At 43.0% G+C, this 142,810-nt stretch overlaps 3 protein-coding genes and 1 non-coding gene across 10 annotated transcripts in view; 1 reads left to right on the top strand and 3 right to left on the bottom strand.

The window, feature by feature from the left end:
- Window positions 1-39,791, top strand: part of Heatr1 (HEAT repeat containing 1) — a 44,866-nt gene extending 5,075 nt beyond the window's left edge. For both annotated transcript variants that reach the window (XM_076831596.1, XM_076831595.1), the window contains exons 7-45: window positions 1,108-1,319; window positions 1,455-1,588; window positions 2,930-3,032; window positions 4,135-4,245; window positions 4,929-5,046; window positions 6,006-6,113; window positions 7,043-7,138; window positions 7,521-7,609; window positions 8,492-8,703; window positions 9,200-9,321; window positions 9,905-10,096; window positions 11,740-11,923; window positions 12,053-12,189; window positions 12,891-13,083; window positions 13,919-14,088; window positions 14,483-14,641; window positions 16,328-16,570; window positions 16,817-16,948; window positions 18,774-18,877; window positions 19,037-19,180; window positions 19,910-20,028; window positions 20,115-20,236; window positions 22,177-22,305; window positions 23,767-23,997; window positions 24,887-25,013; window positions 26,671-26,825; window positions 30,071-30,117; window positions 30,604-30,727; window positions 31,303-31,443; window positions 31,900-32,189; window positions 32,850-33,000; window positions 34,034-34,192; window positions 34,319-34,453; window positions 34,594-34,698; window positions 34,787-34,955; window positions 35,555-35,709; window positions 36,561-36,719; window positions 38,285-38,393; window positions 39,477-39,791. In XM_076831596.1, coding sequence (XP_076687711.1) covers window positions 1,108-1,319; window positions 1,455-1,588; window positions 2,930-3,032; window positions 4,135-4,245; window positions 4,929-5,046; window positions 6,006-6,113; window positions 7,043-7,138; window positions 7,521-7,609; window positions 8,492-8,703; window positions 9,200-9,321; window positions 9,905-10,096; window positions 11,740-11,923; window positions 12,053-12,189; window positions 12,891-13,083; window positions 13,919-14,088; window positions 14,483-14,641; window positions 16,328-16,570; window positions 16,817-16,948; window positions 18,774-18,877; window positions 19,037-19,180; window positions 19,910-20,028; window positions 20,115-20,236; window positions 22,177-22,305; window positions 23,767-23,997; window positions 24,887-25,013; window positions 26,671-26,825; window positions 30,071-30,117; window positions 30,604-30,727; window positions 31,303-31,443; window positions 31,900-32,189; window positions 32,850-33,000; window positions 34,034-34,192; window positions 34,319-34,453; window positions 34,594-34,698; window positions 34,787-34,955; window positions 35,555-35,709; window positions 36,561-36,719; window positions 38,285-38,393; window positions 39,477-39,565 — 5,679 coding nt within the window. In that variant the 3' untranslated portion in view covers window positions 39,566-39,791. The remainder of the gene's footprint in view (window positions 1-1,107; window positions 1,320-1,454; window positions 1,589-2,929; window positions 3,033-4,134; window positions 4,246-4,928; window positions 5,047-6,005; window positions 6,114-7,042; window positions 7,139-7,520; window positions 7,610-8,491; window positions 8,704-9,199; window positions 9,322-9,904; window positions 10,097-11,739; window positions 11,924-12,052; window positions 12,190-12,890; window positions 13,084-13,918; window positions 14,089-14,482; window positions 14,642-16,327; window positions 16,571-16,816; window positions 16,949-18,773; window positions 18,878-19,036; window positions 19,181-19,909; window positions 20,029-20,114; window positions 20,237-22,176; window positions 22,306-23,766; window positions 23,998-24,886; window positions 25,014-26,670; window positions 26,826-30,070; window positions 30,118-30,603; window positions 30,728-31,302; window positions 31,444-31,899; window positions 32,190-32,849; window positions 33,001-34,033; window positions 34,193-34,318; window positions 34,454-34,593; window positions 34,699-34,786; window positions 34,956-35,554; window positions 35,710-36,560; window positions 36,720-38,284; window positions 38,394-39,476) is intronic.
- Lgals8 (galectin 8) lies at window positions 39,432-58,528 on the bottom strand. Of its 4 annotated transcripts, XM_076831601.2 has the most exons (11): window positions 58,044-58,528; window positions 57,115-57,255; window positions 51,868-51,956; window positions 50,644-50,854; window positions 49,157-49,276; window positions 48,584-48,640; window positions 46,705-46,731; window positions 46,453-46,578; window positions 45,923-46,011; window positions 45,033-45,198; window positions 39,432-42,388 (listed from the first exon to the last, which is right to left on the bottom strand). In XM_076831601.2, the coding sequence occupies exons 2-11, from the start codon at window positions 57,157-57,159 to the stop codon at window positions 42,239-42,241; spliced, it is 1,080 nt and encodes a 359-aa protein (XP_076687716.1). In that variant the 5' UTR covers window positions 57,160-57,255; window positions 58,044-58,528; the 3' UTR covers window positions 39,432-42,238. The 4 variants fall into 4 exon arrangements, with proteins under 4 accessions (XP_076687716.1, XP_076687712.1, XP_076687715.1 ...); XM_076831597.1 differs by lacking the exon at window positions 46,453-46,578 and having other exon boundaries at window positions 58,044-58,509; XM_076831600.1 differs by lacking the exons at window positions 46,453-46,578; window positions 58,044-58,528 and adding an exon at window positions 57,393-57,703.
- A 19,240-nt stretch (window positions 58,529-77,768) lies between these two features.
- Edaradd (EDAR associated via death domain) lies at window positions 77,769-135,605 on the bottom strand. Of its 3 annotated transcripts, none has more exons than XM_076831734.1 (6): window positions 135,339-135,605; window positions 114,765-114,823; window positions 111,335-111,374; window positions 107,113-107,171; window positions 89,348-89,393; window positions 77,769-79,387 (listed from the first exon to the last, which is right to left on the bottom strand). In XM_076831734.1, exons 1-6 carry the CDS (start codon window positions 135,568-135,570, stop codon window positions 79,005-79,007), a joined length of 819 nt encoding a protein of 272 aa, XP_076687849.1. In that variant the 5' UTR covers window positions 135,571-135,605; the 3' UTR covers window positions 77,769-79,004. The 3 variants fall into 3 exon arrangements, with proteins under 3 accessions (XP_076687849.1, XP_076687850.1, XP_076687851.1); XM_076831735.1 differs by having other exon boundaries at window positions 135,343-135,461; XM_076831736.1 differs by lacking the exon at window positions 135,339-135,605 and adding an exon at window positions 134,178-134,297.
- LOC143379788 (U6 spliceosomal RNA) lies at window positions 94,134-94,237 on the bottom strand. Its single transcript, XR_013088564.1, has one exon. It is a non-coding gene; the product is annotated as a U6 spliceosomal RNA (small nuclear RNA).
- Window positions 135,606-142,810: the final 7,205 nt, after the last annotated feature.

Below are 142,810 nucleotides of genomic sequence, written 5' to 3'. Positions count from 1 at the left end.
TTTAAGAATAACCATTGGGCTGGGCACATTCCTATAATTCCAGTGACTTAGGAGGCTGAGGTAGGAGGATTGCAAGTTGAAAGCAAACCATAGCAACTTAGCAAGACCCTGTCTCAAAATAAAAATTTTAAAGGGACTAGGTATGTGGCTCAGTGGTAAAGTGCCCCTGAATTTAATCTCTGATACCAAAAAAAAAAAAAAGAGAGAGAGAATAACTGTTGGCTCTATAGCCCAGCTGCTGTCTTCCAGATCTATAACTTTAGCAGTCTCTCTCTCTCTCTCTCTCTCTTTTTTTTAAGATAGAGAGGAGAGAGAGAAATAGAGGGAGAATTTTTTTAATATTTATTTTTCAGTTTTCTGTGGACACACATTTTTATTTTATTTTTATGTGGTGCTGAGGATCCAACCCAGCGCCCCACGCATGCCAGGCAAGCGTGTTACCTCTTGAGCCATGTCCCCAGCCCAATAGCAGTCTCTTTATTGGAAAGAGAAGAGCAGACAGTCTTCAGGGTGCAGACAGACATGCATCTGTTCTCTCTGCACTGGCTTCTGCTTCTTGGGATTTCTTTCTCTCAAGTGCCTTGCTGCCTGCTGACTTCATAGAATCCTGTGAGGCTCACTTCCCACAATTGCCCCAACGTTCTTTATCAGATTTTTTTTTTTTTTTACTTCTGTTAGTGATCTGATTGAAGTCTCCCTTCCACAGATAGGGATTTCCAGATAAAAGCAGAGCATGTTGGTTCCTGTCAGGATGCATAGTGTATGTTTGAGTTAGAAGATTTCAGAGATCTCTTCTCTCATCTAATAGATGCATTTCATCCCTGGGTCAACTCAGGAATGGGCTCAATTAGTGGATTTTCTACTTTTGAAGAATGATTGGTTAATTGTCCTTGTGTGTAGTTGTTATTAATATCTACTTTGTTACATTTTTAAAATTTTATTTTTAATGGGCACATTAAACATAAAAATTATATATTTATGAGGTATCATGATGTTTTGATACACATATATGTGATGTAATAATTTGTTATGGTAAAAGTAACATTTTAAGTAGAAGAAAATAACCCTTATGCTTGGGCATTTTTCTTATATTTCAAAAATATGTAGGGATTAAAATCATCTTTACCAGATTACAGAGCTGCAACATACATGATAATATGTCAGATCTCTGTAAAAGTGACAATGGAAGATACAGTTGTTAATTCACTGGCATCACAGATCATCAGAACATTGACTAAAGTACCCTCCTTGGTCAAGGATGGATTAGGTTGCTTGATTGTTCTTCTCCAGAGACAGAAGCCAGAGAGCCTTGGGAAAAAGTAAGTATCATTGAACTGAGAAATGATGCTAGTTGAGTGAATGTAGTTATTTGGAAAATTTTTGTGAAATGAGTTATAGACTTTTTATATTGCTGCTTGTCTCACTTGTCAACCTCATATGTACTTGCTTCAAAGGCCTTTTCCTCACTTGTGTAATGTTCCCGATCTTACTGCAATACTTCACGGTATTTCTGAAACACATGATGTCAGTCCTCTTCTGCGTTATATGCTTCCCCATCTGGTGGTCGCCCTCATTCATCACAATCCAGGTACATAGTTGTATGTCTGTGTTTAGAGCTTACTTTCTAAAGTGTGACTCTTGATAGGAACTCACTCTTTATAATACCTTCAGACCATTTAAAATTCCCACTGTCTAATTGTTTCCATGCACCTTATCTGTTGTTCCTGTGTGAGAAAGATTTGGGATGGGAGAGATCCTGGAATTACTAAGTGATTTCTGAGAATTCTATCAAATAGTCTCTACACGAAAAAAGACCATGGGATTATGTTAAAGTATATACTCAGTAAACTTTTTCTTTCTCCTTTAGGTACTTAGTGATCTTTAGTGATTAATTCACACTAAATATCCAGCTGCCAAAAAAATTTTTTTCTTCTGAGAGTCATTAATATATAAGTCCAGCCAGGCTTGGAGGCACATGCTTGTTAATCCCAGTGGCTCAGGAGACTGAGGCAGGAGGATTACAAGTTTAAAGCCAGCCTCAGCAATGTAGGGAGCCCCTGAGCAACTTAGTTAGACCCTGACTCTAAATAAAAAAATCAGACTGGGGATGTGGCTTCATGGTTAAATGCTTGGTACCAAAAAAAAAAAAAAAAAGTCCAAGAAAATCTCATGCATTAAAAATACTAATTATTAAAAAAAACTTAAAAGATTAATTAGAAAGTAGTTAAGTAGTTATTTGCATATTTGTTTTTATCCTTTAATAAACACAGAAAGGAGGAGGAAATACTTGGTCCTCTTGCTACTTCGAGAATGATAAGAAAGACTCCTTTAGAATTATGTCAGTCTGTTGGACAATAAGATCTGCACAACCGAATCTTAGTGTAAATCTTGCATTTCAGAAAAATGGCTAGCATAAATGGAAATGTGTTCTTTGTATCCTAATAATGATGAATAATGTAATCCCAGGCTTTGAAACAGCATCTAATATTAGATCCACGATTATAGTAAATCTAGACTAGAAAGTGATAACCTTGGCTCAGTAAGGAGCTATCACAGTAGAAGTATAGCCTGTTTTCAGATACAGTTTATAAGAGCTAGGCTCATGCCCCAGCTTCACCACTAACTTCTAATGTGACCTGGTAGTATTTGTTGTCAACAAATATTCTCATACTTATGTTCATAATAAAACAGAAGTGCAAAAATTTTAGTCTTTGTATCCTCCTGCCCCCAATAGAGAGAGTATCAGATAAAGAGAAAATGGTTTGAGAAATATAAATAGATCATACATCTTTAAAAATAGGAGGAAAGCTAAATGTCAATTTATATATTAAAAATTACTTTTAGAAAAATTTTCTGCTATAAGTAAATTTTATCATGTGAGCATGCAAAAGAATTTCTCCTGACTCAGTTTAATTTGTTACATATTAAGGAGAAAAAACTGAAGAAGGAGATGGTCAAATCTATAAGACACTCTTGGAATCTATACTTACAAAAATATCACTGAAGAACAATGTAGACCACTTGTTAGCCAGGTAAGCTATTGTTTTTAACATGCTTCTGATTTTCATGCCTGTGGCTCAATCAGTATTTGTTTCAGCATTGGTTAGCAAAAGCAAAAACAGCAAAAGTAAGTTTTCTGTTTGTCTTTATAGCTTATAGAAGGAAATGGAAGGTAATGGGTAAGCTAAATTGAATGCAATTTGTTAGTGTTTAAAATTACTACTAAGTTGGGTGCGGTGGCACACTCCTGTAATCCCAGCAGCTTGATCTCAAGTTCAAAGCCAGCCCCAGCAAAAGTGAGACACTAAGCAACTCAGTGAGACCCTGTCCCTAAATAAAATACAAAGTAGGGCTGGGGATGTGACTCAGTGGCCAAGTACCCTTAAGTTCAATCTCCAGTATTCCCCCAAAAAAGTTTCAACACTATTGGAACTCATTTGGAAACTTAATATTGGGGATAAGCATGCAGTAAAGATTGTTTCTAGCTAGGCATGGTGGTACATAACCTGTAATTCCAGCTGCTTGGGAAGCTGAGTTGGAGGATCACTTGAGTTCATGAATTCAAGGCCAGCCTGGAAAACCTAGTGAAGACCTATCTCAAAAAACAAACAAAATTGTATCTTCTTTTTTTTCTTTTCCTAATTAAACTTGGTAACAGTGAATAAAATTGCAATAGGTTACAATCCTGCTTCCACCCTTCCACTAGAGCAGTAAGTTCTGGAGGTCAGACCCTGGATCTATTTTTGCCATTGTGTGAGGTTGACAGGGACCTGTCTGCTGATGTGCATCATTTGTCCCCTTGCTCAGAGGTTGGGCTGAGAGTTAAATGACAGTGTTCATGTGAAGGCTTAGTTTAGGCTCGAGAAAGAGAATGGGGTTTAAAATTAAAAATCCCAATCTTCCTTTTCTGGTACATAAGGGCTAAGGGTTGGGTTTTTTGCTATTTATTTGGACCTCAGACAAATTGGAAAATGTCTTATGCCTTAGCTTTTTTTTTTAAATCAGTAAAAGAGGTTTTATAATTGCTAACTTGGTACAGGTATGACAGAGATAATATTTGTAAATTACCTAGGTCATAGGAAGGACTGAATGAATGATAATTCTATCTGTTGATATTTCTACTTCCTTTTTCAGCCTTCTTTTTGAAGAGTATATTTCATATTGTTCACAGGAAGAAATTGATCCTAATAAAGTGTCTTTGCTTAATGAACAATTTCTTCCACTCATCAGACTATTGGAAAGCAAGTAAGCTCTATGTGTGTTTATGCTCTTTGTTCCTGTATACTTCCTCCAGTTCTGTGAAGATAAAGTTCACAGGTCATACCTTGATATATTGTAACTTGTAACTTCGTATTTTTTCCTTTTCATGAAGATACAAGAATAGAAATTAAGTATATTTGAAATACAAAAGGAAATAGGGCATGCACAACCAGAAAAATGAGAAGTTATACTTCATTTATGTATGGTATGTTAAAATGCATTCTACTGTCATATATAACTAGTTACAGAAAAAAATACAAGATAAAAAAGGAAATAGGTGTTGAATGGGGACTGTGGAGAGTGTAATTTTTTTTTTATAGAGACACTATTTCATTCTTGAAGCTATAAGAGTCCCAAACTTGATCACTTGATTTTATGTATACCATTTGTTAAATTAGTTTTTTAAAAGTTTTTTTTTGTTGTTGTTGATGGACCTTTATTTTATTTATTTTTTTATTTTTTTGTGGTACTGAGGATTGAATTCAGTGGCTCACATATGCTAGGCAAGCACTCTATCAGTGTGCTACAACCCCAGCCCTCATTTGTTAAATTTAAAGTTTCATTTTCAGTTATTTTTAAAATTTCATTTTATTTCTTTTCTTTATACATGTATGGTGTATGTGGTTAGTAACTTTTTTAAGTGAATGAACTCTTCTATCTCTTCCTAGGTATCCCAGCACATTGGATGTTGTGTTAGAGGATCACCTAAAAGAAATTACAGCTCTTAAAAAACAGGAACTTTTTCACCAATTTATTTCTCTTTCCACAAGTGGAGGAAAGTATCAGGTATGTTGTTCTTCTATAGAGGAATTGTGATTTTTAGTAAATAGACATTATGTGGTTGCTCGAAGAGCTACATTTGGAAATGTCCTACTCTCCTTCCTTCTGGAAAAAATCAGAAACGAGACTGAACAGTTTGCCTGGTTGTTTGATGTAAGGCTCAGAAGCAAGAGTTACATATTGAAGAAAGTACAGTAATTTTAAATAACTGAACATGATGCATATTTCAGGAAAACAGTTGTTGGGGAATTTCATATATGGTATTCAATAACAGTCACCAGAAGGTGGTGCTTCTTGTCTTTCTCTGGGTCTGTGCTTTAACTGTAGTATTCACTGACCCCATGTGGCTGTTTCAGTTATGATTAGGAAAAATGGTGATCATGGTAGGACTTCCAAAATCTGGTGCTTTCACCCTAGGTTTTTATGCTAGAAGTTATACGTGTAAGCAGAAGCTCTTACAATTAGTCTTGAAAATGGGTATTATGAAGGGAATATGATAGGTTTAGTTTTTCTCTTACATAATCAGACTTTTATCTTTAACAATGTTGCATTTCCAAATCTTGGGTTGAGAGGTAGATTTTCTTCTTAGTCTGATTACATTTATTAATTAAATTGTCATTAATTTGATTCTCAGGTTTATGTTCCACTAATTTTGAGATTTTTTTTGTTTTGGGGTGCTGTTCACTCTGAAATAGGTATCTGTAGAAAGGGCAGAGTTATTTCATAGAATTTCATAGAATTTCTTCACTAAATTGAACCTACTCATACACACAAGTACACACAAAATACAACCATTTCATTTGTTGTGATTTACCATGTTCTGGAGACAATTTTGCTTTACTTTTTGTTTTTGTAGTTTTAGATGGGTGTAATCGAATATGTTGTGCAGTTTGGGGTATTTTTATTACCATTCGTATGCTACTCAGATTAGGTGAAATCATTGGATATTTTTGTTGAACCCACAGATTTTAGCAGATTCTGATACTTCCTTGATGCTTAGTCTGAATCATCCACTTGCTCCTGTGCGACTTCTGGCTGTTAATCATCTGAAAAATGTCATGAGAACATCAAAGGTTTGTGTCAGATAATTTTCAAATGTGATTTCTTTGACCTTCTGATGAGCAGAATAATTTTAGAATAAGAAATTGAAGTTATCATTAAGAATTGATATTATATAATTATAGAAATTAATTTTATAGTTTTTGATATTTACAATGTTGATTTTAAAAAATGTTTTGTATTTTTGTTTTGTGTCTTGTGTATTTTAAAAAGTTAACTCAATTTTAAAGTTGTTATAAGTAATAATTTAAAGCAACTTTAGGATCTGTGAAAATGTTCTTCAAAGGTAGTTGATTTAATACTGAAGTTCTGAGAAATGCTTTATTTTGATGCATTTTTTAAAAATATTTATTTTTTAGTTGTGGTTGGACACAGTATTTTTATTTATTTATTTATTTATTTTTATGTGGTGCGGAGGATCAAACCCAGGGCCTCGCATGTGCTAGGCAAGCGCTCTACTGCTGAGCCACAACCCCAGCCCTAGTGTGTGTTTTTAAGCCTATGACAACGTTTTGAGTTAGATGTTCTTATGAGCAGTCCTATTTCCAAGGCAACAGTGCAGCCCAGAATTAGGGAACTTGCCAAAGGTCTCATACCTACTGGACAGCAGAGTTTGGATTTAAACCTGGACATTCTTGCTCTTTAGTCTATGTATTTCAATATCTGGGCTCTTGTTTTAACAAGATCAACTCCTTACTTTAAAAAGGATTATAAATATAATCCAGTTCCTTCAGTGGAAACTGGAAGAAGTTTTTACTAAATTACTAGTCTTATAAGGCCCATGATAGATTGCTCCGTTCCTGTGTGTTTGACTTTTTTTCCTCTAGTACTTGGGCCTATAATTGAGATTCTGGAGTGCATTTCATAAAACCACTCCTCCTTTCTGGCTAGTCTTGTGAGGTTTATAGCAGCAGCTGAATTAATTTATTTTTCTCTTGCTTAGGAAGGCATTGATGAGTCTTTCATAAAAGAAGCTATTTTAACCCGATTAGGTGATGATAACATAGATGTTGTTTTGTCGGCTCTGAGTGCTTTTGAGGTGAGTAAATTTGTTGTTTGTGAACGTTTACATTTTGTGAATATTTTATTGCTTTTCTCACATTATTCTCTGCTGTAGACTAGAGTATATTTGGAAATTATTACTCCATTGGAAATTTGTTCACGTGAGAGCACAGACTTAAGTCTGTTTTAGAGGGAGTTCAAAGAAGTAATTAGACTTCACAGTTATCAATAGCAATACCTTGGGACCATAAAAAATTGGGTAATGAGTGCCACTTTTGAGAAATTTTCTCTCATAAACTTTATACTGCGATTGTTAGGAAAAATTCATCATAATTCATTATTTTTTAAAGTTCATTTTTGAAACACCATATATGTTTGAGGCATGTAAATATTTGCTCTTGGGTTTTTTCCCCCTCTAGATTTTCCAGCAACACTTCAGTGCAGAAGTAACTGTTTCAAATCTTCTGAATCTCTTTCAAAGAGCAGAACTTTCAAAGAATAGGAAGTGGTATGTATTCATTTCTCTTCTGTTCTCTTCATGCTCTTTTGAATGGAGTTCTTGTACCAAGTACAAATTGATTTTCTTTCTTTCTTTTTTTAAATTTTCAACTAATAGTTTAGTTATGTGGCCTTTTGGTTGTGGTAGTAGGAAAGATCCTAATGTAACGTCTTCTTGCATTTTATAACTAATTTGGGTTTATGTGTATTTTTCATAATTTCTGTGTATGAAATTTTTAAGTAAAATACAAAAATATGTCATATACTAATAATATATATTAATATGTGGTGTGTTAAGATATAATAAATTTTGTAGGATGAAGAGTTTTCTGATTTTTTTTTTTTTTACTCTATACTACTTTTACATAATTATTACTTTGTAATTGAATACAGACATAAATAAGTTCAGAGGCACACGATATCTTCTGGTAGTATTTGATGAGCTTTGGTTATTTCATTTTGGGAACATAAGCATTTTCCAGCTCCTTAGAGCACGAGGGCATGTCATATGTGGTTTTGTGTCTGTCGTACAGATATTTCTCACATTCGTATGTGTATATAATGATATAGGATGTGCTTAGTTAGTTTTTTGAATGTATGAGTGAATCTCTGGTAAGTAGAGAAGTTGAGATACGCAATTTGATATATGTATTATAGTTAAGGTGTTGATTTTTAATTTTTTTTAATTGACAAGATAACATAAGGTAATTTATAAAAATGTTTACATATATAAAAGGTAACTCCTTTATTAGCATGGATTTTAAGAGATATGTTTCTGAATAATACTTTTTTGGTAAGGAGATTTTGTCAGTTAAACTATAAACAACATAATGATTAATTTTTACTTAAGTCTCGAACATGTTTCAACAAAACATGCTCATGTATCTCTTAGGTACAGGGCCCTTGAGATAGCAGCAGATGTATTAATTAGAGAAGAGATACTAAGTGGAAATGATCAGTTGTCAAATCAGGTGGTTGTGCATTTGCTGCCTTTCATGGTTATCACTGATGATGATGTGGGATCTGCTGAAGTGAAAATCGCTTTGTATTTATCAAAATCCGGAATTTGCTCTCTGCATCCTCTGTTAAAAGGCTGGAAAGAAGGTAAGAAATTTAGGTGAGTTTTAGAAAAAGCAAACAGGTAACACTTTAAAGATAGTAAATTTAAAACTGTCTGTATTCACTATTTGAATAAATTGTGTTTATTTTATCTCAGCACAATTTTTTTAAAAATATTGCCAAGATGAAAAATATACAACAAAAAGGAAATTGGGCTGGGCGCAGTGGTGCACCCCTGTAATTCTAGCAGCTAGGGAAGCTGAGGCAGGAGGATAGTGAGTTCAAAGCCAGCTTCAGCAACTTAGTGAGGCCCTGTCTCTAAATAAAATATAAAAAAGGGCTGGAGATGTGGCTCAGTCCTTCATATCACAAAAAAAAGAAAAGGAAGTTGACTCAGATATTCAGAACTGGATAAGAAAGAAAAATAAAAAGTAAACCTTTGAAGAGCAATACTGGAATTTTTACACAAATTCCTTACTTTACACAGTTCTATATGTGAGTGTTGGTGGCATGAGGACACTCTATTCATAATTTTTTACAGCTCTTGAAAGTGTGATTAAAAGCACAAAATCAGGAAAACTGAGTGGTGTAGCAAATCAGAAGATGATTCAAGTGTTGGCTGGCAATATAAATTCAGGAGTCCCTTCTTCAATGTTGAAAATGGTAGGTGTCTATTGATGTCCACCCCAGCTTTCCTTCTTATGCTCTTATTGAACTCTCCGCTTCTGTTTTTCTAGATTCTTCTTATTTATTTGCATTCTTGAATATACTGATTATCTTACTTTAAACAAGTAAAATGTCGTTCAGATATTTTGCAGAATGTTTGAGAGCCTTGGTATATCATTCTTTTCACTGTGGTTCTGAATTGGACTAGTGAGAATAATGTGTTCTTTTTCACCTTCATTTTTCCTTCTCATTCTCATTTAAAACTTAAAAGTTTTTTTTTTTTTTTTTATTAAAGTAGCAAAGTAGAAGAGTATTTGCCTTAATGAGTAAAGCTTTGTAAAGTTAATAACTGTGATTTGAACACATTAACTAGTTTGCAAGTGTGATTATGTTCATCTAGTTTCTGAGAATATTTATTTTTAAGTACTTAGAAATCAGTGCTTATTATATTTTTAAAAGCTTTATATTTGTCCTCTAACTTTGTACGTAAAACACACAATACCTCAATAGGCCTGAGATAGAAAAAGCTGTTTTACAAAGATTAAGAGTTACCAGTAATGGAATGTGTTTGTTTTTCAAGGTTGAAGATTTAATAAACGCTGGTGAAAAGGAGACTTTTAGTCTGAAGCAGAAAGTAACATTTCACGTGATTGTGTCTGTACTTGTCTCCTGCTGTTCATCTTTAAAAGAAACTCGCTTTCCATTTGCAATGAGAGTCTTCAGTTTGTTGCAGAAAAAAATAAAGAAGCTGGAAAGTGTCATTACTGCGATGGTAAGGAGTGCAGTCTGCAGAAAGCTGAATATTGAGTCAGTTGAAAACCTGACCTGTTACAGCAAAACCAAAACTCAGAGGCAGAGATGTGGTGTCTGGTTGCTAGGTGGGAGAAACGTGAAGCACCTTGGGTTGCAGTGAGGTCCTGAGTTAGATGCTCCCATGCTTTTGCAGAAAATTTAATTGAATTGTAGAGTTGCAAGGTTGTAAGTTTTTATGTCTTCCCTTTATTATCTTTATTGGGTAGTTTTCCAAGTTATATTTAACTACCTTGACTGATGAACAATTTGCTTAGTGTATTAGTACTTGAACAAAACATTATTTAATTCTATTATTTACTAAAACGAGATCTTGTTTATATTTCTAAAAATTTTTTTTAGATGTTGGTGGACCTTTATCTTATTCATTTATTTATATTCAGTGCTGAGAATCGAACCCAGTGCCTCACACGTTAGGCAAGTATACTACCACTGAGCTACAACTCCAACCCCCAAGATCTTGTATATTTTAAAAATCAAATATTCTATTAGATATGGATCTTTCCAGCCTTCTGTTGTCTTTGACAGTATTACAGGGACATGTTTCAACTATTTTATTTCTATCTAGTACTACATCTTGAGGTAATGAGATTATTTTTTTTCATAATTGTATTTTGTTTATTTTTCCTCCAAATTTCAAAGGAATACACATTATAGGATTTGCTAAAATGAATCACATTTTATTACATTTATTTACACTTTCAGGATATATGAATTCTGATCATAGCCATTGTTAGCTAAAGTTACATAAACTTTAAGAATGGATCTTCATATTTTTTAAAGTGTTTCATGTGAGCTCTTAATGTCTAGCTTCTTTTTCTTTTGTGAAGTGTGGTAATTGGAATTATACTTCTTAGTGTTAAAAGTGTGTATCAATTTTTTATATAAAAGTAGACCATATTGCTTTATATTTAAATACCCTTTCTGAGCATGTTGCAGTTGCAGCAGCACATTGTGCCAATCAGAGCCCTCAAAAAAGACATTGTCTGATGAAATTGAACTTAGATTCTTTTTCTTTGGTGATTTTGTTATGTATCCTCTTTAGATTAGCAGGAAGCGTGAAATTAGAGAAGTCCCTTTGAAGATCTTTTTGAAATGCAATTCTTGGACTGGGGTTGTGGCTCATTGTTAGAGCTTTTGCCTAGCACATGCACCATATAAAAATAATTCAATAAAAATAAAGGTATCATGTTCATCTACAACTACAAAAACTTTAAAACAATAATAATAATGAATAAATATAGTGTCTATCTGCAACTAAAAAAAATTAAAAAGATACAATTCTTTATCTTTCTGTTTGAAAATATGCCTATTTATTCCTACCATTTATTTTATAGAATTAATATGAGTAAAATTTGTTTTTAGAGTTTCTTAAGGTGAAACAGATAAAATGAAGGTATGTTTAACCTGTGCTTTTTCTTGTAAATAGTAATGACTAGACCTCTCAAAAGCTGTATGAAAGTTATCCATCCTCTCCCCACCATACCATAGACAAAGCTTTGCCTCCTACCCAAAGAATGTGTACATCTGTTACCATCCACCCACATAGTCCATGCTCAGAACCTCTTCAAGTGTGTGCTAGCTTTGTTTCCTTCCACATTTCAGGAAATCCCCTCAGAATGGCATCCAGAATTGATGTTAGACAGAGATTTACCAGGGGAGCTGTGGGCACATTACATAGAACAGCTCCACAGTGCCCAGAGGGTTGCAGTGGAAGACTCAGTTTTACTTATATTTTCCCTGAAGAATTTTATTTATGCATTGAAGGCTCCAAAGTCTTTTCCTAAAGGTAAGATGCAAATTGTAAATCTTTTAAAACTGTATTCTAGACTCTCTGATTCTCTGTCTTGAATGAAAAATTCCCTGTAGCATGTTCAAGTAGGTTATGCATTGCTCCTCTTTTTCCACATTCCTGTAGATGATACGTGGTGGAATCCTGAACGCCTGGACGAGGACGGCAGACAATACCTGCACTTGCTCACTGGGCTCTTTGAGGTGGTCCTCTGGGGTGCTGATGCCGTTCATTTCAGGGTTCTGATGAAACTTCTCATGAAGGTACATGGTGCACTGCTTTTCTTCCATTTAAGATAATATTGTAGGTTGTTTTAGTTATGACAGATTATAACAGAAATGAAAGTTCTCTTCAGCTAGGGAAGCATATGTAATAATAAACATGAGCCTTGTAAAGCATTATAATCCTGACACCAAGCAGTAGGTTGAGCAGAGACTAACATGCTGTACCTCTACTAAGTGCTAAGCTCATAATCATGTTTAAGAATCACAGCAGCCCAATTGGTTTGATTTTTAAATGCTATTTGCAAATGAGAAAACTGAAGTTGAGAGAGGTTTTTCAGTGTCCCCAAAGTCACTCAGGAAATTCATGGTGGGTACCAGTTACCTCCATGTTCCCAGCAAGTGATTCTTGTTCTTCTCCACAGCATTTGACATATTTAACATTTGTAACTTCACCTTTGAAGTCTCTTGATGAAGCTTCCCAGACACTACTCTTACTTGGTTTCTATTTAGTGCTGTCTTTTTTGTTAAGTGTTCAAGTGCAAGGTTAGAATGAGTCTTTTGAGTATCACTCTTTATTGACATCTTTTCTAATTGGTTAAAATGCCCAGAGTAGGATAAGTGATTAGACAAGGCACAACATTAAATTATTTGTGTTTTTACAATTGTACATGAGTGATAACAGGATTTGGAACCAACTTGTTTGAGCAAGAATTAAACTTCACTTTTTTTCTTTAAATTAGGTACATTTAGAAGATGTTTTTCAGTTATTCAAGTTCCTTTCTGTTTTATGGACTTACGGTTCTAGCCTTTCAAATCCACTTAACTATAGTGTGAAGTCAGTGCTGCAGACTCAGGCTCTTTATGTAGGCTGTGCACTGCTCTCCTCTCAGAAGATCCAGTGTAAACAGCAGCTGGCGTCCATGTCATCCCCAGGTATTAAAAGTAGTATTGATGTGTTCTGTCATGTCTGACTGTTAATGCTTTCTTTGAATGTGGTTTATGTAGTGTGGAAAATTATAACTTATTAAAAAATATAACTATATATAATTTTTCTAATTCTGAATATTGCATTTAATGTAAGAATGACATTTACAGAATCTTTTAACACAAAAAGTTGAATAATAGAAATGGTGGCAGAAATATATGTGAATTCTTAATATACAACTATTAACTTCTTGAACTACAGCAGCTATAGTTACAAACGAAAGCCAGATCATCATGATGCGGTTCAGTAATCAACTGACTCCTTATTCAAAAGTCCTTCCTGGATTTATCTCTTTCCTAGATGTTAGTCATTTTCAGATTCATTGCTCTCTAATGAAACATCTGAAAATAAAATTTATATGTAATTTTGTGTAAAGTAGAATTGCAAGTCCAGCATGGTCGTGTACACCTGTAATCCCAGTAAGGTAGGAGGATTGCAGTTTCAAAGCCAGCCTGCCTGGGCAACTTAATAAGACCCTGTCTCAAAAAAGTAAAAGAGCTAGGTATAGGCTCAGTAGTCAAGCATCCCTAGGTTCAATCCCCATTACCAAAAAAGAAAAAATAGAGTTGCACATTTAACAAAGGTGGAGAATTTATGAAGTTGATGAATGTGATACTGCAAAGACTTAACAGAGCTACTGTCAAATAAGGTATCTGGCAGAATTAAACCATAAAAACATGGTTGAAGATGAACAAAATGATTTGGATAGTGGATACGGTTACAAATGTTGTATTATTTCATTTTTAAAAATTGGTATCAACATGATTTCTCTTATGGTTTTAGTGGTGACATCTCTACTCATTAATTTGGGAAGCCCTGTTAAAGAAGTCCGTAGGGCTGCCATTCATTGTCTCCAAACTCTCAGTGGAGTGGCGTCAAAGTTTCATTTGGTGATAGATCGTCTGGTTCCTAAAGCAGAGGAGATCACCTCAGATGCCACCTATGTTATTCAGGTAAACTCTTTGGCAAATGAAGTTGTGTGCATGCTTGTGTGTTTTGAACATGAACAAGTTCTCCAATCTTGACATTTTTCTTGGAAGGATTTTGATGAACTAAGTCATTGAATTTATAAACTGATAGGGCAGTAACAACATATCTTTCCACCATTTCTAAAAGATTGTAATTTTATGTATCAATTTTGCTATTCTTTCCTTTGGCTAAAAGACCAGTGTTTAGCTTTTCATAGTAAACTAGCTTTGGGGTATTGATACTCTTTCCAGTTAGTGCTTTAAAGGGAAATAAAGTATAAGCAGCGTCACACTTGGGAAAGAATTTTCCATATTTAGTACGTTTAGCCTTTGTAGTTCCTGAACATTTTTTAATCCAATTTTCCTTCTGTTATACTAGGATCTGGCTACTCTATTTGAGGAACTACAGAGAGAGAAGAAACAAAAATCTTATCAAAAGTTGTCTGAAACTTTGAAAAACTTACTTTATTGTCTATATGGTTGCCCATCTTATGTTGCAAAAGATTTGATGAGAGTATTTCAGAAAGTCAACAGTGAGGTATGTATGATACACCTATGATCATGTATGAGGAATACATTTGCAAGACATGCACTTTCAGAAATGATAATTTTCTTAATAATTTGGGTTGAAGAATTGAGGTAGGTGGAATAAAGGATTCAGGATTCAAGGAGCATATTTTGGTGTTTCTTTGTGTTTTAAAATTAAGTGCATCATCCTTGTCTAATCATTCCTTTGGTTTTTAAGTAGATTTAAAATGCACATAGGAGTGCACTACTGGAAGAACTGTGGTGTGTGTCTATTTTGCATGTGAAAATTCTTCACAAGGGGATATGTTTGGACAGGAGTCGATGGAAATTCCAAACTTGTTTCCTTATTTATTAAATATTATGTGTTTATACATTTTTTCTGGGGGAGGGGAGTCTATAGCTTTTGTTATATTCTCAAGGAAGCTTGTGATACAAAAGAAAGAGAAACACTTGTTTGTATTGGTGGTGTGTGGTATGGTCAGCAGAGGAAAAGACCTTCATTCTGGTTCCAGAACTACCTGACGGATTGCAGACTTTGAGAATTAAAATGGGTAAAATGGAGTGAAGACCATTTGATTATATTTTCTACATATATCAGCTCTGAGTTATCCCTGGTGTAGCTTAGGAGTGGGCAGATATCTTGGCTAAGGACCAGGTAGCAAATACAGTTGGCTGTCTTCATCTGTGGGTTTTGCCAACCTCAAATTGAAAATATTTGGGGAAAAAATTGTGTCTGGGTTGAACATGTACAAACTTTTTTCTTGTTATTTCCTAACCAGAGTATAATAGCTATTTATGTAGCACTTACGTTGTATTAAATATTATGAGTAACCTAGAGGTGATTTAAAGTAAATAGGAGGCTGTACATTGGTTATATGGAAACACTAGGCTATATTATATGAGGGGTATCCTGGGTTTTGGTTTCTGGGGAGGGTGTGGAACCCATTCCCCAAGGATATTGAGGAACTACTCTGTTTTGGGCTCCATAGACCATAATCTCTGGTGCAGCTACTCATTTCTGCCCCTGTGTCAGCAAATCAGCTATAGTGGGTATGTAAGTAGATGAGCATGACTATCAGTAAAGAAAACTTATAGAGGACATCTGTTGAGTTTGCCATGGTTTGCCGACCTAGTTAGTAAAGCCTTCACATACATAATTTGAATAAACACTTATACCAAATTCAGTGTTTGAGGGAAGTGTACAATGTTTTAGCAAATCATAAAATATTTAGTCAGATTTTAGGAACATACATATTTGTTCTCAGCTCCCCTCTGAAGAATGAAGGGCTTCGAACTTTACAGGTGGACCACCAGAGAAGACCTGATCTTAATTCGGATTAATAGCCTCCTCTGAGTGTTATGCTTATTTTTTTGTGGGGGGTGGGTAACCAGGGATTGAACTTGGGCACTCAACCACTGAGCCACATCCCCAGCTCTATTTTGTATTTTATTTAGAGACAGGGTCTCCCTAAATTGCTTAGTACCTCAATGTTTTGCTAAGGCTGTCTTTGAACTCTGTGGTACTCCTGTTTCAGCCTCCTGAGCTGGTATGATTTCAGGCAAGTGCCACTGCGCCTGGATATGATTGGGTTTTTATCCTAAGCTCCCAGCCTTCCTACAGGGTGTCTATGGATATCTTTGTAATGTGAGGGAAACATCAGCATCACTGTTTACCAATACTTTTTCCAATCTGTAGATGGTGCTTTCTCAGCTCTTGCCAATGGTGGAACAGCTACTGGAAAAGATTGAGAAGGAACCCACTGCTGTCCTGAAAGATGAGGCTATTGTTTTGCATCTCGCTCTGGGAAAATACAATGAATACTCAGCTTCCCTTTTACATAAAGACCCAAAGAGTCTAGATATGTTTTTAAAGGCTGTGCACACAACAAAGGAACTTGACCCAGGAATGTCAACCATTCAGATCACTGCCCTTGAAAAGGTCAGTGACTTTTTGGAATCTAAAGCTTGTGGTGTAATGTAAGTGATTAATAGACTGATGCATTTTAAAGGCTCCTGATATATTTTATCTACTCTGCAAAACTGAATGTTGAACATGGGTTGTTAAAAAAGAATTGCATTATACATGAGAAATTAAAATGTGAAACAGTCAAAAGATGCAGATGCCATCGTTGGAGTTTAAGCTTGTTCACTGAACTCAGTTTTTCCCCCCCCCCATCCCTGCTAGATCACAAAGCCATTTTTTGCAGCCATTTCAGATGAAAAAGTTCAGCAGAAGCTTCTGTGCGTGCTATTTGATCTGTTGGTGAATTGTAAGAACTCACATTGTGCTCAGACTGTTGGCAGTGTTTTTAAAGGGGTAAGTTGCAAACTTTATAACTTGTCTGTTGTTTAGTCTTTTCCACGTGACCTCATATTTAACTGTTGTTGAAATACTTATAGTTTTAACAAGGTAGGATGAGTCCATGTGTTGGTTGGATCTTAGTCTCATTAACAAGTGCGTTCTGTTTTATTCAAGAAATGAGAAAGAGTAGCTCCCATGTTGATCTGGGTGATTTTATTCCCTTTAAATATTTAGTTTTATGCCATGTATCATGGAATTGAAAATTCACTTATTGGTTTCATATGTATATGGAAGCCCAGCTAATAGCAGAATACTACCTGTTTAATTCTGTGTTTTGAATGCATGGAACTAGATAATTAGTATGGTGAAGCCCTAGTATCCAGATTTAGCAGTTCTCAAAATTTTAATATATTCACTTAATTTTTTCTTTTTCTTTGCTGAAGCATTTCATAGTGGACCTCAGAACAACATTTACTATACATTGTTTTAAAAAACGAACAATTTCTTATGACTGTAATGCCATTGTTACACCTGGAAAAATTAATATTAGTTCCTTAATGTCATCTAAATACTCAGTTTATAATCATATTTTTATGGTAGTAACGAAAATACATTTTGGCAGTTATCTTCTTTTTAATCAAGATCCAAACATGATGTCATTAGATATCACAACAATGTTTTCCAAAGAGAGAGATTTCTGGAACTCTCCCATATCTGCAAAATCTTGGGGTATGACTGAATGTGTGTGTCTTAGTTATTCCTTTCTAGTTAGTTAGGATATATCAGGCTTTGTACATGGAAACAGTGGGTATGGATGATTCTCTATCTGGTGGCTAGTTTTTCGTTCTAAGGAACGAATATGGAATTAGTGACACTGGACTAGAGAAGTGGTACCATGTTATAATCAGGGCCAATGCAGGACTGTAGCTTGAGACCCAGGATAAACCCTGCAGAAGCAAGTGCCCTGTAGCAAGAGAACTCAGGTAAAATGAGTATCAAACTGGAACTCATGTTGGCTAGTGCTGGGTTGATTGCTTTTGATTTATACCTGCTCCCTCCTTTGCTTCTAATTTTCCTTGGGGTATACAACACAGGAGCATCAGATGGCAGAAGAGTGGGGCAGACACAGATCGAAAAGTCATCCTTCCTCATCAGTTGATGAAACTGTTCTTATGGGAGAATGTCTGATTTTAGTCTTAATGCAAACAAATGTGAAGAGAAATTAGAATCACAAATAACACATGTTCAACAGGCTTTGAATACCCCATAGTGCTAATTAAGGTGCTAATTAATTATAGTGCTGGTTGAATTAAGATTTATTGCATAAAGGAGAATCTTACAACATTTTGAAGGGTTATTGAAAGGAAAATGTTAACCCAAATCCCTCTAGCTTCCATTTCAATAGACCGTGGACTAGAGGGTAGATGTAATATTGGAAACATGCCATGTCAACCAAAAATAAGCTTGGCCTGAAGCATAAGACAGCTGTACTTCTCATTATAAACATTGTTTTGATTACAAAATACACTAGATGAAACACTTCTTTACATTTGTAACAATAAATATATGCCATATAGTGAAATAAGTATATACTGATGCGAATAGATTTTTAAGATACCAGAACAATGTATACCTTTAAACAACTACTGGTATGTAGAAAATTTTCAAAAGAAATTGTTAATGGTGTTTGCCTATGGGGTTTGAGCTGTGCTTTGGACTGGTATAAAGACATAAAAGTGGACATAAATACTTTGATCATATCTCTTTGAATCATTACTTATTCCTCTGATTTCATCATGGTGAATTAATGTTATCAACCATTCTTCCTTCAATATTTCAGATTTCCATTAATGCTGAACAAGTCAGAATAGAACTGGAACCACCAGATAAAGCTAAATCCTTGGGCACAATTCAGCAAACAAGAAGGCAAAAAATGCAGCAGAAGTAAGAGCTTCGAGTGTATTAAGAACATGCTCTTGTTCCCAGACTCTGCATATTGACACCATTGTGATACCCATCAGTTTGCCATAACTAGGTACAGTAGTTTTTGTTTAGCAGTGATGGTATTTGCGTTTCCAACTTTTTGTCTTCTTTGTTTCCCAGAAAATCACAAGATACAGAATCCATTCAGGAAGTTGGAGGTTCTTACTGGCAAAGAGTAACCCTCATCCTAGAATTATTGCAGCACAAGAAGAAGCTGAAAAGCCCTCAGATATTGATACCAACTCTTTTTAACTTGCTGTCTAGGTAATGACATTTAACTTTGATCTGTGAGTTCTAATAAGTTGCTCATCCCATTTTGCTTAACATTCTCTTTTCAACACATTGTTTTCTTTAGATAGTCTATCCAGTAAAGTAGGTTCAGATTCATAATTTGGAGGATTGTAGGAATGGTTTAAGTACTCATTGCCAGCCCCTAAATGGATTTCGTCCTGTGTCAAGAAGTAAATGGCCACTCACCTTACTGCTACTTTTTTCTTAACTTTCAGTACTGTATCCAAGTTATTGTGACTTGTGTTTAAAGATACAGTGAGACACTGCTTTATTTTTTAAGTGTAGATAGGTGTAGAGTATGTCACTGAACTGTGGAATGTACTGTTAGGTGAAGAGTAAAGTAATTGTTGCCTCTAAGATTTCAAATAGGATAGTGGGAAGTACAATGGAGGAAAGAGAATTTGACATAAGTACCTGTTTATATAAAAAAAAAAAAATTAGGGGCTGGGGTTGTGGCTCAGCGGTAGGAAGCTCACCTAGCACATGTGAGGCACTGGGTTTGATCCTCAGCACCACATAAAAATAAATAAATAAAATAAAGGTATTAAATTAAAGTTGTAAATTTACATCCTATTTATAGACTTTAATATACTATTTTAGTTATTATTTTCTAAACATGAGTTCTGGACAGTAGTCATTAATGTGGCAATGAATTAAGCAACTTCTACATTTCCTGTTATTTTTCTTGTGGGTATCCTAAAGGTGTTTAGAGGCTTTACCACCAGAGCAGGGGAACATGGAATACACCAAGCAATTAATTCTTAGTTGTCTGCTCAACATCTGCCAGAAACTCTCCCCAGATGGTGGAAGGATACCTAAAGGTATGTGCTGGTTGGGTAGAAAATTGACCTACTTTGAGTGCAGATGTATCTGCCACTTATATTTTTTAAATTTCTCACTGCTATAGATGTTGTAGATGAAGAGAAGTTCAATGTGGAATTGATAGTTCAGTGCATCCGACTTTCAGAGATGCCTCAAACTCATCACCAGGCCCTTTTACTTTTGGGTACCGTTGCTGGAATATTTCCGGTGAGTGTTGATGACTTCAGACTTTAGCTACTTCACATATTTTTCTCCCATGGGAATGTGTTGGCACTCATTGATTGATTTAAATTCATTGGGCTGAAGCTGTTATAGTTAAAGCTTCGTCCCAGGATTTCATAAACTGACTTCCAGACCACTCACGTATAATCGAATCAAGGCTTTATTGAAGCTCACTGGTGGCAGCTGACCAGAACATAAAGCTGTTCCCCTGATCAGCCCCGAACAATTGCAAGGGAGCTCCTTATAAGCCTGAAAACCACAAAAGGGATGTTAAGGGGGTCTAGCCAATGCAAGTAAGCCAGGTTACAGAAGCAGGACAGTGCAGTCAAGCGGAGGGAAACCTAACCAATCACAGTTAGCCTAGTCACCCCAGTTACAGAAACAGAGCCCCGTTAACCCTAGTTACAGAAACAATACCCCATTAGGTAGTTTTGTGTTCTTAAAGGTTTCTATAGCAAAAGGAAAAGAACGTCTTGCTCCAGTCATGACTCTTCTACTTGGCATGGTTGTTTTACAGGATAAGTCATAAAACAAAATGGAGTCACATTTGCTTCTACTGCCACAAAGCTGGGGGTATAAATCAGTACTAGAGTACTGCAACAAACAAACAAAAACAAAAAATAGCTGGATGTGGTGGTACTTGCCTATAGTCTCAGGAACTCGGGAGGCTTAGGCAGGAAAATCACAAGTTGGAGGCCAGCCTGGGATCCTGTCTCAAAATAAAAATTTAAAAAAGGGCTGGGGATGTGGCTCCGCGGTAGAGCACTAGTTTAGCATGTGTGAGACCCTGGGTTTAATCCCTAGTACTGCAAAATAAGTAAATAAAGCCATTAGACTTTGGGGTCCTTCAGCACTACTGGGACTCCTACCCTGTCTCTTTAAGGATGGGACACTGTGAACTGATTGATCTTCCTAACTAAGCTTTGGTTCTCTTCTTTGGAAAGTGAAATTGGAATAGTAACCTCCTTCCTAACATTGCTGTGAGGACCCCGGTATGTAACTTGTGGTTAGCTCCCCGGTATGTAACTTGTGGTTAGCTCTCAGCCAGTGCCTGTTACACTGTAAGGTAGTGGTACTAGTGTTGTTTGAAAACTAATAGCCAATTAACCATTAATTTTCTAAGGAGGCTTTACCCAGCAAGAGTAAAGTTAATTTGATTATAACTTATCTCATTTGAAGAAATCACGCCCCTTTATAAAGCAAATCATTTAGAGAGTTTGACATTCTTTGCATACAGAGCTTTAATCAGAGGGTCTTAATTGGAGGGTCTCCATGAGCTTTAATCTGTTGAAGTCATGTGAAGATCTGTTATGTGGGACTTTTTATTTCTTTGGACAAAAGTCTGTAGCTCTCAGAGGGGTTGCTATGAATGTTTGTATATAAGGTTTTGTGAGGACATGTTATCATATCTATTGGGCACACACCTAGGAGTAGAATTTTTGGGTCATATGGTAACTTGACTTTTTTAAGGAACTACTGGGCTGTTTTCCAAAGTGGCTGCACCATTTTACCCACCAATAGTATATGAGAATTCCAGTTTTTCCACATCCTTGCCAGAATTTGTTATTGTCTTTTTTTGTCATAGCCATCCTAATAGGTGAGGAAGCATATCTTGGATTTTGATTTTATGATTACCTAGTGACTAATGATATTGAACATCTTTTCATAAGCAAATATGCTTTGCCAATTTGCATATTTTGAAGAAATGTGTTTCATATCTTTCGCCCATTTATTTACTTATTTATTTTATTTTTGTTGGTGCAAGGAATTAAACCCAGGTCCTAAGCATATTCTCTGAGTTATGGCCCCAACCCCTTGCCCATTTTTAAACCAGATTATTTCTATTTTTATTGGTGAGTTGTAATGAATTATTGGCCTTTGATATGCTTGAAATATAAAATGTTGATAGTTGTGTTTTCTTTCAGGATAAAGTTCTACACAATATCATGTCTATTTTTACATTTATGGGTGCCAATGTCATGCGCCTAGATGACACATACAGTTTTCAAGTTATTAGCAAGACAGTGAAGATGGTTATTCCAGCACTGATTCAGGTAAGCTGTCTGAACACCACCATCATCATTATTGCTTCTAGTCTTTTGAATGTTATGTATGATGGGTATAAAAACCTTTCTGAAGTGCTCAAGTAATTGTTGCTCATAAGCTGTAGAATGGCAATGCTCAAAATCGGTCTTGGAAATAATTTCCTTTCCAAGATGTGATCAGACAAGCTGCAGCTGGTGCTGCTGTGCTGCATGAGCATCTTAAGGTTGTACTGGCAGAGTTTGGTTTAGAAGATCATGTCAGTTTAACAACTCTAGTGTAGATCAGCAGAGATGCTGTGGGAAAAAAGAAAAGGAGCTGTTAGACCTACGGTGGCGATATGTTAGCATGCAATCCAGCCTTTGCCAGACATATTCTGCGAGGGGTGGGGGCGATGAATTGCAAAGTGGCCTCTGAGGTGAGAGGGTGTGGTTGCATGCTGGAGTTTTCTGCTTCCCAACTTGTTACTATCTTTTCTCATGCTCTTTTTTTTTTTTTAAGAGAGAGAATTTTTTAATATTTATTTTTTAGTTTTCAGTGGACACAACATCTGTATTTTATTTTTATGCGGTGCTGAGGATGGAACCCAGCACCCCACGCATGCCACGCGAGCGTGCTACCACTTGAGCCACATCCCCAGCCCTCTCATGCTCTTTACCATCTCAGGGATGAACAGTCAAAACCATCTCCTTTTAATTTTGGCATTAAATTGGTGTTTTCTGTGTCTAATAATTTGGCAAATATAGAACGCATGCCTAAAAAAAAAATATATGTGCATTAATACATGTGCCGAAGAAGTAAATCTTTAAAGAGTTCAGAATAGGTGAAAATCCGGTGGCCAGGATGAACAGAAAGTTTCATAAAACGTGGAATTCATATGGGTAGAAAAGCATAGGATTTGCATAGTAAAATGGCAGAGCCGTCGGTAGCAAGGAAGAGGCCTTGTGTGGACATGTGCACAGGGTGTTTAAAGATTGTGATGTAGATTAATTTGATGGAGAAGGGAATTGAAGACAGAAGTAGAGGGTCTTGAGATGTTCATTTCAAGTGTTTCTTTATTCTTCATTCTCTCATTCAGCAACTCTATTTTGATCACCAGTGCCATAGTAAAATGGTTTGAACTTGGCCCTTTCTTCTCGGCACCATATAAGTGCGTTGTGTTTGTGCAGTTTGCACAGGTGACCCACACAGACTGGCTGGCTGTGCCACACATTTGGCACTTGTCACTTGCTTCCTCCTCCTCTCTTTCACATGTGCATTTTGTTTCATACAGATCATACATCTCCCTTGGGGCAGAGGTTACATCCTAAATTCTGTATCCCCCTCAGGGCCAAATAGTACCTGAGATATGACTGATACTCATTGACTATTTATTGATAGATCTTTGATTATTAAAACTCTTTTGATAGCTTTTCCAGGGCACATCCAAAGGTCTGGTCTTCTGTACTGCAAGTTTGCTTTCTGTTTTGCAGTCTGATAGTGGAGACTCGACAGAAGTCACAAGAAACGTTGAAGAAATTGTGGTAAAAATCATCAGTGTGTTTGTGGATGCACTGCCGCATGTTCCAGAGCACAGGCGCCTGCCCATCCTTGTTCAGCTTGTTGATACTCTTGGTGCACAGAAATTCCTCTGGGTTCTCCTCGTCTTGCTCTTTGAACAGTACGTCACTAAAACAGTGCTGGTGGCTGCCTGTGGAGAAAAGGTCAGAATGTCGGTGGGGTGGTAAGAAGGAAAATGGTGATGTTTCATGCAGATTTTGTTTAAACTTGGGGCCGGCAATGCTTAATGTGCATTATTTGACAGTGTTTGCCCAGAACCTTTTCTTCCTTCCTCCCTCCCTCGCTCCCCCAGGGGTAACCTACCACTGAGCTATATCCTCAGCCCTTTTATTCTTTATTTTTGAGTAAGGGTTTTACTAAATTGCTGAGGCTGTGATCTTGCCTCAGCCTCTCGAGTAGCTTGGATTATAGACATACACCACAATACCCAACACCTTTTTTAAAAATGTTTTTGGTATTCTTTAAAATTGCTCTCAGATCTGTGGGCACTTGTAACGTTTCAGTAGCAGCAAGGTATCTTCTGAGGGCAGTTTCCTTTATCTGACAAACAGGTTTAGTGCCATGCTGGGTGGTTCCATTTTAAGTCCAGCAGAGTGAGGCTGTGGAGTAGTGAGACTCCTTCTCTGGAACATGGCTTTGGAGGCATTTTATCAGGAAGGGGAAGAGCATCCATAACTAAAGACACAGGCCTGGGTGATGTTTTGGATGAACATGGTCATAACTCAAGAGGTCCAGGGCTATTTGTAAATGGCATCTCAGACATGGATCTGGGAGTAGAGCTAGAGTGGAAGTAATGTTCCTCTGGAAACTGGAGTGCAGACTATCCTGGGACCTTGCCCTCTTCAGTTCTCATGAATGGCCCTTTTACAGAAGGAGCTTGCCAGCTTCACTCATCTGGTGATGACCATCAGGAAAGATAGGATGACTTTGCATGCTAAGGGATGTTTTTTGAGCATGTTCCCTTATTTATAGTTATTCATACTCCATTTGTTAGGTACAGTTCTGTTACTTTTGTCCTTTCTCTCAATACAGGATGCTATTTTAGAGGCAGATACTGAATTTTGGATCTCAGTCTGCTGTGAGTTTAGTGTCCAGCATCAGGTACAAAGCTTGATGAGCATCCTCCAGTACTTGGTGAAGCTGCCAGAGGAAAAGGAGGGTAAGTGCAAGTCCAGTATCGCTGCCATCTCCTGCATGGGAGTAGCAGAGCACATCAGCCTCACAACCACAGCATGTCCTTAGCAGGGTTATGTTTTTTTTTGATTGATTGATTGATTATCTTTAATTTCAGTGTGTAATCATGTACTTTCCTGAATCCTGTATGAAAAGGTTAGCAGTTCTGCTTGCCTCACATGTTTTTGTTCTCTGTGCCTTGCTATGCATGTGTTGACTATGGAATGTCTCCTATGTCCAGAATGAATTATGTTCAAATGACAGTAAGTTAGCTGTACCTAATAAGATTCCCATTAAATTTGCAAGAAAATAATAAAAATAGGTAGCACAGCAGTGGTACCTGAAGGTTAAAGTTGTCCGTGGAACAGTCTTGAGGAGAGTTGGTCGCAGTACTAGTAGGGCTGGTTGAAGGCAGCACTGATGTGGTGATGTGCTCAGTCCTCTGCCTTTGCAGCAGAACAGCAGGATGGACTAGAAGGCAGGACCAAAGGGCTCCTAGGACTGCTGTCTGTGTGGCCAATGTGGACCTTGTCACCAGGTGAGGTTGGCTCAGGTTTGTCAGGAGCAGACCAGGAAACAGCCTGGAGAGCTGCGCTTGGTGGCATGGCTGGGGAGGAGTCTTCACTGTGAACCATTCTCTAGAACAATGGGTGGTTTGGTTTGGTTTGTTTTTTTCAGTGCTGGACATTGAACTCAGAGCCTTGCACATGCCAGGCAAGTGCTCTTCACTGAACTTTATCCCCTGTGTAGTATTGGACAACCTAAGACAGGCACTGTCCCTAAGCCACATGCTTCTTGTTTAATTAAACAGAACGGGGGAGATGTTGAGAGCCACAGCCGAGTCGGAATGGCGCCTGGCATTTTACCAGAAGGAGTGGTTGAGCCATTAAGATGATGATAATTAAGTTAAGCTGTGTATAATTGCTTTGACTGGATGATGCTGGATTGAAACAGGCTGTGTATTCAGTTGTATATGGACCCCTGGCTGCCTCCCCCTGTTGAGTTCCCATTGAATTCTGGCAGAGTTCCCCTTGAGTTCCCACGGAGGAGAGAGTTCCCAGGGAGAGCCGGGGAGAGATCCGGCAATAGTAGTTCCTGTTTGAACCTACAAGTGCCTCATGGCGGCTCGGTTATTTTGTGCCCAGCCAGACTGCAGCACCCCTGACCACTGTACTCTCAGTGTATTTATACTAAATACATCTGGGTAAGAAATTTTCCATCTAAAACTTGAAGTTCTAGAACATACATTTTCAGACTTAAAACTGAGCCTTAAGGTTAGTTCATAGGCTCCTTCAGCCTGTGTGGACTGCCATGAAAGAGCTCCTGAGATTTCAGGAGCTCTGTCCAGAGCCAGCATCTGAAGGGTTCTTCTGGAGTGTCTGTGCCTCCTGTTTGATTATCTCAGTTATCCTGTTGTTTTGGTTTTTGCCTTCCACATCTCTTCGTATTAAGAACCTTTGGGGTACTTTCTTGGAAGGCACACTTCCACTTCTCACTGATGGAGAGAAGAAGAGCTATGTGTTGTAACTCCAGTTTTTCCTTTCTGAAATTGCATCCTATTCGCCCTGCTGTACTTGAATTCAGTATGCCAAGCAGTCAGATTGAAGATAAGTGAGGTCACTAGTTTCGTTGTTGTTTTTCAGAAACCATTCCCAAGGCAGCATCTAACAAGGCCCAAGAAGAAATGCTCCAGATTTTTAACGTCGACACCCATACTAGCAAGCAGTTGCGGCATTTTAAATTTCTGTCAGTGTCCTTCATGGCCCAGCTCCTGGCTTCCAGTAGTTTTCTCAAAAAGGTGATGTGTTTGAATGGGTTTATGATAAAATTCTCCTGCTATTTCTAAGGAAACTGAGTTTTTTAAATTAAAATTTATCTTTTTGGTTGTAGTTGGACACAATACCTTTATTTATTTATATGTTTTTATGTGGTGATGGGGATCGAACCCAGGGGTATGCCTTCAAAGATAATAGAAAAAGTATTACACTTCACCATGAAAAACTGTTATACACTCTACCAAGGGTGAGTGTATAAGCCCTGTGAACATGTGATTTCATTCTCAAGAGCTATATTCCCAGCACAGGGTATAAACATGTGGACCAGCAGCCGTTTCCAAGAATATTTACAATAGGGCTGGGGCTGGGGCTCAGTGGTGGAGCACTTGCCTAGCATGTATGAGGCACTGGGTTCGATTCTCAGCACCACATATAAATAAATAAAAATAATAAAGATATATTGACAACTAAAATATTTTTAAAAATAAAGAATGTTTCCAGTAGCATTGTTCTCGGCAGCTGAACTGGTAGCAACTTAGGTGTCTGCCTGTGGAGTGGGTAAATGGCTGTGGTCACACGGGAGCATAGATGGACAACATGGCCATATGGGAATCTGAAGCAGTATGACTAGAAAGAGGAGAGGCACAAAAGAATGTGTACCCTGGTTTCATTATATAAAATTATAAACAGACAAAATAAGTTTGTGGTTTTAGAAGATAAGACAGTGGCATCTTGGGGAGGAGGATGGGGCACATGGGAGGTGACTGTGCAGCAAGACTCTGGGCTGCCAGGAGTGAGCTGTAGCTCTGCGGGGCACGGTGAGCTCTGCATGGATGATCAGTGCACTTTGCTGTCCCTGTGTTAAACCTCAGTGTGGGCAATGAGAGGAAAAAGGAAAGAAAGAAATACAACCAGAGATAGAAAATAGTTGAACATTGGTACATTTATTTAAGTACTATGACACTTTAAGAGATAAAATCATCAGAATTATTGACCTACTAGATTTTTTTCTATGTAAAAATTCATTCATTCATGATTTAAGAGAAAAAAAAAAAAAACCCTCTTACATGGGAATACTTTGGCCTGATAAAGGTATTTAGTAGAAGCCTGTGGTTTGTATCATAATTAATGATGAAACATTAATGGTGTCATTGCTAAAGTCAGGAACAAAGGTGCCTTTTGTTATCCCTTTTTCTCAGAAAAAGAAATGACACGTAAGGATCAGGAAAAAAAGAATCAACAAACTCTTTAATTAGTCTTGTATATCATATAATGCTATGGTTTACCTTATTTTAAAATAGAATAAAATATTTCATATACAATAAAAACAAACTTGTTAGTCAACCAGATGTATGCAAGAATATTATGGAGGAATGTAAAAGATATTAAAGGACACAAAAGAAGACTCAGAGAAATGAAAAGAGACAGTGTTCATGTGCAGAAGACTCACTATTTAAAGATTTCAGTTCTTCTCTGATTAATCTAGAAATTCAGTGCACTTCCTCAATGACATGTTTTAAATGACCTTGACAAGTTCATTCCAAAATGTACAGGATTAAGGACAGTGGAGCAAGAAGAAAAAGATGGATCAGTGTGAATCAATAGTAAGCTCAGAAACACTTTGAGATAAGTAGGAAAGGTGTCATGTGGGGAATAAGTACTAGCACTAGTGCAGTTTCTTTCTGTTTGTGATGGGAAAAGTCTCTGATATACAACCAAAAATTTTAGGCAGAGTAAAAATTTGAGTGAAAGCAACACTTAGAATTTGTAGAAGAATAATATTGTGGCCTGAGGTTAGAGAAAAATTTTTCTTCAAAACTTGTTTCAGGCTGGGGCTATAGCTCAGTGGTAAAGCGGTTGCCTCACATGTGTGAGTCACTGGGTTCTATACACAGCACCACATAAAAATAAAAAAAGATACTGTGTGTTCATCTATAACTAAATAAATATTTTTTTTAAAAAAATGGTTCAATCATAAATTGAAAAGAAAGCCACAGACCAAGAAAAAATTGTTGCTCTACATAAATAAAAAAGCATCAGTTTCCATTAGAGCAACTGGCAAAAAATGTGAACTCAGTAAAGAGAAATTACAAATGGCCACTTGCTACACAACACATCTCAGCCTCCTTAGTGAATGGAAAGTGCAGATTAAATAAGATGTCACTGTGGTGCCCATCAAATTGGTAAAATTGTCAAAGCTGTTAATACAAAGGAGTGGCAATGACATGAGATACACAGAGCATATCCGTAGATATTTACTGTACAAAAACTGGTGGAGATGCTCAAGAGATTTATAAAAATGTTTTTCTTTAGAATTTTTTATAAGTTAGACATTCCATACCTAAAGTGCTCCAAAATCCAAAACTTTCCGAGCACTGATATGACACCACAAGTAGAAAATTCCACATCTGACCCATACTGTGACTTATGACTTTTCATAAATCACAGTACAAATACACTAAAAATATTGTTCAGAATTATCTTCAGGCTATGTGTATAAAGTGAACATAAGTGAGTTTTGTATTTAGACTTGGGTCCCATCCTCACAATATCTTATTATGTCTATGCAAATCTGTCTTAACCTCCCCGTCCCCCCTCCAAAAAAAAAAAAAAAAACAATCTGAAACATTTCTGGTCTTGAGCATTTCAGATAAGGGATACTCAACCTATAAAAGGAAGAAAAATAGACTTAAACTAAATGTTAAGCAACAGAGGGAAATGGATAAGTAAGTTATGGTTTCCATAGAGGAGAGCTGTGTGCAGTTGAATGTACCAGAGCAATGTTGAGTCCCCACACACAGTTCTAAAAAATCCAGTGTTACCAGAAAGTAGTGTTGTTGAATATGTGCTGTTTGGAAACACTTGATAGCAGGGTGTTTTTTTCCTCCAGAGGCGTGGGGTAAGGGAGGGTGGACCAGGGATCAGTAGGTAGGAGACCACAGCTGTCCATAATGTTTAACTTCTCCACTGATTCCGTATGAATTAGCCAAGTTGGCATTCCATTAAATTAGGTAGTGGACAAGTGAGTATTGCTCATCTACTGTATTTTCCTGATTCTTTTTATCAAATTTTCCAGATACAACAGAATATAAGAGAATCAGAGTTAAACACAGTCTACAGTGAGGGTGCTCTGAACCTGATTAAATTGTAATGTCAGAAAATTTAAGCATGGTGTCTGTGTGTGTACTCCTGAGTTTTATTGAACCTAATTCAAATGACATTATTGTTATCCATGCTGTTTTCTAATGGAGCTTTCTTTTAAATGTAGGTGGTTGAAGGTGGTGGTCCTCAAATTTTAAAAGGACTTGAACAGAGGTATGTTTGTCTTTATTCACTTTTTATATGGAAATAATTTCAAACTGGAAGACTAGAACAGGAACTCATGCACTCTTTATAGCAGGTTGACCATGGATATTTTATGCCACATTTAATTTATCATTCTCTCTGCATACGTTTTTGTCTTTGAACTCTTTGAAACTAAGCCATATATATTATGCTTCTTTCCCTTAGTGTGTATTTCCTAAGAATCTGAGATATTGTTATAAAACCGTGACACAGTTACCAAGGCCCAGAGCCAGAGTTAGGGTGTCCTTCTAGATAGAGGCCTCTGTTTATTTCTTAGTGGGATTTCTCTATGACAGTAATCCCTACTTTCTTTTCCTTCCATGTCATTTTTAAAATAATTCAGTACAAAATTATTAAATATCTTTTTCCATTGAAGCATTCTGCATGGGATAGAGACATGTGAGTTCTGTAAATGCCTTCAGCTGCTGTTTGTTGGTTGTCTCCTGTGCCTTATAGGTTGCTAGAAACTATTCTTGGCTATATCAACGCTGTAGCACAGTCCATGGAAAAAAACGCAGACAAACTAACTGTGAAGTTTTGGCGAGCACTCCTTAGCAAAGCTTATGACATGTTAGATAAGGTAAGTTATCATTTTTCCCCGTAAGTATTGAGTTTTGTCACTGGTTTTTAAGTCATTACAAAATTATTTGACTTGAAGTTTTACTCTAAGAATGAATTTAGCAATACCTTTTATTAATATAGTGAATCTCAGATTGTTCCTGAAAAGACTCTTGATGACTAGAAATAAACTCTTCTGGGAAAAAATGCCACCTTACCCAATTATATGAACATGTGCCTCCATAGAATATTTTAAATAGTTGCGTGACAAATAATGTTCCACCTTATTCAGATAGAAAAAAATTAAAATATGTCATGTATATTAGGTAAAACATTGGTTTTGAAATTAGGGTCATTGTTCAAATTTAGCTAAATTATTTGGCTACATGGTTTAGAGCAGTTCACTTGTTCTTAGCATTAGGATTTTTGTTTTGTTTTAGTTAATTAATTAATACTAGTCCTAGTAGAAAGGTTAGTGCAAAAATGACACAAGTGTGTGTGAAAATGCCTCATGCCCAGAGATATGCAGTAAATAGAAGTTTCATTTGGTTGATCTTTGTCAGGTTTTTTGATTGTTAAATGTAATCTTCCCTGTAGGTTAATGCCTTGCTGTCCACAGAAACCTTCATTACTGTGATTAGGGGGCTGGTGGGCAATCCACTGCCATCTGTTCGCCGCAAGGCATTGGATCTTTTGAACAACAAGCTACAGCAGAATACATCCTGGAAGAGGAAAACGGTGAGTGAAGCCATATTGCAGACATGTATAGCTTTCCTTGCTTTATTAAAGAGCGGCATTTAACTCCCTGAAGTTTCCCCAGGGTGCTATTTAACATTGTATTGTATATGTATTTAAAAATGTGATAGTCGAGTAGTGACACAGGTGTGTTGCAGAGCTCTTAGAACGGAATTCAGACTAATAGAATTATTGCTTGATAGGGACCACACACTGCCTTAGCTTTAGCATAATTTTAATCCTTTCCCCCTGGGGTGCTTTATATGAATCAGGTTGGTGAAAGCACATGTATTTGCTTAGCAGTAAAGAAAGCAGATGGGGAAACCATTGCTTTGAGTATAGTCAAGAGGCGGGGCCCTCAGTCAGATTTTCATTGAGAGTGTCTCAGGCTGTCAAGATGCAAAATGAACTAGAAGATTTTAAGCTTTAACTATTTGAGAACTGTGACTTCTTCTTCAGGTTTACCGCTTTCTAAAACTGGTTCCAGTCCTTTTGGCCATTGTGCAGCGTAAGAAAAAGGAAGGGGAAGAACAAGCCATAAACAGACAGACGGCTCTGTACACCCTGAAGCTTTTATGCAAGAATTTTGGTGCAGAAAATCCAGAATATTTTGTGCCAGTGTTGAACACTGCGGTAAAACTGATTGCTCCAGAAAGAAAGGAAGACAAGAATGTCGTGGGAAGTTCCCTTCTGTGCATAGCAGAGGTGGCCTCCACCCTGAAAGCTCTGGCCATTCCTCAGCTTCCCAGGTATGCCACTGGAGACTTGGCACAGGAACTAGTACAGTGCCGCACAGACTATAAAAGAATGCCTTGGTGACCTTTTTTTTTTTTTTTCTTTTGGCTTGAGTAGAAATTACATAAAGTAGATTTAAGAATTGATCCTTTCTTCAAACTGAAAAATACAACATTGCCATTTAGCTTCAGACACTTTGTGATGTTACTTATCCCCCCCATTCTTCCTCCCTTTTGAGCAATTGTGGCTAGAAAGCAGGGTGAATCTCACAGAGAAGTGGGTCAGAGCACCCTGCATGGGGTTGGACATGCCTGCCTGACTGTGGCTCTGACTGGAACTGGCTGCTAGAGCTCTGGTATCTGTAAAACAGAGGCATGCCTACCCACCCAATAGGGCCTCCGCAGGACAGGGCTTGCCAGAGTTTTTGTACAGTCCTGACACAGTAGTGCATGTTCAGTAATGGAAAGAGAGTGTTGTGTTAACAGTTACTCTTGTACAGTTCACAATAGGAGATACTTCAGTCACATGAAGTATGTAGACAGTGTTTTGTGATCTGTGGGATATGTGGTGACATAATGGGCACAGTTTGGGTTTTTCCTTATTGTCCCCTACTTCATCCTCCAGTCTGTTTTTTCTGTTTGGAATTCTCTAAGAAACTTGCTTTCTCCTTTTAGCCTGATGCCATCGTTGCTGGCAGCAATGCAGAGTACCAGCGAGCTGGTCTGCAGCGAGGTCTGCCTGCTCAGTGCCCTGGCCGCCCTGCATAAGGTTGTCGAGACTCTGCCACACTTCATCAGCCCCTACCTGAAAGGCATTCTGTCTCAGGTGAGCTGTAGTGACTGAAATGCTCTGTAGCATGGTGGAGAGCAGAGGATTGCCACTTAAATCATTGTTATTGGTTCCTTTTCAGTGTCACCTCTGTTTCTCTTCCATCGTCCTTTCTGCTTCATCATGAAGCTGACCAGAATCACTATTTATGGGGCTCTTCTCTCTCTCTCTCTCTTTTTTTTTTTTTTTAAACTGTGCAGGATGTATTTTATTGGTCTTTTTCACTCTGTGAGGCGTTGGGAGGTAGAGCTGCCTATTATACTTTTTGTGGAAACTGGTGTGTCCTATTTGTTTCTGCTGTGAAACTTTCTTAATCCTAAGTAATTTTGCATAGTGGAATTCCTATAGCAACCTTACAGGTTGTTAGGTACCTGTGAACACACTGGGCAAATGGCTTTTCTGATCAAAAGTGCCCAAGAATATTGACCTCTTTCTTGTTCCTCTGATTATTGCTGTTTTATCATGTTGGTTATTTGCCATTTATGAGGTTAGGAACCTTAATGACCATGGTGTACATGAGTTAACCAATTCACATACTGTGCTGTCAGGGCTTGAAAGTAGACTTCAGGAGCTGCAGGTGTAGCTCAGTGATAGAGCACTTACCTAGCCTGTGTGAGTCCCTGGGTTCCCTCCAGCACTTCAACAAATGAATAAACAAAAAACATAGCTGCTGCATAGAAGGGGCCTAGATTGTGAGGAGCTATCTTGATTTTTTTAGCAAAAAAGAACCAGGCTCTTCCCCGTGTCCCAGATTTCTGTCTAAGAAGATTATCAGTCTGGGTTCTCAGAGTTTTGCATTTGCTGTTTACCTTCATCCCTGGCCCCTGCTAATAACAGGGCATCTGCCCAGTGTTACCTACAGATGCTCAGAGCTGGCACTCAAAGGAATTCTGTGCATGGTTGAAGTAACAACATTTCCCAAATCCTGGCATTTGAATTTACCTAATGTCATCACTGAGCCTTCTGTATGAGTGTGGTTGTCAACACAGAGCCATCATGACCTCAGTTGCTATTTTTTATATTCCCATAGGTGATTCATTTGGACAAAATCACTAGTGAACTGGGATCTGCCTCACAGGCTAATGTCCGTCTCACATCTCTTAAAAAGACACTGGCCACCAGGCTGTCACCTCGAGTCTTATTGCCCGCCATCAGCAAAACCTACAAGCAGATTGCAAGGAACTGGGAGGTAAGATCATTTGGGTACTGGACTCTGGAGAAGGAAGAGGTGGTACTGAAATGTTTTAAGTTTCCACTTGAGGAATTCCCGAGTTCTAGGAATAAAAGTGATACCTCTCTTTGCTGTTTGTGGTAGAATAACATGGGCCCATTCATGAGCATCTTGCAAGAGCACATTGGGGTGATGAAGAAGGAAGAGCTCACCTCCTATCAGTCTCAGCTAACTGCCTTCTTCCTAGAGGCCCTGGACTTCCGGGCACAACACTCAGAGGTGAGCTGGTCTCTGCTCTCTCACAGTCCTAGGGTTTTCATCTCTCTGTTGCAAGGAAAATCTCACTATGCAAATAGTCATATTTGCCAAATAATTTAAAAGTCAGTACCCTGGCTAATCATCAGCTCTTCCATTTTCAGGATAATCTCGAGGAAATTGGGAAAACAGAAAGTTGCATCATTGACTGTCTGGTGACCATGATTGTGAAACTCTCTGAGGTTACATTCAGACCCCTATTTTTCAAGGTGAGGCTTCCTCCCTCTGCTTCCCTTTCCTTCTCAGATACACGTGAAGGCATGAGTAGAAGCAGCTAATCTTCTGTTGTGGTTTTAGCTGTTTGATTGGGCCAAAACAGAAGATGCCCCAAAGGACAGGCTGTTGACATTTTACAACCTGGCAGACTGCATTGCTGGGAAGCTGAAGGGGCTTTTTACTCTGTTTGCCGGCCACTTGGTGAAACCTTTTGCTGACACCTTGAACCAGGTGAACATCTCTAAAACAGGTTGGTAGCTCCTTCACTTCGGTCCACATCCTTGTCCTGCATACCATACAGTAGGCACAGTTAGTATAAGATACGCCTTTGAAGGCTCTAGAGTTCTTGGCTAAGGAAGATAAGTTTTTACTTCTGTTATGAGCCATTGAAGTGAATAGTGTTATTTGGCCCAGAAGAAAGAATAAAATAAAGGTATTATTACGAGTCATTGGAAATAACTGTAAAAATCATTAAAATTGGGGAGAAGTAGAGCACTTGCCTAGCATGCATCAGGCCCTAACAACCCCTTCCAAAAAAGAGGGAGAGAATTAAAATTAAGATTCTTCTATTCTTTGATGTCAATAAGCGATCGAAGGTGACAGTTGAGGTAACTTGCTAAACTGAGTGTGAGTCAGTCTTTACCCCAAGATGGTTTCTCCACTTCTGAAAAACCGTTCATTTGATTCTGATCCACATTCATGCTGATTATGATTCTAGATGCTTTTTTAAATATTCTTCTGATTGTAATTATGTTGATGGTGATTCACATTTAAACCTGGGGGATTAAACTGTGAAATTTTCTTGGTTTTCGTTTGTCTTTTTCATTTTTACTCTTTCCTTGTCTACAGATGAAGCGTTTTTTGACTCGGAACACGACCCTGAGAAATGCTGCTTGCTGTTGCAGTTTATCCTGAGCTGTCTGTATAAAATCTTCCTTTTCGACACCCAGCATTTCATTAGTAAAGAGAGAGCAGAAGCCCTGATGATGCCTCTGGTGGATCAGGTAACTGCAGAACTGGCCTGTTAGCTGAGGAGGCTGCCACCTGTCAAGTTTCTGTAGGTTTATATTCACCAAATAGAAGCTTGTAGGGCTTTTTTAAAAGGTTGTTTTTGTTGTTGTTGTTGTTTTGGTGGGGGAATCTTTTTTATGACATTTCAAAGTTGATGTTTTGTGGGTCTTCATTGTGCAGTGTTTCTTTTGAATTGTTCAGAAAAAAACACCTTCCCATGGTTACTTAACATTAAAAATTGTGTTGACTGACCGGCATGTTGGTGTATGCCTGTAATCCCCAGTGACTTGGGAGACTGAGGCAGGAGGATCAAATGTTTGAGGCCAACCTGGGCAACTTACTGAGATCCTGTCTCAAAATAAAGTTCAGAAGGCTATGGGGAATGTAGCTAATTGGTAGAACACTCCTGGGTTCAATCTCCAGTACCAAAAAAAAAAAAAGTGTTAGCCATTTAATGGCTTTTTCAGAGGTGTGAGGGTGTGGCTGCCCCTGGAGGAAAGCTATCCAAGGTTTTCTTCTGGGAGGAGAAAGCTGGTGCTGAGGGTTGTGAGACTGAGTTCCAGAAGATAGGAAACTTGCTGTAGAAAGGCAGCAGAATACAACAGTTACTAATAGGGCATTATGTAAAAATGTGGAAGTGTAACTGCAATCTGTATTTGGGGTAAAAATGGGAGTTCATAATCCACTTGAATCTAATGTATGAAATTTGATATGTCAAGAGATTTGTAATATTTTGAACAACCAATTAAAAAAAAAAAAAGAAAGATACCATTCTAGAGCAGGCATTTTCCAGTAGAAGGAAAATGAGACTTGATGCTCACAGTCCTTGCCCCACTCTTCACAGCTGGAAAACAGGCTTGGAGGAGAGGAGAGGTTCCAGGAGCGGGTGACGAAGCACCTGATTCCCTGCATTGCACAGTTCTCAGTGGCCATGGCAGATGACTCTCTGTGGAAACCCCTAAACTACCAGATTCTGCTGAAGACAAGAGACTCCTCACCCAAGGTTAGGGGCTGTGGGCAACAAGCTCTGTAGCTGCACATTCCCCATGATGCCAGCAGCACTGATGTAGGGTCATGGGCCTTAGGATCTGGGCCTGGAGAGGGAGACAGTGCAGTTTGTCTTCTGGTACTCAGGGTCTGGTCTGCTGTGCTGGGCGGAAATTGAAGCCTAGAAACTTTACTTTTACTGATAGGCATCCTCCCCAGGTGTGGTAGGCATGAGCACCAAAATATTTTTTAGATATTTTAAATTCTTGAATATCTGTGTTTTTAAAATGTCATTGTACTCCTGAGATAAATGCTTTCAGTTTGTCCGTAGAATACTCCTTTGAGTTAAAGCAGTAGATGTATTATATAGTATCTCTTCTGCGTAGATTAGACTTACAGTTCTCTTGGGCAAGTGTTGGCAACAGAAACAGGATGACATGGACAGGTGGAGTGGCGTTAAAATGCCCTATGGAAACTTTCAAACATTTTAGAAATGAATAGCCATTTCTCAAATTGATTACCATTCAGACCTTCACTGGATAAATCAGACGGAAGCAGACTTCTATTAATAGGATTTGTTCAGATTTTTAACGTTTGTTAATTAGAAAGTGAACATAAGGAACCTATTGTGATGGACCCTTAAATCTTAAGTCGCAGATTACATACATTGAAGCATCAGATTTACTTTAATTTTGTTGCACAAAACAAAAAATGCTGACTAAATATAGTTACGAGTTCTTTCAAACTGGAACGGTATTATAGTAGTACCTGATGACTTCGTCCATTCCTTGTCATAGACAAGGTGTATGAGAAGCACCCAAACTATTTTTTTCTTTTTTTAATTTTAGAAGTAGGACATTGTGACACTTTTTTATTAATAGATGAGAGTGTAATCCATGTGGGTGCTCTGGCCCCTCTCACAATGCAGTGGTGATTGCAGCTAGTGATTGTGGGTGAGTTCACCTGCCAGAGAAGGCAAGACTATTCATTGCCAGGTTGGCATCATCTCAGGCAGCTCAGCAAGCTGCAGAACTCCAAAGCAAGTAAATTTGGTGACATGCCAGGTATGGTGGTGAATGTTTATAATCCCAGCAACTTGGGAGGCTGAGACAGGAGGGCGAATTCAAAGCCAGCCTCAGCAACTGCAAGGCACCAGGCAACTCAGCACACCCTGTCTCTAAATAAAATACAAAATAGGTCTGGGGATGTGGCACAGTGGTTTAATGCCCGAGTTCAGTCCCCGGTACCCCTCCCCTCCAGATGGTGACACACTTGAGCTTGCAAGTAGCATTTTATTATTTCTTACAGAAAAATATTATAAAAAGACACAATAGTGTTAAAACAGAGTTCTAAAAACTGATTTGTACAATTACCCATATTTAAAACAGACCGCAAGTGTTAAACTGGTAATCTTAAGATGAAAGTTGAATAATATTAATGCATAATAATGAAGTAAAATAAATGCAAAATAAGATTTAGTTTGAAAAGAGTTTGTCTCAAGTCAGAACAGATCTTAATGTAGTAAAATAGTAGTGAACAATAAATAAAACCATTTTTTTGTTCTTATTTTATTCCTGTCAGGTCCGGTTTGCTGCCTTGATTACTGTGGTAGCCCTGGCTGAAAAGCTGAAGGAAAATTATATCATTTTGCTACCAGAATCCATTCCTTTCTTAGCAGAATTGATGGAAGGTAGGTCCCAAACTGTTACTAAATATTATAAGATTCTGTGGAAATGTGCCCAATGCTGATAGAGATTTGGTTGTATGGTTAGCAGGGGTCCAGTCCTCCACCTCGCTCCCAGGTGGGAGTATGAGCTGATGGCAGCCACTACCTCTCACTCATGCTATTTACAGGACTTCTCATTGTCTTTACCTTTCTTTGTGCTCAGACTACAGTATTATCATTAATCTCATACATTTATATGGCTGAATATTTGGTCTCGAGATATGGAGTTAATGTATCAAAACCTCTAGTGCTATTAAGGATGTGTTGGAGGAACTGGGGTTATGGCTCATTGTATAGCACTTACCTCACACATGTGAGGCCCTGGGCTTGATCCTCAGCACCACATATAAATAAACTAATAAAGGTATTATGTCCACCTACAACTAAAAGAATATCTTTTTAAAAAAGGATGAATTGGAATGTCCATTTGAGTGGTGACTGGCACTTGGTGCTCAGTATTAAGATGCTCTACACAGATGATCTTCAGTTCTCATGTGGGGTAAAGAATTGTTCCTATTTTACAAAGGAAGAAACTAGAGGCTTGTAAGACCCTAAGTAGTTTGATGGTGGAAACAAAGCCAGTGTGACAGGTGGAACTGGTTTATGCAGCCAGGTTTGTCCCAGCTGGAGCTCATACCCTTGTGTGTTGTACCCCTCCCTCACAGCTCTTTCTGTTAAGCAGGGATGCTGGGCAAGGGGACCAGTACTTGCACGATGATTCGCTGCTTCTCATAAGCAGAAGAGCATCTTGCTCTGTGACTTGCCCCTGGAGAGGGGTTGTGTGAGCTTCTAAGAGCGCATTTCCTTGAGTTTTGGGTCTGGGAGTGCCTGCTCTACTCCCAGGCTCTGTTCTGTTGAACAGCCAGGCACTCTGTAGGAGGGAGGGAAGGCAGAGGGGAGTGCACCATGTGCCCTGGGTCGCCTCTGAGCTTCTTCCACTCTGAGGGAACTGCTGCTAGATAACATAGGACGTTGAAAATTAGGCTGATAACTGAGGCGGGATGACAAATGGACCCAGATTTTAATTTTGATATTTCATTTTTTTAGATGAATGTGAGGAAGTAGAACACCAGTGCCAAAAGGCCATTCAGCAACTGGAAGTCACGCTGGGGGAGCCGCTCCAGAGCTACTTCTGAAACTTTCCTTGGTTTTTAAAACTGAGTTCAGAGTTCATATTTTTATTTTGGGGTGTTTGGTGCCATGTTACTTTTGGTGCTTTCACACCTAATGGGACTACTTAAAGACCTTACAGACTGCTTTGCCAAGTCCGGCGCCTGGCCTATGCTGCCACACGAGCTTCCCCCTCAGCTGTATAGTTGTTAAGAGTAAATGATTTATGATGTAAGCACTTATAGTCTTTGAATGGAGTTACTCTGACTTGTGTGTTTGACTTCAGCACCCAAAGCTGACAGCTCCCTTAGACCTGAAGTCCTTACTGTTCAGCATAGCTGTGTCTCCCTGCTGGAGATTCACTCACACAATTCTGTGTTCAACAGGAATATATGGATGAAAGCCAGTTTGGGGAGACTGACAATGCAGCCTTCATTTCTCTATGTGTCCATGTAGGGAAGCACTTCTAAATGCATTTTACACTCAATGACTATGATTGCCTCCTGAATCTTTTAACCCTTTTGGGGTAGGGGTGGGGAGGCAGCAACACCATATTTATAAAACACCCCACACCTGGCCGGTCACACAGGAAGGACCCGGACATACTAGATGGCATGAGGGAGGGAGCCCCCTCCACAGTTAAAACACACCAACTTTCCTTTGGTGATCAACTCAGAAAACAGCAGCACATTTTTTCCAGGCTTTGAAGTTTGCTGTCTCTAGTGCTGTGTCATGGTGAAGCTGGAAGGTAAACACTGAGCTAAAATCAAACAAATCTGCCTTCTATTTATAAGGCATTGACGAACTGTTCCATAGAATGTTCACATTGAGCGAAAGTCTTTGATTTAAATTATTTTTTCTTAATTTGGTACCAGGGATTGAACCCAGAGGCACTTAACCACTGGACCATACCCCCGGCCCATTTGTTTTTGTTTTCAATTTTGAGACAATCTTGCAAAGCTCTCTGAACTTGTGATCCTCCTGCCTCAGTCTCTTGAGTGGTGGGTTACAGTGTGTACTACCGTGCCCAGCTCTGTCTAATCTAATCAAGAAATTTCAGTGCAGAACTGACAAACACAAGGCCAACTTTGAGCTCAGTGAGGAGCTTGCTAGAAATGCAGATTCCCCTAAGCAATGTCCTGGTGTCTTGATAAGGTTCATTAGTAAACACAAATGCTTTTTTTAAAAAAAATCTTAAGGTTTTGGGTTTCTTAAGACTCACTGAGGACAGTAGGAGTGGGCTTCTTTTTCCTCCTAAGTGCCTTTCAGTCTAACATCTCTGTCATATACACTCTGATGTCTTCATGGAAAGAAAGAACCCTATAACCCTGGGGGACTCTAGAGCCTTCTAGCCCACTTTGCAACTTTCCCTGCTCCCCTCCAAAGTCTTCTTGAGTTTGGCAAGACTCAGCACTACTTTTCTTAAATAAACAAAAAATTGATATTCTTTTTTAATATGTGGCTATAAATGATATCTAACCAAATCTGTTATGAAAATATATCTGAACCCTGGCAGAATTCTGCCTAGCAGTTTAACATGATAAAATGATGATTTTAGCTTTTTTCTTCTCTACACACAAAACTTTGAAATCTCCTCTAACAAGATCTGACCTGTAAAGATTCTACATAGAACTTCTGCCAACTCCCTTCAAATGATGGAAAAACTACAGAAAGGCAACAGTTGAACTTGCTGACACAGGTTTGATTTTAATCACTGAAGCAGAACAAGGTTTTGATCTCAGTTGCTAATGATGGACTAATTTTTAGAAGAGCAAAGGTGAATGCTGGTTTGCATGCCAACACAACATTTTTACGTTCCCTTTACCTAATTCATTGGTCTTTCACAAGTAGATTCTGCCTTCTGGGAATGCCTGTTTTATAAATACCCTGGGTCTCATCTCGACTTCACTGCCTCCCACAGGTATTTTACAGACCTTATGTACCTGACTTGCCACAGGCACACTCTGGCTCTTGACAAGAGACAGGTGGACTACCTGAAGTCTGGCGTCAAGCTAAAGTCAGCATCATTTGGTTTTTGTTTTGCTTTGACTTTTGCTTTTTTTTTTTTTTTTTTATTCAGATGTCATAATGTTGATTATTTGGAAAAGCTTTCTTTAGCAAGGACAACTAGGTGTTCATTAAGCTCAAAATCAATTGCCAGATGAAAGTTAGCATCTGTCCACAATCATGGACTAAGACAGGACTGACTGGAAGCCACTGCTGGGGAGGGGTAGTGGCTTCTGTAAACTAATGTTTTACAGGAGCATAGCCCTTAGCCCTGAAAGACCTCTGATGGGTGAACATAGTGTCCTCAGAAGACTGCACATGGCTGAAGGTAGGTCCTGCGCCCACCATGCACATGTCCTAGCTCCTAACACACTTATGACAGAAAAGATATGCTCAGTACCTATCAGCAGATGTAGTATAGTAGGCACTTAATAAATACTTGAGTGTGATTTTAAGAGGAGTCCAGGGGCAGAGAACAGAGCCACCCTAATGTTACAAGTTGCTGTTGCCCCTGTTTCCTCCTCTGGTGCTAGGGAGCCACAAAGCATGGCAAAGACTGAGAACATTCAGGAGAACTTAGTGCTGTGCAAGCTCAACTTAACAACAGAAACTGCAGGGACAGCCAGATGTGTTTGACATGGCCAGAATCACATAAGCCATTTGTATTTTGGGTTTTGTAGCAGTGGCGGCAGCTACCAGCTCCTTACTTCCAGTAAGCGAATATCACCATCAATGGCCAGCATGTCGATGCGGCCAAGCTCTTTAAATCTGTGCTTGTACTCCAGGCTGTGCACGCCATTTACTGCAACCTTGAATTCTCTAACATCACAATAAATTATCATCTGAAAGGAAAGGAAACACACCATTAGTGGCCTCCCTGAGTTTGTCTGTAGCACACTAATAGAGAGTCAAAGGAAAACAATCTGGTTTACTTCCTGTCTAGAGTGGTTCTCCCAGCCTGCTGCTGCTCACTTCCCTGCTTTCATTTCTAGCACCCAAATCAACCAGGGTATGGGAGTGGCACTTCCCGTCTCATCATACTAGGAAGGAACTTTCATATGCTCAGATTCTCCATGTGGATCCCCAGGGCCTACTGACCTTCCTTTCCTCTGCTCACCCCTCCTAAAGCCCCCATCCTGCCCCTTGCTCCGCAAAAACAGAAAGCTGCCCCTCATCTCAGTGTTTAGGAACTGATGAAGGAGGGAAGCTGCTTGTATCTTTACCCTTACTCATTGAGAGGCTTTCCAACTTACAGACTGGGGACTAAGAGCCTTGAGTTCTTTCCTGCCTCAAACTGTAGGGTCTTGGGCAAGTCAGACATTAATAGGTGATTTCAGAAGCTTGAGGCATTACTAACTCAGGACCTTGGTGGGTGGTCCTGAGGCCATTTCAGCTTTGCACAACTCGGCTTCAGTGTGTCTCCGCAAAACTTTTCAAAGCTGAATACCCCGTACCTCTGGAGTAATACTATTCTGGCAGTTTCATCACTAGGAGTAGCACTTTGGAGTGCTTTACCTAAACAATGAGATGCACACCCAAAAGTCTAGTGTCCTTTCACATCACCTGTATGCCTGATGCCAGTGTGACCACTGATTCTATCCACTCTGAAAAGGCTATTTTGGTGGCCTTGCACTATACTCCTTGCTATCCTGGAGACTTCGGAAGAAAACAGAGCAGCCCAGGCTGGCTGCTAATCCACCCATCCCTGGACGCCAAAGGTCTGCAGAGAAGCCAGTTAAGGTTCTTTATTCTTTTTTTGGTACTAGGGATTTAACCCAGGGCTGAGTCATATTCCCAGTCCTTTCTGAGACAGGGTCTCCTGAAGTGCTTAAGGCCTTGCTAAATTGCTGAGGCTGGCCCTGAATTTGCAATCCACTGGGATTACACACAGGCACTATTGTATCTGGTTAATGTCTTTCTTTTGACAGTAGTAATGCAAATGTCTACCAAGAAAATTGGCAAGAAGAAATGCCTGGGTAACAGCTGATCAAAATGAAAGTTCTAGGGCTATACAGAGAACTGAGGAAAATACCTACAATCTGAGAGATAGGAAGAGATAGCAGGGTGACTACTACTGTAAAACACAAGACACAGGAGGGACACAGGAGAGGCCAGCCTGGAAGAAATGAACAACAATCTCCTGCCAGCATCTGTTGTTCAGTTCAGAACATGAATTTAATAAGAGAAGAGCACATATTTGAAATAACAATACTGAATAATTTTTTTTTTTTTTAATGGAGTGGCTGGGAGTGTAGCTCAGTGGTATAGCACTTCCCCACCATGTATGAGGCCCTGGGTTTCATCCCAGCACTGCAAAACTATAAATAAAAGAATAAGTGAATCTGAGAAAAGCTTGTTTAAAATGAAAGTAAATGACATAGTGGACAAATCTGAGATAATCTCAAAAGCATAATAAAAAATCAGACGTTTCAGGCAATCAAAAATTGAGTCACTATGGAAGACTGCCAGCAGTGGTCAAGAGATAATTACCACTCCCCACAGCAGAAAACAAACGAGGGTGACTGGCATGATTTGAGGATGGATACAAGACACAGGATTAGTCCATCTCCCCTCAGCCAGGCTTTAGTTTTTCATCGTATTATCTTCATTTCTCTTGAGAGCATAGAACCAAACTTGGGCCCTGATAGGTCCAGTTATATCACTGGTTTTCTGTCACAAGCTACAGAGACCAAATTCCTTCTACGATCCTTCATCTACCTTCTGTGAATTCCAAGTCACCCTCTGTGCCCTGATTCCTGCCAATTCAGCAAACCTGTGCCACCCTTCCCACCTGGAGTGAGTTGTTCCCTAAATCTGGCCTTCCACATTCTTCCTAGCCTTCTGACTTCAATAACCACAACTTCACAGAACCTTCTGAATGCCCACATCTCTCTCTGATCCACATAAGGGCACTCATCACACTGGAACTAGGGAGTGAGCCTTCTGTGAAACTGTTCTCCTGTTTCCAGCCTTGATGTTCCTGCTTCCAAGAACCAGTTCTGATTTTCAAGTTCTGATGAGTCCTTGAAAGCCCAGTGCTTCAGAGCATATGATGGTCTAAAACGTGGAAGTGGGACCCAAATCAATGGCCCTAGGTGTGATAGTGTGTAGCAGTGAGGCCTATTCTAGTGAGCGAGCCCAGGCAGCCACTCAGCATCCACCATTCAAGGACTTCATTCTCTGCTCAGTATCTCAGGAACTTATTTCGGGCAAGGCATGTGTTACCACAGTACTGAAATATTTGGGGACTCCAGGACTACTTGCCTTTTAGCTGCAAGGGTCTGATGTATTTTTTCTTACACACATACAGAAAGAAAGAAAGGGCTGCGACACGAAACTGTGCCAAGATGGCAGGCAACAGATGTGCAAACCAGCAATTTTGGGGTTCCTACATTGTGTCCACCTGAGATTACACTCATCATTCAAGTCCTGAGACAAGTTTCAGGATTTGCTTTCCTATCCCATTTTCAAAAAATATATTCTTACCTCAAAGTACATCCCAGGACTAAATGGGAAACAGGTAATATTTCTCTCTTCTTCTCCCCAGGCCTCCTGAAGGAAAGAATTTCTTACAAATGCTTTAATATTCAGGCGTGGGTTCAAATGTAGAGCGATATCCCTTGATTTTCCTGATACTAGATCAACATTAAAGCTTTTGAGAAGAAAAAACAACAAAACAAAACAAAAAAAAAACAGTTAACCAAGTAGGACAAGAGTAGTGGCAGATTCTGCAATCTTAACATCAACTTAACTGTGACCATGACTATATCTAACTGGTAAGCACAGGGACAGGGGACACAGGCAAAGGTAAATTTCCAATTCTGAGGAGATAGCATTCCACTAGTATGTTGCTTATAAAATGAAAATAACAAAAAACTTTAACATCAGTGTTGAGGCTGAGATCCAGCTGGGCAGAAGCGTAAGGCTCAGTGCTGGAAAAGTAAATGACTGCTTCAGGCTGTAGGAGGCAAGTCTGGTCATGTGGGTGTTGTAGTCATCTTCTTGAATGCATATTACTGTCTAGGAAATAGTTATATTTCAAGCTTTCAGAAATCTGGCCATCTCTGGAAAAGGTTCTTAAAGCAAAAATGTTCTAAGTCACAAGATAGGAGGGGGCCCTAAAAAAGCTGCCCAATCTCTTGGGGCTGCTCTGGAGTTCTAGGAGGGCCTTGAAGACAGAAATGCCACCCTCTTGTCTGGCTAGAAAAGACTTTGGTCAGCATACTGGCTCAGTCTAACCTCCTCTTGCTTTAACGTTCTGTCTTTCACATGTGGTCTGTCATTAGCCCCACTTATAGCCCTGAGGATTATCATGAGGAAAAGGAGGCCTCAGGCGCCTGGCAGGGACTCCCACTCACTGTAACAGCCATACTGACCCTTTGGCGTCTGCATGCACTTCTCCTTTCACAACAACAGTTCGTCCAGGGCCCATGGGGGAGTTCAACCTCGCTTCAAATGGCAGAGTCTAAAAAGAAGCCACATTGAAAACCAGGAAGCGACTTCATGAGGAAACTGGCCACATTCCATGGGGGCATGGTTCAGAGAGCCTGGAAATCCCATGAGGGGACACACCAAGTCTGCTTTGGTCCCTAATGGGGCCCATGCAGCAGTGCTGTGCCTAGCTCACAGCATGTTACCAATGACAACATTTACACCACCAAGTGAGTGGGCATGGGTGGCCCTGATGCCCTGTGCGTTCTGCCTGAAGGGGAGGCAGCCATGCTGGAAGGAGTTGAGGACAGAGGTGAAGGGCTCAGAAACATGCCTGGGTGCCGCCTGTGTCTGTCCAGTGACAACACACAAGCATGACTAGCTGCTCTGGGCTGCTACTGAGGGACAAAGATGATGAACATAATTATAACTTAAATCTTTATGTAAAGGTAAGAAAATTTTTGGCTCTTCAAACCTTTGACAAAGAGTTGGTAGGTAGTATTTTGGTGGAAGTCAAAGTGTGATTGGCAGTCGGATCTCTGCTCTTGGTGTAGACAGTTTTGGGTACGATTTTAGAAATGTCTCCTTCTCTATTACTAGGCTGCAGGGAAACAGTTCTACAGTAAGGTATGGAAAGAAGGAAGCTGCCTTTCAAGGTTAAGCTATTCATTTTTGAGGCAATTTTATAAAATGTTCTTCATTGAATGACTAGAAAAAAAATACTTACAAGCTGTGAAATGCCAGACTTTTGTACCTATTGGAAGAGAGAAAAATGAGAATGTTTAAAGGAAAGACTGACATTCCATAATAGAAGCAGTCTGATGTAGTTGGTCAGCCTGAGCTCAGCTCTGGGCCGTCAGTGTCCACTCTACTCTGGGTGTGGCACCCAAGCAGGCAGCCAGTGCTTTATCCTGGGTGCCATGGCTAGAACAGAGACCAACAGCTCTGTTCATCTGAACCTTCATCCTCCTCCATAAACTGATAATATTTTATATAACTACATGTGAACTTGAAACACATCCTTTCCTAGTACCATCCAAATGCTGAAATTATGTGCTGTGAAATATTAATGTGTGAAAAGGGACAGACTGACTTTTATCCATTAAGACTAGCACAGATGCAGGCTGGGGTTGTAGCTCAGCAGTAGAGTGCTTGCCTCGCACCTGCGAGACCCTGGGTTCAGTCCTCAGCACCACATAAAAATATATGAATAAAATAAAGATATTGTGTCCAACTACAACTAAAAAATAAATATTAAAAAAAAGACTAGCAAAGATGCAATTTTTAAATTGCACTTGTTCCCACGGGAGAGGACATACACATGGATCTGTGCCACAGTCTGATGTTCAATACTTTAAAATGCCTTGTGTCAAACTGAAACTATGGAGCTTTCATCTCACTCTAGTCAGAATAGCAATTATTAATAATACAAGTAACAATAAATGTAGGATGTGGGGGAAAAGGTACACTCATACATTGCTGGTGAGACTTGCAAATTGTTGCATCCACTATGGAAAGCAGTATGGAGATTCCTCAGAAAACTTGGAATGGAACCACTATTGGACCCAGTTATCCCACTCCTCAGTAAATATACCCAAAGGACTTAAAATCAGCATATTATAGTGATGTGGTATGTTTACAGCAGCTCAATTCACAATAGCTAAACTATGGAACCAGCCTAGGTGTCCTTCAACAGATGAATGGATAAAGAAAATGTGGTACATATACACAATGGAATATTACTCATCCATAAAGAGAAATGAAATTATGGCTTTTGCCGGTAAATGGATAGAACTGGAGATTATCATGTTAAGTGAAATAAGCCAATCTCAAAAAACCAAAGGCCAAATATTCTCTCCAATACATGGATGCTAACTCACAATAAGGGCAGTAGGGGCAGGTAGGGAAGAATAGAAGTACTTTGGATTAGACAAAGGAGAATGAAGGGAAAGGAGGAAGAATGGGAAATAGGAAAGACAGTACAATGAATGGGACATAAATTTCCTATGTTCATATATGAATACATGTACATCATGTACAACCAGAAGAATGGGAAGTTATACTCCATGTATGTATAATATTTGAAAATACATTATACTTTCATGTATAACTTAAAAGAACAAATAAAAAGTTGATGCTGCAGTCTTGCAAATTACAAATAAAGTGATAAAAATAAATCAGGAAAAAAAATGCCTCATGCCAGGACCAGTCAAGAGCAAGAACAAGAGGTGTGTTTCACATGAGAACAGTATAGTCACACATACACTGACAGGTTAAGCATCAGTTCCTGGTACTGTGAGAAATATGTGCCACGCTGTTTAAATGATTGCTTCCAGCCTGGCCTCATAGTAAAAGTATATTTTTTTAAAACTCAGCCTTCCTTCCACCTGATGGCAACTAAAAAAAACCAAAAACATTTCATTAAAAGATTTCATGGGGCTAGGGTTGAAGCAAAGTGGTACAGCACTCGGCTAGCATGTGTGAGGCCCTGGGTTTGATCCTCAGCACTACATAAAAACAAATAAATAAAATAAAGGTATGTGTCCAACTACAAAAAAATAAATAAATAAATATTTTTAAAAATATAAAAAAAATTTCATATTTACATTTTCTCTACTTATCTGTGTCAGTCCCAGAGTAGATGCCTGAGTATTCTGTAAATCCTAAAGAAAAGACAGTAAAGATTAATATCCATCAGAATGTAACCTATTCAACATATCAAAAAATTAAATGGTACTAAACATGAAAATATCTTTGAAAATTATGATCCCAGAACACCTGACACTGGGGCTTCCCTCAGTGGCAAGCGTTAAAGAGAATGAGCTCAGATTTCAACAAGAATGTGAGCAGATGGCACTGCCGCTGAGAGTGCCAACTGTTTTCATCTTTCGGGGCAAGTTGGCAATATACAGCAAAACTTAAATTGCAAATACTCAGACACTCCCCACTTCTAGGAAAGTGAAAATACTCCATTGTGCTCCCATGAAAGGAAAATACATCTTCTCCAGCTAAAAAGGTTGGTTGTTTTGCTAGAATAAAGCCCTGGTCAAGAAATTGAGGAAGAGATTTATTATTTTATTTATTTTTATCTCATCTGAAGGTGTTAAAAGATATTTTCTGCCATTCCTTATGAAAACATCAGCAAAAAAAGGCCCACACTATGCATGGAAGGTACTCACCAGGCTGAAGCTAAAGCCCACTGAGTGGACATTAACTTGGCCATAAATGCCCAGAGTGTCTATTTTCTCTGGGCTGATCCTGTGGGCATAGAGCAGAGTGTGTTTTCCATTCACAGCCACCTGGAGGGACACAGAAGACAACACCCCCAAAACAGTTAATAAATTAACATTATCCAAATCCAAATGTTTCCTTGGCTTTCATTTTGTGCCTTTTCCCACAGGTCTCTACTTAGAGCTGACAAATTATGGCAGAAAACAGCTTCTGCACAGCAGAGTTCCTGAAAGTTCTGGGTTCCTGATCTGATTAAGTGCCCTGAACCACCTCCCCAGACAGACATGCACATCTTTCAGGGACATATGCACATGCACATCTGTGAACCTGGGCAGGTGCAGCAGACATGCAGGGACTCAAAGCCACCCGGCCCCTACCCTCCAGTCCTGGGGCCTGGGAACCTAGGTTAATGATTTACCCCACATTTCTCCCTCACACAGTCTCTGGGGACCACTCTAACAGAGACCACCCATGTGTCAGAAGTTTCACAAATCTGTATTGAGTGAACATGAGCAAGTTCCCAACTCATCTGGGATTGCTTTCTACCCGTGAGGAGGAGCCAGCATGGCCTCAGCCTCAGTGGGCACAGATGTGAGCAGAGAGCAGCGCAGCTCCTGCAAGTCCTCAGCATAGTGCCAGTCGCAAACAGGACCAACCCCTGGCTCCTTCTCCTTGCCTTCCCCCATATGCAGGGACCACGTTAGAACCCAAGCAGCACACAGGATGGTCTCTGACTCAAGGAACTTAAAATCCACCAGGGAGCAAAGTAAACACTTTAAAGCAGGAACAATAGTACAGGGACTGTTGTCCTAACAGGAGCTAGAAAGGGCGAAGAAGAGTGAGAAGAGGGAAGTCTAGGAGGTTAGAGGATTTTCCCCTGGGAGCACTACCCATGGGCCAGGGTGCTGCACAGACCTGCATAGATGTGAGACCCCTAGTAGAGTTGTGGGATCTCTAGTCTGCAAGAGCTCCGTGGGCTTGAGTGCCAGCAAGGGCAGGGGTTCCAGAACGAAATTCCACCTCCCACCATACACTCAGGTTATGAGAAAAACCATAAAGCCAGGGAGAATTTACCAGGTCCTCATGATTCTACATAACTATCCTACGGCAAGACCTCTCACTCGGGGTGCTGGCTATAGTTTACTTTCTCACACTTAATGTGATGCTATGTCAATTCAGAACTGAGCCCTGCTGGGGGAAATGTGACTAAGATGCAGCGACAGTGGGCCTGTGTCCCCGCATAGCCACAATATGCTGGAGAGTAGCTGTGCCCCAATCACAGCTAGGTGCTTGCTGGTCCTACTTCAGAGGACAAGTACAGAGCCTTGCACGTTCTCGGGTATAAGATGCAGATGGTGAGCTTGAAAATGTAAAGTGCTCCCTGGACACTTGTCCCCACTAGTTAAGACTCTGCTTGTCCTTCTCCAGAGCCCACCTGGAATTTGTCCTTCAGTACCATAATCACAATTTCAAACGATTTTTCCTTTTTGAAGGGCATGTCATAGGTGATCTCTTCCCATCCCCATTTTTCACTTATCAGAGTGTTGCAAACAATGCAGTTGGTCCTTTTGAAACGAGGGTTGAAGTGAAAAGCTACGTCAGCTCGAGGCTTTATGCTGCTGCCGCACTGTAAGTCCACCTGGAATCTGTGAGAAAAAACAGGCACCACGTGAAGCCCGGAGGCCAGCAAAAGGAAAAAGCCCAGAAAGCACCCAGGCCAAGTGACACATGACCCTTGTTCTTCACACTCAGGGTGCCACAACAGCTAGATGCCTCACCTTCCTTTCCTTCCACCTCAATAACAAGAGCCCTTCAGTCTAAGCTGGGTCTCCCTTGGCCTGCATGGTCAAAGCTCTGCCAATAAACCACTGGAAGCTGCCTTAAAGGGAAGTTGACATTTGCCCTTTGTCCTCCATGCTCTGCCTGTCCTCATACATGTCACCCAACTGCCCAAAACAATGATGGAGGCTGGGATTCTAGCTGAGGAAATCCAGACAGAGGACCTCCCCCTAGGGACAGCAGGGTAGAGCCAGACCCTATATCTCTTCCGACTTGAGGAGTTGACTGCCAATGTCCGGGTACCTGCTTGAGATCTGACCTTATAAAATCATGTTTGAGCATCAGCCACATAGCTGAGCCCAGCTCTGATACACCCCAGTCCAGGCTGTTCACCAGAAGCACTCAGTTTACCCATTTGAAGCTATTCCAAATGGTCTTAAAAGATGCTGTGGAATGTTAGACTATGCCTGAACCACCTCTGAAGCATCTGAAAATAATTCCCTTTTTTGTTATATATCTTATTCTTATATTAAAATCAAACTTTTAGGGCTGGGATTGTGGATCAGCGGTAGAGCACTTGCTTCACATGTATGGGCACTGGGTTTAATTCTCAGCACTGCATATAAATAAATGGATAAAATAAGGTCCATCAACAACTAAAAAACAATTTTTTAAAATCAGACTTTTAGCAATGAAATAAAAAATTCCAATAATCTTTCATCACTTATTCATTTTCATCTCCTCAGCACCTTAATGGAGCTGTTGATGAAAGCAGATCAGGCCTCAGAGTATCCAAATGGTCTCTCCCACATTATTTTTTGTTGTTACAATTATAAACATACAGTTTATGGTTTTTTTCCTTCTAATACAATGATCTTACCTGTCTGCATCACTAGGAACATGCCCACGGATTACAATTAACGATCCAGGATCCAGTTGCTCAGAAATGGTGCCCACATAGGGGATCATCTAAGGGAAAAAAATTGAACAAATATATGTTTACATAAACAAAATTACTTACCAAGTAGTTATAACCAAACCCAGTGATTGACAAAAAAATACTACAGTTTTATTTTATTTTTTTACAGGACTTGCAATTTTATTTTCTCAGTTATTATCATTTCCAGATGTGTCTGGGAGCATCATTATACTCATTTTGCAGAACTGACACTTAACAAGATAAAGTATTTTTTGCTCAATGTCAAATGTTGCAAAGTGCTTTGAGAATGACTACATTTTTTAAAGGCTGAATATAAATTGCTTGGAATCCAGCATCTTTCAAGCCATCTTCACTAATCAAACAGTTATAAGGGATCAACCAACAGAGCTAGGATCCCACAGTATCTGCAAATTACTCTTAGTTCCTTAGAAAAAAAGACATTATGCTTTTATTTTTATTTTTTAGTTTTTTTAGTTTTTTAGTTTTATTTTTTAGTTGTTGATAGATCTTTATTTTATTTATTTATGTGTGGTGCTGAGAATCGAATCCAGTGCCTCACAATGCCAGGCAAGTGCACTATCACTGAGCCCCAGGCCAGCCCCAGCCCCAGCCCCAACATACTGCTTTTAATTTGGTTGAGGGCTTTGTGAATTAAAACTTCTACTTAATATAGTAATCGTAAGAAGAAACAGAACGACTTAGAATCCACCCTTCTCCTCACTGCTTCATAGATGATCCTAGCAGAAGGCTTAAGACCACCCAAAGCCTGTGGCCCAGGCTGATGGAGACAGCAACAAGCCACACCCTCAAGCCTGGGGTTCCAGGCCCTGACTTCCACTGAACTTTCACATCACAGCCCAAAGAACCAGAGAGCTGTGCATCTTAAGGATGAGCTCTTATTTTAATGTTTATATTTATTGATTTAATTGTCATCATGGTACAGTTTTGTAGCTCTGGGAGTCTAGGAGTCTCTTAAGACATTCACCTACCTATTTAGCCCAGACCTCAGCTTTTTTTTTTTTTCAGTTGTTGATAGTCCTTTATTTATTTCACGTAGTGCTGAGAATCGAACCCAGTGCCTCACATGCCAGGCAAGTGTGCTACCGCTGAGCCACAGCACCAGCCCTGGACCCCAGCCTTTTTGTCTGGGACCTGACTGTCAGATCTTCTTTCCCCTTTTCTAGACATGACTCCCTGTCCCTGAGTGGGGATCTGCATCACATGGCTACATCTTCTGCATCTCCTTCCTCCCCTTTGGAGCCTCTGACAAGGATGTGCAGGCCAGATGTCAGTATGTTTTAGGCAACACTGGCCTGAGTGATGACATGCATGCCTAAGCCTACCCAAGGTGGCTCTGATCATCAAGAGGCAAGACACAAAACAAGAGAAGCCACATAGTGCTGACTGGTAGCTCATATGTGCAAGATCTTAGCTGGAGCGTGGTCTCCCCATGGAACCTTTCCCCAGTTCCCAGGCTGATGAGCTGCCCCTGCCCATCACAGCACTTTGGAGTCTGTTTGTTGGCACACAGCTCTGCCTTGACGCTGAGCCTTGTGGATAGACCTGGGTCACCACCTTTCCCTCACCAGGACCAAGGTCAAGAAATGATCAATACCTCTCACAGCCTGGTCACTGGGTTCTGGCAGACAAGTGATCAAGCAGATGCTGAACTTTGAGCCAAGGCAGCAAGCTCCTACTGCTTCAGCAATAAGACAAGAAATTATGGAAGCCAGTCATCTCACTGGGGTCATGGCCAATCGCTGCGGCAGGCAGGGTGAGCAGAGGACAGAGATCCACAGACCAGAGGAAAAATGCATCAACCACACAGATGATGGCTGCAGCTGCATTACTGGGTAGGTGGCTGGTTTTGCATACAGGAATACAAAAGGAATTACACTTCCATGCTGTTCTGAGCCACAACTGACTCTGAAAATACACAGTAGCATCTTCTATAATGTAAGTCTCTTAAGATGGGCAGATTTGTAACTTCACACTTTACAGATGTTAAGATTAATATCTGCAATTTGTTTTTTCTTTAAAGATGGGTGACTTATTATGTATGTCGCCCAGGTGGCCTCACATGGCTCAACCTGCTGCCTCAACTCCCAAGTGGTTTGGACTATAGGCATGCACGAATACAGCTGGTTAAGTGTGCTGAATAACATACTGGGTTTAATTTTCATGAGAAAGTCACCTACAAGATTATATATACCATGATCTCAACTAATAAGTATAAACATTAAAACAAAAACACTAAAGAATAAGCCAAAAATGTTGCAAGAGTTTTTGTGGAGAATGGGATTTTAATTTTCTTTATATATTTGTATATTTTCAAGATTATGTAATAAGCACTTATATTCTTATAACCACAAAAATATCTTTAATTATACACTTAATTTTATAGTTAGAAAGAGCTTTTTGAGACCAAATAATCTATTTCCATCATTGTTTGCAAATGTAAATAAGTTGTTCTAGTCTGATAAGTATAAATAACCATGTTGAGAATTTTGGCCACTTGCTGCTGTGGTTGTCTGTGTTAATGCTTCCCACTTTGGAAAAGACAACAAGATATTCCACTGTTTTGGACCAAGTTCATGAAACAAAATGCCCTGCAGCCCATTCATGAGCCCACGGCACCTGCTCTTGTGATGAGGGAGAAGGGCACTGTTTTCCAGGCAACTCCAAGCTAGATGCTTTGCTGCTTTACAGGTCATTATTAACTTATACAAAAAAAAATTAGAAACCAGATGTAATCACATCAAACACAATGCCACCAGTTAAGCAGTGGTCAGATGCGGTATTACTTGCCAAAACATCTAGGTGATTCATCCTGCTTTGCCTTTCTGATGACTACTTATTCAATGCCTACTGCATGCAATTATTAGGCAGACTACAGTTTATAAATCAGCATCCCTTTCTGCGTCTGGAAAGTGTCCTCTCTCATGAACTTGACCTCAGCATAACTCCTCTTTTATGAACTTGACGCCACTGTCTGGCAGAACTCCCAGCTCAGACATTAAGTCAGAAGTAGTGACAAGAAGTCATAGGGATGCAGTATGCACTTTAGCAAGGGGACAGCAGTCACATCCATAGTCAGAGGCAGTGCCAGTGCCACAGCACCACCTGTGTTCAGGGGTGACAAGACTCATTGACAGCATTTCTGATATGAAATGAAAATACTGTCTCCCACATTTTCACTCAATTTGAAAGGAAAGAAAATATTTAAAATATCATCAAATCAAAGAGAAATGCTAAGAAAACAATACACAGGCTAGTTACAATATTACCTTTTCCTTTCCAAGAAGAGTTATTATAGACAAAGTTTGTACAAAAGGGACCAAAAATTTTAAAACTATATGAAATAAAAATTAAAAGATACAGTTCTGTCTTCATAATGCCTAATAAAGAACACAGAAGAGACTCTATAATATATACTTCCTCATTGTATGAACTGATCACTAACAAAATTAAATAACCACCATGTGAAAAACAGATTTTTAAAGTCCAGCTTACAATATATCCTAACTTATTAATTTAAAATCTCTTTGCTAGTATGCCAAGTTTTTTGTCTTTTGACCACTGGTAGAGCAAAAACTGCAAATGGGAGAGTAATTTCAGTGTAAGGTGGCACTTCATGCTATGAATACTTAACAATGGGGAAATTTAAAGACACAGCAAAGTATTATTCTTGCCATTCAGCTTAGTTTTTCTACCTAACCTTTTGTACCACTCTGTGAGAACTGACTATGAAACAGAAAAACAAAAACAAAGCTATCTACCAGAACATTCTCCTTGGAGTCAGGTCATGATATGTCTCCAGACCCAAAGGCATTTTCTAGTATCAAGCAGCACTGTTCTGCTTTCCTCTTCCTCAAGTCAGAAGTTGACTTATTTTTGTTCCAACTCTACAGGGTATGGGGCTAACTCCAAAAATTACAAGAATCACCAGTGTGCTAGAATCAAGACATGCTCAGATTTTAACCTATAAAATAGTTTGCTAACTAACATTTAAAGTGTCTGTGCATGAAGGGTAGGGGTGAGCAGAAGCCCTGGCCATCTGCTCTGTTCTCCAGCTTGAGCCAAGATGATGCCCTTCAGTCACCCTTGGCAGGCAGCTGTTATTATAATTATTATTAGTCTTAATCTTTGCAGAATGTCAGGTCTACAACCTTGAGATGCTTTTAGCCCTAACGTGCACAAAATCATTTTAAATGTCTCACGGGTTTCAAATTCAGCAAGTTTTCCTTTTTAAACCCATTACTACCAAATACTAATTCTTCTAAAACTGAGTTGTCTGATATAGTGGTTGTACCTCACACTACTCAATGACATTGAAACTCAAGGGAAAAGAAGTACAGCAACAAAATAATTAACAAAAACGTGAGCCTATGGAGTTGGGGTTGTAGCTCAGTGGTGAAGTGTTCCCCTAACATGTGTGAGGCACTGAGTTAGATTCTCAGCACCCATAAAAGTAAATAAAAACAAAAATAAAGGTCTACAACTGAAACAAACAAAAAAATTGAGCCTACTTACTTCAAGGGCTCTCATCACCTCTGTTGCCCAAGAGTCTCCAATGGATTTACCAAAAACAAACCTGCCCTATCTCAGACCTAAATACAACTTCAGAGAAGTGGAAACTAGAGAGTTCTAAAAACTGAAGTGAGTTCTTTACTGCTCAGAGTGATCACTGCTGTTTCTGACAATCACAGTCATTTGGGGGTTCTTGAACCAGCCTGGTCTGGACAAGCCCCTGCTAACCCTGCTCTGTCTCACCACTGGCTCTTGACATTCTCCCTTCTCAACTACCAAGATGTATTTGAAAAGTGGAGGGAAAAGCTGAGACATTAACTTCTTATGGACAGTTCTAATTAAAAAATAAATTGAAAAACTTGAAAAGAATCCATTTCCCTTTTAAAGTGATGTTTTATGGCCTTAGCCTCCCCACCCTCCACCACCACCACAAGCTGACATTTCTCCATGTGCTTGCACACATTTTTTTGTTTGACACTATTCTCATATGACTTTGTATTGTCACTAATACCTCTGTCTCCCTAGGGGACAAGAACACCCACCACACTCCTACCACACTGAATTTTATTCTGGTCTCATTCCAATGGGTAATTACTATTCAATTGCATCTGCTCTCAATCCTGCCATGGGAAAAGTGATTTGACAGGAATCCCTTACCGGGTTATAGATGATGTTCTGAAGATTGTTTAAGGACAACATCATTCTTCTCAAACTTATTGTTGATTAGTCTCTTCTGTGTGTAAGATTTTAACCACGTTTCACTTAAAGGTTCCCCAGAGTGAAATTGAGGTACTCGCCCTGTGTAAAATCAAAATAGAGGGAAAACAAGAATACGTCACCTTTTCTCATAACTACTTTCAGGTTTAAACTGTTATTTTAGTAATATTTACCAACAATAGGTCATCGTTACTAACCCCCCATTCTTAAAATCGTACCAACGTACAAAACTTGGGTTCCTGAGTGCAGGAATTACCTCTAAAATATTTCGGTGCAAATTTTCTAATGTGGAATTCATTATCAAAATAACTGAACTTGGGGCTGGGATCTAGCTCCGTGGAGCACCCTTAGCATGTGCAAGGCTGCGGCCATGCCCCGCACACAGCCAGAGGAGCGGCACCGCTCTCATCCTCCGGCCGGCGACCGGGACCGGAGCTCTTCCCCAGGCGGCGAGCTCTACATCGGGCGGCACGGCAGTGTAGCCCCGGGAACCTGCCGGCGGCGGGCACAGCCCAGTTCCCCGGGGGCCAGTCACGGGACTGGCCCGGGGCTGCTCCCCGGAGCCGACACCCGCGGCCAGCGTTCCGGGGCTGCTCCCCAGAGCCGACACCGCGGCCAGCGGCCCGGGGCGCAGCCCGTGACTCAGCCGCCCGCCCCGCACTCTCCAGGACGCCGGCCGCGAGGCGACGGGGGGCACCGTGACCCCGACGACCCTCAGCCCCCGCGGGCCTGCGGCGGGGTGCTGGATCCCGGTCCGCCCCTGAAGCTGAGCGTGGGACGGCGATGCCCCAGGCCCGCCTCGGCTGGCGCGACCTTCCGGCCAGCGGGGTCCGGGCCGTGCCGCCGCCAAGGCGGGCGCAGTGACTCACCCCAGGGCTGCCAAAGCGGGAGCTACACCCGGTGTTTATCCGCCTCGGGTCGCCGTCCGGGCTTCCGAGCCGGCGTCCGAGGTGACTACGGAAGCCGGGGGAGTCAGTCCGCGTCCATTTCCGGGCGCCGCCGGTGTCCAAGTGCGGGCGTCCTCGCGGCTCTGGGGACTTCCGGCGGGCCCAGCTGCTGACCGCTGCCCGAGTAGGCTTCCTGCACAGCCTCTGGGGTCTGGGACCGCGACCGGCTCGCTGTGGGACGAGCAGAGGGGGTCAGCACAAGGGCACGTTTGCGGAGTTCCCGCGCGGATCCGGCTGCCTGGCGGACGCGGAGACGGGAGGGCCCGGCCGGGGTAGAAGGCTCCGGCGGCGCTTTCCGCCTCCAGCCAGGGTTTTCCCGGGTCCCCCTCCCCGTCCGCTTTGGGTCAGAGTCCAGAGAGCGCCGGACGGGGCAGCCGGCGGCGGGTTGCAGCGCAGGGCACTGACCAAGAGCCGCGTGGACCCTTGGGACCTGCTGCTTGCCGGTCGTCGTGCTTTGTCGTCTCTTAGCCTGGCTGCTTCCTAGGACACAGTTAAAACGGTATGCAGCGCCATTCAGAGCTTACTGGATGCGCTGTGAAGACCCAGCTTCTCAGTCAAGGGCCCACGGGGACTGACAGTTTGATATCAGAAATACAGTCGCACGCAGGCTACTTTGAACGGCTGGCTGGACCGCTTAAGGACTTCAAGGTTATTTTCTGATATTTTTATCCACATTTGTCTCACCACTGTGGGCTTTCTTCTCCCTGGTTTTTGCTATTTTTATTATTTATTATTACCTTTATTTTATTTATTTATTTTATGCAGTGCTGAGGATTGAACCCAGTGCCTCACACATGCTAGGTAATCGCTGTCTCACTGAGCTACAACCCCAGCCCAGCTTTTATTATTTTTAATTTAAGCTTAAGAATTCATTACAAGGCTCGTGGAAGAAAACTCACATGCTGATTCACTGTTACTTCTTTCTCCTCGTCCTCCTATCCATTGCCGAAGTTTGATTCACTCTTCAAGATCCAGTTGAAGAGCTGAATTTTACCGTTGGCAGCACTACCTTGGATCTGTAGTTGTCTTTCTGTGTGTTGTGCGTGCTGTCTGGCCAACTTGATTGTAAGTTGAGAAAAGAAACTTGTTTTACACATTCCCCGATGCCTAGTGTAATGCATTATATGAAATAGATAACTGAAAACTAGGTTGATATGTTGAATGTCTTCACAGTTTTGCCTGGGTCTGCTTGGTAGTTTCTTTACAAAGTCAAAATCAGTATAAATAAATACATCTCAAGCATTTCACACTGAGGGGACAAGCTAATGCCAAGTTCATAAGGCTCTTGAGAATGACTGTTCAAGAGACATAGACCACCAGCGTGGCCAAAGCATGGTAGATGAGGGAAATGATAGAAAGTCATGGGAATGAATGAGGTCACCAGAGAAGATACATGGAGAAAATGACCTAAGACAGAGCCCTGGGGAGTCAAAAGCCAATAAAAGAAAATGCCAGTAAGTGGCTAAGAGGGGGCAGTGGTGAGTGGCATCATAGAAGACAAAAAAGAGGAACAGCTAGTTATGCCAATGCCCTGAGGTCATGGTTGATAAAGTTACCAGTGGGCTTATCAACATGGAGGTCAGTCCCTGTGACTGAAGAAGAGAAATGCAAGGCGGAGAAGTGGAAGAAAGGGTGAAAATTCAAGAAATTTTGCTATTTCAAGAACAAAGAAACAACGTCACTGAGAAATCACTGAGGTAAAGGGTAGATTTTAGTTTTCTTGTGTTTAAAGAGAAAAAATACACAATGGTAGCTTTTTGACTTTGTTCATGAGTCACAGTAAGAACTACATAATAATTATATTTATAATTAAAATTATAGAATAAAAAATTCCACAAAATTGCTTTTGTTATGTGTGAAACAATCTTTTTCACTTAAGAAAAATGCTATTCATAATCCATTAAGATATTTGCAAGACCTGCAAACTGGTGTGACCTGAAGTCTGAGGAATACTTTCAGTGGTGTGTTGGACTCCATTCATTACTGGCCTGTAAGAGCCAATTTTGTACATCTTTTCCATGTTGATACCTTGAAATTGGCCAGGATGGGAGTATTTATCATGGAAATAGGCAACTGCTACAAATTAGGATTTTCCCACTTTGAGGCCAGATGTTAAACATTTATCAGCACTCAATTGACTGTGCTCATATGATGATTGAGAAGCAAGGACACATTCATGCAGGAGAGAGGATGGGTACAAGAGTGATTCTTGAGATGATTTTACCCAAAAAAACAGGCTTAAAAGTTGTTCTCACAAAACAGTGTAGATGTTACAAATGATTTGCCACAATTACCTTGAGATTTCCAAAGATAAAAGGATCACTTCTGGTTGAATCAACTCATTTTTCTTTTCTTTTAAATATTTTTTTAGTTGTTGATGGACCTTTATTTGTATGTGGTTCTGAGAATCAAACCCAGTGCCTCACTCATATTAGGCAAGTGCTCTCCTACTGAGCTACATCCCCAGCCCCCTCATTTTTTTTAATTTCTTTTTTTCTTTTCTTGGTACTGGGGATTGAATGAGGGGCGTTTTATCACTGAGCCACATATCTGGTTCTTTACAGTTGTATTTTGATACAAGGTCTCACTATGTTGCTGAGGCTGACCTGGAGCTTGGGATCTTCCTGCCTTATCTTCCCACGTAGCTAGGATTATAGGCCTGTATCACTAACACCTGGGTTTTCAACTGTCTTCTCCTCTTATCCAATAAGCCATGATTATATAGCTCAAAGTAAATTTTATATTACATATTTAGAATAATGTGATATTTTCATACAAGAAAATACAAAGTAATTATATATTGCCCACATTTTTCTAAAAACTTATAGAAATCACAATTTTAGACTTCTGAATTATAAACTCTATGCTCTTGCTACTTGGCAGCATTAAAACACCTGCCACATTTCATCAATGATATCAGCCATAGTGTTTCAAGCTGAGAAACATCTGGAAGTGATTTTGCTTATTATAGTGTTGTCATGCTATTTTTGTTGTTCCTATAACTTAAAAACTTTTTTGACCTTTTATTAAATAGTGATGCCAATGCTTGAAAAATATTCTCCAAATCAATAATTTTGAAATGCAAATTAGATACAATAAAACACTGAAGAACTTTAAACAACTGCCTTGATATATCCTGGCCTAAATGTAGAAGCCTAGAACCTGAGAAAATATTTTTTTAAAAGAAAGTAGTATTAAAGCAAAAATTTACCACAATAGCATAGATTCCAGAGCACATACCTATTCCAGAACACATACCTATTTTCCAATTATTCCCATGAGAAAAATAGTCTTGAACTAGGTAGGTTTTAAATTATGACAAGTCTTTGGAAATTCATTCTTTACTAAATCACAACACTCACACTCCTCATACTGATGGCTACTTCTCTGGGAAGTTTTATGGTTGATGCCATTTGCCTCATCTGATCATCCTCCCAGTCTCAGAGGACACTTGAACTCCTCTTGCTGGACCTAGTATCTCCCACACCCAGGAGCACTGAACTCCTTTCTCCCCTCCCAAACTCCCTGTGTTTGAATTCACCAAGCTTACCTCTTAAGTTCTATAGGATCATGTCCCAAATCTAATCTTCTCAGATGCAAGAAACAACCTTCTAGAACTAATGATTTTGTCATAAAATAAAAGAATCTTAGTGATGGGAGAAATCTTATGGGGAGTGTAAATTGACTTGTGTCAATGATTCAAGGATGAGGTGCTCTCCTGTTTTTTCAGTACTCTTAAATGGCTTGTAGACTATTGTATGCTAATACTATCTCAGCTATTTAACAGGAGAAAGTGTATCTGAAATGACTTAGATTTCAAAGGCAAAACAATGCTAAACATGCAGTATATGTGTTTATAGGTAGAATGCAAAATATGTAAAATATATACAATAATGTACATACATATATGTTCTATACAGATTCAATAAATGTAAGCCCTGGAGATAACAGTAAGTTAAAAACAATTAGATCTCCTGGAGCTTAAAATCTAGTTAGGGGCAGTACAATGGTTACACACAGGTGTATTTAATGAAGTGCAAAAGAAAGGTTGGGGACTGTGAGCACTCACTGTTATCTCTGTTCCCTTCCTATGAAGTTGCTGAGGTTCACTGCAAGTGTTCCCTTGGCAGCCCAATCTCAGTTTTAACCAACCCTGCTTCACATAACTAGTCTACTTCCTGCTGTGTTTACACAGCTCTTTGTCAAAGTGATAACTGGAACCTTAATAGTAAATTTTCTGTGAGAAGTTGAATCAAGGAAGAAATTGAGGTGGTTTTTCAAGTAGAAAAAAAAAAAAAAAACCTGTTACTGAGTCTGAGTACTTGTTTAATCACTTTAAAGCCTACCTAGAAGTACATATGTGTGGTGATCCCCCTGCTGTCACTGTCCAGCTCCAGCAATTCTCAACACGGCCAGTCTTGTCTCACACATACCTCACCCACTTCCTGTCCACCACTGGCTCATTTTGAAGCACATCTCACGAATCATTTTGTCCACAAAAACTGCAGTACCATTTGTTAAAACTTGAAGGCTTATCAAGACACCAGTTTCAGTGTTTGGGCCAGGAGTCTGCTTGGGTGATTTTTTTATATTTCTTTGCAATGTGCCTGACCAGTACGTGCAAAATGTTTGATTGTTTCTCTCTCTCTCTTTAGATCAGAACTGATCAGTGGTTTTGGATATCATTAGACTGATCCAATAACTATTACAATGTTCCCATTGGTTTTTGCTCAGGTGATTTTAGTACCTAGCTATTGATGGTCATTACCTAGATCCATTATTTCACTGGGAACTGAAAGATAATAGTATCTCAATTCTAGTATTCCTCCTAAACTCATTCTTCTATAACTCTTCTGTAAGGAAATACTGCTATTTTCATCAACTCTTTGGTGACCCCAATATAAAGTTTATTCTAGAACAGCAGGGTAAGTGCTTGATTCTTTTCCTTTACTTAGGGACTTTCAGAAGGATTTGGTTCTCCCAGCCTCCACCAAAAAGTTAATTGTGTTAATCAGCTTTCTGTTACTGTAACAAATGCCTAAGATTTTAGCTCACAGTTTTGGAGGTTTCAGTCCTGGACTGGCCCTTTTGCTTTCAAGGCTGTGGCAAGGAATACATCATAGCAGGAGCGCGTAGTGGAGAACTGCCCACTTCTTGGCCCAGAATGGGAGAAGAGAGGACGGGAGGATTGGGCATGAGTCCAAGCACTTTTTGAGAGTTCATTTAAATCCCCTTCTTGCTCTAGCTTAGGGGGAGGCCCAGTGTAAGGACGGCCTTAGGCCTTAGCCTAAGCAACTCCATTTTAAAAAACCTGCAGTCTCCCCAGGCACAAGCCTACAGAGCCCTCCAATATGCCATCAGGCATAGCCTTGTAAACAAATCACTTTCCACAATGCTGACAAGAGTCAGAGTGAAGCCACTTAGTATAAACATGTCACTCACTTGCCTTAACCCTGATAAGAGTCAAGAATGTAAAATCAGGACAGAAGCCACCAAACCATATGGCTTGGCTCTAAAATGTAAAAATGTCACTAAGAAACCTGGTAACAGCTGATAGGGACCCAAAGGGCAAGCAGAAGCTCCAAAAATTAGTATAAATAATAGAGCAAAAGGACAGACATTCAGTCAGCTGACACTGATGCACACTTGCTGGAGAGCCTGATGAGGACCTGGACTAACATCCCAATTCTTCTCATCATCTTCCTGATCCTCTTCATCTTCCTCACTACTCTCAAGCTCTACAGCAGCCTCTTGACCCTGTTGAGAACAGCAACCTCTCCTTATATCTCCTTGACAGCCATCAACCCCACTCCAGAAGAAGCCTCCACCGGTTGCTGACCTGATCACTGTGGTCTGAGTGAGTGTGCATCTGCTGGACTTAAGGCCTAAGGCTTAAGGCTTTAGATCTGGCACTTGAGCTTAGCACACAGAGGGAATGTCTGTCATGAGTCTGTCATGATTAAGTGTGTCTGCAGTACCTGGAGTTAACTTAGAATTATTTGCTTTGAATTGATTGTTTGTTGTAGTGCCCAGCATTAAGGGTTGTCACTTCTTGATTAAGAACCTATTGAATGAATTGTATTGAGTGATTTGAATGAATAAAACATGTAGGGCAGAAGCGTATGGACATTCTTTGTTTCTCCCCTCGACTGCATAAGTTTCACCTTTGCCCATTGTGATTGCCAGGATACTATGGTGGTGGTGAGGGCCAAGAGACTGGTGGGAAAACTCAGAGATGACAGGGACTAGAATCAAGGGCATGCGTGGGATCAGGAACCACGCAGAAAGCCAAAGACAAGGAGGATCCAGGAAGGAAACCTGGGGAGATTTGAATAGGAGCCAGGAGAAGATATGGAAGCTTCCATCCAGGAGTAGAAATGGTGCTGGGCCCCACGGTGATCTGTCTGTAATTCTAGCTACTTGGGAAGCTGAGGCAGGAGGATCTCAAGTTTGAGGCCAGCCTCAGCAACTTAGGCCCTAAACAACTTAATGAGACTCTGTCTCAAAAACTAAGAAGGGCTGAGGATATAGGTCAGTGGCAAAATATCCCTGGGTTCAATCCCTAGTACCAAGAGAGAGAACGAGAGATAGGAATGAATGTGGCAATAATGCTAAGAGCAGGTTTGGGGCAGGTTGGAAAGGGTTTGAGGTAATTACCCAGAACAGCAGCTGCTCTTCCACATTTTTTCCTGGCTGGCTGGACCCTAGAGCAAAGCTCCAAGGTCGTTGCTTGTGTATAATGCACTGGGGCAGCCAGCTAAAGGGGAGTTGGGGAGCTAACTCAAATCTGTGCTTTATGTGGCATTGAGGCTGGTACTACTTCCCTTCCAGACCAAAACCACATTTTTTTAATTTGCAGAAAAGTACATTTTGCCTGTGACTGCAGAATGGACAAGAATTGCCCCAAACCTCCTCTCGTGTTAGTGGTAATATCATTTTTTTCCCTCTATAATTTGGCTATAATTTTAGCCATTGTCACTTGGTTGAAACATGTTTGTTTCTCTTACACTCAACAATCCTTTTTTAGATGTTTTTCCTTGTGGGTGACTGACCTATTCCCCAGTGATAAGCAGAGTCTGTATAAGAGAAGAATTGGCACTTTGGTCCCCATCTCATGGTGCTTAGCTGACTGGACAGATCACGAGGAATTTGCGTGTGATAGTCAAAGGGTGAAGGGACAGTTTTCAGGGTTGTGTAAGTGCTTCCTGGAATCCGAAATGAACTTCTGAGTCCTCATGATGAGGCAAAAACAACCATAAATACTCAGGAGCTCTGTATCTCACATGTGATCCATATATCATCACCTTCTTCATCTATGGAACAAATTTATCAGAAAACCCTTAATATAGTGTGAAAAGCTGTTGGTGACCCAGGTCAGATTGTGATCCAGCTGTTGCAGGAGGCTCTGTGGGACCTTGGGGATGGAGCTTTAAGAGAATAGATTGTAGAAAACAAAAACAGCCAGCCCCTTGAGGTTCTTCAAGGATGAACCCCAGTGATTTGGGAAACAGAACTGTGCAAGGATGCAAGTTCAGGAATTTAGAACTGGATTCATTTAGAAACTAAATATTTTGAAGAAGTGAAGCAATGAACCTTAAAACTCCAACAACTCCCAGTTCTCACTTGCTTTCTTCCTGTTTGTTTCTGCCAGTAAATTACAAGGAGAAAAGACATAAAGAGTTTACCCGCCCGACCCTGAGGGTAGAGCAGACTTCTCCAGCAGGAGAGAAAGGTGAAGCTGAGAGACTGGGCATATCAAGGCATCCGGCTGCTGCATTCAAAGAGGGCACTTACCCCAATGTTAGAGGCCTGGGCCAGGCAGTAGGGTTTTTCTGTTTTAGGACAAGTGAGTGCTGAAATTTTTTTTCAAGTTGTAGATGGACACAATCCTTTTATTTTATTTATTTATTTCTATGTGGTGCTGAGAATCAAACCCAGTGCCTCACATGTGGGGCAAGTGCTCTGCCACTGAGCTACAGCCCCAACCCTGAGTGCTGGATTTAACTGGATATTTCCCTTGTATCACAGTGGGGGAGTGGAGGGAAGAATCTGAGCTCCCCCAGCCACCTCCATAGGCTTCATTCCATAAGCACACATTCATCTTGCTGGGATGACCCCACTCTACTGCCCAGTGGGGAAGAAATATGTTGCTTTAAAAAGATGAACCCCAGTGATTTGGGAAACAGAAATCAGCCAGATGATTTAGCACTAGGACTTGGAATTTGAGACCAGTAGCCCTCTTCCTGTTGTTTTAAAAGATGGGCTCAGATGCCAGTAATACTTCAAATACATGTGCTATCTCAATTCCACCTGGGAATATGAGCTATAAAGTTGAGACCAATGTGCCTGAGTTCTTAGGCCTTTAGGGATAATTTGTATTTTGGAGTTTTTAGGTGAAATTTTTAATTTGGGATTATTTTATAAAAATAATGTCCAGGGGTTGGGGCTGGGCTCAGTAGTAGAACGCTCGTCTTGCATGTGTGAGGCCCTGGGTTTGATCCTCAGCACCACATAAATTAAAAAAAAATAAAATAAAAAGGAATTGTGTCCACCTACAACTAAAAAAATATTTAAAGAAAAAAAAAAGAATAATGTCCACTTATGCTAGAACATTCTTACAGAGTCTCACTTGACCCTGCCTAGTATGTGAAGGATCTGATTAACCATCTGATTAATCTTCATTGTGGATACATGAAGGTATAGCTTTGCCCATGCTGTACATGCTACCTGTCTGTTAGTCTCCTAGTAGCCATCCTGGTTGTCAGATCAACTCTCATGGTACTGCAGTGCTTGTGTTCACCTAGCAGTCTCATGCTATGTCACAATGCCCTGTTTCATTTGCCTTGCTGTATATCGTCATAGGCATTTTGTCATCTCATATTATCACAGAAGAATGGTGAGTACAGTACATGAAGGTATTTTGAGAGAGAAACAACATTCACATAACATTTATTACTGCCTGTTATTCTACTTGTTCTCTTTTATTATTATTGTTAATCTCTTATTGTGCCTAATTTATTAATTAAACCTTGTCATAGTAATAAACATTTATTACTGCCTGTTATTCTACTTGTTCTCTTTTATTATTATTGTTAATCTCTTATTGTGCCTAATTTATTAATTAAACCTTGTCATAGGTACATATAGCAAAAAGCATGCATAGGGTTTGGTACTTTCCATAGATTCAGGTATCCCTGGGGGTCTTGGAATGTGTCCCCTGTAGATGAGGGGGACTACTATACTCTGTCACATAAGACCCATACTCTAGTCCATCTGTTCAGGAGGATGTCAAGTCCAATGTTTCAGGTCATTTCTGGCCACTTAGCTTAGAATTCCTGACTGGCCAGCTGAGCACTCTGCCAGGAACTCCATCAAGACCATCAGAACAACTGGCTCTGTCCTACACACTCCTGCAGGCAGATAGCTCCATCGATAAAGGACATTAGATTCCTCTTCTATCCCCATTCTTCTCTGCCAACCTCAGAATGTAGCAATGTGTTCATCAAAGGAAAATTCAGTTCCTGGCTTGAGGATCTGCTCAGCTTGCATCTTGATTCTTGTCTGGCTCATGGCTGCCCTCCCTTAGCTAAGCAGTGTGAGCTTGTGTCCTCTTTAATGCACCACTTTCTTAGGGAATTTGGTAGTATGCCCCTGATGCAAAGATGCTTAATTGCAATTGCATATTTAATTGACCTCTTGTTCTACCCATGAGGCCCGAGCAAGCTTTTAGACATTTCTATCTTGAAAAAGTTTCCTATTTTATTTGAGTAGAAACAGTAGGCCTGTTTTTTGTTGCAAAGGAAATTTTGTAGTTATTCCTTTGTTTTTAATAATATCATTATCAGTATGTATTTTTAGTGTATTGGTTCATCCTCATTATAGAAGTAATGTATAATCCAGAAGAGTGTCATCCCAGTTACATGGGGAGGCCACAAAGAATAATCCTTCATACATCAAGAAAGACGTTCCTCCAACATCTTTTTTTTTTTTTTTTTTTTTAGAACTGAGGATTGGAACCAGTGCTCACACATGCTAGGCAATCACTTTACCATTGAGCTACATCCCCAGACCTTCTTATTTTTTGAGCCAGGGTCTTGCTAAGTTGCCCAAGTTGGCCTTGAACTTGTGATCCTCCTGCCTTAGGCCCTCCAAGTAGCTGGGTGTATATCATTGTACCCAGCTTGCAACATCAGTTTTCATGGTAGAGTCCTATGAATAGGCAGAGTTTAAAAAAAAAATTCTCCAATAACCTAGGTCTTATAAATATCTAATCTGAACTTTTTAATACATGTAATATATAACTAAAAAAATCAAACAGTCATGACAAGATTAAAGGGTCCCTAAAAGTGTTTCCAGATAATCGTCACAATAATAATGTGTGTCTTCCTCAAAACCCAAAGACTCAGGCTCAGGTTGTGGCTCAGTAGTGAAGTGCTTTCCTAGCATGAGTAAGGCACTGGGTTCAATCCTCAGCACCACATAAAAATAAATAAATAAAATAAAAGTATTGTGTCCATCTACAACTAAAAAAAATTTTTTTAAATAAAATTTTAAAAAATTCCAAAGACTGAACCTGTTCACATTTCTGACCTCAATCTGCTGCCACCTGTGTTGCCGCCTACAATTCTCAGCAGAACACATCCAGCCCATCCTTCCTGCCCACTTCACACTCCTACCCACTGTCAGGACAAACACTTAGGTCCTAGTCTCCTCTCTCCCTTCCTCCTGCCCTCCCTTCTTCCTTCCTTCCTACATAGGTTTTACTAATTCACTTGAGGGAAACAGAGCTTTTGAAAAATGCTAAGCAGAAGTGAAATTATAGACATCCTTGGAATGTCCTCCTGGTGTCATTTCTGGGCGAAGCACACACATTCACCAGACTACTGGTTTGGAATCCTTGACCTTAGGCAAGTGACTTAAACTTTCTGTGCCTCAGTTGTCTCATCTTAAAGTGGGGATAAGCAGAATGCTTGCCTTATAGAGCGTGAGGACCAAGTGAGCTAACACACAGAATCTACGTAAACATGGTAAACACCAGGGAAGAACATGAGCTATTATTACTTTTCAAAATCCAGAAATGTTTTGAAGGAAATTCCTTTGGTTTGCAGATACCTTTAACTCCTGGAGAATCAGGTGGAACAACAGGAATCATGTAAGGCCATAGTGCTTCCATCTTGAAGGTACTGCTGAATACCTTCCAAAGGCATAGAACATCAAATTAAGCTTCACCCTGGCTTGACATTTCTCATATTTTATGTAGGTGGTCTTTGCAAAATAAAATAACTTAAGAAAGCACCACAGTGGGGCTGTAAGCAGTGGAAACATGCTTCTGACCCAAACCATAAAGCAGAGAAGGTTGCCTTCCCAGCCAGAAAGGCCAAGGCAGCTCTAGGGATAGGCACTGATTCTCCAAGTCAGGGGAGATCTTGTGCTTCACTATTCTTGGCATTTCCCATTTCTAGAATTTCTGTGGAAGTGTTTCTTCATCCTTGTGCCAGTCGCTCTCATTTGTAATATGAAGAATGAAAAAAATTATGACTTTACCAGTGAGTCTCAGTTTATTACCTAACGATGTTAGCAGTATACTCTAAACAGCATAACTAACAGCTAGATAGAGCTACCATTTGGGTTTCCCAAATTGAGTGAAGCTAAGAATAGTACTCTTGCTTTTATTCAACCCAATGAAATCCTTTTTTTAAAAAAATTTTTTACTAAAACATCTCGACTGTAAATACCTGAAGTACATCTTTGAATATTTCCTTTGAGGATTCTCTGACTGGAGGCCTTCATAACTTTAAAAATATATACAAAGCTGGTACTTCCTCAAAGACTTCTGGGTGCAATCAAGCATGTTGACAGGCATTTTGAAGAGGCCCTCTTTGCTCACTGTGATGGGGAAGCCTGACCAGGTAGGTTGGAAGTTGCCTGGTATAACACTTCTGGGGAGAGTCAGCTCTGAGGGCATGTGGCATGGACATGGGCTTCCCTACATGGAGTCCATGCTATGCTCCAAAGTGGGCCCTGGGCAGAAGACAGGTCACTCGGGACTGGTTCCTTGGGGGCTGGCATACTGCTTGCTCTGCAGCCTCAACTGTTACATGAATTAACCTTTTGGAGAATTCCTGGTGAATCTGCCCCTCTTTTTTTATTGTTTTTTTAGTTGTAAATGTATCTTATTTTATTTATTTATCTATATTTCTATTTATTTATTTATATAAGGTATGAGGATTAAACCCAGGGCCTCACACATGCCAAGCAAGTGTTCTATACCACTGAGCCACAACTCCAGCCCCTGAATCTGCCCCCTCTTATCTGAAACTTTCTAATTATATATTCAAGTGTCATCTTGGAGCAACACATCATCTCCATGGATACTCAGCTTGTTCCAAATAAGTGGTCGCTGCCAAGAACAGGTAAAACAACGACCACTATGTATTTTCTGTCGAGTAGTGTATAAAAGGACTTTTTGTTTTCATGAATGAAAGTAAAATAAATCTGTCAGGGCCCTGCACAGAATTTTACTGCTAGTTACCAAGAGTGTGTTTGACTTGGACTGGATTTTTAAACTGTTTTTAAATAGAATTTTATTTGAGTTTATAGCTGTAGTTAGACTAGGCTGACAGTGAGACCTCAACACTATGGCTTGAGTAAAGCTGTGATATGTTTTCAGGACAAACAGGCATCATGTCCCTGGGAAAGACTCCCTCACCAACAAGGACAGTTATTTTATTTGGCTGTAGTGGAAGGGTAGGAAGATTAATCAGGGAATTAAGCAGGTACGTTTGACTTGATTTTGATTTCGGATCATTCTAGCATGTGCATGAAAGATGAGCTGTGGTGCAGGCAAAGGGAAGCGTGAGTAGGGACCAGTTTCCGCCACAGCAGTGGCCCAGGCAAGCAGAGATGGGGCTGTGGGCTGTTTGGGGTAGACGGGGCTGAGGATGGGTTCACAGGATTGATCAACGGGATGTGGTCCTGGAGAGGAGTGCAATGCCAAGCTTGAATCCCTAGTTTCTTACTGGCATGGACACTTCGCACAGAGGAAGGTAACCTGGGGTAAAAACAGATGTTCAGAAGAAACAACGCCTATCATTTTAGACATTTGAAGCACCTGGGACTTCTATTTGATGGAGACTCAGCATGTGGGTGGAAATGGAGCTAGAGAGACTGGGTAGCAGTGGAAGGACAGGGAAGAAACAAGGCCATATTGAAGGTCACCGTCACTTAGTGATGCAGGTGAAGCAGAGGGATCTAAGAAGGAGATGAGAAAGAAAAGAACTAGGAGATAATGGAGCCCCACAGGCCAATGCAGGGGTGATTTAATTTAAATCACTTCCGCCTACAGACACAAGGCCTCAGTGCCTGCTGAGTCCCTTCCAAGAAGTGGTTTCCTGGGAGTCTTTGCAGCATTGCCCTGGCATCTCGCCCACAGGATTCTCAGGCTTCTCTGGGTAAGGCACTTTCCGCTGGGCATGGTGGACCATTCTCCAGCCATGTGGCCATGGCTCTTCCCCACTCTGCCATTCCTAATCCTGCTCTGCTGGTGGCCACCTGAGCAATCAGTGCCCTAGAATTTCACAATGGCCGATGACGGTGAGGATGTGGTTCCTTCCCTTTAAGTCATAGTGTCTTAGAGAGAGGTATGTTATTTTTTGGAGGGATTCTCAAAGCTTGGGGTATTCATTGGGGGAAGATTCTAGAAGCATCCACTATACTATTTAAAATCCTACTTCTTTCCAGTGAATCTGTCTTGCTTCCTGAATAGTTTGTCTTGGTTCCTTTTCTCAGAATATGCTCTTCTGCATGGTCTGTGTGAGTGACTTCTGAGGGAACACACTCCCATTGCCTTGATATGCCCAGAGCCACTGAGCAGTGGCCCTGGCTTGCATTCCATCTCACGGGCTCCTTGGACCCATGCTGCCCTCTGTCATCCTATTCTGTTACTCATGGACACTAGGAACCACATGGAGCAAGCTGAGCTCTTCTCCACACAGGACAGGGCTGGGGGTGGGAGAAGGGCCTTGTGCTTCTCTGCCAGACACTTCCCCTGACACAGAACACCATGGGAAGGGAAGAGTGGGGGAAGGGAAGATTTGGAGATGGGAAGAGCAGACAGCTCTTTCCAGAGGTATGGTCATGAAGGAAAAGAAAAAGGACAGTTGGTGGCTGTCACACATCATGAAATTTAGGAACTTTGGGTCCCATGTTTTAAAGATGGGAGAAATTTTAATCAAGTCAACTTATAATATAACTTGTGTCTTTGATTTACTCTCCTCTCTGGGTGGTCCAGTTGTTTTCCTTATGTTGTTTTGTATGAGCCCACATCAAATACATAGTGACATTCCATGACTTGCACAAGTCCAAGTGCTCCAGCCTCAGCCACTTGGAACTCTTCAGCCTGTGTTCCTGTCCTGGGAAGGAGTTGTCAGCTACAGGTGGAGGTGGTTGGATGGAGGGCTGGACCCTCAAGCAGGAACAGGGTCTTTAGCCCCAAGGAAAGCCAACAAGAGAGTGGTAGCAACAGGGCCCTATGGGACTTTGGTTTGTGTTAGCTGTCACTAGGAGTGGACCTGCCAGCTGCCCAGTGGGCTCACAGGAGTAGAGCCTCTCTGGCTGTCATGACCAGCCTCTTCTCCCCGCACCTTCCCTCTTCCTCTCCGCTGCCCACTCAGACCCCTGCAGTCTCTGCCTCACTTGCCACTGTGGGAACAGCTTCGATCTTGTTCAATCATGTTTTTTTTCAATTGGGATATAATTCATGTAACATGAAATTCACCATTTTAAATTGATCCATTCAGTGGCTTTAATATTTTCACAATGCTGTGTCCCCACCACTACCTAATTCCAGTACACTTTAGCTTTGATCTCTTGAGCCCAGAAGATAAATGAAAGGGGGTGGACCTCATCAAAAGAAATAAAAATTCCCCATACAGAGGATCCACAGTTTGGTGAGCAAATCCCCTCATTTTGTATTTTCTATTTGTAACATTTTTTCCCCTTCTTGCGCGCTATAAAATTGTAATGAACTGTTTTGCTTTGCTGGCATTTTTTATTTATTCCATTAATTCTGTGTATTTAGCATCTCTTCTAGGCCAGGTACTCAGTGCTGGCAAGAGGTAAGTAAGACGAGGTAAATAAGCAAACGAGGCCCCTGTGCTCTGGGATTTGTAGTCTAACAGGGACCATAGATGGTAATCTAGCAATGATTATCACAGGGGTAACAGAAAGAACCCAGTCTCGGGGTCAAGTGCAGTTTCCCTGAGAAAGCAGTAAGGTGAGAGCTGGGGGTGGAGCAGGCTTAGCCAGGGAAGGACAGTGTGAGTGTAGCTGAGGCAGGAGGAGGACACCTGAGTGTGGACTGGGCAAAAGAAGCAGCCTTTGGTGACACCTTCAGCAGGAAAGAGAATGCTGGCAGTTGGGACCCAGAGGTATAGGGTGGCTGAAGCATTAGAGCTGCAGGGGAGTGGAGCAAGATGGCTCCAGGTGATGGAGGCAGGGGGTATCTTGAACCCATGTTGATGATTTGGGATCTTATCTTCAAAATGGGAATCTACTGGTGGGTTAATGGTGGGGATGACAGGATCAACCAACTATGTGGAGACCAGCTGGGAGGTCACTGTAGGGTGGGAAACCATGGTTGCTTGGGTTATGATGGCAGCCTTAAGGTTGGAGAAGAGGGAATGGATTTAAGAAGTGATTAGGAGATAAAATAGATGGAAGGAGAGTGAAATCTTATTTATTTTCTTATTTTAGTTGTTGGTGGACACAATACTTTTATTTATTTTTTTTTTATGTAGTGCTGAGGATGGAACCCAGTTCCTCACATGTGCTAGGCAAGTGCTCTACCACTGAGCCACAACCCCAGCCCCAGAGAGGGAAGTCTTAAGGGTAACTTGAGCAGGTAGGTGCAGGGAAGACAAGGAACTCTGGTGAGAAACAAGTTTAGAAGGAAGGATCTTGTGTTCAGCTTGGGAAAAAAGGAGACAGGAAATTGCTATTAGACAGGGATATCTGGCAGTTCAGAGGAGAGGCAGAAGGTAACTGAAATCGCCCTTCATACCAATGACAGCACCCGAGATACTTACTGGGTGGTCATTACCTGTCTCTCCTCCTAGCTCAGTACTTCTGGGCCTTGTTGTGCCCACTCCTAGACCATGTTTGCCCTCATCTTTCCAGTCCTGTCTCTCTATGTATACAGTAGCTCTCCTTAGTCTCTAGCTTGAGAGTAGCCCCGTGTTGCTTATTTTTATATCCTTAGCATTCAGGAGCATTTTAGAAACCCACCAGGTATTCAGATGATGGATGACTGACCAGCAGGACACACGAGTCAACGAGTGGGTTGGAATCTACACACAGCATACGTTAGAAATAGTGGTGGACATCAGTCTTTAATTTTGTAGCACCCATTATTATAGTTATAACAATCCTTATTTAGAAGAAAGACAAAGTCATACAGGAGATCAGAATGTAGGCAGCTTTAGAAGTAGAGTACAAAGGAATATATAAACAAAGCTCCCCAAGACTCAGTAGTTCAGAAGCACCACCTTCATTATTGCAAATGTCTTCCTTAAAGCTTTGGAGGACATGCTTCAGAGGACTGTGGTCACTGGGATGTCACCTAAGAGCACAGCTTAGCTCAGGAAGTACCAAAGAAGCCATCCTCTTATATTTCCAAACAAGCTGACAAGCCTAGTCATTTCATTTCACGTTGCATAGTTGATGGCTTAGATCTCTTTCAGGTCAACTGTGGAGCTGGATTCTAGGATGCACCCTGTCTAGACATGGCCCTAGATCCATGACCCTCCACGCCACAGGGAGGAAGAGAACAGACAGGCTCTGCTTCACTATGGTCCTTCCTGACCAACCTTCCTGACCAACCTTCCTAACCAGTAGTACCAGCTCACAGCCCCGCATCTTGGCCACAATGCTCTCTAAACCCAGGGGAGACTAGACCCACCCCAGCCATGTGCAACCAAGTGCATGAGGTTCAGGAGGGTGCTGCTGAGTTCCCAAGGAGGAGATGGAAGAACAAATGGGGTGCTTCTCTGTCACTGCTTCCATCCACTCATGTGGGTATGTGCATTTCAGTTACAAAGGCCAAAAATAATTTCAACATGATCAGGCCCAAAGCAGCATCTAAAAAGGAAAGGAAAAGGAGAGGAAATCTGTGCGTGTTCTTGTTGAATGTGTCATGGAGGAAGGGGTGAGACTCCTGCTCCACAGAGGCAGACCCTTTGCCACTTGGCATCATAGCCCCCCCCCACTCAGGTGCAGTCTTCCTCTTCAGCAAGGCTGCCTGTAAGGCGCCTAACATGGCCCAAACCCAGGCCCAAGGCTGGTGGGAGCTGGCATCTGGAAGAGGCGGGTGTAGATTTTGTACTCCAGCAGAGGGCAGTGCCACATAGATTTACAATGAAGGACCAGTGGGGGAGCAGCATCTTTTGTCTATTGCCACATGTTCTCTGTATTATTGAATAATGATTAGTGACACAAAAATAGGTGACCCCTTCTTACATTTGCCTTTATAGGTGGGAGGTCCTAGGGAAGATTAAACCCTAACCATTTAAAACCTTACTGTTTTAAATACCATGTGCCCCCTTTGGTCTTTTTCCTCCAATGTAGGCCTCCCATGTAGATCTGTCCCTGGCATGTGATGTCCTCTGTGACTTCCCCTTCTCTTTTGTGTGGTACTTTGCTACTGCAACCAAACAAAACCCATATTGCCTAGAGCCTTGTCATGGAATGTTACGGATGGGAGTTTTAAGATGAGCCTGTTACTCTAACAACCAAAAGGACTTCATCCCAAGCAGCTTAGTTTACAGTGTGGATCCCAAGGACAGAATGAAGAGCAAAGCTGTGATGTGTTAATGGACTGGTGTTTAACGACTGTTCTATTGGTCATAAAGCAATCTCTTCCCTTTCCACTCCCTGTGCAGTGTCAGGGCATTATGCGATCACAGTATGTGCTTTCATAAACCGACTCTAAGTGTGGTTGTCTGGGATTCCTGCACGAACAGCTTGTACCTGCACCTCAGTTGAGAATTCCTGTCTGGCACTTTCCCACATGACACAGATCAAAGTCACTCTGCCTTCTCTCAGAGTCTGAAAGAACTTTAGAAAATCTTAGGTTATATTTCTCTCTGCTGACATCATGATGCTAATAATTAAAAATCCTCACAAGGTCAATGTTAACAATTCAGATGTCCATATGTGTAAATAATGATATAGGTGAAGCAAATTTATATTAATTCCCCTGTTTTAAAAATCCCTTCTACCTGGGCACTTCCTCATGGAATTATAATAGGAATTTTTTAAAAAGAAGATGGCATTAAAAGCTTTCTAGCTCCCTGGCAGTGAAGTGGTGATAGATCCAGGGGTAGAGGTTATTAGCTGCCAGGACTCTGTACATAATGGCACCAGGTGGGGATGGGAGGCTGCTGTACTTCTGATATAGGAGGTTTTCTGCTCTGGAATTGAACACAAAGGTGCAGACTCCACCATCAAGTCTGGTTGGTCTGAGTGCTGTGTCTTGCTTGAACAAGAAGGGCAAAGTTCAGCCAACACAGACAGTAGCTGTGTTTGAGATGTAAAATGGCAAGTTCAGTTTAAGGTCAGATTGGGGACTGGACTTGAGGATGAATATTATTTTTGTTGCCAAGGCCCTGTGGGAGGGGTGGGGAGTCCACCTCTTTAGCTGCTGTTCCAAACCACCACGTGTAACCCTGTGGCTTCAAGTGGTTGGGGCTTCAGAGGATCTGGGGACCAGGGTGAGGCCCAGGAAGGCCTGGAGCAGCAGGGAGGAGGCAGGGTGGATGGCACCGTGTCATCCCTCCCTCGGCTGCACTCTGCCCTCATCCATTCCAGGCAGAAGGGTAAGGAGTAAGGCCAACCTTCCTGGTCGCCCAGCCACCCCCGCTGTCCTGTGCACATGGTGGCTGGGTAGGGGCAGATCTCATCTGCTCATCCTGTTCTGTCTGCATGGGGGAGGCCCTGAGGTGAAGGAGAAAAGGGAACAGGGCAGGTTTTCCCTCCGGCCTCCTCTCCCGCCCCTCACCACTGACTGCCTCTGTGATGGCCAGACTGTGCTGGCCACAGTTGGGCTGAGGGGACCAGTTGGCTGGGAGCTGGGGTGAGGAAGAGCTTCCTGGAGGCATTGGCCAGGCAGGGCAGGCAGGGGTGGCAGGACACAAGGAGAGATAACCGCCCACTGAAATGTGGGGAGTTGGTGCCTCACGATGCGAAATAATCCCAACCTCTTTAGTTCCATTTTCCCCCAATGCCAAAAATGAATAACATGTTTTCCCACAGCTACGAAGTAAGAGCTTGTCATAGGTAGCTCAGCAAGAAGGTACTCATACATCAAATCAGATTCCCGGAAGACCAGAACCTCCCCCTAACTAGTTCTGTACAGAGCCAGGATCCTGACCAACAATACCCATTTAAAAAGCACCTTATCAACCACCAATTTACCAGAGATTCTATTTTTTAAAATCTGTTTTATTACTGGCTGTTACATTAACTACAACTAGTGATAAGTGACACATTTATCTGTAAATCTCACCAGGGAAATGAGCATGGTGTAATCAGCACTGAATCAGAAGGGATGAGTCAGTCTCTAGAAGATTTTGCTACTTAGAGTTTACATTTAGGGGGCAGCTGACTCTGCATATTAGCAACCTAACAAAAACCACCATAATTATTAGTGAAAATAAATAGTGGTTCAAAACTTTCTGCTGAGTTAATCCCAATCTTTCAGTGGTACTTTATCAGTCTTATTTACCATTTTCACTTATTTTATCAGGGACTAAACTGAACAGACTGCTTAACTTCCAGAGAACCAAATAGCACTGCCATGGGCCTGCCAACCAAACCAAGTCTTTGCCTTATTCTCTTTCCCCCCAAATCTAGAAAATCTGACCTCTCCCATTACAACCCTTTTTGTCCCCACATTTGCCCTTTCCCCAGATGATCAAATAAGGTCACTGAATATCCTTTAAGCCAAATTTTCTTCTGGTTTAAGGTTGGGTTTTCAACCTGCCCTCTCTCCTGGCAGGCCTCAGGGTGCCCCTCTTGGTCATCCTGTGAGGTGTCGGTGAGGCTCAGCGGGGAGCATCGCCAGTGAGCCCGGTGATTTTTATTATTGATTAATTAAGTTTCATCTCAGGGATGAAGTATTCAGACTTATGTAAAAGAAGATGAAGTCAATATTAATTTTATAAAGGTCATAGGTAACAAAAGGGCATTTTGAGTACAATTCATTTTCAAATACCATTCCTGTGGTACTTACAAACGCATGAATTTCTGCCCTCCCAGTAATCATCAGTTTGTGTGCTTCTTTTAAAAATACCAAAGCAAATGACATTATCGATAGTCCACATATCATAAAAATGCTTGGATAAAAATGACAGTAGCATAGGACCACATGCTACCGCATCTGTTCATTACCTAAGCACTTTATAACCCAAACAGTAATGAATGGACAGATGAGGTAACATCCTGTTGCTTCTTCCTCTGAGCTTTGAGTGCCCCAGCTCCAAGTGAGCCGGCGTGATGACCTGTGCGCGTCTAGACTGCTGGGTCTGGGACTGAAATCTTCAGCAGTATTCACAGAGAGGAACGTTTTATTTTCATCATGTCATGAACCCATTCTGACCCCTATGTGAGCCTACAAAATATTCTTTCTCAAGTCCAGATTCAAATATTAAATTAAAATAGATGTGCAAAAAGAAAGAAAGATCTGCCACCCAAACATAGCCTACCCCTCCACAGAACCACCAGCGTGGGGGAAAACCAGTGTCCACTGTTCCGTGTGCTCATCCAAGCTCTTAAAGAACAGGCTCACATTCTTCATGACCTGCGGATGTCCCAGCGTGCAGAGGAGCACTAGAAGTGTGCAGGGTGGTCTGCACGCCCCCGCCGGGGCCATTCCTCATCCACCCACCTGCGCAGCACCTTCTCCACGTCGGCCCTGTGATAGAGCCTGCACAGCTCCATCAGCTGGCCTACTGTCCTCTGGCTGTTGCGGAACAGGAACTCCAGGGTGGGGCTCTGGGGCCTCTGCTCCAGGAAGCACAGTTCATCATAGGACATGCCCCATTTGCTTGCAAAATTCCTCCAGTTCTTCACCGTTGGGTGACATGGATCCAGCTTTATCCTGATCACATCTAGCAAGTCCTGATCATTGAGCAAGTCACTGATGGTGGGGGCCCGGAGCGAGCAGGAAGAGCAAGTGCAGTCTTCCCTACAGGACTGGTCCTTAGTAACACCTGCAGGAAGAAACAGAGTTATACCGGAGGCCTGACCTTCACACTCGTTTCTCATCACCTTCATTTTCTCCTGACCTGTTGAAAGCATCAATCAGAGCACATAGCTTTTTCTTAGAAATAGTTCAGAACACTCATTTCTCAGTGTTCAACAACAGTGTTCTTCATCACAGCCAAAGACAAATTGTTTTACTGGAAGCAGTTGTAAGATTTTATAAAGTCAGTCTCCCTTTCTGTCCCATCGCCCAACTGTGGGACCACTGGCCAGACGGGCTCCCGAGGAGTAGGGGCTCTCAAGGGCAGAGCACTAGTCCAGTCCCCCTGGAACCCACCTACACTGTGAGTACCTCCACCCTTGCCCTCAAAGCTTCTTAACAGAAACACAGAGTGTCAGGTTGTGATGGATTGAACAGTTCTTTAAAAAAATGAAAACTGGAATATCCACTCCATATGCATATTTGAAAACAAGGGTAACTGAGAGTGCCAGACACAGACTTCAAATTTATGGCCACCTTATCATCCCTTCCTTTATCTATCTTTTCTTCACCAAGGGGCTCCCTTTGAAGGGGAGCCAAGTGCCTGGGGCATGTGCAGTGAGTTGAACAGGCAGAGGAGAGCTGGGCCTCCCCATGAGAGCACGCCCCCCGCAGAGGGAGGGAGGGCAGCCTCTCACATCTAGTCCTCCACCTCATTTCATCACCAGGCTCATGAGTGGGAGGAAGTCGGTGGGTAAGAGGTGCTGCCAAGTCATCTATGATAAAGTACTAAGCAGTGACTACACAACATGGCACACCAAGCAACTGAAATTCTGTCACACTGACTCATGAGTCCTTTGGATTTGGGTTTTAAGGGCTACTTAGAGATCACTGACTGGGAAGATTCCGGGAAAGTAATGATGTCCTTGTGTTACTCAGCTTTTTGTTGCTGTGACCAACATATCTGGTAAGAACAACTTAGAGGAGGAAGGAGTTACTTTGGCTCATGACTCAGAGGTTTCAACCCAGGGTCTGATGGCTCCACTGCTCTGGGCCTGAAGTGGGGCAGAACATCATGGTGGAAGAGTTGGTGGAGGAAAGCTGCTTGACTTGTGGAAGCTGGGAAGCAAAGAGGAAAGAGCAAGAGAAAAGATAACCCCTTCCAGTGACCTACTTCCTCCAAGAAGGTTCCACCTCCCAGTAGTCCATTCAGTCATCAAGGGACCAGTCCACTGATGAGGTCAGAGCCCTCATGATCCAACCACTTCCCAAAGCCCTACCTCTGTACACTGTTGCATTTCAACATGAGACTCTAGGGAACATTCCAGGCCCAAACCCTAACCTGATCTGCATATGCTATCACACTGGGCAGAGACCTTCCCAATTTAGGAAAGTGAAGTATCAGTATCAAAGTATCACTTTGTATCACTTTGGTCATTAAGTTGAGAACCAGCCATTCTGAGGCAAGTACAAATTCAAAGGCTAAAAAACAAGAGTCATGACAATTATACTCATATTCTTTGACCAAGGGATGTGACCTCTGGGAGTCCAGCTCAAGGAGACTGCTCAAGATATGTACATACATGAACATTTCCATGACACTGTTAGTCATATTATCAAGTTTTTTCTTTCTTTTCTTTTTTTGGGGGATGGGGGGGTGTAATTAAGGCTTGAATCCAGAAGTGCTTAACCACTGAGCAACATTCCCCAGCCCTTTTTATTTTTTATTTTGAGACAGGGTCTCACTAAGTTGCAAAGGGCCTTGCTAAATTGCTGAGGCTGGCTTTGAACTTGTGATCCTCCTGCCTCAGCCTCCCCAGTCACTGTGATCATAGGCAGCTCAATTTTTAAAAACATCTTAAATGCATAAGACTAGGGAACTAGTGATACATGACTGCATTCCTCGATGGAATATGACCTCAATAATCAAGAAGACTACACGGCAACCTAGAAAGTGCTTGACATGTTAAGCAAGAAATGTAAGATCTAAAAAACATGTACTCCAGGATCAGCACAAAGTATACAGACAAGGTGATATCACTATGGAAGGAGATGTGCAGAAATAATACCCATTGCCTCAACTTGGCAGGATGTTTCTATGTTTCAAACTTTCTCTGGCATACTTTGTGCTTCTGTAATGATTAAATGACATGTCAGCATGGAGAGGACTCCTTAGTAGAGCATCCCCTCTCCTGGCCACACTGTGGCCCTAACCCTGAGCCTACACTTCCCACCTTGTCTGGGACTCATTTCATCTAGTATTCTTTCTTTCTCCTTATCTTCAGCCACATTCTCTCTCCTTCATCTACAAATATGTACAGGTGTCCTCTACCCTAAAAAATAAGAACCTCAAGCTACCATCCTCTGGTTTCATAACATTCTGAAGCCACTTTCTCTTTTTCTTCTTTTATTCACTGTTGAACTGCTAGCACAAATATGCAAAACTTGTGGCCTCCTGGTTGCCTCATGTTCTTAATGGTCCTCTTCTTTGGCTTTGAGTCCATCTGACCCAGCCTAGATCCTGCCAAACCTTGTGAAGACTGGACCCAGTTCCCTGCATCCCACTTTCTGGCCAGAGACCAGTTCTGATCAGGTAGGAAAATCTGGCTCTATACTTGACTCTGTAGATGCCCTGGGCCTCCTGCTGCTACTGCCTCCATGCTGTCAGCTCTGTGAAGGCCAGCTCTGGAGCCAGGCCTGAGACTCCTCTGCCCCTGTGGATGCTGTATGTCACACGGCAGGGCTCATCCTCCCTGTGGGTCCCTTCTAGAAGATGATCGAGCCCCATCATGTCCTAGCCGTGTTCTCCTTCTGCTTGATGTGCCAAGACCCCCGCCGGTTTCTGTGGACCCTGAGGAGCTTCCAGGAGGTGCTCAGGTCCCATTCCTGTCCCGCAGCCTTCCCCTTCCACACCCTCTCCATTTGGTGATCTCCACTCCAACGGCTGCTTACAAGACTCTCCCACCAGGCCTCAGGCCCTTCCTTTTGCATCCTTTTGGGACTGATGCAGCCCTTGGCAGACAGCACATGCCTAACCACTGTTTTTACCACAGAGGGGAACGAACGCGTGTGAACTCTCCCAGCTCCAGATCTAAATGCTGAGAGCTCCTCCTGGTGCCCAGAGGATGCCAACTCAATGCACCAAACCAGTACTTAAAATCTGCCCCCAAGCACCCAAATGCCCGATTGCTCTGTGCACACCTCCAGGTCCCTGGAGTCCTGGCAGACTTTTCACCACATCTTCCACTGCCAAGCCCCGGCTGTCCGCTCCGTGCTATTCTTCCCATTTCATCCCTGAGGCTGTCCAAACCAAACCACTCGGTTCCCTATGTTTTGTTTTTTAAAGCTAATATAATCACAATATAGAAAAATTGGAAAATATGTATAATTATGGACTTTGAGAAACTATTGAACACTTGGGTTTTTCCAGATTTTCACAACTGAGCAGTGGTGCAATGCAGACCTTTCATTGTGCATGTTTGACCACAGCAATAGGATCATGGGGTCAGAAGTATGGGTCTCCTAAGGCCGCAGATGCACCTACCCAGGGTCCCTCTCCAGAGGCAAAGCTTGGGCCAGTTTACATCCTAATCCAAGCAGTTAGGGTTCATCTTGCTCACCTTCAGCACCCGATTCTAGTTCTAAACATCTCCCCAGTTTCATAGGTTAAAAGATCCACTCATGTTTTGTTTCTGTGCTTTCAATAACATAAGTGCCAGAGTATTTACTGAGTTGGCCAATATGAGGGAATTTAAAGCTGTCCTTTAAAATCACAGACTGGAGTTACCTCTCTGGATTACTTAAACAGGGAAACAAGTATTTTTTCAAATACACTTTGTCCTGCTATACTTTAATAGCATGTACTAATATATGTAAGAGGGCAAATGGGGTGAGGTCTTGGGGAAAGCAGAGAAAGATTCAGGATCAAAGAAATCTTCATCAGAAATGGGGAAGATTAAATGATCACTTGATGCCTTTCCAATGACAAGCACTGAGTGGACCTTAGCCACTGGTATATGATGGTCACTGAATAATGAGAAATGGGCCCTTCCTCGAAATTCAAAATTCATTTACTAAATGAACATATGAATGAATGAGAACTGTATTTCTCCATGGGGGATAAGGTAGACTGTGCTGTATGAATTTTAGAAACTAATGAGGGAAAGGAAGAGGCATACAGCTGGTATCTACTAACAGTTAATAAGGACTGGGGGAAAACAGTATTTAGAACGCATCTTAAAATACAAAAAGGTGAGTCACTTCTAGATATGGAGAAGAGAGTGTTATTGAAATTTTAAAATTTTCTATAAAAGCTCATTTAGATTCTCTAGGGGCTGGGGCTGGGTCCGTGGTAGAGTGCTTGCCTCGCATGTGTGAGGCACTGGGTTCGATCCTCAGCACCACATTAAAAAATAAACAAATAGGTTCTCTAAACATTAGGGTCCTCATTTGCCATGTGTGGACACCTGACAACTGTTTTCACCGACCTAAAGCAAAGGTGAGATACACTGTTAACTAGTGACAACTGCTTATGTGAAAAGCCAAACCCCGGAGACCCGCTGTCTCTCAACTGGTTGGCTCGTGCTAAGAAACACTGTCAGGGCAGGAAGGGCCTGCAGTAACCACCCTTTACCAGGGTCTGCTGTGCACCAGCTCTGTGCAGAGAACTCGTCCTGAACAATCCTGGAGCCTGGGTCTCTGAAGGGTGGAGTGCCTCAAATTCCTGCAATCTAACTGCCCAGAGGCTTGGCTTCTTGGGGCAAGCGCGGCATCTATGGATTTCAGATTGGTCCTCTGTGAAATGCAGATGAAGTGATTCCTGTAGCTCATAAGATCAATGGTGAGATCAATGATGAGAAAGCATTTTTGTCATTTAATGATGCTAAGTTTTCATTAAAAAAAATTTTTTTTACTTGTACTTGGACACAATACCTTTATTTATTTATTATTTGTATGTGGTGCTGAGGATCAAACCAGTGCCTCACATGTGCTAAGTAAGCACTCTACCACTGAGCCACAAGCCCAGCCCCTAAGCTTTCATTTCTTGAGTAGACAGCAGAAGGAGTCCTCACACTGTCTCTCAGCTCCCTTTTCTACTGCACTTTGCCCACTCCTGTCCCAGAGCAGGAAGCCTTTGCACTGCAAGTTCCTTTTGCATGGTCCTTCTCCTTCTCATCTCACATGGCAGCTCCATGGCATTGTTTGGGTCTTGTGCCCCTTCTTAGCACAGCAGCAGTACCCACTGCCAGGCACAACCCTGCTATCCTTGTTCACCTTCTGCAAGGCCCCTACCACCATCTGACATTACCACTGGTTCCTTGTTTACTATCTGTCTCAGTTAGAACATAAGCTCCAAGAGGAAGAGGACTTTGATTTCTGATGTCCCTGTTGCTTGCTGGGCACATAGTAGGTGCTCAATAAATAGCTATTGAATAAAAAATGTGACATAATTAAATGAATTAAAAGTGTAACATAAAGAAAAAATCCAATCAGAAACTTTGCGCGGTCATGAAGCACTATTAAGAAATTTTCAAACCAACAGACGCCTATTTATTTTAGTGTTAACTTAGCATATACACAGAGGAGAAGGGAATCACTGTGTACCTGCAGATTACCTGCACGAGCCTCCTGGGCACAGGCATGCACAGGCGCGCAACTTTGGACGGTCCTGAGCATGCTGAACCCGAGTCTCGCTCTCTGACCAGAGAGAACAACACCTTCTCATGAACTGGTTGTGGGATTAAAGGAGGTAATCCATTAAAGCCCTGGCCCAGCACATGGCAAGCAAGGAACAACAGAGAGCCAGAGAGCCGCGGGTGAGGAATAATAACCCACAGCCTTTGAAAAGCAGTTAGTTATCAACTCTGGTTGGGGGATAAAACCCACCAACTCCCTCAACCCCCTGGGGGAAATTTACAAAATCCTGATGTCTGGCCCCACCTGCCAAGATCCTCAGTTAATTAGTCTGGGGTGCAGGCATGGGAGCTTCTAAAGTGCCGCCAGGGTTGAAAACCCTTGTCTCAAAGATCCTCCAAAGTGTGTGTTTGGTTAGGAGAGCCTGCCAGAATTAGACCCTGGGATTACAGCCACTTCTCTTTGAGAGACCCCATGTCCTTGGAGATATGCAGGGCATGGGGTGTGCATCAGTGGTCCCAGCTACTTGGGAGGCTGAGAAAGGAGGACCACTCAATCCAGGGGTTCAAGACCAGCCTGAACAGGTTGGGGATGGAGCTCAGGGATGGAGCACTGCCTACCATGCACCATGTCCTGAGAGCGGCCCCTGGGGGAGGGAGGAAACCTGAACAACATAGTGTCCCTTGGGAAGGAGGGCAGGGAGAGAGAGGAGGGAGGACCTCAGGTTCCACACTCAGTGACAGATAACAGGGACGGCCTTCCCTGGGAGCATTCCCTCCGTTCCCCTCCCCTGACTCTTCACCCTTTCTCATATCTATATTTTTACATCATACTTTGAAGAAGAGTGTAAGAGCCAAGTATGCTCATCCACAGGGAGGTCAAGGTCATTTAGAACAGTAAGAAACAGTTAGTGTCCAATAGTGGAACTCTTACCTTTGGGGCTGGCAGGCTGTAAATGCCAGTCAATTAACATTTAACTGTGGATTGGAACAAGGTCCAAAATTCACAAAGGTCATGATTCGTTGAGCCTAGAAGTAGCTTCAGTCAGGATATTGGCAGTGGATCACACGTGGACTTAATGGTCTCCCTGCAGAGGAGGCGCCCTTTTATCTCGCACACTCTGGCGTCTCGGGAGCTCTTACTGCGTTGGCGTTTCCCTCCCATTCTCCGGGACCCCGTTAGCTCCTGGCTGCATTGTAATGATGCTCCCCAGGAGTTGGTTCAACAAACAGTAAAAATTTTATATTTGCCACTTTATAGATAGCAAAGTATTGTGGTTCTGAAATAAAATAACCCTATTCTAGCTGTCTATAAATTATCAGCGTTGCAGTCTGTGAAATACCAAGAGGTGTCCAAGGAGTCTCCCACTTCTGTTGTGATGCTTACTAAGGGTGCAAATCATGCCTTTTTCTGCATGTGGTTTCACATATGGTTACTATTAAAATGCCAGTTCTGGCTTTGATGATCATTGGATTGGGGCGTGCACACACCACAGTATTTGTTAGGTTAGTTTTATGGTATGAGCTGGAAGTGATGAGTAATTATTTTTATCTACCAAGAAATGGACTCAAGGGCATTTGGTGGGTGTTTGATCTCTGCACCAAAGGAGAAATCAACATGATTTCATTATTCTTTCCTTAAGGAGACATCAAGTTGGCGGCAGCATGGGAGGGTCTCATGGACAAATTGGGTGGATACTGGCAAATAAATCACACTGGACCTCAATTCTGTCTTCAAGCTGTGTGAAAAAAAAATAAGCTCTTCTATAGTAAAGGACCTGAGTTAAAATTTGTGTAGATTTTTACATGAATTTGAATCATGTGATTCTGAAGAGATGAGAAACAGCAAATATACAAGTGTCACTTCACAAACCTAATTTGAAAAAAATCACCATCTACTCTGCATTCAGTTCTATGGGGAGGTTATTTAGGGTAGCAAGTGCCAGATTAATTGAGGTCACCAGAAAGTCATCCTTGAAAAACTGGCGATGGGTACCAAAGCGTCAGGGCATGTGTCCTATCACTGCTCCTCAAAGGGCATGAACAACTAGGGTTTTTGTCAATTGTTGCTTCATATTTTAAACCCGGGAGTGATGCTTCAGTTTACTGGGCACACTGGGGAAATGAAGTCTTCCAATTTGGGGAACATTTTGCATATTATATAATGGAGGCTTATTGCTTTCATGCCCACATGTTTTCCTTTAGCATATTTGAGTGACAGCACTGTAAAACTCTCGGGCCTCCATTAGCAGGGTCAGCTGAATGGTCACTGCTGCTGCTCTAGCCATGGTATCCGTAGCAATGCCTTACTTGGGGGCCTGCCGGGTGCTGGCTTCTGTCTTCACTTGCTTTTCCAGTGGTAACTGGTTCTACACTGCATCTTCTCTCTTTCCTTGATGACCATCTGTTGCTATCATTCGTCACTCCTGTCTAGTCCCTCGTTCCACCCCAGTGCCCTCCACCCTGCCCATGTCCCTCCCCTAAGGACTTCAAAGGGCAAGAATTAAATAAAAGCCAGACCTGGGTTAAGACCAGTGGCCTTGTCCATGGAAAGTAGCAAGCTTTTGTGAAAAATGCCTCAGATACTGACTTCTGGGGGGTTGGGGTAGACTTCTGGGGGGTTGGGGTAGGCTCTGTTCCAGCTGAAGACTCTGAGAGAGGAGAAGTCTCAACCTCACCCTCTCTCAGGACGCTCAGCACTCAATGGCTGACTATACAGGGATGCATTTTGCAGGCCCCAGAGGCAGCCTGCTGCCCAGACCTTGAATCCCATTTACTCCTGGGTGATCCTGTGATGCTTCCAACCACTTTTGTATAATAAGAAAATAATAGGGCCTTATGTGCAGGGCTATCATTCACATTAGTGCCTGGTACATGGAAGGTGCCCAATTAGTACTTTTAAGTACCATAGAATAAAATAAATCTCTCTTAAGGTACAACCCTCATTCAAACACAAAATTTGCAGATCTGCTTTTGCCAGCTTGCATGAAGAGCAAAGCTACTAAATCCATATTTCTCACTTATCTGTTTTTGGAAAACAAGATTAACAAGAAAACAAGCGGGCAGGACACTATGGGAGGGGAGAGACCTCGACTTGAATCACACAGTTCCTGCTCCCAAGAGCACCACAGGCAGCCCACCGCACACCATTGTGTTACTCGCTGTTGTGGTGAGAAGTTCAGCCTCCCTGAAAGGCTCCTGTTTCATTCTGAGACGACCACAGCTTGATTAAAGTTTATCTATTCATTAAGAATGACCCTGACTCATAAAAGAACTTGATAGCTATTCCTAAACAAATGCTTATTCATTTTTATTTTAGCTAACATGTCAGTGTGGAGGATGTTAGTCCTTTAAAAGTTTAAATATATATATTTTAATTAGAAAAGAATAATATGTCCTGGGGATAGATGGGCTCAGTGGCAGTGCACTTGCCTAGTGTGCCTGAGGCCCAGGGTCCAATCCCTACCACAGGAAGAAAAGGGGGGACAACCTTTAAAGTGTCTTAGGCTAGAGACACAAAAGCAGAAAAGGAGAAGGAACGGGGACAACTAGTGACCTAATGCTGTAAACTCATTTGGCTGCTGCTACTGGAGGAGGAGAGGGAATGGAGGTGGCTGTAGCCCAATGGGTACCTCCCATCTCATGGGTGGGGGAGGGCGGGTATGCGGGAATGCTGATTTGTCTTAAGCCTGTCCAATTCAGAACCTGCTGTCCCCTTCTGAAGCAAAGGAGGGTTAGCTTGGAGAAAACACTCCTCGGAAGACTTGAGAGGTTTTGTTAGGATGCCTTTCCCAGCAGTTTGCCACGGCATGGAGAGTCGCTCTGCTCTGCAGTACAGATTTTAAAAGTCTACGACAGGCTTTCCCTCTCTCCAAACCCTTGCCCTTTTCCTTTCCAACCCGGGCCCTGCAGAAGGGTTCCTGCAAAGAAGGGAGGCCGAGAAGATGGGCCATTCTGCCACCAACAAGGTGTTGAACCAAGAATTCACCAGCAACATTCACAGCGTGTCCATGGTGTGGCCTTCAAGAAGCGAGCCTCTCAGCACTCAGAGGCCGGGAGATTTCCTTGGAGGAGACAGGGACTACAGATGGGTGCACTGGTACTGGGCCCCACAGAGCTGCTTGACCTAGAGGAACCAAGGCCGTCCTGTACTGTACCTGTGTGCAGTTGTCCAGAGGACAGTGAGGACAGAGCAGGGCCAACAAGCCCTGTCATTGTGCTTGTTACTGCTCTCAAAATGCCGTGATGGTCAAAGTTATCAAGCCACACACACAACAGTTCATGACAGACACATTCTCAACTGAGCCACGCTAGCTGTTGCTGCAGCCCCGGTGGCTTTACGGCGGATCATGTACCTGAAAGGGGTTCTCCAGTGCTGTCCGGAAGGCCATTTTCTTCTCCCTAAAAACCAAAAAGTGACTGTCATTAAAATCACGAGCACACGTGAACAGCGCTATCGTCAACTTTCCTCTTCAGTTGAATTTATACCAAGACTTATGAACGAGATGGATGTTTAGAAGGGCACTTCAATGGGATATAGGGGTGCGGAGAGCTGAGCTGTGCGACTCCCTCTGATTAATCTTCTCAAGGGAGCAGCTTTTGTTTATTTGCTCCCTGGCTGAGTCCCAGTGCCCAGAACAGAGCTTCCGGAGGAAAGCTGTTTAAGTGTTCATCAGATGCATTAAGGTCCTGTTTAAAACAAATGATGATGCACGTAATGATGTGCTACCTTTTAATTTTTACTTCATATTATGACTATTTCCCTTTCTGCTTTGTGATGGGCTGGATTTTGCCTAGATTACAATTCTTTTATCTATTATATCGATTTTTAAGGTATCTATTGCAAAGCAGCTGAAATGAACTGGGAAAAAGCAGTGTCTAGGTCCTTGGAGGGTGACGGCACTTCTGCCCGTCCAACTGGGGTTCCTGCTTACAACTAAGGCCATGCCATGTGCACCTGGCAGGAGGGACCTGCTGGGATCTTCCTGGAGCAGCGTGTGTCTTCCATGGTGAGGCCCATCCCAGCACACCTCCTTTTCTGTGACTGCACCTTCATGCACCTGAAGCCTCCCTGGCAGCCAGTGTGGCCCCATCCATGCTATAGAGAGGCAGCACTGGGTAGCCTCCATCCATCCTGTGGTCAGGGCTGCTGGATTGGCACAGCCTGATGGGGCCTCTAATCCTCAGGTCTCTGAGAACTTTGCTCTTAAGGAAGTGCTAACTCCACAGTGTCATGAACTCTTTTTTTTTCTTCATCTCTGCCTCCCACCAAGCCCCCTCCCCCTTCCTCTGGCTCAGCAGTGTGGTCACATTTATCTAACCTCCCCGCCCGCCCCATTTCCACGCCTTACTAGCTGAGAATTTCCCCCAGGGAGTCTACACAGTTCTCACTCTGGTGTGAGTCCTCTTCCTGCACTCACTGTCACAGTGGAAACAACAACAAAAGCAATGCTTATCACAATTCATAAAAATTCTTTAAAAAAATTCACTTGAGATTGTACTTTGTTCTCACATTTCCCTCACTCAGGGAGGTAAGTGTGTGAGAGAGAAATAGAGAGAGAGGAAGCAGCACAAGAGTCCTTTGCAGGAACAGAAGTGTCTCTTTGCACAATTGTGTACATTCACAACCTCAGGAGGCCCAATGCCAGGGATTGTTCCCGGGGACCTGGCTCTCCTGTGTGCGCTCCAGCAGGCTGGGCAGGTCTGCTCACGCTCTCCTCAGCACCGGCAGCTCTGACTCCTGCCCTGGAACCTGGGCTGTGGGAACGGGAACTTCAGGTCACGTGCAGACACACAGATGTTAGAACTTGACAGTTTAAATGGTATGAGGTCCCTGCTAAAACACAATGTTTTCCAGAAGTGAAAGCTACATTACAATGCATGTTTGCCTTGATTTTTCGTAATCCAGAGAGAACTTTTCTGAAGTCAGTGTTTGGCCACAGCCATCCCTGTGATATACACAAGGAACATGGCCGAGGAGGGTTGTGAAGGGTGATGAGGACAGGATTTAGATCGACATCTAGACCCTGTTCTCGGCTCTGATTATTAGGTTGTGCCACTTCAGAGGTTAGTTGTCAAAAGTAATAGCTGCATCTTGCCAAATCCACAGCGATGCCTCATTCTCCACCCCGGGTTAATCACGAGCACTCACATCAGTCACCAAGCATCGGTCGAGATGTTCAAGTCCCTTGTTGGAACCATACTCCAAGGTAAGGACCTGGGCCCTGCCCTCAAGGGAGGCACGGGCGCCACCAGAGAAGAGGTTTCTGCCAGCTGAAGTATCGGAGGCTGTCTCTGGGGCGCAGAGGTGTCTGAGAAGGGGCCTGCTGGGGCAGGGCCAAGGAGGTGGAAAGAGGAACAGGATTTGGAGAGGTCGTGGACAACACAGGAAGTTAGTCTCCCTCTCGTCTGAAATGCTGGTGGGGTTTCTTGGAGAAGCCCAGACAGAAGGTGGAAATAGGGTGTTGAGGTGGTCATGGGAGAAAAGACTGGCAGTGGAGAGCAGGCTGGGTGGGCACGAGCCAAGGGCACTGAAGAGCCTACGTTTGGGTGGCAGAGGCAGAAATGAGGAGAAAGGTCAGACAAAGGACAAGAAGCAGGAGGTGACAGCTGGATGTTGCCAAAACCAGTGCAGGAAGGCCCCAGGTTCTGAAGGTCAGGAGCAGACAAGACTTGGAGGTGGGGAGTGGTGCCCAGTGCCCAAGAGAGCAGTACCTGCAGAGGGCAGAGGGAAGGCAGCCTTCCCCAAGGATCAGGGAGGCCGGGAGAGCTGCCCACAGCCACACAGCCCTTCAGCCTGCCCAGGCCTCGGCTTAGATGGCACTTCCTTAGGTGCCTTCTCCCACCCCCAGTCTGGGTTTGTGCCTGGGTGTCCCCCAAGTACCTCGTCGAACTGTGCTTTGGGGCTAGCACAGGTCTGAGCCAGTTAACACCCATATTTGTGGAGGGAGGGAGGGCCGAGGTCACCAGCAGATGCTGTCGGCACTGTCCAGGCCAGGGTACGGGCTGCAGTTCAACACGGTGCTCCCTGCCCTTCCTATCCTGCCACCCTGCCCTAGGGCCTCATCTCCACAAGTCCCCTACGGTCCCACTGTATTCCTGTCCACACACCTGCTGGCTAGTTCTTTCTGCCAGTGAGGGTCACTGGCCAATCCTCAGCTCTCCCAGGCTGGCTCTGAATGGATCTGAAGGCTGAGGCAGGAGGGTTCAAGGCCAGCCTCAGTAACTGAGCAAGGTCCTAAGCAACTAAGTTATCTAAAGGGAAGGCGGGGTCCTCTGCAGGGCCACATGGCCTGGTGAGATGCTCAAACACTGTCCAGGATGTCAGAGGGACTCTGTGAGTGGCATTTGCACATGGGAAAGAAGAGGGGAGAGCTACACTTGCAAATTACAGTAATCTGTGATTTTAAATGTGCATAAATTAATTTAAATCAAATAAGCATTGGCATGGATCGAATATGGTTTGTCCCCAAGGATTCATGTGCTAGAAGCTTGGGTCCCCAGTATGGCAATGTTGAGAAGTGGTGGGACCAGTGGAAGTCGTTAGGGTACTAGGACCCTGCTCAGAGGGATTAAGTTAGTTCTCTGAGACCCTGGTTATAGTCTCTTGAGGGGGGTTGTTATAAAAGAGTCCCCCAGCTCTCTGGCTTCCTGTCTTGCCATGTGATCTTCCCTCTCTCATGTACTCTGCCAGGATACTATGAGGCCCTTCTAGTTTCTTGGAACAAGGGAACCATCCAACCTTGGACTTTCAGCCTCTAAAACTGTTGACAACATATACCTCTTTTCTTTATAAAGTACCTAGTGTCAGGAATTTATTATAGCGATTAGAAACAGACTAATACTCATATGCATTTGGAAAGATCGTCTACCACCCTGAAACATGTTAACTTTTCTCAACTCTAGCTGGGAAGAGATTCTCATTTAATTGGTGTATTGTGGGACCCAGGTAAGGGTTATTTTTTAAAAATCATAATAAGTTTTAATGTACTGCAGGGTTGAACACCAATATTTTATATATTGAAATAGGCTAAGAAAAACCCCTTTTACAAAACCTTCTCATTGTGGATATTACAGAATTATTTTAGTACTGGGCAAAATGTGTTAACTACTACCAAGAATTCTTTCAACAGAGAGAAAATTGGCAAGGTTTCAGGAATTTTGTCCTCTGTTTGGTTTATAAGCTGATAGGTCCCGTTTTTAATCAGGGAGCTGAGAACTCTGTGTGCTGTAGAACAGCTGCCTGTAAAGATTTACACTAAGATTTCACACCAGACTCTAAGCAGAGAAAGTCTGGGGCTCAGAGCATGGCCTGGGAAAGACTCTCAACTCAGAGCTCAACATGTAGCCCACCTGGGGATGGAATGTCATGATTGGGTACTGACATTAATAGGGAAGTTCTGTTAAATAAGATTCACAGGAGGCCATTGATTTGAACTGCACTCTTACACTAGGCCCTAACCAACCAACCCAAAATGGAACCACTCATGCCAGGAACCCACATCACCAAAGTAAAACCTAAGCTCCCAAGATCCGACTTCCTCTAGAACCAGAAGAGAGATGTCCAAACAGGCCAGTAAAAAAAAAAAAAAAAAAAAAAGACACAAGATTTGCAAGAACTGATCCAAAGTCCACCTGAGCTGGCAGATAAGGGAGTCCGTTCTGCTCCAACCCCAACAAGGAAAGTGATCTGAGATAACCTCATGTCAACCCATTCACCTTTTGCACTGTGCTATTCCCTTCTTCCTGCTCAAGCTGCCTTTAAAAAACCGAATTCTCTGCCATGCCCATTGGAGCGCCTCTGTTTTGCAGACTGAATGCTTCCCAGTTCATGAACCAACTATAAAAGCCAATTAGGGTCTGGGGGCATTGCTCAGTGGCAGAGCGATTCCCTTGCATGTGTTGAGGGGCAAGGAAGGCCCTGGGTTTGACCCCTAGCACGACCAAACTAAAATGCTAAAAAGATCTTTCAAACAAAACACATTGAGATTTTGGTCTTTGCTGGTTCCCATGGGTACTCAAAAGCTAGTTTTCTACAAAACGTATCTTTCAGGATAGTCCAGTTTGGTCTTTAAATATGTATGCTTAGGCTAATTAATAAAGAGTTCATTTTTTTGTTCTCTATTTTTTTCCTTAACCTCTTTGAATAAGGAATGCTTCATGACCCGTGTGTCATCCTGTGCAGGGGCCACACCAATCGTCTCTGTATCGGTCCAATTCCAGTATACGAGCTGCCGAAGGAGCACTAAAGAGCCCGTCTTTATCATTCTGCAATCTGAGGGGAAAAGAACTGAATGTGAAAGCACACCTTAGGTTGCTTAAACTGACAGAGCCAAACCTGGCTGGAGCCACTATGGACACCAAAATCAATCTGTCACTGCCCACTGGCAATGGCAACCTCCACTACGGTTCAAGAACCTGAAAAGGGGCTGCGGTGTGGCTCAGTGGCAGAGCGCTTGCCTTGCATGTGGGAGGCACTGGGTTCGATCCTCAGCACCACATAAAAATAAATAAAAGTATGTGTCCATCTAAAACTAAAAATATATATATTAAAAAAAAGAACCTGAAAAGATTCTAAAACGAAGCTTTTCTAACAAGGGTTTAGACTATGCAAAACCTTCTTGTGTCACCTGGCCATTGAAAGCCAAGTAGCTTTTAGTGGTGAGAATTCCCAAGGCAGACCCATTACCTGTGTGACTCTGCCGAACAGTTACCAAACTCCACCTCGAAATACTCCTACTACACTGTGAACCACCTCCTAAGAAAACCAGTTTATACTCAGTTATTTTTCTGCAAATCAATTGCTATAATTGCAACAACAATATCCATTTTTACTTTTTGTTGAAATATACCTATAGAAAAATGGACATGTGTTCACTTATCTGAAAGTATATTCAGGAAACTGGCTTTCAGAAATGTAGTTAATTTGAGATACATTTACTGAGCACCTACTCAGTGTAAGAAACATTCTCAGCCCTGGTATGTAGAGACTGAGGCCTGCTGCCTCAAGATTGAAATCGAGGAATGGAACAAAGACATTCATGAATACTGATATCACAGGAACCAAGTGTTGAAGGGCACACACAGAATAAAGACGGCACAAAGGTGGGCAGGGAGTCAGGGGAGACCTTGGGGTTGGGGCGTTCCACCGAGGATGAAGAACTAAATGGGAAGAACACACATCTGAGAGCTCTGACAGGTCACTGGGCATGTTTAGCTCTTTCCTCCAGCAGGAGTTGAAGTGGGGGTCAAGGACCACAGCGACTCTGCCATCCAGCAGGGCACGCTTGGGTGTAAGTTCACACCTCTGCTATGGTTCAAAGATGAAATATCAACAGGCTTTCCCTTTGTGTGTGAAGCACACTCAATCACTGTTCAGAAATGTCACAAATTTTGTGCAGGAGATTCTGGTCTGTACATGAACATGGGGGTAGACCACGGGGTGCGGTACTGCAGAGGCAGAGCTTTCGCAGGTGTCTGTTCCTTTCCCAAACCCTGGCGACAGGAGGCAAGTGATGCCAGGCGCAGGGGTGATGGAAGGCGGTGTCAATACTCTCCCTGCTCTGCACTTTTCCTGTGGTGTTATCACGTTCTGGCTGAAGAGAGCCTCCTGGTGCCATGCGTCACTGTATGAAAAGCGCTCTGAGCCTTAATACCATGGGTGGTTTATTCTAAGACTTTATTTTTAATTTGAAAAACTACTCAAAATCATGCTTTTTTTTTTTTTTTTTTTTTTTTGGTACTGGGGATTGAACTCAGGCACACTCGACCACTGAGCCACATCCCCAGCCCTTTTTTGTATTTTATTTAGAGACAGGGTCTTACTGAATTGCTTAATGCCTCACTGAATTGCTGAGGCTGGCTTTGAACTCACGAATCTCCAGTCTCATCCTCCCTAGCTACTGGAATTATAGGATGCACTACAGCACCTAGCTTTTTTTTTTTTTTTATTTTTTAAACAAAGCAAAAAGAGATGCAATAATTCTTTTCTGTCAATCTCTCATCCCATCCTGCAATTCCACCTAGCCCTGACAGGTTACTGGTGACAGTCTACACACATCCTTTCTGATCCCTGAGTCACCTTAGTGACATATGGCCATAGTCACCATCTGCAGAAACATTTTTAAGTCCTAAATCATATTGGTCTACAAATGGCTTCATCTGTTTAACAATATATCACACACAGTTTTCAAAGCCAGCTGTCTCTCTCCTTAATGTTTAATAACATTGCAGTGTCCACTCAACCAGTTCCTGACAGTGGGCCCAGAAGAGATGCACTCTTGTTGTGAGGGTTGCAACAGTCTTGACCTCCCTTTGATTTCTGTAATGGTGTCCCCACAGGGAGACTGCTAGATCCATTAGCTGTGGGTGCTGCCAAATAATTTTCTAAAAAGTGTGCCAGTTCAGATCCCGACAAGTGTGAGGGTGGTCACACCTGAAATCTGCCAACTGAAGTCTGAGGGACACTCTAACCCACCATAAACTCCAAAGGCGTTAGTCAACACAGCCCTTAAGGAGAATGAGGAGAACCCCCGCGTCGAGGCAGTGGAGCTGGTCAGATGGAGAGCCGCTGACTTCACTGGGAACTCTGAAAGCCCCTGTGTGTCCTTGGGAAGCAACTAGGTGCCGAGAAGGCAGCATCACCCTGGGCTTCTCCATGTCTTACCTCTGACATTTTATCTTGATACATCCACGAGCAGAAATAAGTCAAAGCCTTTAGCATTAATAGGCCAGATCAAATAAGAATACTGTGATTTTTCTTCTAGAATTTTGATTCTGGGAAATTTCATTATACAAAAATATCCTCTAGGCCCTGGATGATGGTAGGGACTCGTCATAGGACAGATGGGAATAGCAACTTACATCCATTATTTTCTCCAGTCAACAGAGGAAGCAGGTGGGTCCTGGTCCACCCAAGCCTAGGACTCGGCAAGGCAAGTTTGCAAGAAACCAGCAAGTGCTGACCGGGGCATCCAGCTGGGTCCACTGAAGTCAGAGGAGGGCGGGGACAGGGATGAGAGGCTGGGAACAGCAGGAGCCTCTCCACAGGCTGTGAGTGAGGCCGGGAGGGCGGACACTTGAACACGGGACGGGACGTGTGAAGGCTAAACATACCTGCAGACGGAGGGAGGGGACCGGAAGACACAGGAGGCAAGGCTGGGGTCAGAGACGGGAGCTTGGAGTCTGGGCTAGAGGGCTTGTTCCCAGTGACAGCGTGATCTAAGAGATCATGGCTGTGGATGGTGTGTGCGTGAAGAGGAGAAGGGTCACAGCAAGCTCACAGCCTGGGACAAATAAACTTAGTCTAGAAAGATAAGACAGCACACTCTGAGGAAGTGCAGCACCAACAAGCAGAGGCATGGTTAGGTTCTCACCTGCTTTGGGCAAAACCATCCAAGATTCCCAAAAGGTGGAAGTTCCATGGCTTTTAAAGATCCGAGCCATCTTCACTGGTGTTACTCGTATCTAGTGGTTAGCGTGTCTATCCTAATGTAGCACCCTAGATCCCCTTCTTAGAGGCAGGATGGTCAGCTCTGTAGGCTAATGTGGAAGGCTGATCCACAAAAAACAGAGGGAACAGGGTTCAAGGCCAAGTTCAAAGCATAGAGCAGTAATCTCCATCCTGTGAAACCAACCCCTTGAGAGTCCTGCTCTCCTCCCTGGTACCCAGACAGCACGGTGTCAAGGGCCCTTTCATGGCCTGGCTTAAGAAAGGGCTATCTGTTAGGACTGTCAGACTAGCTGAATGGTTAAGTGAGTCCCTCTCATCAGAGTTAAAGATACCAAGTGCATGTCCCAGGGCAAGTTTATAGTTACCTGCTAGCACCGGCTCTTCATTATATACATTCCATATCAGAGGTAAAGTAAGTATTACCAAACAAACCAGAGCCATCTGATTTTTCCCTTAGAGAAAAAAGCTAAAGGACTCACCAATCAATTAAAAAGATTCTGTTAGAGCTTGCCAGGATTGCTGAATACCAAAAGGAGCATGTAGAGGCCTGCCAGGTGACTCACACCAGACACTAGCTACACAGGGCTGGCTGGGCCTGTGCCCTGTTATTATCACGCACATAACTGCTTCCAGTTTGCAGAATCTGATGGGCCACTGCTCTGCGGAGGCAATGAGGCTGTTGGACGGAATTCTGCCTACTGTAAAGAAAGGCAGGATGACCCCTCCATTTACTGATTCTGCTCTAGAACCATTCACGCATGCCATTCTGCAGTCTGATATTAATCACCAGAGTTAATAGCTGGTGAAAAAGTGGAAAAGCCTACTATCTCCTTAGATTTAGGCAAGGTGACCTTGGTAACACTGACTGTTAACAACTCTGGGAGTTGGGGGTGGTGCTGGACAAAGTCACAGACTCCAACTCTGCCCATCATCAACTGCCTCAGGTTCCCTCCTCTGTAAGTAAGGGAGTCAAGAGAATGACTTCTTGGGTCCTCGTTAACTGCCTCAGTCTGTTTTCTGTTGCTATAATTGAATTTCATAAAGGACTGGGAAATTCATAAAGAAAAGAAGTTTGGCTTACAGTTCTGGAGGCTGGGAAGTTCAAGGTGGAGGGGCCACAGCTGGTTGAGGGCCTCATGCTGTGTGCACCACACCATGGCAGAAAGGGACTGAGTAGGCGGGAGGAGAGAGAAACGCAGGGCAGCCTTGCTTCATAAGAACTTGCTCTTGCGATCATCAAGTCACTCTGAGAATGATATTAATCTATTCACGTGGGCGCTACCTCCATGAACTGATCACTTTTTATAGACCCCCCTATCTCTTTTTAAAACATTTATTTATTTATTAAAAAATTTGTTTTGGGTACCAGAGATTGAGCCCAGGGGTGCTCAACCACTGAGCCACATATCCAACCTATTTTTATTTTTTTTATTTTGAGACAGGTCTTGCTAAGTTGCTTAGGGCCTCTCTAAATTGCCAAGCCTGGCTTTGAATTTGCAATTCTCTTGCCTCAGCCTCTCAAGCCTCTGGGATTACAACTATGCCATCGCACCCGTCTCCCTACCTCTTAATACTGCCACACTGAGGACAAATTTTCCAAAACACAAATCCAAGAACCCATTCAAACCAAGGCAAACTCTAAAGATGTCAACTTGTCAAACCAGGTAAGTGGGCCCAGACCCATTTTCTAAACTGTACAGTTAGCAACGCTAAGCCACCCTCCAATATACCACTGGCCGGCACTCAGCTTAGGGTAAGGTTCAATAGAGAAGGCTCTGCCTCTTTATGTCACGGTGTGCAGGGAGCTAGGAAGAAGGGGGGAATCCTGGAATCCCAAAGGAAGGTATGGCGGTGGGAGAGGTCAAAGCCACAGGGGAATCCTACCTAAGATACAAAATATGTGTCCTTGGAAATACAAAACTTTGGTGAAAAAAAAAAAAAAGATATGAAATTAGTTCCCATTTCTTGAGCAGCTATTTAAGCATCATTTATCAATTAAGACAGTTTTCTGGCAAATGATGGACTGAAAACTTCTATGTTGGCCACCATATTGTAATACCAACAACAGACAAGCAAGCTTGGGCTTCCATAGTCCCTAGCCCTCCACTTATTTTGGGTATCATAATGCAAAACTTTATTTTTAAAATACTTATTTATTTATTTTTTAGAATATAATTGTAAGATTTTTAAATTTTATTTAAAAGACTTATTTAATTTCAAAGAAATTAATTGCTTACTGCTGGGCTTTCAACAAATACAACAGCCTTGTGGTTTTTCCTATTTTGTGACTTTTTTTTTTTCTTTTTAATGAGAAATGGACGTACGGCCCTTTGGCTTGCTTCATGGAAGAAGGAACCGGCAGTCTGGGCCTGGGTCTCTTCTGTAAATACCGACATCAGTGTGGCCTAAGGAAGCAGACAGCTTACCAGGGGCTGAACGGCAGGGACCAAAACTTCAGTGTTCACCTAAGCAGTATTTTTAACAGAAAAATAAAAACCTGAAGCCATCTCCAAGTCCCTTATCGGGGAAATCTGTCGTAATCCAGTGGCATAGGCTGCAGCAGAATATGCCAGAAGATGTTTTCCTGGTGTCTGAAGAGTTCTGTGGACCCAAGCAGAGGATAGTGGGGTGTCTACATTCTACATAGAGCTGCTCTCAGCCCCACCCAAGGGCCTCTTGAGGGGTGCTTGCCAGCAGAGGAGACCAGGTCTCCCTCCCACTGGGTGACCATCGCCTGTGGGTACCCACAGGCCTACCCCTTTGGCCACTGTGTGTGCAAGAGAGAGAGAAGCTGACTGCGGCTGCCTGTTGGTGGGATGTTTCCATGGACAAGTGGACCGTGGAACAGGGAAATTTAACCCACAGACAGAGATTTATCCTCCTGTTCAATTATTTTATTTTGGGGTGAAATCACCTAGGAGGCTTTTAAAAATTACTCCCTCCATGAGAAGGACAGCTGGGGGCAGGGACAGGGAGAAGGAAGGCTGGGTTGCCTGCTCTTGCTGTCTGGAAGCTCAAAGCCTCTGCACCTGGCCCACTTCCTTCCCTCTACCTCACCGGCCTCTGTTCTCAATGGCTGCCAGCTGGCCAGCTGTGTGCTCCGGCTATTGCCTCTTCTCCACTGCTCAGAAATGTTATGGACCCCCTGTAGGAGAGAGTCCCAGAATACCTACAGTGTGCCAGTCCTGGGGTGCCTGTGTCTGAAGGAGCCCTGCAGCCAGTCCTTGAGCTGTGCCTGTCTCCCATGCACAGGCCTCGCCAGCTCAGCTCCACCCTGGGTTTCTGGAGGGAGGAAGCTGTCTCTGTGCATCCTCTGCAAACCTTCTGCTCATACCACCATGGTGCAGCAGGAGAGGCCAAGCTTCCTGAACCCGAGTTGGCACAGCCTGTGATTTCGCCACACCTACCGCTTCCTCTGCTTTCTCTAAGATTTTCTAAGAGTCCCTTGAGCCCAGCTGTTTGTTTCAGATTCCCAATTAAAAACAGCACTCCCCAGGCCCCTCTATGCTCTATTTTTCTCCGCAGCACCTGTTACCATTGGAAATGCTCCGTGCAGTACAAATCTGCTCCTGGTTAATCTCATCTATTCGTTGCATCAGGCATTGATGATGAACTTGATATTTCAAGAGCTTAAAAAGTATTAGTTCTCTTTGTCACCACAATGCTTTGAGTAGGTACTACTGGTGTGGCCCCACTGCTTTACAGATGAGGAAACGAAGGAACTGAGAGGCTTGGGGGGGGGGCTGTATAGGTCACAGGGCCAGTGGACAAAGAGTTGCCTCTTCATGCACTAGAATGTCAGGTCCAGATGGCAGGGAATCTGCCATCCTTTTTACCACCTTGATCCCAGTGCTGTGAGCAGGACCTAGCACAACCTGAGAATACTGTCATTCACACACTACAGTGAGTACCCACTGTGCAAGCAGGGCAGGATGGGCATGGCCTCCATGACAAGGAGGTGTGTAAACAGTGGGGCAGTAATAGTAGGGCAGTGCTGTCCAGATGCCAGGTCTCCCAACCGATGCTCTGAATCAACACAATCCCAACTAAAATCCCAGCAAGTTATGTTTTGGGTATGGAGAAAATAATTCTAAAGTTCATGTGGACAGTTGAAAGACCCAGAGAGCCACCTGAAGGACTGCAGTGCCATCAACTTTCAGACCTACAAAGTTGCAGTGGCCCCGATAGAGTGGTGCGGGGAAGAACACACAGATACGTCAGTGGAACAGAAGGGAGAGTCCAGAAGTCAGTTCACACAAGTATGTCAAGTGGTCTTTAACAAAGGAGCATGGCAAGGCTAGTATTAAAAAAAAAAAGAGAGAGCGAGAGAGCGCAAGACCTCTCGCCCTTCACAAAACCAGCTCCATCTGGATGACAGACCTAAAGGTATAAAACACAGGAGAAAATCTAGATGACCTCAGCAGTGACTTCTGAGGTTCAACAGCAAAGGCACCACCCACAAAGCAAAGAGCTGATAAACCAACTTCAATAAAATTAAAATTTTTGGCTTGGCAAAGGACACTGTCAAAAGGAAGGCAAGACACAGACCGGGAAAAAATATCTGTAAAAGATATATTTGATAAATATTCAAAGAAACCTCAAAACTCAACAAGAACACAAACCAACCAAAATTGAGAAAGGCCTGAGCAGACACTCATGGAAGAAGACACACAGGTGGAAACTCCGCGTGTGAAAAGATGCTCCAGTCCCGTGTCATCAAGGAAATGTGAACAAAATGACAACGGACACCAGCAGGCAGCTGCTGGAATGGCCAAGGCCCAGAACTCCAGATGCTGGAGGACAGGGGCAGCAGCAGGGGCTCTTTCATCCCCTGCAGGAACAGCCAGCTGCTCCCTCTTACCCCATGAGCCAGCGTTCACAGAGGAATTAACACAGACACTGCACATGCATGTGGATGGCAGCTTTCTTCATAATCCAAATTTGAAGCAATTAGGATGACATTGAGCAGGTGAGTGGCTAAGTGACAATGGATGTCACTCAGCCCCGGAAAGCAGTGCTCTAGGCCATGAAGAGGCCCGGAGGAACCCTCGGGGCACATTCTAAGTGAAAGCAGCCAGTTTGAAAAGGCCATATGTGTGTGTGACGCCACCTCCAGGACATTCTGGAAAAGGCAAGACTATGGAGCCAGAGAAAAGATCCTAGGTTGCCAGGGGCTGGGGGAGGAACAAGGAGGCAGAACTGAGTGATTTTTCAGGCAAGTGAAACTATCCTACAATCATGACATAAAAGGCCAAAGCCACAGAGGGCACATACCACGTGACTCTAATGGACACTACAGACTTGTGGAGATAATGACTGTCTCCACGGGTTCACTGACCATAACAAGCGTGGCTGGGCATTAAGGGGATGTGGACAGAGGGGAAGGCTGTGTATGTAGGGGCAGGTGGCAAATGAGAAATCTCTGTCCTTTCCACTCCATTTTGCTGTGAATCTAAAACCGCTCTAAAAAAATTAAGTGCACTGAATTCTAAAAAGAAAAAAAACAAACCAACAAAAACAAAGAACAATCCACTGGCTAGATGATGGGTCCCCAGGGTGTGGGGAGACACAGAAGCTTCAACTTCTGTTGCTTCTGATTATGCCTTTGCTTTTCCACTGGCCAGACAAGCCACCTTCCCACTGACAGCCCCACCACGGGCCTGGCCACAGGCTGGGACACAGGCGACCTGCAGTACCTGTCTCCCTCAGTCCTGCTGGCTGCTGGGCCTGTTCATCTTCCTTGGGGATGTGTTGCTGCTGTGTGGTCCTCATTTTGTTTTACTTTCCCATCTTGTGGATTGACTGAAGTCCCTGCAGAGGTGCCCTGAGCCTTTGTACCTCAGAAGGTGCTTTGTTTACAGATACAGTGGAAAAAAAGACTCACAATGAGGTCATGGGGCAGGGGGCCCTAACCTGAAATGACTGGTGTCCTAGGGAAAGGGCCATTGGTACACCAGGAGCAGATCCTCCCCACACCACCTCCCTGATTTCTGACAGTGGCCTCCAGAACTGAGTCTCCTCAGCTGGCCCACGCGAGGGGCAGGGACCTGTCACAGCAGCCCTTGCTCCCTGACAGAAGGGTTTCGAATTGCACATTTGCCTTCTGGTTCCCCCTGCCAAGCTCGAATCCAGGGCCTCCTTGAATGACCACAATGGTGGTTGGGGTCTCCAGCCTCAGAGTTTCTCCCTACCCAGCCCTGAACATGCCTCTGCTAGGAGAACATTCCCAGGACCCTCTGAAGCTCCCATGGAGCCATCTCCTCCTCCCCAGCACACACAGACCTGACCTCCCTGAATTCTCTGTTTACACTGTTAATAGCAACGTTCTTCCAGCCTGTCTCACCTTGCCTGTCTCCTGGGGTCCCAGATATGGCCAAGGGGCCAACACCTTCCACTCACCCCTCTCTGACACTCAAGGCTCCAGGGTCCTGCCCTTCACTATCCTTCCAGTCCACTCCTAAGGTCTTCAAGGACAGCTGCAGCTCCTGGCCACACCCACTGTCACAGAGCCCCCTCACAGCCTCACTCACACCATCCCACCACCAGAGGACTCTGGCCCTGGCTCATCGCCCCCAGCACCATTTCCAAGTCACACGTGATCCTATCTTGCTGCCACTGACCAGGACAGTGAGCCACATGGAGCCACAGGGTGGATGGTATGCTGAGTGAAGTGCCCACAAGGTATTAAACAACAAAACCCAGGAAGAGAACAACATGCAATTATTTGCAGTTTTCTTTATAACTGCACATAAAAATGTAGGCGGGAATTTATCAAAGTGACAAATAGTTTGTACTGAATGGTAGAATCGTGGGTGAGTTCCTCCACTTTCCTAGAATCTGAATTTTATTTATCATTTTCATTTTAAAATAAACTTTTTATTTTAGAATAGTTTTAGATTTACAGAAAGTTTGAGAAGACAGTCGGAAGAGCTTTTGTGTATGCTACACTCACTTTTTCTTATTATAACATCTCACTTTAGGATAACTATAGGGGCCAATCATTAATGTGGTTTCTAAAACTTAAAAATAAAACCCTTCATTTTGTAAAGCCAAGAAAACAACATGGGGGAAAGTGTAGGTCCTTCCATGGCCTCTCAGCTCCAATTTAAATATTGACTATTTTCCTCATTTTCAGTGTTACTTCAGACCCCGCTTGGCACAGGTTCTTGACTACAAACTGGATCCAATTCTGCACTTCCTCATTAGCCATGTGCTTGTGTGTGTAGAAGAGTTAAGAATGTCACTATCTGGTGATGAAGGTCACAGGAAATGTCCTCTGGATCCTTTGAACAGCGAGCCCACCTCCTGGGATCTCATCTTCTTTGCAGTCCTCCCCAGCAAATCTGTAAGTTCTGCCAGGGCTCCTGCCTCTCTTCACCCCCTCCTGCTGCATTATGTCCAAGAGCACTCAGTTCACAGCTTGGGACATGGCTAGGTGGTAGAGAGCCTGCCTGGCATACAGAAGGCCTGAAGTCCCCTCCCCAGCACCACACACATCAAAAACAGAAAACCTGAGTCCAGATGGTCTCGGATTCCATAGTCAATAATCAATAATTGCAGGGCAGGGCAGCTCCAGTACTCAGGGCACCAGTGAATGACTGAAAGAGGAGGGTCATTCCCACAGCTTTGTCTTAGACATCAGGTGCATCAGGAGTCAGAGAAAGGCGGTTGAAATTAAGCCTTACTAGGAGAGGATATTAGTGTTCAAATCAAGAATCATTTCCAGTTTGTTTTAATGTCTCAACTATAGAAAATGGAGGGTAGATTACCTTTTTTGTTTTTCTTTTCTCTCTCTCCTCTTTAAATGTTTCTTCCCTAGTGACTTTTCTTTGTTCTAAGTGCCAAGTTGGTTTCAAAGAATCTTTCTGTCTCTAGCAGTTAGAACAAATCTTATAGATTATAAAAGAAATAGCCAACTGAAGTAGCTAGCTTTGTATTTCCACTTTTACAGGAAGAGAAGACATTTGATTTTAAAATAGAACTTCAGAAGTCTCAAATAGATCTTTCCTCCTTTTTTAGTTGATACATACATTTTCATCTTTGAGGACAGTCGTTAGTGATATAGCCAGAACTGTAACACTAATGTTAGGGAAAACACTGATCTACACCTAATCTGAAATGATTTTGGAAAACCCCTAAAAATAAACTAAAAACACATCATTCTTTTCAGTTTCAAGGAAACCTATGTCGTGTTACAAAAAAAAAGGTAAGGAGAAAAACTGTTAAAGATATTGAAGGCTACTTGGAAGGGAAAATTTTTACTTTGGGTTTATCAAAAAGTACAAATTCAGCAAGTCACTAGGTTGTCATTTCGAGGAAGGTGCTGACTGTGAAGACTGGGAGGAAGAGTCCCACGTTCACAGTCTGCGGCTGAGCCCCTGCTCCCCCCATTAAAAGCACTATTGGCTGTACTTTGCAATTAAAATTACTTATTCTACCAAATACTAACTTCGCTTTACCACAGAGGTGATCTGCTTGCCCAAGAATATCATTACTGAAGATTTATTATAGACTGATGTTTTTAGAGCAAGACCAAACAAAACTTGTTAAAAATCAACTTGGTTTATGAAAGGAACAGGTATGAACCAGCCTGTCTTGGGGCAAGACATGCTTCTGAGACATTTAATGCTTCAACCAGAGCTTAGCAGATTTCAGGGATTGCGCAACTTTGCCGGTGTGCCCCAGCAAGCGAACAGAGGTGGGCTGGGTGGGGCAAGAAGGAAGCCTCTGGAAGGATGTGTAGCCAAAGGGCAGCAGCAGGATCACAGGCAATCCTCCCTGGGTTCTGCTGCCATGGCTACTTTTTTGGTTATTATTATTTTTTGCACAATCTAAACTTTAAAATAATAAATAATTTCTCATGATCGGAACACAATGAACACTTGCTTTAGGGAAACAGACATCATGTGAAAGTCTGACATCTGAAAAGAGATCAGTACGGTAGAACAAGCAGATTCCAGGAGGGTGGTGGGCAGGGACAGGGAGGTACCAGGAGTGGGATTTGCCACGCCCATGTGTGAAAACAGCACAGCCAGTCCCACTGTAGTGTATGACTATAATGCCCAGATGAAGTAATTTTTAACAAAGAATAAAAATAAAAATAAAAACAAAAGTTTTTGACTTCTGAAATCTAAAAAAAGTAAAATTTTACAAACCATTATAAAAATGTTGCATTATGCTATCTAGTTTTGTAATGTCTTAAAAAAATTTCACACCTAACAACAGCCAGCCAACTACATGAAGGAAAGCTATTCCCCTTTCTAACTCACTAACATCAATTTTCTGTTCTTTGCAAGCTATATGGTTACTAGAAGTAATAGAGGTTCCTAGATATACTGCCTAACTGGACACTTACAGACCATTTTCCATCTCACTTCCTTATGTAGAAATCCTGTTATTCATTCTTTAAAAAAAAAAAAAAAATTTAGGTGTAGTTGGACACAATATCTTTATTTAATTTTTTTTTTTTTTTTAATGTGGTGCTGAAATCAAACCCAGCGCCTCACATCACAAGTGCTAGGCGAGGGCTCTACCGCTGAACCACAACCACCCCCACCCCACCCAATTATTCATTCTTTATGTTTAAGACTATTTGGTCATTCTTGCAATACTTCTGGGTGGATTACCATGTAGCTGGGGGTGATAAGAAACAGTTGAAATTTTTCTTACCTGGTCTTGCTCATCAGGATTTGGTGGGCTGTTCAAAGTAACAGTGTCACTCTCTTCAACTGGAGGGAAGGGAAAAAAAAAAAGACTCAATGCTTGAAGAAAGCACCCACTGTGGTGTAAGACCCAGAAGGAAGGCCTGACATCACCTGCTACCATGTCGTCACGGGGGGCCCTGACGTCTCACAAAGCGGTGAGGCCTTGAGTGGCGGCCTGCATGTTCTCTTCCCAACTCTTCCTAAAGTTGGTCCCACACTCCTCATCCAGGGATGAGGCACACTTCTGTCCACCTGGCCAGCTCATGGAATTATTAAACCAACCCACCATGTCCTCTCACGGGAACCAGAAGTACCCCATTCTGTGGATTTTACAAAGCCCTGGCTGTCCCCTGTTCCCAAGAGCAACCTGGTATGCATGGTGCAGAGTCCTTCTCCCCATTTGTGAGTATGTGTGGCTTGCAAGCCACTGTCTGTGTCATCTGTCCAGGGCCAAATGTCACGTGTTTGGCCATCACCAGAACCCTAGGATGGGATCCCTCCCTGACCATGGGACAAAGAAGAGGCCATCAGGCCAAATGTCATAATGAACAGGATGGCCCGTCTCTGATGACCCTTGAAGACATTTGGTCAGATTTGACTGACTTCTCTGATGACTAACTTTGCCAACACACTGAAGGCTGCCTGGGACAGACACCAATGCTGTTGGACTTGAACTCTGGCCTGGGGTGCTGCATTGCCTTTATCTTGGGGGTTTTCCACCTCTTCTCATCTTAAGTGCTCCCTCATCCCAGATGAAAACTGCTATGACCAAGAGCTGGGTGTGGAACGCTGTCAGTGCCAGCCTGCATCTGGCAGGTGGTCTCTGAGCACTCACCTTTCAACTCACTATATGATTTTTTGAGAAATACAGGGAAGGTTAGAGCTGGTCCACCACAGAAAAGGAAATGGCCAGATCTTGACTGATTTCTGGGAACACCTATCTATATGCAAGTTCTCTCCCCTGTCAATAGTGGCTGAGGTATCAAAGTTCTTTGGAAGGTGGGTCACACTTGCTCCAGAGCACTCAAGCCAGCAGTTCCTATGAACAAGCAGGATCTGTGGGAGTAAAGTAAGGCAGTCTCACTTGGGTCCTGAGTCCTGTGCCTGCACATACCCAGCCAAGTCACCAGAAAAGAGGCTCTGCAGAATAAACACCGGAACCCCCCCAAGACCTGGGATGAAAAGGAAGGTCCGCATTTGACCCTAGAGATGAGATGGGCTTAGAAATAACTCAGATGCAGATGGTGCCTGCACATAACCAGCCAAGTCACCAGAAAAGAGGCTCTGCAGAATAAACACCGGAACCCCCTCAAGACCTGGGATGAAAAGGAAGGTCCGCATTTGACCCTAGAGATGAGATGGGCTTAGTAATAACTCAGATGCAGATGGTTCAAATTATACTAGGTTCCCTGGTTGACTTATGGGCAAATGGCTCTACTTTGGCCTGTGTTCCAGAACCCCTTCATGCTATTTGTGAATAGAGCAGGGATATGACAGTAGGATAATAAAGACTGTGAAACATGCTCAACCAGCTTAGGAAAATGAACTTTGAGGACTTTTAAACCATATGGAAATTATTAAAGCTAATCATACATAACTCCTCTATTAAATCAAGCGTCTCCTCAAATCACTCGAATGTTGGAATCCTAGTGGGTACTTAATTTGATTACATTTATCTTGCAGGTCTATAAATTAGTCTCTTTACTAATCCGTATGGATTTTATTTCTCCAAAAACAACTTTAAATACCAGAAATGTCTAATGATGATATTGTCCCCATTTATGAAATTAAAGAAAAATATGAACAAATTTATGTTATATTACTAAATACCAATGTTGGAGTATGATTTCAACTTCTAACAATGGTTCATTTACCTACACAATGATATATTTATCTGGAAATGAGCAATTATTCATTTAATATTTTTCATTGTGAATGAGGACAAAGGAAAGGTCTACGATATGGTTTCAAAGTCACATTTCGGGCACTCACAATGGCTTTCAATTGAGGTTCTGTGAAATTCAAATTCTAGTAGAAACCCAGCAGTACTACAAGCATGGGATCGGGTTGCTAAACAACAGCCTTTTCCTTTCAAAACAGGAAATCGCATTCAAAGCTGATAAAGGAAGATCTTGAGTCGGATGCAGCGTGACACTGCACCAAGACAGTCCCACCCTGGCCACTCTGCTTGGAGGGAGCCTTTGAGAGTCCTCTGACCTCAATTCCCACCATTCTTTGGCCATCTTTTCCACCACCCCTGGTCACATGTGCCAGGCACCCTTCTGCACTCCCATCACTGAATTCTCATCAGCACCCTCGGAGACAGGTGCTCACCTTGTTCTTTCGGCTCCACAGGTGAGGAATTGGAGACCCTGAGACCTGGAGTCATTGGGCACTCTGTGCAGCCCCAACAAGTCCTCTCTTCTCTGGCAGGCTCTCAAAAGGCTCTGTCCCCATCCCACAGCTGTGAGCTCAAGGGCAGTCCTGGGTCCAATCCCAAACCCAAAAAGCCATGATCCCAGGACAGCAGGGCCCAGGATTTGCATTTCAGACAAGCTCCCCTGATGACTCCAGACTGACTGCAACTAAAGTCTGCAAACCAAGCACTTTCCACTTCTGCTGAGATAGAATCCCACATCTGGGACCCAGAGATTCTGAGGTCATTCATGGAGAGGGCAAAGGGGAAGAGAATGTGCCTCCCCAGCACAGCCTGGGTCCCAACAGTTTTTTCGGTACACCACTGCCACTCCAGAGGCATGTACAAGAGAATAATGACACTCTAATGGTGTCACTTCAAGGGCCAGCAAGAAAAACCTGGGGGTAGAGGGAGGAGAACCTTGGCCAAACCTGGACTTACCACAGACTGGCCCAGGTGGGAAGCTCCCTGTGGTCCCCATAACCACAAGAACTGCCAGGGAAACCCATGAGAGCAGGGGCTGGGCAGGCCCACCTCCATGGGGATCAGAAGCCCGGTGCCCCTGTTGTTCCTGAAGCTGGACACAACTAATGGTCCTTACCCCACATCATCTCTGGGTGGTCAGCAGAGTACAAGGTAAGTGCTCCCATGTGACAACCAGCAACTTAGGCTCTATAACATGTGACTTGGAAAGCCATACTGTATATCTTCTCTTTTTCTTCATTCAGTGTGAAAATACTGAGTGCATAGTTTCTCATCTCCAAATTAAAAAGAATGAAAAACTAGGGTCTCGCCCCGCAATGGCCTAACGGTACCTAAACCTGAGACTACGGGTTATAAAAGATTTTGTGCCTGGTCAGCCTCCCCTCTCCCTTGCTGGCCACAGAACACTCTTTCCTGTGGTTTGGGTGGAATCTACCTCATGCCCATTCCCATCTGACCGTAAGAACCAGACTTGACCAACCTCCCCCATCCTCCTGATGGTAGTAAGTGACTCGGGATGGACACAAGACCCCACCTGACCCCTCACAGTCATCCCTATGGTGGTGCTATGGGTTCTGGGGAGGCTCCTCCCTCCCCCTCTGCCCTCTGGAAGAACACAGCCTGAAGCTGGCAGTGCAGGGGACACTTCCCTCCAGGTGGGGATCTCCTGCCTGGGAACCAAACCATCACACCAGGCAGAGCCCTGAGGCAGAGAGACTGAGTCCAGGAGTCTCCTTAAGCATTTGGACCCAGCAGGACGCAGGGGCCCCTGAGCCAGTAGGCCCCTCCCCTACTTTTAAAACCAACTTGTATTAGATTTCTGTCACTCAGGATAGAGATCTGGCTATCTTCATTTTATGCTTAGTAAAAATCCCATTGGAATTTATTTTATAAAATCTGGAATAAATTAATTTACACATTTTAATGAAAATTCATTTGTGAACTTTTTCAGGCTGACATATATATTTTTAATTAATTAGTTAATTAATTAACTTGTTCTGATCAGTCATACATGACAGCAGAATGCTCTTCGATTCCTTGTACACAAACGGAGCACAATTTTTCACTTCTCTGGTTATGAACTAGGGTCACACCATTTGTGCAATCATACTTATACCTAGGGTAAGGATGTCCACTCCTTTGTGAACTTTTTTAGTCATGTAACAGGTGAGCTAATTGTCATTGTTTCTGTTTGACAACTTTAAATAGTGAAAAATGACTCAGACTAGTGCTTTGTTCGAGATACTAAAGCATCACAAATTCAAGGAGTTACATTAATCATACGTACCTTTAGGGAGTCCCGTGTCTTGAATGGGATATTTGTCTGACTGTAGAAACCAACAAAAGAGGAGAGTTATTTTTAAATGTCGGTTATAAGATCAAAGTGAAAAGAAAGCTTTGTTTTTCAATTTAAAACATGGTTTCAATTTAAAACTTTGGAAATGGTTAGTCTTAGATCTATTAGTCCAGACCCATTGATTGTTTTTCTTCTCAATTTGTAGAAAGAAAATCAAGGTTGACAAGAAGCTAGTGTTGAAACGTGAAATAGAAAAAGGCTCTCTCTAATTTCCTCGGCTTTGACCACTAAACCACACTTCCTCTTTTCTATAGTGCTAATCTCCCTACCTCCTTCCTGCAGTTTAAAGCATTTATTTCCGGACATGATGGGGGCAGACCCATTTCTTCTCCCCATTTCTGTGGCAGTCTTTAGGGCCAACAAGCATGTGTTCTGGGCAGTGTTCCACTCTGGGTTTGAATCCTAGGACAGATCCCAAGGTGACCTGCCATCACCTACACGAGATGGCACTAAAGCTCAGCCCCTGACCAGCACAGCTGCCCAGCCTCAGCAGACTAGTGCAGGGCAGCCCCACTACAGGAAGTTCAAATCGCAAATGCTCTTACGATCACACTGTTTAATTCCCTCGTACCTATCTGTTGGCATCTAATGTTCCAGAAACTTGTTTCAGATTAAACAACGCAGCCATTCTCTGAAGACTTCCGTGAGAGGAGTCCCTGTCCTGCCCCAAGCCCTGCTTGGCTTACACTCCATTGTCCCCTGTCCTCCACCCTGAATAGTCACTGTTTCCACATATCCAGCAGGTCCCACCAGGCCCTTTTGACAAGGGGAACATTAGTACAAGTGGCCTGTTTCAGTGCCTGTCCATGGAGGTCCTCTGAACTGGGCAGTTAAGTTTCGGGACCTGCAGAAGCATCCAACTGTCTCCCAACACAACTAAGTAGGTCAGAATCCACCTCAGGTAACTGGGAAGACCACTCTGCCCCCCAGGAAATCGGCTCCTCTCCTCCTGCTTCCAGAGCATGGAACACCCTGTGCTCTGCACTCAGCAGTCTGGTTGGAAAGCACTCCTCTTTTCCTCAGAGAGACAGTGAGTTTTTCCACAGAAGGGACTATGATCGCTGCACCCCCAGACGTGGACTCAGAAAGACCATGATGAACACACAGGTGCAGGAGTGCGGGTCTCTAGAGGAAGCTATGCTTGAGGGAGGCAAGCCCAGGCCCAGCACTTGGGTGAACCCAAAGGAAGGAGCAAGGTCACTGTGAACAGCAGATGCAGCAGGAGCAAGGGGACCATCAGCCTAAGCAGAGCTGTCTACTGCAGATGGACAGAGGAAGGTGGGGCCGAACATAAACAAGGGAGACAGCTTCCAAGAGGGCCATGACCGCAAAGCCCAGGGATTTAGATACAGGTTCTCAGGAAGCTACTTCATCGAATGTCAGGTGCCACCTGTGCCCGGCTCTGCATGTGAAAGGTGAACAACACAGTGTTTGTGAAGTCAGACAACCAAGTGACTAGAGAAAACGTAAGGGTGAGGTGACAAAGGAGGGAGCACTGAAAGATCCCAAGAAGTCAGGACGCACAGGAGTCAGTCGGGAGGAGGCAAGGGATTTCCTTGCCAGAGGGAATGGCATGATGGGTGTCCCGGGAAGGTGTGAGGATGTGCTGTGGCCAAGCCCCAGGAGACAGCTGCACACACCTGGCTCAGCAGGTGAGCTGGGGATGCTCAGATGAAGCCACCGAGGACTCACCTGCCAGGCCAGGGAGGATGCATGGCATCCCGCACGCAGCAGGGATGTCACAGGTTGGATTGTGTCTTCCATAAAAGGACATGTTGAAGTTCCAGCCCCTCATATCTCAGAGTGTAGTCTTATTTGGAAACAGTTATTATGATGTAATTCATTAAGATGAGTTCATAGTAAAGCAGGGGGGACCCTTAACCCAGTAGGACAGATGTCCTCATAAGGCTGGGGTGTGGTCAGTGTAGAGAGCTTGCCTAGTATGTGCAAGGCCTTGGGTTCCATCCCCAGCACTGAGAAAAAGAAGAAAGAGAGAAGAGACTGCGGCGGACACAGGAGAAGAGGCCACGTGCTCACAGTGTGAGATGCAGGGGAGACGTCCACAAGCCCAGGAGGCCCAGGTGGCCTGCGACCTCTGGCACTGCCCACACCTGACCTTGGACTTCAACCTCCAGGCCTGTGACAGAACACATGCTGTCGTTCCAAGCTGTCCAGTACAAGGAGGGTTGTTCCCACAGCCCTTGGAGACTAGTAACAGAGATGCTTTGGTAGAGCTCACTCACCCCCAGGGTGGAGAGGTGACCAGAGGGCCCACATTAGTGGTGGGGAGAAGGGCTCCGAGGAAGGGCGACCTGTCACCAGGATGTGAATAGGAGGCCTTGACACTTCCTGTGGACCAAGGGATACTTTACAGGGTGACAGGCCACATCTGAGAGGATCCCAGTCACAACCCAGGCTGTTCTGCATTGCACTTGTATGAGGCTGACAGAAGTTTTCCTTATTACTTTCCACTGTGTGTCAAAGCTTGATCCCCACGCCACCCATGCTTTCCAAACTGCAGGTCCCTGGCACACCCAAGAAGGGAAGCCACTTAATCTATGACACTAAGTGTATCTTAGGTCATTGGCACTTTCCAGGTCTCAGTGGCCCTGTCTTCAGAAGCGTGGAAGAGAAAGAACATGTCGTACACTGTACCTACAGAGACAACTGTGCTGGTGTCCAGGGCCATGACTGGGTTCCAAACAAGAGGCATAGGACAGCAGGGCCCCTGCTGTACACATCAGCTAACTGCTACTTCTCACCTGTGGAATGGGGACAAATACCTGCCCCAGCATCTCATAGGATATTTGGAGGGTGAGAAAAAACACATGGAGAATCTCTGGCAACCCAAAGCACTAGAGAGTGCAAGGAAGGCAGGCCAGGAGCCAGCTCTGGAATTAGAGGTAACACCAGAGGCAAATCAAATAGCACTTGCCAATCTCTGCTCAGCTGCTGCAAAAGAGTCCTACTTTTTTTTCTTCAATCTTACATTAAATATTTTGAGTTTTGAAGATGGGTTAGTAGAAAGTAAGACCAATATGGGCTGAGGGTATACCGGTGGCAGAACACTTGCCTGGCATTTGCAAGGCCCTGGGTTTACTCTCTAGCAACACACACACACACAACTAATATTAAAGTAGACAAAAACCTCACAAAATCTAAGAAGGTCACTTCTGGTATGCACAAAACAACACCATTTTAGCCTGGAGAAATCCAAAGTTCATTATGCCATATAAATAAAGAAATTTCTCTTGGGAGAATCTTGCTGTTGGGTTTCTGACTTCATACAAATACTCTAATGAAAATGGGAGAGAAATGCAAAACAAGGGGTGTGGCTATGAAGGTAAAATGTGTGACCTACCACGTGAAAAGATAAAGTGCTGGGGTCCGTGTCTTCCACTGGCTCCTTTGCCATGTGATCTGCAGAGAAAACAAAAGGAAAGCATTTTCCTTCATGGAGAAGCACTCGTGGTACCTCGAGGTTATGCTCCTACCAGTGTGAGCTCTGACGGGCAGCAGGGGCTGGAGAACTGCTCCCTTTCCATCCCCTGCAGGTCAAGTGAGGGGCGGAATCAGATTGTGCTGAGAACAAGAAAAAGAAACCTTGCAAAACACAAACACAAAAACCTATGCTATTTTGGAGCAAGACACCTAAAAATATCTCCAAATAATCAAATTATGCAGATGTGATGTTGACGACTTTTTACATATTGGATTGGACACAACTTTGGGCAGGAAAGATTTAACTCTGTATTCAGCTTCTTTCTATTCTTGATAATTTTTAAATTTTTTTATATCATTTTGAGATACTAGTCTTCCTTAGAACACATAACCTAGCATGAATAAGACTGCAGGTTTAATTCCTGTACCAGAAAAAATAAAATTATATGCTGTTACGATTTGAATCTTAAATATCCCCCAAGGCTAATCCCCAGCTGAGCCTTGGGAGGTATTGGGAGTTGGGTCCTAGCTGGAGGAAATATGTTGCCAAGGACATGTTCTTAAAGGGTGTATCTTGTCCCCGGCCCCTTCCCATCTCCTTCTGCCTCCTGGCCACTGTGAGGTGAACAGCTCTGCTCTCCCACACCCCCTCCCAGGCCCAAAGCAATGGAACCAAGTGACCATGGGCTGAATCCTCTGAAATTATAAGCCAAAATAAATCTTTCCTCATTTCAGTTAAGTTTCTCAGGTATTTTGTCACAGCAATGAACAGCTAACATGTACATGCATGAAGCTTTTTGATGCAGTTCATGGGAACTTTATTTTTTTTTAATTTGTTTATTAGTTGCTCAAAACATTACAATGATCTTGACATATCATACATTTGATTCAAATGGGGTACGTAATCTTAATCTTATTTTTCCACGTGTACAGATTGCAGGATCACATTGGTTATACAGCCACGTTTATACATAGGGCCATACTAGTGTCTGTTGTATTGTGCTGCCCTTCCTATCTCCCCTCCCCTCCCCTCCCCTCTTTCTACCCAATCTACTGTGACATGTTTTTCTCTCTCTCTTTTTTCTTCCCCCTCACACCATCTTATATGTAATTTTGCATAACAATGAGGGTCTCCTACCATTTTCCGTGCAATTCCCCTTCTCTCTCCCATTCCCACGTACCTCTCATCCCTATTTAATGGTAATCTTCTTCTCATGCTCTTCCTCCCTGCTGTTTTGAGTCGCCCTCATGGGAACTTTAATAAAGGAAATACACCTCATAATATTTTTATCAAAAATTGATCTTGATTTCTCAATATTTTTCTTCTTATGCTTTGTCAATGCTTTTTTTTTTTTTTTTTTTGCATTTAAGAAATCTAATGAGGAAGTACAGAAAAAAAATCAAATGTGGAAAATCAAATATAGAAAAAGGTACGGGCCTCAATCAGACTACTGCCAGATCATATGAATTTGTACACATAAGAAATAACTCCCCTTTTCTAAGATGCTTTACAAGACACCTGCCAGAAAACCCTAACAATAATCAAATCTGCTTATGCAAGGTCTTCTAGATTTGTGCAGTATACAACCTGTATCTATCTACCACCAAATTTTAACAGCCAAAACATTCACTTTTTATCCAAATTGTCATTAAGTACATACTGTACATTAGGCTCTAGGTCCAGGAATACCTCTGGGGATCCAGGTGAGCCTCATGGGACAATTTTGTTTTATTGATTTGCTTTTTATTGATTTACTGCATTATAGTTTTATGAATAAAAGTGGAATTCATTGTGATACATTCATACATGCACATGTTATAGCTTTGTTAATGTCATTCTGGTGTTCCTTCCCTTCTCCATCCCTTCTTCTTCTCTCTCATTCCCTTTCCTCCACTCCACTGTTCAATGGAACCATTTCTTGAAACAATCATCTATTTGTTCTCCCTGGATGTTTCCCTGCTGAGAGAAGGGCTGGACTTTCTATTTTCTTTGCGCCAAGTGTTGACAATGTCCAAAGGAGATGCTCATGGAGGCAACATCTCTATTTGTTTTATGACATCAACTGTCAGTCATTGGAGAGAAGTGGGGACAAATGGAGAGAGCTTTGGCCAGCGTCCTCCTTTGACAGGGGGCCATTCCCTGGTTCCAGCAGAGCAGATAGCAGTAAGACCACAATGGAGAAAGCATGGAGCAGATTAGGCCCTAGCTCAGGATCTACCCAACAATGTGGATGACTGTGCGTGGTGTCCAGAAGACACAGACGTCCTCTGACCTCACAGGACCTCTCAGTGTGGACAGCATGGATAAATGCCTACCTGGAGCAATGTAAAGCCAAGGTCCCTCCTAGAGTCCAAGCACCACATTAGCCTCAGGTCCCTCATGACCCTAAGGGGAAGCAGAGCACCAATTCTATCTGAAATGGGATTTCCTGCTGGTCTAATGCAACACAGACTCAGATTTGAAATTAAAATGACATAAAGACAATACAAGACAAATTGTGTTGTAATTCCACCCTGAGTTTGTAGAACTCCTGCTGCCCAGGTAATCAGGGACTAGCACAGGGCACCAAGTGTCTGACAGTGGAAGAGAAAGCTCCACAGGGCAGTGGAGCTGATGCCTGAGTCCTCAAGAGCCAGCTGACCAGGAGGAGCTGAGAGATAGAGTGTTCTAGACAGAGGGACTAGGTGGCCTGTACATGTCCTGGGGACAGGGCAGTGGAACTGATGCCAGAGTCCTCAAGGGCCAGCTGACCAGGAGAAGGAACTGATAGGAAGAGCATCCTAGACAGAGGGACTAGGTAGGCCAAAGCCAGGAGAGGAAAGAGAATATGCTTTGGTGAGTCCTTCCAGCCAGACAGCCCAGGTCTCATTTCCTAGTTTTCTTATTCTATGCTTCTCACAATCTTGATCCTGGCTGGGGCAGGGGCAAGAGAAACAACCATTAAGCAGCTTCAAGTCCCTTCTCTGCTTCTCTTATCACAGCCTCTCCTCAAATACGTCATCTTCACTGAAGGGGTCCTGCATGCCAGTACTTTAAAATGCCACACACCAGCAGCAAGGGATTCTAGCAGGTGTCGACACAATGGGCTCTCAGGTGCACAGCTACACAGAACTTGGGGTGCAGGGGCTTAATTGCCCCAACCGCTTCCTGTAAAGACACTAGGTTAGTCTTATTTCTTACAGAAGAATTAGTATAAGAGGGAGAAAAAAAATACTTCGAGGAAGATGGAGGAGACCACTGGGAAAGGCAGCAGAGAAAAGCAACCAGAATAGATAAAAGGAGGAGTGCTGGGTGAGGTGTGGAGGTCTGGGTCCACACCAGCACTCCACCGCGAGCCAGGGCTGGCCTTGACCAGCCTGGTGCTTGACCTCAGACAGGCCTTGGATGTGACCTTGACCATCCTCCTGCTGTGACCTCTGGCAGGCCTGGAGATGTGACCTTGACCATTCTAGTGCTGTGCCCTCACACAGGCCTAGGTGTGACTTTGACTAACCTGGTGCTTGACCTTAGTCAGGCCTTCAGCCTTGGACCAACCCAATGCTGTGGCCCCAGGTGAGCTTTCTCAGCCCCAGGCTTCTCCTTTGCACAGGACAAGCCCAGGTCTCTCACTGCCATACATGGCTGGTGACAGTTATTCTGGTCCAGCCAGGTCTGGGAAGCACAGGTGTGGCACCCTGCTGCTGCTCAGGTCCTGGGCAACTTCAGGGCCTACCAGGGCACCTCTGGGATGGCCATGAGGCTGCCGAGATACAGGTGGAAGACAGGGCCTCTTGCTTTGGTCTGACACCTCTGGGAACTCACAGAGGCCGAGAAGGGAAGATAGGTAGAGTCCAGGGTTTCCTGTACTAAGTGCAGCAATTGGTGGGGGGTGTTGAAGACTCACACTAAAGGCATTTCAGGTCTCCCTTCACTCCAAATACTCTGACCATGTCCCCCTTTGCCACACAGGGCTGTGGAAGAATTCCAAGGTCCCAGCTGCCTGTAGACCCAGACCCATGCAGCATCCCACACTCTGAATCTGTTCTAGCACCTTCTCTGGACAGTTGTTGTAGGTCAAGCCGAAGTACTTCTATTCTCACAGGCTCAGATTTTTCTGTGCCAAGAAAATTACTGAGCCAGGTGGGAAGGCGGCTCCCAGTTGTTTGAGACTGATCTAGAAGAGCAGTTTTCCTAAGGTCTTACCTACAGGCCTTGGAATTGCATATTTGCAATACTATTAAGTATGAAATCAAATTGTTTGTTAAAGCTTCAAAATGTTTGTTTCCACAATTCCTGGGTAGTAGCAGGCGCAACCTGCCAGGCAAGCTCTGGTAGTGCATGGGACATGGGGCATGGAGGGGCAAAAACAGCCACCCTGCCCAGGCTGGCGGGGCTCCCCTGCTCCTGTCATTTAGTGCCTGGTCAAGCCTCCCTCCCAAAGCTGCCCAGACTCCTCAGGATCATGGCCTGACCAAGCTCAGATCAACACGGTTCCCAGGCTGCCAAGACGCACAGCTGGCCTACTGGTTGGTCCCTGTGGAGAAGCAATAGTGGAGTGGTGGACCAGCAGCCTGGGTGGGTTGGAACTCGGGTGGCAAGCGCGGCCCAAGGCAACTTAGAGCAGGCACCTCGGGCCAGCAGCAAGGTAGCCAGGGGCAAGCCTATCCATCACCCCACAGCAGTCTGGCCTGCACACAGTGGGGATGCCTCTGCAAGCAGTCTGGCCTTCACACAGTGGGGATGCCTCTGCAGATACAGAAGTGCACTCTAAGCAGTGCGGCAGCTCTAGATACCCACTGAGCACGTGCATCAATGACTTCAACCTCCAGCTTCAAGCGGGGAGAAAAGGGAAGCAAGGCAAATCTGAATGGCATTCAGGGCTGACCAACACCATTGGTAAGTTTCCAAGCCTAAGTGTGGACCAACATCAGCGAGACCAGCACACTCAGTGGGAAACGGCACTGAATGCAGTTCCCTTGCAGAGGCAGAGCCCTGTTCCTCAAGAAATCCCGAGGCCACACTAACCTATCCTGGTCTGTGGCTTTCAGTTCTTGAACTCCTAAGACAAGAACCTGGAGAGGAGAAATTGAAGATGAGTCTGGTGGGCATGGCCCGCCATCGAAAGCTACATCAGCCCTGGGCGGAGGGCTGTAGCTGGTGCAGACCCCACCTGCCAGCAGAAGCAGTGAATACAGTTTGATTCTGAAATGCTTGTTTCAGGGTCACCATCCTTGACTGACAATGGACAGGCAGGACACTTGGGGTGAGATTGATGTGCACTGCCAGGAGCACAGTCAGGAGAGCAGTGGGTACTGGTGGTCGCCAGGCTGCTCTCAGCCCAGGTGACAGCAGCACCTGGAGGCAGGAGGGCTGTACAGCCATTTGGTTTCTGTGGACTGCATGTGCCTACCCTGTGATGTCAGGGTGTGAGAACCTCTGTCAGCCCCAGGTGTGAGTCTGTGAGTGGTGTCTAGCAGGACTATACAGATGGGGGGCATTCCTAGGTAAGGGCCCAGGGTACTGCGCCTGAGCAAAGGGCTACGGCACGCTCCTCCCTTGTGTCTGGTGCCAGGATATCCGTGACTGGGTCTTTTCCCACCTTTCCTGGCTCTTTACGCCCTCCCCAAGGCAAGACAGGACGCGGCAACCTCAGCCTCCCCGCCTGGCTGCCTTGCAGCTGGCCATGAGAAACCCCTCTGACCTGCCTTGCCTGACAGTGGAGCGGGAGACTCCATTTGAAAAGGGTCCTGCCCTACACCTGGGGGGGACAAGCTGCACAGAGGCCAGGAGTCTGTGCAGAGGCCTTGCTGGGTTTCCCATCCAGTCTATAAGTGGCAGAGCAGACCCTGATGGTTTGGATGTCAAATGTCCCCTAAAGGCCAGGTGCTAAAGGCTTGGTCACCAGCTTGTAGGGCTACTGGAAGGTGGTGGGACCCAGTGGAAGGATGCTATGTCACTAGGACATGCTTTTGAAGGGGATATTGGGACCCCAGCCTTCCTCTCTGCTTCCCAGCTGCATGAGGTGAACAGGTTTCTTTTACATGTGGGAGGCCACAGGGCCAAGTGACCCTGGACTGAAACCTGAACATGGGACAAAATCAACCTTTCCTCTTTTTTTTTTTTTTTTTTTTTTTTTTTTGATACTAGGTATTGAACCCAGAGATGCTTAACACTGAGCCACATCTCTGGCCCTTTTAAAAAAATATTTTATTTTGAGACAGGGTCTTGTTAAGTTGCTTAGTACCTCACTAAGTTTTTGAGGCTGGCTTTGAACTAGCAATCCTCCTGTCTCAGCTTGTGGAGCTGCTGGAATTACAGGTGTCCACCACTATGCCCAGCCAATTTTTCTTCCTTTAAGTTGATTCACTCATGGTGAGGAAAAACTAACACACTGTTTTAGTCAGGTTTTTTGTTGCTGGGACCAAAAGACCTGAAGAGAACAATGTGGGGGGGGGGGAGTTTATTTGGCTGTTTCAGAGGTCTCAGTCCAAATGTGGGTGACTATTGCTCTGACCCAACATCAGGCAGAATATCATGGTAGAAGGGCTTGGCAGTGGAAAGGGCTCAGGACATGGCAATCAGGAAGCAGAGCGCTCTGCTCACCAGAGGCAAAACATAAATCCCTCAAATCACACCCCAGTGTCCTACTTCTTCCAGTCACATCCTCCCTGCCTATAGTTATCACCAAGTTAATCCATGTTAGTGGGTTAATCCATCGATTAGGTTAAAGCTCTCATTTCACCTGATCATTTCACCTCTGAACTTTCTTGCATTGTCTCACACATGAGCTTTTGGGGGACATCTCGTCTCTAAACCATAACTCAAACCCTCCATGTCCAACCACATCTCTAAGTGTTGTCAAGCTTCAGTTGTGCCTACAACAGTGAAATTGCCACAACAACCCAAAGGACAGGGTTCAAGGAGCTTCTGGACAGTTGACCATGCCAAATGCAGGTTCCTGGAGAGCAGTGCCCAGAGAGGGCACGGAAGCTTTGAGCCCTTTGGACCCCTGCATGTATTCCAGCTGCTCAGTCAGAAGCAGGGGTAAAGGGATCTGGGGTTTGTAACTGGTGTTCTGAGGGTGCGGTCTCAGGGACAGAGTCCACATCTCAACCTGTGGGACCTAATGCTGTCTAAAGGCAGGGTCAGAGGACACCCAGCTGGGGATTGCTTGCTTGATGGTGGTGACAAACTCAACACTTCTTGGGTCACAGAAGCCTTGTGAGTGGACTGTTGCAGTGTGACAGTGTCTGGGTGAGGCCTGACAGTACCCTGAGGAAGGGACTAGAGGCCCCTCTACACACACCCAGTGCTGGGCTCACAGAGAAGTGGAAGACCCAGACTTCAGTCCCAGACCCTCTGGCTTCCGAGTCTGCCTGTTCTCCAGCACCATCAGCTTCTAGAAGCAGCTCAGGCACTGACAGCTTGACAGAGTCCTGATGTACCATTCACACTGCCCATTCCCATAGGGACGCAGCCATGCTGGCTTAGAACCCACTCTGATGACCCTATTTTAACTCGGTTACCTTAGTGAAAACTTTCCAAAGTAGGTTACATTCTGAGGTACCGGGGGTGGGGGTTAGGACTGCAAAGCATTTCTGGGGAACACAATCCAAACCTGCAACAGTCCACTGCTGGGAGACATCAGCCAAGTAGGTATGACAAATTCCTTGCCAGCTTACTCCCATGTTGTCTAGTGGAAGGACTTCTGAAAGGTGACCTTGCTCAAGGACCAGGGCAGGATCCGTGTTTAGGGTGTTCCCCCTTTAGAATAGGGCAGTTTAGCATAATAGGAGAGTAGGGTGTTTCCCCTTTAGAATAGGGCGGTTTAGTATAATAGGAGATTAGGGTGTTCCTCTTTTGGAATAGGGCGTATCCTGCTGCTGAGTTCCTCTTGAGTGCTTAGGGTCAGACAGTATATTTTGGGAGACAGAAGCCCATGCGGAGTGGATTTGGGAGAGAGTGGATTAGGGTAGAGTGTGGATTTGGGCAGAGAACGTGGATTCCCCCAGAGCGTGTTTGTAGACGGCCGGTGTGAGTTCGGGAATAAAGAATTGCTATTTGAATCTACAAGCTGTGTGGAGACTCGTGATTTGTGCCCAGCGAAAGACTGCGGCATCGCAAAAGACTGTGGCATCTGGTGGCTCGTAAGCGGAACGTCTGAAACTTGGAGGTAAGTGAAATTGCTCGCCCCTGAGGGAAGGCGAGAGAATGGGTGACCATTTCAAAAAACAATGTGTTCTCCTTTTGATTTATTTTGTTTTTCTTTCAAGCTGCCTATCCCTAGAAATTTCTCAGGCAAACTGGAAAAAATGGTTGACTAAAGGCTTGAAGTTTGTCGGCCCTGAGGAAGAGAAAATTGATACAACGATTTTTTATTCCGTTTTTGCTTCATTCAATTTCAGTTTTGTTTTGTGTTATCTTATTGGGTTGTGTTATCTTTATAGTAGATTAAAACAAACTGAAAAGATGTTAAGTAAATTGTTAGAGGTTCAGAACATGGAGAAAGACATTTTAGATCAAGCAAAAGAGAAGGTCTCTCGAGCTAGTCAGACAGAGGAAGAAAATTTAAAGGAAAAGGGGTTGTTAGGAAAAAGGCCACAACAGGAGGCTGTTACTAACTCCGTTTTATCACAAGAGGGTTTAATTCAACCAACAGCCCCACCGATAGAGACAGCTGAGTGGCCCTCAAACCCCGTAGTTGATAATTGGGATCCTGAGACAGGACCTCGAAGATTAGCATGCCCTGTACTTGAGCAGGCAGGAGGGCAGCGAATTCACCGTGCTTTAGATTTTAAAACAGTGAAGCAGTTAAAAGAGGCTGTAACAACCTATGGTCCCCAAGCTCCCTTCACGGTGAGTATGGTCGAGTTCATTACTAACTTGGACATGACGCCAGCAGATTGGGCTAGCGTGTGTAAATCTGTGCTAAATGGAGGACAATATTTGTTATGGAAGGTTGCCAATGAGGAATTTTGTGCAGAGACAGCTAGGCGAAATGCAGCAGCCGGTTACCCTCAAAGAAATCTAGAAATGCTGCTAGGGAAAGGACCTTATGAGGGTCAACGGCAACAAATTGAATATGATCCTGCTATATATGCACAAATTGCTGCAGACGCAGTTAGGGCATGGAAGACTTTACAAGGACATGGAGATTTACAAGGTCAGCTATCTAAGGTAATACAGAGAGCTAATGAACCTTACGCTGACTTTGTAGATAGGCTAATTCAAACGGCTGCCAAAATATTTGGGGATACGGAACAAGCAATGCCATTAATAAAAAAACTGGCTTATGACCAAGCAAATCGTTGCTGCAGAGAGGTTATTAGACCATGGAGACATGAAGATTTAAACACATATATTAAATTATGTAGAGATATTAATGAACAAGGGCAAGTCTTGGCAGCTGCAGTACAACAGGCTTTAGATGCCAGGCCAAAAACATGCTATGATTGTGAACAAACAGGACATTTTAAAAGGAGTTGCCCCATAGGAGGAGGATGTAACAAAACTAGGTATCAAAGAAATAGAATACCTGGTATTTGCCCACGATGCCGTAGAGGGAGACATTGGGCTAATGAATGCCGTTCTCAAACTACCATAGAGGGTACTCCCTTATCAAAAAACGGACAAGGACCAGGTATTTACCCACGATATCGTGGAGAAAGGCATCAGGCTCCATTGCCAAAAAACGGACAGCCGGGCCCAATGCTCCGGGGCCCACAACCACAAATATATGGGGCAGTGGAGGAACCCAGCAACACCATCAGAGTAGTGCCCAGGACACATTGTCCATTAAATCCCTCATCAGACAAACCCGAGGGAGCGCAGGGTTGGACATCTGTGCCTCTGCCAGAGCAGTACTAACTCCAGAGATGGGAGTTCAAATCATTCCCACAGGAATAAAAGGACCTCTTCCCCAAGGGACAGTAGGCTTATTATTGGGACGTAGTTCATCTACATTAAAAGGACTTATGATAAGTCCCAGGGTAATTGATCCCGATTATGTAGGTGAAATAAAAATTATAGCTAGTTCTCCAAGAGGTATATCAGTAATTTCACCTGGAGATAGAATAGCACAGTTGTTAATAATACCCAGCCTACATAATAAATTTCCTAGTCATAGTGTAAAAAGAGGTTCCAGGGGATTAGGCTCCACAGGTGTAGATTGGGCTATGTTGTCTTTAAATTTAGATTCTCGCCCAATGTTAAAACTAAATATTCAAGGACACGACTTTAATGGGCTACTGGACACAGGTGCAGACCTTAGCATCATATCTAGTAAGGAATGGCCAAAACATTGGCCATTACAACAAGCCACTCAAACGCTTCGAGGCCTAGGAGTGGCGACTAATCCCCATAGAAGTGCAATGATATTAGATTGGAAGGATCCTGAAGGTTGTGAGGGAACTATACAGCCATATGTATTGGATCATCTTCCTATAAATTTATGGGGACGAGATGTCCTAGATCAATTAGGTTTGACATTAACAAATAACATCAATCCTAATGTGCCCACTACTAGGGCTAGACAAGGTTTTAGGAAAGAAAAAAGATTAGGAAAACAAGGACAAGGTATAGCAGCACCAATTCAAATAGATCAAGGAACAGACAGACATGGGTTGGATTTTCAGAAAGGGCCACTGAGACAATAAAAATTACTTGGAAATCAGAAAGACCAGTGTGGGTTCCTCAGTGGCCCCTGACTAAAGAAAAGATACAAGTAGCCCATGATCTGGTCAAACAACAATTAGCGGAAGGACATATACAACCTTCCATATCTCCTCATAATACTCCCATTTTTGTCATTAAAAAGAAATCTGGTAAATGGAGATTATTGCAAGATTTAAGAGCCATTAATAATGAAATGGTTATTATGGGACCTGCTCAATCAGGGATTCCTCAATTGTCTGCTTTGCCAAAAACCTGGCATGTTTTAGCCATAGATATTAAAGATTGTTTTTTTTTCAATTCCAATTCATCCCGAGGATAGTCCACGTTTTGCATTTACTATCCCTGCATTAAATCATGAAGGTCCTGATCAGAGATATGAATGGAAAGTACTCCCTCAAGGGATGGCTAACAGTCCAACTATGTGTCAAATATATGTTAATAAAGCAATCCAGCCACTTAGAAATCAAAATCCTGAACTACAAATATTTCACTATATGGATGATGTATTATTGGCACATAAAGATAAAAACATATTGCTGGAATGTTATGCCACACTTACAAACTTATTAAAAAATTATAATCTAGAGATAGCAATAGATAAAGTACAATTAAATTTTCCAATTAATTATTTAGGAGTTCTATTATCCTCAACCATGGTCCATCCACCAAAAATTCAAATACGAGTAGATCAACTCAAGTCACTTAACGACTTTCGAAAGTTATTGGGAGACATAAATTGGATAAGGCCTTATCTAGGCATACCAACAGGAGAGTTGGGACCTTTATTTGATATTCTAAAAGGTCCATCAGATCCAAACTCACCCCGCATGTTAACTCCTGAAGCAAGAAAGACATTGAAAATTATTGAAACATATATGGAAAATATACATTTGGATAGAATTGATATAAGTTTGCCTTTATTATTTATTGTACTACCAACAAAAAATATTCCTACAGGAGTATTTTGGCAAGAAGGTCCATTATTGTGGATACATTTATCTTATTCTCCTAACACTATTCTTACTAGGTATCCTGAGGCTGTAGGACAATTAATACTCAAAGGAATAAAAGCAGCAAAGGGAGTGTTTGGAATTTCTCCCAATAAAATTATTACTCCATATACTATGGATCAAATTGATGAGTTAGCTAATGAGTTAAATACTTGGGCAATAATCATGTGTAAATCTAATGTTTCATTTGATAATCACTTACCATCTAATCCTTTGTTGTCTTTTTGGTCTAAGCATCCTGTAGTTTTTCCAAAAATGACAAGAAAAACCCCTATCATGAATGCTCCAAATATATTCACTGATGGGTCAAATAATGGTACAGCAGCAGTAGTTACCCCTGATCAAACTTTTACATTTTTAGTACCCAAACAATCAGCTCAAAAGGTAGAGCTTAATGCAGTATTACAAGCCTTTTTAATGTTTAAAGATTCTGTATTTAATTTATTTTCTGATAGTCAGTATGTAGTTAATGCTATAGTATCTCTTGAAGATGCTGGTAGGATTTCCCCTTCTTCTACTGTTTTCTCTTTGTTTTCCACTATACAAAGTCTAATCTGGGACAGAAAAGATCCATTCTTTATAGGACATATTAGAGCACATACAGGATTGCCTGGAGCCCTTAGTTTGGGCAATGATTTAGCAGATAAAACTACACATGACATACATATTTTCTCTACACTAGAAGAAGCTACAAATTTTCATAAAAAATTCCATGCTAATGCTAATACTTTACAAAAGCGTTTTAAAATAACTAAGGAACAAGCCAGACATATAATAAAACAATGTCAAAATTGTGTGACCTTTTTACCACAAGTTAATCTTGGAGTCAATCCTAGAGGACTGATACCTAACCATATTTGGCAGATGGACGTCACACACTTGCCAGAATTTGGAAAATTAAAATATTTACATGTTACAGTTGATACTTCTTCCGGATTTTTGATGGGCTCCCTTCATGCCGGAGAAAAAACTAAAGATGTTATAGCTCATTGCTTACAAAATTTTGCCACTGTGGGCGTTCCTAAACAGTTAAAAACTGATAACGGTCCTGGCTATACCTCTACCTCTTTTAAACAATTTTGCTCATCATTTGGTATTACTCATACAACAGGAATTCCATACAATCCACAGGGACAAGGCATAGTTGAAAGAGCTCATCAAACTATTAAAACGTACTTATTAAAGCAAAAAGAGGGAATTGGAAAGGGGTATATATCCCCCAAAGATAAACTTAAAATAACGCTTTTTACTCTAAACTTTTTAAATTTGGATTCATCAGGACTTAGTGCTGCGGAAAGGCATATGTATCCAAAAAATGTGCATAAGCCTAAAGTTCTTTGGAAAGATATTCTAACAGGACAATGGAAAGGTCCTGATCCAGTGATTGTCTGGAGTCGGGGCTCTGTTTGCGTGTTTCCACAGGGAGAACAGCAGCCGATTTGGATTCCAGAAAGACTAACTAAAACGATTTCTACAGATCGAAAAGAAGATGATTTGACTCAAATCCATAACAGCTGATATCCAGAACTCCAGCTTGGCCATTCTTACATCTGCGACTGTGATTAACCAGGATGCTTTTTTCAATATCTATTTTATTATTGCATTTTTCCACATCATAAGGTTCTATTTTTATTTTTTGAGCTCATACAAACCTAGGTTAATGTTTTTCTGATCAGTTTTATTTTTTGACTATAGAGTTTTTAAACATTGCAATGGAGATTTCACCTAGGTAAAGCTACAAGGCCTTTATAATTATCTTATGTGTTATACGTTTGTTTGCACATTTGTGTTTTGTGTTGTATGTCTGTGTGTGCGTATTTCATATATGAGGAGCGCTCATGAGAAAATGGATCCGAATTATTTTTTTATTCACGTGATTTAAATGGCTTAATTTAAATTAAGTAAACAGCTGTTAAGGATTCTTTTTAAAGGTGGTTAACAGATCTGCTTGTTTACTAATTTAAATCAGGTAAACAGCTGTTAAGGATTGTTTTTTAAGTAGGTTAACAGATCTGTTTGTTTACTTTCACCTTTCCTTTTCATTATATTTAATAATTCTTTTCAGGATAATGTCTTTTTAGCATCATTGCCAGAATTCCTATCTTCATCCCAATGAATATAACTCAACAAGTATGCTCAATCAAGGAGTCAACTTACTTTGGGAGGCAACGGACTTTGGGACGAGACGGACAGATTGATAGATTCCTCCACTTTGAACCGCTTGCAGAACTTGCCTGGACTATGTAACTACGTTTAGTGCAGCTATTGTGGTAATGCTGGCATATATTTGCTGATGGTGTCACCAGTGATCTTTGCTGATGGTGTCACCAATGATGCAATTTTTCCAAAGGAACTGTCAATTGGCTTGGTGTTGTGGCATTTCTGTATCCTCCTCCCTTCTGCTAGTGATGGTCTAAATTTGGGGGCCAATGGCTATATGCTGGACCGGCAGTCAGTGACGGGTATGATCCAATTGCAATGGTATCAACCTAAGACAGGAGGCTGACGCCTAAAGGTCAGTTACCTAAAGGTCAGTTTTCCGATGACGGGTAAGAACCATATGTTGAATTGGACAACCTACCAGGCGCGGTCCTTAAGCCACATTAACCTCACTCCCCCACTGGCACCAAGGCCAAATTTGGGGGCCAACAGAGGTGAGGCAAAGAACCTCACCCCCCCACTGGTGCATAGACCTATCCACAAGTATGGCTGTATGCTGGACCGGTAGTCAGTGACGGGTATGATCCAGTTGCATTGGTATCAACCTAAGACAGGAGGCTGACGCCTAAAGGTCAGTTTTCCAATGACGGGTAAGAGCCATATGTTGAACTGGACAACCTACCAGGCACGGTCCTTAAGCCACATTACTTGTTGTTTAATTAATCAGAAGGGGGGAGATGCTGGGAGCCATCAGCCAAGTAGGTATGACAAATTCCTTGCCAGCTTACTCCCATGCTGTCTAGTGGAAGGACTTCTGAAAGGTGACCTTGCTCAAGGACCAGGGCAGGATCCGTGTTTAGGGTGTTCCCCCTTTAGAATAGGGCAGTTTAGCATAATAGGAGAGTAGGGTGTTTCCCCTTTAGAATAGGGCAGTTTAGCATACTAGGAGAGTAGGGTGTTTCCCCTTTAGAATAGGGAGGTTTAGTATAATAGGAGATTAGGGTGTTCCTCTTTTGGAATAGGGCGTATCCTGCTGCTGAGTTCCTCTTGAGTGCTTAGAGTCAGACAGTATATTTTGGGAGACAGAAGCCCATGTGGAGTGGATTTGGGAGAGAGTGGATTAGGGTAGAGTGTGGATTTGGGCAGAGAACGTGGATTCCCCCAGAGCGTGTTTGTAGACGGCCGGTGTGAGTTCGGGAATAAAGAATTGCTATTTGAATCTACAAGCTGTGTGGAGACTCGTGATTTGTGCCCAGCGAAAGACTGCGGCATCGCAAAAGACTGTGGCAGTCCACCCTTTGTCCCCCAAAGTCACATACTCGCCACAGGCAGAGTGCATTCACCATCAGGACCTCCCCCAAAGCCTCAATCATTCCAGCGTTGGCTCTAAATCCAACACCTCCTCCACCTCAAGACCCAAACCAGCAGCCTGTATGGGAGGGTGGGAGGGTGGGAAAGGCTACCTGCCACCTAGAGAAGTCTCCCTTTGTTTGCCACACTAAAGAGGGGCCACAGCTGCTGGAAGCAGCTACTCACAAGAAGCTCAAACATCTTCTCCAAAGATGTCCTTTGAGAAAACAAAGAGGGAAGCTTGTCAAAGGTTCCGGCTTCTGAGCCACAAGAGTGAGGCCCTTTGTGCTTTCTAGAATTAAATGCAGCTCTTTGAACCTGTGACTTTTTTTTTTTTAAATGTCATAGCTTTCTTCCAACCCAGGACTATTTTCGTGAATGGCTCTCAAGGAGCCTGGAGTCCCGTGCCACACAAGCTCTTGGAACCAGGGAAGGCTGCGGTACTGCTGATAGCCTCTTCCCTGGCCACAGGGCTGGACAGCTGCGGAAGGAGCAGAGGCCAAGCAAACACATTTCTACAGGGACAACTAGAGTGGCCTTGCCCAGTGACAGGGACCAGACTGTGGAGGGGCAGGGCAGGGGAGGAGGGGGAAGAGATGAAGCAAAGGGGCGTGAGGAGGTTCCTGCTAGTGAAGAAAACTTAGGAAGCCAAGGTGCCACAGGAAAGCAAGGGTAGGAAATGAAGAAAAATTGGGCAAACCCACAGGGCAGGGAACAGGAGAGGCGAGACAGGGAGGAAGGGAGGAGGGAAGAGAGGAGCCCCTCTCCTCCTGGCTTTGGAAGAACAGACTGGTTCAGCATTGTGAATGTGGGTGCTCCTGAGGGGTTCACCTATCAATCCTGGGTACTGCCCTCTGTGCCACCTTGGACTCACATTAGGGCTGGGAAGGGTCAATGGCAGGTGAGAAACCTTCAAAAGGCTGTCCTGAGCTGGGGGCCAGGGCTCCAGGGAGCAGCCATGCTGCGTGGTACACACAGGACCACAGAACAAAGGGAGAGCTGCTGCCATGATTTGTGAAATGGGTGCTCAGCTCACCACAACAGAGCACCAAAGTCTGCACATCCTCAGCAGACCTCAAGCCTCCTCCTTTGTTCTGTCTTTAACATCCTTGACTGACAGTTCTATTTTACCCAGTGCTGGATTGTTATTAGTGGTAGAGAGAGTGAGTAACCGCTGCTCTGTAACCAGCTAACCATTTTCCTTCCCTGTGACTTCAACAGTCTTGTGATTTTTTTTGGAGAAAAAGCTGCTTTTGAAGCTAACTTCATTATAAGTTATATATACACACATATATATACAGCAGTATATGCCTTATTTTATACATGTAGAAATACACACATCTATTTTCTTTTTAAGCTTTACAAGGTAAACTTAGTTACACCTAAACTGATAAATAAATTCCTAAGATATCAATATGGGAAAAGCACTTTCTTTTTTCCTTTTGGTACCAGGGATTGGTACCAGGGGCACTTAACCACTGAGCCACATCCCCAGCCCTTTTTTCATATTTTATTTAGAGACAGGGTCTCACTGAGTTGCTTAGGGCCTCATTAAGTTGCTGAGGCTGGCTTTAAACTTGCCATCCTTCTGTTTCAGCCTCCTGAGCTGCTGGAATTACAGGTGTGCACCACCCACTGTGCCCAGCTGGGAAGAGTACTCCTTGGCCCATGGTTTGAAGCATATTTGATTAAACTGACTTTCATTGAAATAAGATTTTGTGCAGGGTAACTATGTGCTACATACTTGCCAGGTATTAGAGACAAGCTCGGTGAAACATGGACTTTATCCAGGCGCTTATACTCCAATGGGAGAAAGTAACATTGGCCAAACAATCATACCTAGAAACATGGGGCCCGGGCTGGGTCAACTTTGAGCTAAAGTCTGGAGGAGATGTAGGAGGTAAAGGTGTGTTTGTGTGCAGAGGGGAGGCAGGGTGTCCAGGCAGCAGAAATAACCTCTGCAAAGGTCCTGGGCCACAAGAGTGTGATGACTTTCGAGGCAATGAAGGCAGGCAGAGTGGCAGCAGGGCCCAACCAAGGTTGTATGTGAGGTGGTTGAAGAGAGGTGGGAATCAACAGTACAGAGATGAAAACCACTGGAAGACTGGGGATTTGTTGGAAAGTGGCTCTAAGGAGAGGAAGGGCAGGATCTGACTTGTTTTTAGGAGATCACTGTGCTCACCGTTTGGAGAATGGGTGGGCAGAGGGTAAGAGTGAGTGTGAATGCCAGTTGGGAGATGAGTGTAGGAAACTCGGTGAAGTCTGGTAACATAGTTGGGGGAGGAGAGGTTAAAATTCTGTATCTAGTTCCACATGTTGGCAACACCTGTGGTTTCATTACACAAAAGGAAAGGAAAGGTGGGTGTGTCCTGTGGGTTGCAAAACTGAATGAAATGTTCAAAAGGGGAAAGGGCATGTGTGTCTAAACTGAGGAACAGTGATTTGACGGAAAGAATCCCACGTGGGAAGGGGCATCCGGATCATCTTACAGAGACCTGACTACTTTCTTCAACATTCTCTGCCAGGTGGCAGAGAGATTTCAACCTCCAGAGGCCTGCCTCCACTTTGCAGGGAACCCACGTCCATCTCTCCTTACATATTTCACTTGCAGGTTCATGTTCTACCTCTTGAAATTAGAGACAGATCCCCATGTGCCATGTTCTCTCAATACCCCACAGATGCCGGGGTTCTCAAGTCTCTTTGCTCCAGGCTGTGTGCACCCCATTTTGGCTGGGCCAAGCTGAGTCCAGGTACCACCCATGGAATTCCACATCCTATATACTATTGCTGGCCCCTAACATCACACTGGTCTCACCACACTACTGTTACACTGAGCCTTTATATCACCTATGTCACTTCAGAGCTGGTTTCCAGCCCCATTTTCTTAGCTGCTGTTGATTTTGGGGGACCCAAGCAGATTTTATATGTAATCCCCATTTAGTGAATCCTTCTCAAAATCTTTTTAAATTCTCCACCTGCATCATTTAATGACATCTGAGGCCACTATTACTGAAAAGTAGCCAGAAACATCCAGTGGCACTTTGTCAATTAAGTGGATGTGGGTGGGAGTGGGAAGATTTTTCCTCCTTTATTTCCCCTTCAGTTTTCCAAACAAGGGAAATTATTTGTTTTCCATCTCCAATCAATGAAATGTTTGCCACTCCCCACCTGAAGAATCCAAATCTTTCTTTGAAGTCTCACTGGGAAAATCCCTCCAAACTAGCACCTTACAATCTCAACTTTAACTGTTGGGTGCAATCTTCTGAACACCTCTAGACACATTCTGTCTTCTCCAGACTGTGGAAGCCACAAATCAGCACTACTGGAAAAGTCCAACTTTGTCCCTGCCCAAGCTCAAAAAATTCAATCTATCCAAGCAGTAGCATCTGGTTCTGTGCGGCTCTCCCTAGCACTTCCAGCTTACAGAAACCAGAGAAGGCCCCACGCACCCGAGGCGTGTACTGATCCGCGTGTGATCTGCTCCGTGTGATTGCAAACACCGTGGCGCTTGCCGCCTAGGTTGTAGTGGACCAGAGAGAGGGAATTTCTAGAAAGGGAATTAAACCCAGGTGAGACATTAAAGAAAAATCTAGATGCTGGCCTTAGGCACAAATGTGCAAGGTTTTAAAACAGGACAGGACTGAGGCCATTTTAATCAAAGTCCTGCACGGATGGGGATGGGATCCCTCTTAGATTCTGCCGGTACTGGTTTATGAAGTAGCTGCCGGGCCAATAAGTAGAAAAGCAAAACCATTTCATAAAAGCGTAATGAGGAGCGAGGAAGAGGAGCAAGACAGCAAGAGTGGGTTGAAAGGTAGTCGGGAGGAGTACGTGAGAGATCCACCCCTTCCCCTCTCTTCTGCCCGAGGTTTGCGGGGCTTGTTTCAACCTGGCATCCCAGCCCAGAACAAAAGCGGCCGGGGCCACAGCGTGGGGAGGGACCGCGCGTCCTCGGTGCGCGCGGGGTGCGCGGGAGGCGAGCGCTCTGCACCCAGGCAGCAGCGGCTCTAAAGGGTGGCCGGGAGCACCGCCGCCGTCCCCGCCAGCCTCGCGCGGCCTGGGTCCCAAGGTCCCGTGGCGCCCTCGAGGGTCGCCTCCAGATCTCCCGGCCCGCGGTCCCCGCTCCAGGTGAGGGCGCGGCGGCGCGGTGTCAGTTTACCTGCGCGCAGAGGGTCGTTCGGAGAAGACATGGGGGCGGCGAGAGGGCAGACAAGCGCCCCAGCAGGGTCGGGTGGCCTCCAGGGCCCGGAGGAGAGCGGCGCAGTGGGGACTTGATGTCCTGCGGTTCCGACGCGCCGGAGTGGACCTCCGCGGCTGTGCGCGCCGCGCTCCCGCTCCTCCTGCTCCTCCTCCACTGCTCCTCCTCCCGGGTCTCCGCGGCTTCTTCCTCGTGCTCACTTCCTGCTCTGGCAATTAGCAAAGCCCCTTCTCCGCTCGCCTCCCGCCCTCCAGCAGAGGCGCGAGGCGGGAGCCCGGCGCAGGCTGGGGCGCGGGGAGGGGCCTCGGCGCGAGGAGTGCGCTCGGTGCTGCGTCCACGACTCCCGGACGGTCCCGCTGCCAGGCTCGAGCGATCGCAGCACCGGACGGACCGCAAGGGAACCGCTGGCCTTGAAAGTCGGCGGCAGTGGCGCGCGGGTGGCTTTCCTGGCCCTCTTATCGCGCCCTCAGCGGGGACAGCAGAACGCTCCGCACACAGGCCGGGACTGAGACGCCTGCCGGCGATGAGATATTTAAACAGTTTCCTAATCTTTAGGCCGACTCTGCCGTTGCATGATCGCACTTGCCAACGCTTTCTATCCTGATGTTTCTTTGGCATTAGTTATTGCCTGACCTCCTGGGTTAGTGCTGCACAAAGGAGCGGGAGGAAAACGCCAGACACGCGTTCCCCTGGCCTAGTAAAAAATATTTATTTTATTTTATTTCTAGTAAAAAATAAAATAAAAGCGCTTCCGGTTCTCTTGAAAACTCTAAATTAATCGATCTCTTTAAAAATTAGGGCTTAATTTAAATGATATTGTATCATTAAGGGATCCCAAATTGGGAACATTTAAAATTACTGTATTTTTTTTTTAATTACTGTATTTTAACTACACTTATCAAGTCCATTCCAAGAAGGTTACAGGCAATTTAAATTTAATAGGAATCGCTGAAAGGTATTAAATAATCTATATCTACCTTCATAAATAAGATCAGAATCACAAAAATTGGTTTAAAAGCGATAAGAGTTTTTAGTGTACAATGTCATAGGCAAATTATCACAGATAAGCTACTCTGTGTAAAACCCTAGCTCTGAAAACTGCAGAACAGCGGGTGAACATACCTACCCTTGTGACCAGGAGGTTGCTTTGTGCCTCTCCCCATTTGTTTCGTCGTCCTGAGGCCCATGGCTCCTTATTCTCCGGAGTACGCCATAGAAGAGCTTCAGAGAAGAGGATTGCTGGCTTGTGTGTCCACCCGAGTAAATGAAACCTTTCTGGGAAATTTGCTGGTGGGATGATAAACTTCCTCTTGCTCTGCCTTCTGACAGGAAGGGAAATTTTTTTAAAGGGCATTTTCTCTTGGAATCCATTTTGAGGTTTGGTTTGTGGTTCTTTCTGTACTTCACATGAAGTCGGAATTATTTTTGTGGTTTGATCATCAGAACCACATATCAAGTTAGGCTGTCTTGTTGGCCCGACTTCAAGTGTGACTCTAATGCTGTCTTGCCTTTCAAAACTCTGCACTAGAAATTGTCTTTTTATCACACCATTTTTAATCACAGCAAATAACTAGAAATGCATCTACATGCTAATGTTTTAGAGGAAGATTAATTGGGTATGTCACTTATCATTCCCCTGTGCCGCCTTCCTTTTTTTTTTTTTTTGGTAGTGGGGATTACACCCAGGGGTGCTTAACTACTCAACCACATCCCCAGCCCTTTTTATTTATTTATTTATTTATTTATTTATTTAAAATTTTGAGACAGGGTCTTACTGACTTGCTGAGGCGGCGTTGAACTCAGGATCCTCCTGCCTCAGCCTTGGAGCTGCTGGAATTACAGGTGTGTGCCACTGTTTGTGCTTCTTAGCCCCAGGTTTTCCCATGTGCTTTGTAAACAATGAAGTGCAATGCAAATGAGAACTATTATTTTTTGCAGTTTACCCAAAAAGTAACTTAAAAATAACTGTCCTTCACTAAACTTCACAAAGGGTTCCCTTATAATCCATTTGCTGTCACATTATGGCTTTTGGGCTTCTACTTCTGTCACTGCCCAAAAAGTTTTTTTAAACACTCTTTTGAAAATGACATTTTTGACATTTCCTAATAGCATCCCTAAACTCACAAATCTTGGAGTCCTGTGTTAAATTTCATATTTCCATTGCTTCCTTGATATTTGAGGAACTTCCAATTTTTCTTTTCTAGCAAATGGGACAATCAGACCTGGTAGTCCTGGTGTCATACTGCCAGATTTGACCCAGACCTGTCACTTCACGTCTGTGTTAGCTTTAGTAAGAAATCCAAACTCTGAGTCTGAAGAATCTACAAGATTGTGAAAACCCGCTGAAATAATGTATCTTTTAAAAGGCCTAAACCAGTGCCTGTCACATAGTGGGTACAGACAGACCAGTTTCTTTATTTCCTTGGAGTTCAGTCTACTGGGAGAAACTCTTATTACCTTTGTTACAAGAAATGTTCAGTATTTACTACTGTGCTCACACAGAGCATGAACCAGGGCATTGACTGGTGACATTGTTACTACAATGTTTTTAACCCCACCCCATCCCCACAACAAACCCCAAGCCCTGGGGAAACCAAAATGGGAAGTCCCTTGTCTTAGGCTTGTGATCCAGAGGGATTTGCAAATATTGCTTGGTGATAGAATTGAGAAAGAAACATTCAAACCAGAAGGGGATGTGTGGTGGGAAGGCCTGGGAGAACTGTGGAAGCCCTGTGGCTGGATGGTGACCATCTCAGACCCGCCCTGAGCAGCGGCATCTCAGGCAAGTTCTGAGGCCGTTATTCATGGCTATATGGCTGCAGCCTGAGGGGTGGGAAACCCGTCTTGTGTTTTTTCATAAATACTGACAACTATCAGAAAAGTTATCTTTCAACTAAGAGAAAGGCGACTTAAAATATGTTCTATTTAATTCACTATAGAATATGTTGCTTTATTCATTTCACTCCATTTTGGATAATTGTTAAATTTCTGTTGTCTAAAATAAAAACTCCCATTATACAATCACATATCTCCTTACTTCAAAGGATTTTGTACATTGTGTGTAGATGAGTCCAGCATACTGAGCCTGGCTGTCCCACAGGGTCTGGTTCAAAAAAAAGTGGCTAGAATTGCAAATTCTTTGAGTTCAAGAACATAGATGATTCCCTAAGCCATAGGACAGGCAGCCATGACAGTTGGATTTGCTTGAAATACCCTCATGAGAATTGGTACAATGGAGGATCCCCCAAGGATAGTTACCAAGTTCACATGCCTCCTCAGTTTTGGAACAGATGTTTGTTAAATCTTGTCCAGGGTGCCATCTTATTATGTCTCATAGCAGTGGCCAGCTTTTCTTCTGGAGAATCAGGGTTCCACACAGCCTAGGAGAGTAGGTGGTGGGCCACATCCCCCAACCCCTGACTCTGGGAGGTGACATATTACTCAGTCATGGCCTTTCAGAGTGTTGCCACAGTGAACGATGAGCCAGGGAGATGCAAGGGACCTTTGCAGGGACATGGAAGGTGGGTCTTTAAATAACTAGCACAAGAGCACACCATCGGTGGTAGGAGAGAGGAGGAGTGAAAGGGGAGAGCCTTGGCTGTAGAAGCCTTGAATGCCAGGCAAGAACATTGGAAACTAGTTTTTAGACAACAGGAAGTAGGTTTCAAAAACTGGCAGGAGAAAATTGGTGTTTTGGGAAGATTAGTCTGGCAGCTGTGTGTAGGAAGGAACAGAGAATGCAGGACAGGAGACTTTACTATACACTGTGCTTTGATAGAGTGAATTGACACTTTTGTCCAAATGTGCAGGAAACTCACATTGGAAAATGTAAATGTTTTTGTTACCTTTTAAAGTAAAAGGTTACACTCCTGTCCACTGCCTTGTTGATTTGCATGAAGGCATTAAGTGATCTGGAGAGGTGTATTCCAAAATGTTAACAGAAGAACTGAATCTTAAATAAGTAAAATATTGCCTGTTTCACTGGTTTGACTTCAAAGGCACAATATTCCATGCATGCATTTAAGCATGAATAATTAGTAAAGGCCCCTGTCCTTGCTTATGCATTCCCCACACACATATGTGAGATTAAATCTCTCTTGCCTACTTGCTTGCCCACCTTGAATTACTTATCTAACAGAGGTATGAACTATTTGATTTTCCACAAAGAGAATGACTGAGTGAAGGTGATTCCCAGTACAGTCTTGCTGAACACTCTTAGAATGCCCTGGGGTGGACAGGGGAGAGGAGGGCAGGGATGGGGAGAAAATGGGCAGTGGCTCAGTGGTGGTAAGGGGGACACCTCTATGCAATCTGTCCTTCTGCTGCTCAGGAGCCTCAACACCACCTGGCAGGTAATCCTGTCCTTGAATGACTTCCACGTGCTTCTTAGTGAATGACTCTGGACTTAGTACTGTAGTGTTTGGTCCAGATTTTGAGAAAAAAACATGTTCAAAGAAGTAAACTTTATATATTAAAGCCCAAGAGGCTAGGTATGCAGCTCAGTGGCAGAACATTTGTCTAATGTGGGAGGCCTTGAGTTGGATCCCCAGCACCACCACAAAACAACAACAAAACCACTAAAAACCAATCAACCCAAGTCAGCTAGGGGAATTTTTATTTTGCATTTGCTTTTGTTATACAGTTAGAGGAAAGGACAACCAGAAAGAAAATCCAGTGTTGTCAGTGACTGTGGTCTTGCAGGAGGGCTTCGTTTCCTGTGCTTTGTACCCACAGGATGCAGAACACAGACTCAGGTGGGTGACTCAGGAGTGACATCATCAGTCATTAGACAATACAACTTTTAGATATTAAAACAATATACTGATGAACCTAGCCTAATTCCATTTTAAGATTGGGAACCATCTTGTCACAAAGTCATGAAAAGTTAATTTCTGTTTTACTATAAAATACTGAGATTCTAAACTTGTTTGGAATTCCTGCTTGTGCTCTGAACTCACCCGTGCCTGGCTTTCCTCGACCAGATAATAACCCTCTCTAAAACCTTAGTGGTGCCTCATAAATCCTGGCTCCTCCTGACTGGAGGAGATAACAACCCTCTCTGAAACCTCAGTGGTACCTCACTGGGATCTGAATTTATTCCCTATCTTGATATATCATCCCATGTAGATCATTAATCTGCTGTCTGCTCTTGTATTACATTTGTCAGAACACTGTTAGCCGTAAGTTCCCAAGACACCCTCCTTTGTAACTTTTTGTGCTATATAAACCTTTTCTTCCCTGAGAGCTGGGCTGATCTCTAGCCCAGTTTTGGAAGAGACAGTCGCTGATCAGCTTTCTTTGTATACACAAGATAAGCTTGCTTTAATTTTATTTAAAATTGGAGTTGGTGATCTTTTCTTTGCGTCGTGGTTCCACAATACCTGAGAGGAAAAATATACTGGAGGGAATTAATGACAGAAAAAAAAATCACAGAAGAAAAGATTAGTGACTTGAAGACATGGCAATTCAAGGTATTGAAAATGAAACTCAGAAGAGCTAGTTTTAGAAAACAAAAGGACTGTGAGACAATTCTATTATTCCTGTAATTTGAGTCCTAGAAAAGGAAAGCATGGGTTTGAAGAAATGACAGGCAAAAGTTTTCCCCAAGTTTGACGAAAATTTAAGCCCACAGATCAAGAAAGCTCAATGAACCCCAAGCATAAGAAACACAGGGAAAATAGCAACCAACCAAACCACCAAAGCACAACATAATCACATTGCTCAAAGCCGCGGTTGAAGATAATAATTGAAAGCAGCGCGAGAGAAAGGCATCTTACAGAGGGACAGAAGCAAGGTGATGGCGGAGCCTCCTTCAGAAATCCTGCAAGGCGGGAGACCGTGGAGCAGTATCTCTAGAAAATGAAAAGAAAAGTCTGCCGACCCAGAGTTGTTCACCCACTGGAAATATCTTTTAGAAATAAAAATCAGATACTTTTTCAGCTACATAGAAGTTTAGAGTTGTCTCCAGCAGACCTGCATTACCAAGAACCTATGTGGAAATCGTTTATAACTTTGCTATTAAAATTTTAAATCTCGCTTCTAATGTTCTAATTTTATATATATTTATTTTTTATTTGTTTATTTATTTTTGTAGAACTTTATTTATTTGTTTTTAGTAGTGCTGAGGATCAAACCCAGGGCCTTGCATGTGTGGGGCGAGCGCTCCACCGCTGAGCCATAACCCCAGCCCCTGGATATTTATTTATGTATATTTTATTTAATTAAAAAATTAACTGCCCCAGGCATGGTAGCACTCACCTGTAATCCTAGCAGCTCTGGAGCCTGAGGCAGGAGGATCACAAGTTCAAAGCCAATGTCAGCAATGGTGAGGTGCTAAGCAACTCAGTGAGACCCTGTCTCTAAGTAAAATACAAAATAGGGCTGGGGATGTGGCTTAGTGGTAGAGGGCCTGAATAGCAGTGTGAGGTACTGGGTTGGATCATCAGCAAAAAATACAATAAAGTTATTATCTCTATCTACAACTAAAAATATATATTTTTTTAAAAATCAGACTTGATCTGCCCTGCTCCCCACTACACTCGACATTTCACAGTGATCTGTTTGCCAAGAGTAATCACCTGAAGGTTTTTCCTTTGTTCCTCTCATTTTCCAGCCAGTGATTTGTCCAAATGGAAATGAAAGTAATAATTGACTTTTATCCATTTTACAGAAAAAGCAATGGGCAGCATATTTGGAGTGAATTGAGCTTACACTTTTAGAATTTCAATCCTTTGTGTAGCCCCACTTTGATTCTTCTTAAAATGCAAATAATCTTATGCTAATATTCATAATTTGGATCTAACCTGGTTTTCCTTAGGAATCAGGGGAGCATAATGAGGGAAGGGAAGGAGGAGGTGGAAGTGCCAGAGAGGGAAGGTAGGGGGCGCCAGAGGCAAGCAGCAGAGAGGAGGGACTCGCCCTGCTGGCTCTGCAGTTGCCAAGGTCTGTAGAGAAGGGGGGGTTTTTGTTTTGTTTTGTTTGTGGGGGAGGGGATTCACAGTTCGTTAGCAAGTTACTCTGGTGCTTTCAGCGGAGAGTTAAGTTCGGTTGAAATGGAAGGAAAGTTTAAGTTGCACGTTGTTGAATATAATTTTTCATAGGTTAGCAGATATTAATTGGCCTTCGCTTTGTGACCTTTAAGAACTTAATTTTAGAAATGCCCAACAGCAGTGTTTCAGTAGAAGCTCTCTCAGTCACAGGATGACTTAATTATTTGTAGAGGAAAGAGATTGTGATCTTAGTTGTTTAAACAGGCATCTTCCAGTTGCTAAGTTGTTCTCAGAAAATCTCCATTTCAATCAGTGCAAAGACTTGCAGTGGGAAGAAGCCCCATCTCTTCCCCAGGCAGTTGTTTTGTTTGTTTGTTTTTTCGTATTTTGAGCTGCTGAGGTTCTAACCCAGGGCTCCCTGTGCCAGACAAGTGCTCTACCACTGACCTACCCCAGCCCTATTGTCCCATTTTTGATAGAGTTTGGAATTGAGGATTATGGATCTGGATTATGAATATAAGAAGAAAATAATTCTAAAGAAGAATAATTTCAAAGACATAAAGATGATCATTTGGCTGAAGAATAATTAAGAAATAGATAAGGGAAAAGTGGTAGGTCTCTAATTGTCTGGTGATGTGGTACTCATCAAAGTATGGCAAAGTACCTCAAGATAGCAGTAAAATAGTCACTTTTCTCTCAAATACTTAAAACTTTACAATGGTGAGCATGCAGGGAGCTTAGAAGTCATGACTGTCCTAATGAAGCCAGATTTAAAATTAGGTAGTCAGTGTAGTTAGTTAAATCGTGTCTAATATCGAGAGAAATCTAAAATGGAGGCCATGTTGAGAATGAATTTCCGGAAAAGCTGATAATGAAGCCCAGGAAACAGCCCCAACAGACTTGAAGACAGCCCATCCCAAAGAAATGTTAATGAACAGCAAACTTGACTCGGAGATGCCCAGATTACTTCTTTGGCCCACCTGTGTCCCAACCCTTCCCACCTACAATCCATCACCAAAAACTATAAAAAGGGGAACACATTCGCCCTTCAACGGATTCCACCTCTTGGGTCCCCTTCTTCCTCCGGGAGAAGTCTTTTCTGCTGTCCTTTATAATTTTCCACTCTGACCTTGCCTCAGCGTGCTTCTCTGGTGTTATTCTTCAACATTGGGGAAGCAAGGACTTGTCACGGGTCAACAGCGGTAACACTAACAAGTACAATTTCAACAAATTGATAAAGCAACAATTCTTAGATTTATCCTGTGAGCTAAGTCACAGGGCCAGCTTCTGCCCCCAAAGTGAAACACAGACAGGTGAATACACAGAACCACCATCATGGGAGCACGGACCTCCTGGGAACCACCTTGGGGTCAAGAACACCTGACCTGTAGTTAAGCTGCTCAGTTGCCAGAGGCTCAGGGAGACATAAAAATCCCCTACACTCTGTGAGTCTGACCTCCAGGAGCTTGATCAGGTTCACACAATGAATATTGGAGAAAAGTCCCCTTGTGCTTCTGGGGGAGGGGAGGGGGAGGAGCCACTGAGAAATACACCAGAGTGCTCTGCTCTTAGCAAGGTCAGCCTTGCTGTTGAATCTGTGGTAGA

Source organism: Callospermophilus lateralis, chromosome 13 (assembly GCF_048772815.1).
Source record: "Callospermophilus lateralis isolate mCalLat2 chromosome 13, mCalLat2.hap1, whole genome shotgun sequence".
Taxonomy (NCBI): Eukaryota; Metazoa; Chordata; class Mammalia; order Rodentia; family Sciuridae; genus Callospermophilus; species Callospermophilus lateralis.
The sequence above is the reverse complement of the archived record's forward strand: the minus strand, read 5'-3'. Positions and strand labels throughout refer to the sequence as shown.

Coding starts and splice junctions, on each gene's coding strand:
- Lgals8 (XM_076831601.2), bottom strand. CDS start 57,159: ATGATGTTGTCCTTAAACAATCTTCAGAACATCATCTATAACCCG. Junction 48,641..49,156: donor TGGGCTTTAGCTTCAGCCTG/GTGAGTACCTTC, acceptor TCTTTTCTTTAG/GATTTACAGAATACTCAGGC. Junction 46,732..48,583: donor CACAGATAAGTAGAGAAAAT/GTAAATATGAAA, acceptor CTCTTCCAATAG/GTACAAAAGTCTGGCATTTC.
- Edaradd (XM_076831734.1), bottom strand. CDS start 135,570: ATGCCCTTTAAAAAAATTTCCCTTCCTGTCAGAAGGCAGAGCAAGAGG. Junction 89,394..107,112: donor ATCCTGATGAGCAAGACCAG/GTAAGAAAAATT, acceptor TTTGGTTTTTAG/GGAGAAGAAAATGGCCTTCC. Junction 79,388..89,347: donor CACTGGAGAACCCCTTTCAG/GTACATGATCCG, acceptor TTCTTCCTGCAG/GTGTTACTAAGGACCAGTCC.